The sequence below is a fragment of the Homarus americanus genome, unplaced genomic scaffold (assembly GCF_018991925.1).
Source record: "Homarus americanus isolate GMGI-L3 unplaced genomic scaffold, GMGI_Hamer_2.0 scaffold57980, whole genome shotgun sequence".
Taxonomy (NCBI): domain Eukaryota; kingdom Metazoa; phylum Arthropoda; class Malacostraca; order Decapoda; family Nephropidae; genus Homarus; species Homarus americanus.
This window is the reverse complement of record NW_024716703.1, coordinates 3,572,987-3,701,697: the sequence shown is the minus strand read 5'-3', so window position 1 is coordinate 3,701,697 and position 128,711 is coordinate 3,572,987. Positions and strand designations below refer to the sequence as shown.

General features: G+C 42.2%; 5 protein-coding genes across 20 annotated transcripts; 3 read left to right on the top strand and 2 right to left on the bottom strand.

Annotated features, from left to right (window-relative positions):
• The first annotated feature begins 9,049 nt into the window (after nt 1-9,049).
• LOC121858472 (proline-rich protein 2-like) lies at nt 9,050-10,528 on the top strand. The gene is made up of 2 exons (XM_042354919.1): nt 9,050-9,154; nt 10,097-10,528. The coding sequence occupies exons 1-2, from the start codon at nt 9,050-9,052 to the stop codon at nt 10,526-10,528; spliced, it is 537 nt and encodes a 178-aa protein (XP_042210853.1).
• An 8,334-nt stretch (nt 10,529-18,862) lies between these two features.
• Nucleotides 18,863-28,041, top strand: LOC121858249 (pancreas transcription factor 1 subunit alpha-like). 4 transcript variants are annotated; one of them, XM_042354549.1, is made up of 6 exons: nt 18,863-18,944; nt 21,813-22,852; nt 23,582-23,644; nt 24,194-24,355; nt 24,627-24,765; nt 25,701-28,041. In XM_042354549.1, exons 2-6 carry the CDS (start codon nt 22,709-22,711, stop codon nt 25,811-25,813), a joined length of 621 nt encoding a protein of 206 aa, XP_042210483.1. In that variant the 5' UTR covers nt 18,863-18,944; nt 21,813-22,708; the 3' UTR covers nt 25,814-28,041. The 4 variants fall into 4 exon arrangements, with proteins under 4 accessions (XP_042210483.1, XP_042210482.1, XP_042210481.1 ...); XM_042354548.1 differs by having other exon boundaries at nt 18,890-19,118; XM_042354547.1 differs by having other exon boundaries at nt 18,890-19,203.
• A 15,247-nt stretch (nt 28,042-43,288) lies between these two features.
• On the bottom strand, nt 43,289-56,074 carry LOC121858248 (glycolipid transfer protein-like). Its single transcript, XM_042354546.1, has 5 exons — nt 55,848-56,074; nt 48,057-48,112; nt 47,121-47,239; nt 44,454-44,604; nt 43,289-44,329 (listed from the first exon to the last, which is right to left on the bottom strand). The coding sequence occupies exons 1-5, from the start codon at nt 55,972-55,974 to the stop codon at nt 44,147-44,149; spliced, it is 636 nt and encodes a 211-aa protein (XP_042210480.1). The 5' UTR covers nt 55,975-56,074; the 3' UTR covers nt 43,289-44,146.
• Nucleotides 56,075-64,548: 8,474 nt separating this feature from the next.
• On the top strand, nt 64,549-69,561 carry LOC121858440. Its single transcript, XM_042354882.1, has 6 exons — nt 64,549-64,640; nt 65,845-65,902; nt 66,260-66,389; nt 67,430-67,628; nt 67,864-67,972; nt 68,798-69,561. Exons 1-6 carry the CDS (start codon nt 64,635-64,637, stop codon nt 69,100-69,102), a joined length of 807 nt encoding a protein of 268 aa, XP_042210816.1. The 5' UTR covers nt 64,549-64,634; the 3' UTR covers nt 69,103-69,561.
• Nucleotides 69,562-75,701: 6,140 nt separating this feature from the next.
• Nucleotides 75,702-81,200, bottom strand: LOC121858246 (collagen alpha-1(I) chain-like). 13 transcript variants are annotated; one of them, XM_042354545.1, is made up of 10 exons: nt 80,511-80,560; nt 80,366-80,418; nt 79,892-79,955; nt 79,685-79,734; nt 79,380-79,434; nt 78,778-78,939; nt 78,540-78,584; nt 78,171-78,241; nt 76,809-76,912; nt 76,099-76,169 (listed from the first exon to the last, which is right to left on the bottom strand). In XM_042354545.1, the coding sequence occupies exons 1-10, from the start codon at nt 80,519-80,521 to the stop codon at nt 76,131-76,133; spliced, it is 654 nt and encodes a 217-aa protein (XP_042210479.1). In that variant the 5' UTR covers nt 80,522-80,560; the 3' UTR covers nt 76,099-76,130. The 13 variants fall into 13 exon arrangements, 1 of the variants encoding a protein (XP_042210479.1); XR_006087386.1 differs by lacking the exons at nt 76,099-76,169; nt 78,540-78,584; nt 78,778-78,939; ... (3 more) ...; nt 80,366-80,418; nt 80,511-80,560 and adding an exon at nt 75,702-75,734 and having other exon boundaries at nt 76,806-76,912; nt 77,659-78,237; XR_006087395.1 differs by lacking the exons at nt 76,099-76,169; nt 78,540-78,584; nt 78,778-78,939; ... (3 more) ...; nt 80,366-80,418; nt 80,511-80,560 and having other exon boundaries at nt 76,797-76,841; nt 76,895-76,912; nt 77,659-78,237.
• Nucleotides 81,201-128,711: the final 47,511 nt, after the last annotated feature.

Here is a 128,711-nt window from a genome sequence, read left to right as displayed (position 1 = left end):
GTTACGTATTGCTGGGAGAGGAGATAATGCACACACACACACACACACACACACACACACACACACACACACACACACACACACACACACACACACACACACACACACAGTTATTGCCTTAAGGGTTACGAGACAAGAGGTCAACCACAGTATATTTTGACCTTGCTTAAGAGTTCAAAGTGTCAGTGGATTATTTTACTGGTTTTTCTCAGAATTCAAATTTATGGGAAAATAGAGGAACTCATGGTTATTAAGACAATACAAACTATGAATTAAAATTACCAATACCAATCTCACTCTTCCAACCCAACATATCTACATAGAGTCGGTTAAATGATAAAAAAAGAATATCCTTATTTCACTTAATTTAAAGTGTTTTAAAAAATATTATAAAAATTTACCTCATTTAGGATCATTGCTTTGTGACTAAGGTGAAAAGATTAACCCTGAGAGGCGATGGTGGGGCTGGTTGTACTCCAGAGGCCGAGTGCTCTGAGTGGGTTGCAGCCAAAAGAGTTCTCTCATGAGCAGCAGTTAATAGTATTGTCAGGTATTTCAAAAATTTCAGTCACAACGGCAATAAGACAAAGCTATGCTATGAAAATACGCTGTGAGGACACGACAATAATATCTCAAGTGAGGGTGAAGAGTAGACTTCGCCCTGCTCAACACTACTTTCTGACCGTAGTAGCATAAAGCATTAAATGTCTACTGGATCTATCCATTAAAAATCAATCGACGGGGGATCAAGTGGTTTATCGAGAAGGTTCTCTCCCAACACCGCCCTGCGTTTTTCGCACGTGTGAGTCCATCGCACGGGGAAAGTGGCAAGGAATAAGGCCCCTGTTTTCCCGCCGTAGTAAACAAAGCGGAGGTGCTGGTCGGCGATCTCCGGATCATATACGATCACGATGAGCTCATGGGGGGAGGAGTTCTTGACAGGCTATCAAGCTTCCAATTGTTTCTTCTAGTCTCTCCCACCTCTCCTCCAGTAAGGCCTATTAGGAATCTCGCTTTTGATAAGAGATCTTCCCTGATGGATTATGCCATCCCGTAGATCATATCGCAAGCTTGCTTTTACAAGATTCCTCAGTATAATCTCTACCTTGAAATAACACCATTCATTGTCTTACTTAACTGTATGATGTTTGCCTTCAAAATATAAAATTCAGATCAGTCACATTCTTTATCCACATTACAGAGACTAAACTTCTCAACACTTCTATGAGTGTAATAACGGTGTCTTAACGTATGAACTTATTTAAAATCGTCTAGATAAAAAATTGTCGTATATGAATAATACGTTGCCCTCGTGTAACGAGGATATCAAGGGCCACCGAGGCGTAATTGCCGGTAGAAGCTGTCGCCACTTCAACAAACCATAATTCCTGGCAGTTAACGAGCGCACTCAGCCGTCATATGAACTGGAGAAGAGCCGGGACAACCCCTGCCAACTGTACTGGCTAAACTATTACCCCGAATACGATCCGCAATCGATTAACATCCAGGTCCCCTACTACCAAGTGGGTAGACAGAGACAAATTACAAAAACTGTGCCCATAGTTTCACCCTAACGAGCTTATACTTTCGTCTGATACGAGAAATTCTTGGACACAATTTTCCTGACTGAAAGTATAAAAATCTTTCACTCTATGTAACTGCTATATATGTACAGAATATTAAACACGTACCAACAACCCATACATGTGAACCAAGATCTGCCATTTTACTATGGGAGTCAAGTGTCGTGAATTAAATGATAAAAAACAAAATAGTATCTGGTGTTTTATTTGTTTCTGAATAAAAACAACAAAACAGCAACAAACATTCTGCTATCTCACAATATCAAGTAATGATATAAAAACAAAACTTGGTTAAACACATAAACATAGGATGAGGTTTTAGAGTTTACTACATGGCTTAGTGATGTGACTCACCTTGCCTCCCTCCTCACCACCTCCTCTCTGGCTGACCTCACCTCACCTCCTGGCTCACCTCACCTCACCTCACCTGGCTGACCATCTCACCCCCTGGCTGACCTCACCACCTTCCACCTCCTGCTGGCTCACCTCACCCCCTCCTGGCTGACCTCACCCCCTCCCAAGGCTGACCTCACCACCTCACCTCCGGCTGATCACCCCACCTCCTGGCTGACTTGATCACACCACCCTCCTGACCTCACCTCCTATGACCTCACCTCCTGGCTGACCTCACCCACACCTCACCCTCCTGGCTCACTCACCTCACCCTCCTGGCTGACCTCACCCCACACCTCACCTCTCCTGGCCGATCTCACCCTCAGCCTCGATCTCACCCTCCTGGCTGACCTCACCTCACCTCCTGGCTCACCTCACCCTCCTGGCTCACCCTCACCCCGTCTCCTACCAGACCTCACCTCACCTCACCTCCAGCTGACCTCACCTCACCTCCTGGCTGACCTAACACGCAACTTCAATGGCAAATGCCCTTAGATAACTTCTCCAACAAAACTCCCAAAAATTAAAATCCCACCATTAGTTTATTTCAACCTACGTTGACTGAGTGTATTTTGCAGTTTATTCACGTTACAGAAGTCAGGAAAGTTGAGGAAACAAACGACCAAATTTCTGGCCGGTTTTATTTTCTCACTGCCATCAATTACCGGTGACGCTGGCCGTTATTAATGCCCACAGCAATTACCTCTAGTCTTACTGTCACCTGGGATTGAACACACTGCCGGATTCAGACTACCCAACAAATTTGCCGTCGTGGCTTTGGAGTATCTTCACCAGCCTAGTACAAGGTTGAGCTCGGCTATAATAACCCGTGATTTCGGTTCTTTGATTCTGATGACAACACTGTTTCAATTAGATGATTTATTTAGGCAGATTGGACAGAGTTGGTGCCAATGAATATGACGCTGCCTCTTCAATCACCCAATTTAGACTGGTAGTTTAATTTAATGTTGTTCACAATTTATTTGAAAGTGTAAGCAAGAGACTTAATGACACTAGCCTTATTTATGTCAAATAAACACCAGCTTCTGGCGAACAGTGTTATGTGGACCGAGGTTGGTCACAAGAAGGTAAGTCTTAATATATTACCTGGAAGATTAGATAATTCAGCTTATTTCACCTGAAGATGGTATAACCGTTATTTCACCTGAAGATTAGATAATCCAGTTTATTTCATCTGAACATTAGATAAACCAAAGTTTATTTCACCCGAAGATTAGATATCTGTTATTTCACCTGGTATCGTATAACCAAAGTTTATTCACCGAAGATTAGATAACTCAGTTTATTTCACCTGGAAGATTAGATAACTCAGCGTATTTCACCCAAGATTAGATAACTCGTTTATTTCAATCGAAGACGATAAACGTTTATTTCACCTCAGATTATCGATTCTTAATGTTGTCCTGTTCCAATACATTGGTCTAATCGGGTTCTAATCAACCTATTCCAGTATTTAACCTAACCTAACCTAACCATATCTAATGACAACATGTAACTCTTCTTGTTTACTCTCGTTCTATATAAATTATCAATAACTTTTCTTTTTCATATCTTTATCCACATTATTCTTTCCTTCTTTATTATTATCACTACTTTTACTCCCCTGTTTACGCCTCCTTACGACTCCACAGTCACACTATCCGGCTGAGTTCTCCGAGAGTGACCAAGAGATCTGGGGAAGCCACGTCCTAGAGTCTTCAAAAGAACCAAAACAATACCAACGCCTTTTAAATAAGAATGAGCCAACCCTACAAACATAGGACTCTAATTTGATTCTTGCTCGAGAAGTTCCCCTACTCCTCCTCCCCGACACACCATCTAGGGTTTATTCAGTGGGAGGGAGAACAATTGATTAAAATATCACTCGTCCAACAGATGATATTTGTTTCTTTTAACACAGTGCTGACTTAAGAGAGGTCCACATCCGTATAAGAAAGACACACACCCTATAGTAAATTTCAAACTGGAGTCCCTAGGAAATGAGTATCTAAATGTCATGGTGAAGATTTGACAGACACAAACGGACAGATGGCCGAATTCCAATGAACTTTTGGGTCTTTGTATTTTCCGATGTCTTGTCTGAGGGTCCTCTAAAAAACAAAGTTATCACCAATTTTGGTTGTATAGTATACGAAAAAATGCAACGTCTTTTTACTGGGGATGATTCTAGTGCCTTGGTAGCGGATGATAGAAGATTACGGAGGGATGATAAAAAGGTGGCGGACGTAATGCCTTTCAAACGGGTTATTGACTGGAATTGAGAGATTAGGTAGACAAATGAGATATAATAAAGAATAAAAAATATAAAGAAACATAAAACTTGACGAAGAAAATAGATCAATGCGTAAGTAAAAACATAAACAAAAAGAGAAACATAAACGAAATATTAATACAATGTTTCTGTATTCACTAACCCAGAAAACAAAGAATAACGACGTGAACCTCTAACCTTCAACTATTAAGAACAAAATGGCACAACTACAATTCATAAAAAGGTCTTTGGAATCTATGAAGAAACAAACACAATAACATATACATATGGTCTCTGAATGCCATAAACAACAGTTTCGTGTAACGAGATTCAACTAGCTAATTAAACAAAGATGTAGATACAGAGCAGATAAATAACAATGAATAGATTAAACTCTTATGCCATAGTGATACCTGTGGTGGGGTGATAATTTAGACTCGGCATGCAAAAGTTGGATATTTTACCTGGGGCAAAAGCCTGTGATTTACTCTCAGTATTAATGACCTCAAGGTGAGTGTAAAATATGGGATGTGTGTGTGTGTGTGTAATATATTATTTTTCTCAATATGTATCTAAATATATCATCTAAATTCTCAGTAAAACAACGAAATACGAGATAAATAAAAACAAAACACAATGAACAGCTGTAATACGTAATTAACAATATTTTAAGATGTCATACATCTAGGTCTTTTCTCCCAGTAAGGAAACAAAAAATCACATTCATACGAAACCACCAAGAGCTTTTCCCTCACGAAACAGGGGTCCTCCCATATTTCCTTGACATTGTCGAGTGATATTAGTACATCCTATTTTTCCCAGTGTCAGATGATTTAGAGTTAATACGGCTATTGTTCACCAGCCTACAATTACCGACCTGAAATGTCAGACGGCAGGTGTGTAAGGTGTGCGTGAGTTGCCGGTGTCATTAATGCCGAACCAGAAATACTGAACTCCATGCTCTAACAAATATTCATATAACTTAAATATTTTTAGCTATTCATTCACATTCAATCAAAATCACAACCTACATGACATTAGTTAATTAGCTTTAATACATATACAAACGTAAGGCAATTTACATAAATACCAAAATTTACATACAAACACAAAGAAAATATCAAATCAAAACAAATAAACAAACAAAACACAAACTTATATACAAAACACAATACTAATTTTATGATATATAGCAAAAAGCATTTAAAACACTGCTATAACACATCTTCCCCTCACTCTTCCCTCCCCATACCCCCTCCTCATACCCCCTCCTCATTATTCCCTCCTCATTTCTCCCTCCTCCTCACCTGCCAGCACTCTCTACTGTCATCAAAAGGAACCTAATTTTGTGTAAGAGGGGGGTGAGGAGGGGAGTGAGGGGGGTGGACGAGGAAGGAGGAGGTTGAGAGAGGTGTCCAGGTAAAGGGGAAGGAAGAAGGAAATGGAAGAAAGGAGAAGGAGAAGAGAGAGAGAGAGAGAGAGAGAACGATTTAGAGGAGGTAGAGACAGAATGAGGACGAGTAGAGGGAGGGAGAGAGTATGGGGGGAGGAAGAGAGTGAGGGAAGAGGAAGAGGGAGAAGAGGAAGAGAGGGGACAAAGAGGAGGAGAGGGGAAGAGGAGGAGGAGGGGAAGAGGATAAGGAGGAGAAGGTATTTACATAACAGACATAGGTTAAGCGTTAGGGGTTAAAAGCCAGTTGAAGTAGGTTAGGTTAGGGTTAAAGAAGAAGAAGTTAGGTTAGTTAGGGTTACAAGAAGAAGCAGTTGTGCTAGCAAGCAGAAGTTAGAAGCGTTGAAGCTAGTTAGCGTAAGGCTAGGCTAGCGCTAGGTTGAAGCTTGTGTTTAGGGCAGTGCTGTGGGTTGTGTTGCTAGGGTTAGGCTAGGTTAGGTTAGGGTTAGGTGCTGAAGCATGCGAGTTTAAAGTTAGGTTAGATTTGAAGCGTGAAGGAAGCTAGCTTTTAAAGGAAAGAAGAAGAAGAAAGCTAGAAGCAGCAAAGAAGAAGAAGGTTAGTTAGGTTAGAAGAAGCGTTGTGTTGGGGATTAGCGTTAGTTAGGTTAAAGGTGCTTGAAATACCGTGCGTCTAACTTGGAGGGTTTACTCTTCAGGCACTTCACACACGCAGGCGGCCTGACCTATCACCTTTTTAATTAGTAACGAAGGTACCAATGGTTTAGTCATCAATCTAAAACAGCTCTATTGTCATGAGTCATGAGAGAGCAATAGCATGGTGACATCTGTGGCACGGGCAGCTCACGCGCGTGCTGACACACACGCGTCTATAGGTGGTGTCATGCTGTGGGATGGGGGGAGGATGGGGGGGGAGGATTGGGGAGAGGGAAAAGGAAGGGGAGGGAGAGGAAGGAGGGAGAGGGAGGGGGAGGAAGGGGAGGGAGAGGAAGGAGGAGAGAAGGGAGGGTGAGAGGAAGGGAGGGAGAGGAAGGAGGGAGAGGGAAGGAGGGAGAGAGAAGGGGAGGGAGAGGTGGGGAGAGGAAGGAGGGGAGAGGAGAGGGAGGAAGGAGGTGGGAGAGGAAGGAGAGAGAGGGAGGGGGAGAAGGGAGGAGAGAAGGGAGGAGAGGAAGGAGGGAGAGGAAGGAGGAGAGGAAGGGAGGGAGAGGAAGGGAGGGAGAGGAAGGGGAGGGAGAGAAGGGGAGGAGAGGAAGGGGAGGGAGAGGGGAAGGGGGAGGGAGAGGAAGGGGAGGGAGAGGAAGGGGGAGGGAGAGAAAGGGAGGAGAGGAAGGGGGAGGGAGAGGAGGGGAGGGAGAGGAAGGGGAGGGGAGAGAAGGGGAGGGAGAGGGAAGGGGAGGAGAGGAAGGGGAGGAGAGGAGGAGAGAGGAAAGGGGAGGGAGAGGAAGGGAGGGGAGAGGAAGGGAAGGGAGAGGAAGGGGGAGGGGAGAGGAAGGGGAGGGAGGGGAAGGGGAGAGGAGGAAGGGAGGGGGAGGAAGGGAGGGAGAGGAAGGGAGGGAGAGGAAGGGGGAGGAGAGGAAGGGGAGGGGGAGGAAGGGGAGGGGAGGAGGAAGGGAGGAAGAGGGGAAGGGGAGGGAGAGGGAAGGGGAGGAGGAGGTGAGGGGAGGGGGAGGGAAGGGGAGAGGAAGGGGAGGAGAGGAAGGGGAGGGGAGAGGAAGGGGAGGGAGAGGAAGGGGGAGGGAGAGGAAGGAGGGAGAGGAAGAGGAGGGAGAGGAAGGAGGGAGAGGAAGGGGAGGGAGAGGAAGGGGAGAGGAGGGGGGAGAGGAGGAGGGAGGAAGGAGGGAGAGGAAGGGGAGGGGAGAAGGGAGGGAGAGGAAGGAGGGGAGGGAAGGGGAGGAAAGAGGAAGGAGGAGGAAGGGGAGGAGAGGGAAGGGAGGAGAGGAAGGGTGGAGAGGAAGGGGAGGGAGAGGAGGAGGAGGTGGGGAGAGAGGAAGGGAGGGAGGAGAAGGGGAGGAAGGGAGAGGGGAGAAGTGGAGGGAGAGAAGGAGGAGAAGGGGAGAGGAAGGGAGGAGAGGAAGGGAGAGGAAGGGGAGGAGAGGAGGGGAGGGAAGGGGAGGGAGAGGAAGGGGAGGGGAGAGGAAGGAGGGAGAGGAAGGGGGGGAGAGGTGGGAGGGGGAGGAAGGGGAGGGGAGAGGAAGGGAAGGGAGGAAGGAGGAGGGGGGAGGGAGGAAGGGGAGGGGGAGGAAGGGGAGGGGAGAGGAAGGAGGGGAGAGGAGGAAGGGGAGGAGAGAAGTGGGGAGGGAGAGGAAGGGAGGGAGAAGGAGGAGAGGGAGGAGAGAAGGGAGGGAGAGGAAGGGAGGGAGAGGAAGGGGAGGAGAGGAGGAGGGAGAGAAGGGAGGGGAGAGGAAGGAGGAGAGGAGAGGGAGGAGGAGGGAGAGGAAGGGAGGGGGAGGGGAGGGGGGAGGGAGAGGGGGGGGGAGGAGGGAGGGGAGGGGGGGGGAGGAAGGGAGGAGAGGAAGGGAGGGAGAGGGAAGGGAGGGAGAGGAAGGGGAGGGGGAGGGGAAGGGGAGGAGGAGGAAGGAGAGAGGTGGGGAGGGAGAGGAAGGGAGGAGAGGAAGGGGAGGGAGAGGAAGGGGGAGGAGGGGAAGGGGAGGGAGAGGAAGGGGAGGGGAGAGGAAGGAGGGAGAGGAAGTGGAAGAGGAAGGGGGGAGGAAGGGGAGGGAGGGGGGGAAGGGGAGGGGAGAGGAAGGAGGGAGAGGAAGGGGAGGGAGAGGAAGGAGGGGAGGGGAAGGGAGGGAGGAAGGAGGGGAGGAAGGAGGAGAGGAAGGGGGGGAGAGGAAGGGGAGGAGAGGAAGGGAGGGAGAGGAAGGAGGGAGAGGAAGGGGAGGAGGAGGAAGGAGGGAGAGGGAAGGGGAGGGAGAGGAGGAGAGGAAGGGAGGGAGGAAGGGGGGAGGGAGGGAGGAGTGGAGAGAGGAAGGGGAGGGAGAGGAAGGGGAGAGGAAGGAGGGGGGGGGGGGGGGGGGCCATTAAAATTAAAAAAAATACCCAAATAAATGAGACTTTAAAACTCCCTTGCTTAATACTGCACACACACACACGCACACACACACACACACACACACACACACACACACATACACACACACACACACACACACACACACACACACACACACACAGTAGCTGAGAATCCTTGTTCAAACACGAATGACATGAACAAACAATTGGATTATTACAGGACAATCAAGAGTAAATTACACCCCTGACCTCTGGCTAAACAACTCCACCGGAACAAACATAACGCCTGGTGCTGCTGTTGCGGGGTAGTGATGTCATGTCAGCAGTAGTCATCGTCAAATTGCAGGTATTCAAGGCGTCGTCGTCATCAATGTAGGTATGTCGCGTCATCAATTGCAGGTATTCAAGGCGTCGTCGTCATCAGTTGTATTTAAGGCGTCGTCGTCATCAATTGCAGGTATTCGCGCGTCGTCGTCATCAATTGTAGGTATTTAAGGCGTCGTCGTCATCAATTGCAGGTATTCAAGGCGTCGTCGTCATCAATTGCAGGTATTGTCGTCTCATTCAAGGCGTCGCTGCTAAGTAGGTATTCAGCGTCGTCGTCATCAATTGCGTATGGGGTCATTCAGTATTGCGTCGTCGTCACAATTGCAGCTATTTAAGGCGTCGTCGTCAATTCAGGTATTTAAGGCGTCGTCGTCATCAATTGCAGCTATTTAAGGCGTCGTCGTCATCAATTGCAGCTATTTAAGGCGTCGTCGTCATCAATTGCAGCTATTTAAGGCGTCGTCGTCATCAATTGCAGGAATTCAAGGCGTCATCGTCATCAACAGTCTCAGGATGTTTACATGTAGTTACTCATACGGTAAAAGTGACCAATAATAACTGAGGTTTACCCTTTGTTTCGTTTCTAATTGGTTGTGATGGTGGTGGACATGGGGAGTTAGGGGTGTGGTGATTGTGGTGGAGAAGGATGGTGGTGATTGTGGTGGAGAGGATTGGGGATGGGTGGTAATTGTGATGGAGTAGACTAGGGATGGTGGTAATTTTAGTGGAGAGATGGGTGGTAATTGTGGTGGAGAAAGGTTGGGGATGGTGGTAATTGTGGTGGTGAAGAAGACTGGGAATGGTGGTAGAAATAGTAATGGTAATGACAGTGATAGTACTGGTGGTGATGAAATGGTACTGGTGATATAGTGACGATGGTAACAACACAATTATACACATTAACAAGGTCACCAGCCACACAGTACACCAAGGGCTCTACAGTACACCACTGAATCTTCCTCACACCCAAACAGTATCTAGACCCGTAAACCTGTATCAAATTAACCTGACACAAAGCATACATGGCGAGGACCTCAGAGGACCCCAGAATACCCTAGAGGACGCTAAAAGACCCCAGAGGACCTCACAGGACGCTAGAGAACCCCAGAGGACCCCAGAGGGACCCAAAGGACGCTAGAGGACCCCAGAAACTTTCAGGAGACGCTAGATAACCCCGAGGACCCCAACGAGACCCCAGAGTACCTCACAGGACCCCACACCCAAAGAACCCCACAGAACCCCAGAGAACCCAAACAGGACCCCAGAGTACCCTCACAGGACCCCACAGGACCCCAAAGAACTCCCAGAGGACCCCCAAAGAACCCTACAGGACCCCAGAGTACCCTCACAGGACCCCAAAGAACCCCAGAGGACCCCAAAGAACCCCCAGAGTACCCCACGAACCCAGAGAACCCCACAGGACCCCAAAGAACCCCCAGAGGACCCCAAAGAACCCCGAGAAGACCCCCACAGAACCCCATGGTGGGTATTCTCTATTCGCCTCTCCTGTTTTACACCCTACCTAAATGATTCAATAGTGCTTCATATAGGTCTCTGAAGCCTCGAAGTTTTTTATACACCTATTCTCCGGTTCATTTTACTTATTCGAAGCTTCAAAAGGGGATGTTAGTTGTTTCGTGATCTGTAGTGGTGAATGATGTTGCGGTCATTTGTGTGAGTATGGTTGTGGTGGTGGTGGTGATAGTGGTGGAGGGAAAATAATGGTAGTGGTGGTAGCATGGTGGTGGTAATAGTGGTGGTAGTAATAGGGGTCATAGTATTGGAGATGATGATAGTGATGATGAGGGTAGTGGTGAGGGATGGTGGTGATGGTACTGATGGTGATGGTAGTGGTCACGCCTACGGTATATATAAACAGCTCTTGTGCGTGTGACAAAACCATGACTCCCTGATCATTGTGAGGTGGCTGACCGGGCGTGGCACGTGTCAACAAGCACATCCATACACTCCATCATCAGTTTTTTCCCGATCGAACAGAGAAAAACTAATCCGTACGCGAGATGTTGTAGAGTATCAATACCTGGATAATTAATGACAACACGCGCTACCTACCTCACAATGTTGACTTAATCACTGATAATCACCCCGGCGGACAAAAGTGTAATTGCTCACATAAATGATGGTAAACACAAGAGCTAATTGAGGATTAACAGTGGGGTCTTATAGTTCATTTAGCGGACTATACAGAGATAAAAGTCCGCTATATCGAAGGTGTTATATGTAAAACCTCCTTATAACGGATTACATGGAGAGAAGTCAGTTATATGGAGGTTTTTCACTGTATTTTATTAGAGTCATGCGCTTAATGAGATCGTCCCCGGAGGAGTCGAACCCGATCTCATGTGTGGTGGCCCAGTGGCGAAGATCCTCCCTCCCTCCTCTCTTAACTAACCCCTCACCTCCCTCCCCTCTAACCAACCCTCACCTCCCCCTCTCTAACTAACCCTCACCTCCCTCCCTCTCTAACTAACCCCTCACCTCACCCCTCCCCTCTCTAACTAACCTCACCCCCTAACTAACCCCTCACCTCCTCTCTAACTCAACCCCCACCCTCCCTCCCTCTCTTAACCAACCCCTCACCCTCCCTCCCTCCACAACCAACACCTCACCCTCCTCTCTCATCCAACCTCACTCCCTCCTCACCACCTCACCTCCCTCCTCTAATCTCACCTCCCTCCCCATCCAACCCTCACCTCCCTCCTCTCTAACTAACCTCACCCTCCTCCCTATCCTCACCTCCTCCTCTCTAACTAACCTCACCCTCCCTCACTTAGACAACCCTTAGTCTTCCCTCACTTCTCACACGACCCTTAGGTAAAGAGGGACGTAATCTGACCTTGAGTTTGTGGTGTGTAAAGTGGCATGTGTGTGTGTGTGTGTGTGTGTGTGTGTGTGTGTGTGTGTGTGTGTGTGTGTATGTGTGTGTGTGTGTGTGTGTGTGTGTGTGTGTGTGTGTGTGTGTGTGTGTGTGTGTGTGTGTGTGTGTGTGTGTGTGTGTGTGTGTGTGTGTGTGTGTGTGTGTGTGTGTGTGTGTGTGTGTGTGTTACCTGACGTCGTTCCTTATGTGAATGTCAAGTGTGTATCAACAAATGACTTCAATGATCTTATACATCTCTGTGTTAGGTTAGGATAGGTTAGGTAGGTTAGCCAGGTTGTGGATAGGTCAGGTTAGTTAGGTCAGGTGTCGAGTTAGGTCAGGTGAGGTCAGGGTTAGGGTCAGGTGAGGCCTGTGTTAGGGCGAGGTGAGGTCAGGTTAGGTTAGGCTGTGTGATGTCAGGTTGTGTTTAGGTGAGTCAGTTAGGTTAGGTCAGGTGGAGGTCAGGTTAGGTTAGGTCAGGTGAGGTCAGGTTAGGTTAGGTCAGGTGAGGTCCAGGTTGGGTTAGGTCAGTTGAGGTTCAGGTTAGGTTAGGTCAGGTGAGGTCAGGTTAGGTTAGGTCAGGTGAGGTCAGGTTAGGTTAGGTCAGGTGAGGTCAGGTTAAGGTTAGGTCAGGTGAGTCAGGTTAGGTTAGGTCAGGTGAGGTCAGGTTAGGTTAGGTCAGGTGAGGTCAGGTTAGGTTAGGTCAGGTGAGGTCAGGTTAGGTTAGGTCAGGTGAGGTCAGGTTAGGTTAGGTCAGGTGAGGTCAGGTTAGGTTAGGTCAGGTGAGGTCAGGTTAGGTGAAAAATAATGTAAAATGAAGAGAATTATTATTATTATTATTATTATTATTATTATTATTATTATTATTATTATTATTATTATTATTATTATTATTATTATTATTGTTGTTGTTGTTGTTGTTGTTGTTGTTGCTGTTGTTGTTGTTGTTGTTATTGTTGTTGTTGTTGATGATGTTGTCGTTATTATTATTATTGTTATTGTTATTATCATCGCCATCATTATCCATAGTAAAATACATCATTCTTTTTGTTTCTATACGAAGACAGTCATTCATCTTCCTTTTTACGCACATGTATACAGTGTATGGACGTATCTGTGTGTACACTGTCCAGCCCCTGATATGACGTCACAGCGCGAGAACACAAGCATCTGCCGCTCCTCTACTTATGTATCGATGAGAGACTAGATGATAACTCTACGGTGTGTGTGTGTGTGTGTGTGTGTGTGTGTGTGTGTGTGTGTGTGTGTGTGTGTGTGTGTGTGTGTGTGTGTGTGTGTGTGTGTGTGTGTGTGTGTGTGTGTGTGTGTGTGTGTGTGTGATTTCTAAAACAACTATAGTATAATGAACAGCAATTACTGCAACAAACAAAGTGACATAACGACGACCAGTGCATGACCTGTTAGTTAGTTAGGTAGAGTAGATAGTAAGGTAGTTAGGTAGTTAGTTAGGTAGTTAGGTAGAGTAGATAGTTAGTTAGTGAGTCATTATGGACCCCTCACTTCAAGTATTCATGAGTGGTTGTGCTGACGGCCGGGTCTTTACGGGGCCTCATATCCGCTCTCAGAAAATTTGGTCATGGTAACTGAGGGTTAAAACACGACTTTTACCTGACAGTCGCCCACGCCCGCACGCCCACACGCACGCCCCTTGGTCGCACGTGCCGCGTGTCGTCGCCCCGTGTGGTCACGTGCCTGCCCCTTCCTGATGTATTATGGTTGTGTAGTTATCAGCTTGTTTATTGGCGTGCTGCTGGGGGTTGGGGGGGAGGTGGTGGTGGTGTTGTGGTGGTGATGGTGTTGTGGTGGTGTTGTGGTGGTGATTGTGGTGTTGTGGTGGTGATAGTGTTGTGGTGGTGATGGTGTTTGTGGTGGTGATAGTGTTGTGGTGGTGATGGTGTTGTGGTGGTGGTGGAAGTAGTGGTGGTGGTGTGTGTGGTGTTGTGGTGGTGATGGTGTTGTGGTGGTGGTGGAAGTAGTGGTGGTGTTGTGGTGGTGGTGGTGGTGTTGTGGTGGTAGGGGTGATGTGATGGTGTTGTGGTGGTTGTGGTGGTGTTGTGGTAGTGGTGGTGGTGTGGTGGTAGGTGATGGTGTTGTGGTGGTGTTGTGGTGGTGTTGTGGTAGTGGTGGTAGTGTTGTGGTGGTTGTGGTGGTGTTGTGGTAGTGGTGGTAGTGTTGTGGTGGTAGGGGTGATGGTGATGGTGTTGTGGTGTTGTGGTAGTGGTGGTAGTGTTGTGGTGTTGTGGTGGTGTTGTGGTGATTGGTACTGGTGTTATGTACAGTGTTAGGCTTTCTTCCTAACGGCACCTGAAAGTTGCAATCAACAAATAAACTTCAGAAAAACCCTGTTCCCCTAACAGGAGCTATGAAATACCTCCCTCCTCCGTTAACAGGAGCTATGAAAGACCTCTCCTCCGTTAACAGGAGCTATGAAAGACCTCCTCCTCCGTTAACAGGAGCTATGAAAGACCCTCCTCCTCCGTTAACAGGAGCTATGAAAGACCCTCCTCCTCCGTTAACTGGGGCTATGAAAGACCTCCTCCCCCTGTTAACAGAAGCTATGAAAAATTCCTCTCCCTCCCCCGTTAACAGGTTTAAAACAAGATCCTCCTCCACCGTTAAACAGGAACTTCCACCTCCTTCCACACCCTCCCCCAAACAACAAAACTTATAAAAACAGATATCCACCCTCTCGTCCCTCCCCATCCTCATTCCCACTCATCTATCTCCTCTCACTCACTAATCTCCTCTCACTCTAACTAATCTCCTATTTTCTTCACTCTCTCCTCCCAACACCACCCCATCCTCCACACAGGAGCCAGGGAGCTTAGTGGGGTAAAGGCCTCAACAAAGCGCTGACACGTCCCAGATCTACAGGAGAGAAGTTCACCATGCCCCCACCACTCCACCCCCTTCCATCACTCCCCATCACCTCCCCACTGCCCCCTGCCACTCACTACCCCTACCCTCCCCACTGCCGCCCTGGACCGATAAGTGGTCTTCGGTCACTCTTCAAAGACTGATAGTGACAATTGCGGGCAGCGTCATGTCTCTAAGCTTTTCAATGAGAGTGAAATTTTGTCTTACTCGGTTTCAGTTAAGAGTGAAGTGTGTGTGTGTGTGTGCTTGTGTTTGTGTGTGTGTGTGTGTGTGTGTGTGCGTGTGTGTTTCGTTATTATCATATACATCAACGACATCTATACAACCTTATCAAAAACACGCTCTTAAACTTGAAAAACAAACGAACGAACGAATGACTCAGTTAAGACACACACACACACACCTCCCCATAGCGTCCCATCAACGTATCCAGGTAATAATAATTAACAGTAAATTCTTCTATTAATAACCAACGCCCTATCTCTATATAATCGGTGCTATTAAGAGCTATTCATTGCTATTAAGAGCTTTTTTTTTTTACCTGACTGGTGGATGTCATTTAAGGGTGAGGGATTATCCTGTGTATCCATATATTTTGATTTTTGTAAAGGAAATAATTATAGTCTCTGGCTCGCTTACACACCATAGAAAATGAAGACGAAAGGGATAACTCATATAAAACTAAACCTCAAGGAATTACATGACAACTATCTTAAATTTCCTTTGTTATCTTTGTTTATATATTGGAAATAATGATAGATGATGATGATGATGATGATGATGATGATGATGATGATGATGATGATGATTCTTATTTTCTTTTTTTTAAGAGGTACCCCAAAAGGTGTCTAAAATGATGAGGTTGTATCGCTCCGCTGGCAACTCTGTCCAAGCCTGGGAGTTACGACACATGACACCTGAACCCCACCGTGAGGAAGGTGGGGGGGACGAGGTTGGGGAGGTTGTGGAGGTTGGAGAGGTAGTAGGGAGTGATGGGGAGGGGAGGAGGCACAGTGATAGGTGAGGAGGAAGGGGAGAAGAGGAGGTGGGGAGTGATGGGGAGGAAGAAGGGAGCATGAGGAGGAGGGGAAGGTGGGGGATGTAGGGAGGTTCACGTCTCCTTTCCCCACCCCACCCCACCCTGTCTCAGCCCCACCTCACCCCGTCCAGTCCCACCTCACCCCGTCTAGCCTCACCCCACCCCTGTCCAGCCCCCACCCCACCCGTCCAGCCCCACCCCACCCCCTGTCCAGGTCCCACCCCACCCTGCTCCAGTCCCACACCCCACCCTGTCTCAGCCCCACCACCCCTGTCCAGCCCCACCCTACACCTGTCCAGTCCCACCCCACCCCGTCCAGTCCCACCTCACCCCTGTCTAGCCCCACCTCACCCTGTCTAGCCCTCACCCCACCCCATACTGTCTATACCAAGTGTGAATTCTTTACAATATCAACGCATAGACAGACACTCGGTACAATACAGTGTTATAATTCCTGGTATTGGTCACCTACATCTACACCAACACCCCACATTAACTCCTCATATCCACACCAACATCCACACGCTACCCCAACATCCACACCAGCACCCACCTCTCTCTCAGTCCCAGATCTACTGACGGTCATGACACAGGCTCCGTCACTGGGCTGACCTCTTCACCAACATGATAGTAATCTGGTTGTCCGCCCGTGGTGTGTTGACCTGATGGAAAAATAGGCCATAATAATAATAATAATAAAATACTACTACTAATAATAATAATAATGACAATAATAATAGCAAAAATAATTGTAAAACCAATTTTAATAGTGGTATCAGTTAATAATTATAACACCCACAGGATTTTTAACATATTCAACATCATGGTATAAACAGAGCCTTTGTTTAACAGTTCTAAAGGACAGGAAGGCCTTCAGAACCTAACCTAACCTAACCTAACCTAACCTAACCTAACCTAACCTAACCTAACCTGACCTATGAAATACTCCTCTCGTCTTAATTTTTGTTTTTGTATCAGATCACAACAGGTTAAGATCTCGCCAGGCTGTGTATCAATCAATCAATCAATCAATCAGTCAGTCAATCAGTCAGTCAGTCAGCTACTCAATCAACCAGTCAGTCAGTCAGTCAATCAACCAACCAATCAACCAATCAGAGTACCGTCCTGATAACACGAGAAAAGCTAAAGACTAGGAGATGTGCGAGTTACTTCCTGTCGTTACTGAGATGTGTGAGGTACTTTCTGTCGTTACTGAGATGTGTGAGGTACTTCCTGTCGTCACTGAGATGTGTGTGGTACTTCCTGTCGTTACTGAGATGTGTGAGGTACTTCCTGTCGTTACTGAGATGTCTGAGGTACTTCCTGTCGTTACTGAGATGTGTGAGGTACTTCCTGTCGTTACTGAGATGTGTGTGGTACTTCCTGTCGTTACTGAGATGTGTGTGGTACTTCCTGTCGTTACTGAGATGTGTGAGGTACTTCCTGTCGTTACTGAGATGTGTGAGGTACTTCCTGTCGTCACTGAGATGTGTGAGGTACTTCCTGTCGTTACTGAGATGTGTGTGGTATTTCCTGTCGTTACTGAGATGTGTGTGGTACTTCCTGTCGTTACTGAGATGTGTGAGGTACTTCCTGTCGTTACTGAGATGTGTGTGGTACTTCCTGTCGTACTGAGATGTGTGTATTTCTGTCGTTACTGGAGTGTGTGGTACTTCCTGTCGTTACTGAGATGTGTGAGGTACTTCCTGTCGTTACTGAGATCCGTCGTTACTGATGTGTGGTACTTCCTGTCGTTACTGAGATGTGTGAGGTACTTCCTGTCGTTACTGAGATGTGTGGTACTTCCTGTCGTTACTGAGATGTGTGGAGGTACTTCCTGTCGTTACTGAGATGTGTGTACTTCCTGTCGTTACTGAGATGTGTGTGGTACTTCCTGTCGTTACTGAGATGTGTGTGGTACTTCCTGTCGTTACTGAGATGTGTGAGGTACTTCCTGTCGTTACCGAGATGTGTGAGGTGCTTCCTGTCGTCACTGAGATGTGTGTGGTACTTCCTGTCGTCACTGAGATGTGTGTGGTACTTCCTGTCGTCACTGAGATGTGTGTGGTACTTCCTGTCGTCACTGAGATGTGTGTGGTACTTCCTGTCGTTACTGAGATGTGTGAGGTACTTCCTGTCGTTACTGAGATGTTTGCCATACTGGACCAAATATGTCAAATAAAATGTTATACTATGATGTTAAAATATGTAGATAATAATATGTAAGAGGAAAATATCGCCCTTTTATTCCCATACGAAGTCATTATAATATCACCATGTGTTAATTAATTCACCTGTGTTTACCTGAATCTGTACTTGGAGTAATGGCTCTTGTGACGAACTTAAGATTTTTTGATAATAATAAACATGATTTAATTTGTGAGATATCATGGCTGGTGTGTGTGTGTGTGTGTGTGTGTGTGTGTGTGTGTGTGTCCGGCCACCAACGCGAAGTGAACCCGACTCTCTACTCTATTTTGACCATCTTTGACCAAACACACGTCACATACAAATTCACTAACACATCTTAATACATAGATCCCTCCGCCGTGCACTGATTCCCCTTCCCCTCCCCATTTCAGGTATAAATTGTGTTTTTTTTATGAAGATGTAAAGTTTAGGTACATAATTCGTCAAAATACATAGTATATTGAGCTTATCGACGAGGAGGTTCGGTAGTGACGATGAGAACCCGCCCACCTGTCATGGAGTCTTCGTTCCTTTCCCTAATGACTTCGGCTTCGACCTCACCTGCCAGGAATCTCTTGCTTTACTCCAGGAGACGATGGATCAATAACTAACTCCTCGCGGCCATTTTTATCAGTATTTTCACACTTATTTCTTTTCTCTCCCAGATATTGTAGTTGATAGTTAGTGGTATTAATGTCAATAAGGTAACGAAAAGTCTTGACAGCAGTTTCGACGACGAAGATCAATAATAACCTCGACGTATCTTCTTAAAGCACCCGCCTCCAGTCGTCAAGCCTTCACGTGATTGGCTAACGCTTTTCCGGGCGACTCGCTGATTGGTGGACGGGGTGAGTTGCGCGGTAAGGCTCCTTGTTCTGTACGTGGCGGCTAATTACTGTGTCTTCACATGTTTGCAACCTCTGACCTGTGTGCGGCAGCAGGTTATATACCACATTACTCTAATTAATAATTTCCGGTAGTGCCACTGTTTACTCTGACATCTTGGGAAATGGGGAGAAATTTCTATCTCCCGCGGCAAACAGTGAAGCGATACGACTAAGAATGTTATCCAATGGCCACCAGTGTCTTGTCATCGACGTTTGTAGGTTCATCATGTAAGCAGTCCCTACGATGCTTATCTGAGAGCACACAACACACTACCAAGCTCCTTGATTTGCATGATCCACTACTATTTGTCGTGTGAGATTTCCTTTCTTGGTGTTTGGTGTGATGGTGTTGAACTATCTACCATTTTGTTCTGATTCAGTGTCAAGTTACTACAAGGTTCTGTTTACTATACCTATCGTGGTGTAGCCGCAGACACACCCGTCAACAAATGTGTCCTGGAAAAAAAAAAAAACCCTACGTAAAGGTATTTGCTGAAACATCCATAAGTTTAGAAAAAAAAAAAAGATTGAGTGTGTCGGGAACTCAATTGATGTAAGCATGCACTTAAATAGACACTTATGCATGTAGGTGTGACGACAAATTCTAGAAATCATTACATGTGTGTGTGTGTGTGTGTGTGTGTTTGTGGAGGTGAGGATCAATTCTAGGTGTTTATTTATAATCAGTGTTGGACAGATATATCAGGACTTACTGTAGGGTTAAAAAAAAAAAGGTACTCGAAGCTGTCACCAGAGAGTGTGTGTACTAACAAGACGGTAGAGTAGATGTACACAGGGAAAGGTTGATGTACTAAGAATGTAACACAAATGAGTACATGTTATTATGACAGAGTAACAAGTTGAGAAGAAAAAAACTCGTCAACTTATGAACACTGCTGCGGCTGCTGTTGGAGAAAGGAGACCATTTTTAAGCTGAGAGCGAGATAACTGCAGGAGAGACCAACAACATCAAGCTAAGAGGGAGTTAGCTGCTGGAGAGACCAACATCTTCAAGCTAAGAGGGAGTTAGCTGCTAGAAACCAACACCTTCAAGCTAAGAGGGAGTTAGCTGCTGGAGAGACCAACATCTTCAAGCTAAGAGGGAGTTAGCTGCTAGAGACCAACACCTTCAAGCTAAGAGGGAGTTAGCTGCTGGAGAGACCAACATCTTCAAGCTAAGAGGGAGTTAGCTGCTAGAGACCAACACCTTCCAGCTAAGAGGGAATTAGCTGCTGGAGAGACCAACACCTTCAAGCTATAAGAGGGAGTTAGCTGCTGTGGGACCCATCTTTAAACAGTATCGGAGCTAAGACACACAACCACAGCAGCTGGTAACCTTCCACAGCAACTAAGGTAAGGCTTGATATACTCAATACTACTACTATTACTTGACATATACCTCAATATATCACTAACTATACTATATTATTACTATACACAACAACTTATCACACAAGAGTTTATTTCAATTTTATTTATGTTTTTTAAGACTAAAGGACATATTATGGGAAGTTTATTCAAGAATTTAACTCGTAAAAAATAAATAAAAACACATCACTTTCTCCTTAATATAACAACAACAACAACAACAACAACAACAACAACAACAACAACAATAATAGTAAAAATAATAATAATAATAATAATAATAATAATAATAATAATAATAATAATAATAGTAAAAATAATAATAATAATAATAATAATAATAATAATAATAATAATAATAGTAAAAATAATAATAATATTAATAATAATAATAATAATAATAATAATAATAATAATAATAATAATAATTCAGTAAAATTGTCATACGGATTTACAGTTAGACAGGCATATGTATGTAGACTAAGCATGTATACATAGACCGTGCAGGTATACATAATATAACAATGATAAACAGTGAAGCAATTTAATCAAGGTTATGTTAGGTTATTTTGGATAGATTATTACTTACCTCATTGATTAGGTTAGGTTAGGTTAGGTTATTTGGTTAGTTTGAATGGGTTAAATATGCTTCATTTGGTTGCTTAGGTTAAACTGTACAAAATCATACTTTATATAATACTCTATGTACTTCAATGTACTTATAAGACCTTATCAATGAGGCTTCTACTTGTACTTATAAAGAGGCAATAACACATGTACAGCTTTTCTTCGTGTTAAGTAAGTAAGTGTGTGTGTATGGGAGTGTAGGCAGGTGTCACTTTACCTGTCTGAACTCATTAGTATACTCCTGAGGTAACTACAGGTATAATGTATAGAGTAGTACACACACACACACACATACGGAATTTTCCATATCACTAATACTGTCATTGTCCCATTCTTACAGGTGATCAGGGCAGTAATTAGTACCTGTACCGAAGCTATCAAGAACGTCCCAGGTAAATCTAATTGGAATTACAACAACAAACAGGTGTGAAAAAAGATCCCTCTCCCCCCCTCCTTCAGCTAAAACTACCAGAATACTGTTTATAACATGAAAGCTAAAGTAATAAACAGAGAAGCTAAATGGAGACAAGAACTATTCGACTGCTAAAGGTCCAATAAGTGAAGAAATGCCGTAGTTACTTAAGGAATTTCGGCTTTACGTACATGATTTAGCTGTACCGCAGTTTAGTAATGGAATCGCTGCAGCTAAATGGTTTACTTACAATTAATTCAGCTAAAATTAAAAACAGTATTAGCGGTAGGAAGAACAGCTTAAGTTAGGTCAGCTTGGGTTAGGGTGGGTTGCATTAGGTTAGGTTAGGTAAGGTCAAGTTAGGTGATGGTTTTTAACATTGTAACAACCAGGTGATGGCTATTAGCACCGTGATCACCTGATGTTTCTTAATAACCTTCAATATGTCATATATTATCTAACAGACGCTATTGTATACCTACCTATCAATAACATCTTATCTCTTTTAATTACAGGGCAAATAACACAAGGGTAATATCTCATCCATAATATACATTTTTTCCTCCTACTGACCAGGTGTGATAATTTCCCCTTGTGTTATTGTCTGCCTTTACGAGGATGATTCACCATAGAAACATCTCCCTTCATATCACCACCGCAGCATCTGGTCGCACCTCAAGGAACAAGAAGATCAACACCATAAATTAGTACTTTGTAATGTGCTACTAACAAAAACCCAAAAGGAATATTAAACTTTTTTCCAGATTATGTAAAATAGCAATATGGTGGGACTTGTAGTTTAATAAGATTCAAGAAAGATAATATATGTGGATTGATTGACTTTGACGACTGTGGATACGAGCGGTGTAGTGGAGCAGACGAATAGTCATTTAAAACGTTGAAAAGAGCATTTGGTCGATAAGTGTAGCCAGACTATACGATCTTTCTTACATAATACACTAAAATAATTAAACTACTGTGTGAATAATAATAATAATAATAATAATAATAATAATAATAACAGTGAATCAACTAAAAGGAAAATTAGTACATAGTTTATTTATACAAAACTTTACGTCAATATAAAAAGAAAAATTAAACACCACATTAGAAATTTGTGATATTTATAAAGTGAAAAAACTATTGAAAAAACTGTGATACGATAAAGAACATTGAAAAAAAAATTGACCAGAAGCGAATAGTGTAAACAAAAAAAGGTTTCTGTGATGTAAACAATAGACGCTGGAGAGTAAACCAACAAAAGAAAACATAAACAATAATAATGAAAACAAAGAAGTGAAAGAAAAACTAAAATCGATTGAAAAAAAGAGAATAACGTGTTAGAGAAAGAGACAAAGAGAGAGAGAAAGAGAGATAGAGATAGAGAAAGAGAGAGAGAGAGGCCGGCAAGATGTACAGTATGGATGGGTTCGACATGGAGGCTCTCAATAGGCAGTTCTTCGAGTCAGCTGCCTTCAGTGAGTTCCAGGCAGGAGTGGTGTTTGAGCCAGGCAGCGGTGGTTCCTCTCCAGCACACCTCGACCAGGAAAACACGGTGAGTGAGGGGGTGAGTGGGATGAGTGGGATGAGTGGTGAGTGGTAAGGATTATCACTTATTGAGGTTCCTGGAGGTGATACAGTACCAGTTATCACCACCACCACCACTATCACCACCATCATCACCACCACCTGACTCGTATTTTGGGTGATATTTGTATTGATTGTGACACCAAGAACCACCTCACGTCACACCTTCTCTGAATGGGGGAGGAGGGGGGGGGGTATAATTGATGACACGAATCGACGTTTTATCATCAACACCTGCCTGCGTAATCAATGGTTGTGGTCATCATCAACTAGAGAGGCAGCAGGGGTCAGGCGTCGTGTAGGTTAGGGGTGTGGGTGGTAGAGGAGGGAAGGAAAGAACACAGACATAGAATAGGTAAGTGTAAGTGGTACTATTTACACAGGGAATGTTTTTACACTATCTGGGAGGATAATGTAAATTCAGGGTTTGTTTACAATAAGTCTGAGAGAACAGTATTATGTATATATGTGGCTGTATATACTGAGATTAGCATAACTATGTATACTAAGAATGTATCCCGAGTCTGTAAGATTAGGCTAGTATTATGAGTAGAATCTTACACTGAACGGCTAAAAAAAAAAAAGGAGAGATTTACTCGTATGTATACTGACTACACTTATACTGTAGATAATACTGAGACTATTTACACTGAGTTTGTATGTGGCGGTATATGACTCTCTCTCTTTCTGCTTCAAGTACCTGATGTTCGAACCTGACAGCGGTGGATCGTCGCCTTCACACAACGACCAAGAAAATACGGTGAGGATCTAAATAAGACCTGTCAGTCCATCCTGTTTATTGCTGGCTGTCTATAGGGCTGTCTGTACCACCATCCTGCTGCTTATCTTTGGCTCTCTGTTGTCGTTAGTCTGTCTGTTAATTAGTGTTTTGTAGTTTCCTCCTACCTTCCAACTCCCCGGCTCTTCTATACCAAGTCAAGAGTTTTTTCCTTTTTATTCCAGTTCTTCTTGTTTAGTGGAGTTTGTGGGCCAGATTATTTGCTCTATGGCAGTGGCTAGTTTTTGTTTATAGGGGATACAGGTACTTCTGTTTACCTCATCTTGAATATTCCTCCTTCCCTTAATCCATCTGCATCCTTGTATACTTTTATTGTCTTTATTTACGAAATCTAATCTATGTTACACGCAGATTCAAGTTTCTAGATGATGTATGAAGCCTTTTATAGACATTTTATCGGTTTGGGGTTTGTTGATAAGGAATTGAGACAGTGCCGGGTTATGTGGTTTTCTCTCTTCGTTATCTGAGATTCGTAACTTCCCCCCGTACCCCCCCTCCCCTCCCCTCCAGGTGCTGCGCAGGAAGAAGAAGCGGCGGTGTTTAATGGCCCAGATGCAACAGCGTCAGGCGGCTAACATGCGCGAGAGGAAACGTATGCAGAGTATCAACGACGCATTCGAAGGCCTACGTGCCCACATCCCAACACTGCCGTATGAGAAGCGGCTCTCCAAGGTGTGTGTCCAAGCTGCAACATCTTGACAGTGTAATAGAATGAAAAACATCTTGATATTGACCCTTCCTTCCCTCCCTCCCTCCCAGTAACAAAATATCGGTGACCCTCTCCCTTCGCACCCCCCCCCCCCTTCCCATCCTCCACTTGTAAGGGATGGATGATTCTCCCTCTTCCTTCCTCAGTACTCAAATGTGATTCTCCTTCACCTTTAAGTAATCAAATAAGTTCCCCCTACATACTCAGGTGTACTTTCCTTCCTCCCCCTCACAGGTAGACACACTACGTCTGGCCATCGGCTATATCAGCTTCCTGGCAGAGTTGGTGGCGAGTGACCGCGCCCCGGACCCTCACCTCCACCCACCTAACCACAACGATACCAACAGGAAGGTCATCGTTAGGAGCTCCAGGAGTGAGTCTTCAAGCAGATCTCTATTGCGGTGAAGGGGAGAGGGAGGTTTGAGGAGGATGAAGAGGAAGGTAGGGAAGGGGGAGTAAAGACTGTGAGAGAGAGGAGGAGGGAAAGAGGAGAAGTCTTTAAGAGCTTTTCCTTACTTTATGATTTATATCTTAAAATAATGAATCTTTATCAGGGGAGATAACTTATTTTTTTAGACGTCCAGATAAGAGATGAAAAAAAAGAGTAGAGGAATGGGTCTTGATATGGGACGAGGGAGAGAGGCACCTCAATGAAGTCTTAGAACTAGTCTTAATATGGAATAGTGATTGTCAATAAGGAGTCTTTGTCTAGGGAGAGAAGAAGGGAAAGATCTTTAAGCTCTTAGAGTCAAATCATCTTTAAATTCTCAGTATAATAGACCTTACCTACAGTGATCATATGAATGTTTCTTTAATAACACTATGACTATTTATCAGTTAAATTCAACCAATAGGAATGAGTTTGGTTTAATACAAGTGTTCCTAATGGTCATAAGTAGCTCCTTGATTCGTAATATTTCTGTCTTAGTAAAATTATCTTAGTTATCTGTTATTTTTTTAGGTTATATTATCAGATACATCAAAGATTTTCCCTTCCACTAACTCTCCCTCCCGTTTCTCCCTTCCAATAACTTTCCCTCCAACTCTCCCTTCCATATTCTCCCCTCCCACTAACTCTCTCCCTCTCTGTCACTATCCCTCTCCCTAACTCTCCTTTTTACTTCCTATTCTCCCTCTCCCTCCCTCTCACTAACTCTCCCTCTCACTCCCTCTTACTAACTCTACTTCTCCCTCCCTCTCCCTCCCTCTCACTAACTCTCCCTCTTACTAACTCTCCCTCTCACTAACTCTACCTCTCCCTCCCTCTCCCTCCCTCTCACTAACTCTCCCTCTCACTCCCTCTCCCAGTGAGCGTGGACAGTGTACCCCACTCTCTCACCTGGTCGTATGTTCGCCCTAACGTCATTAACGGGAAAGTTACCGCCAAGACCTGGGTGCCTGAACAACAGAAGCGCCAGTGAACACCTGTTGAACAGTCGCTGTATACCTGTGAACACCTACTGAGCACCTTTGAACAGTTGCTGAATACCTGTGAACATCTGTTGAACGTGTGTGACCAGTCGATGAACACGTGTGAACAGCCGCTGAACACCAGATGAACACCTGGGTCGTCGAACAACAGATGTTACAGTGAACACGGGTTAACATCCATTGAACATCTAGTGAACTATATGTGATGACGTGTGGATAGCCAGTGAACGTATGTGAACACTTGTAGGCACACACATATATACTCATGAACACCTGGTGAACACACGCTGAACATGTGTGAACATCGAGTCAATACGGGTGAACAGTCGGTGAATACGAGTCAGTGGTCAGACAACACGTGTGAACAACCTGAGCATATATGTTCAAGTGAAGTAAACTAATATTGAACACATATGAACAAACAATAAACACAAATGTGAACATATAACGAAAAAACTTTATCACCTTTGAAAACATAAAAAAAAGTTCAAGAACACGTATGAAAACCAATGGAATTATATGAACAGCTCATGAACACGTTACGAAAAGTTCCAAACATCTGTAAACACGTGAAATAATATCAATAACTAATGAACAAACGTGAACGTATGTGTGAATGGCTGGTGAACTCATATGAGCATCAAACGTAAAAAAAAAAAAACATGCACATCCACTCAACTCACACGTGAATAACCATTGAACTCTTATGAACAAGTGGATGAGATATTTCTAACCCACAGTAAAGGAGAAGAGAAAAAAACACTTCCGTATCTTTATGAATCTAGATCACATTCGATAATACCACTATCTAAAGAAGAAAAACTACAACAAACGTTTAAATGTTCAAGTGATAATCAAATGCACCTCTTCAAACTAACCTTTTCAATTTACAATATATTTTTAATTGCAATATTGACTGGAAGAAGGAACATATTAACGCTTCCTGTTCGAACATTAGAAAAATAATGTATGTTTCCCTCTTCATACACTAGAAAAAATTACGTGTATGTTTTTTCACTTTATTTCTTCTATATATGGAATCTACCGTAAGAGAATTGGATTGTCAAAAGATTTTAGATTCAGCCTACTGCGCGTCACTGGGCGGTGCGCGCAGGAAAAAGCCATACCGGTCAAACCAAAAGACAAATAATATACGCTTATTCTACCAAAGATTAATGCTACTGGCGGTTCAACTGTACTCTACTGTATTTTGAAACTATGGTAAAAAAAAAATATAGTTTATTTGTGGTCACCTCTGTTGTTGTAAAAAGAAAAATGCTAATCCTGATATACAAATTCTTTTCTAATTGGGTAAAATTTGGCTCTTGGTAATAAGTTTTATCCAATTATGACTTAATGATTTTATTTGTTTACACTTGAGATTAACGATTATTGGTTGACTTATCAAAGCGCTCGACCAGTCACGAGCTCCTGATATCACTTTAAGGAGTCAAATAGACTTTCCTGTTCGTGGTAAATATTATAAAAAAAAATTCACCAGAACACAACCGTAATTTTGATAATCTTTCATTAAACTTTCACATAATTAAAATATCTATCATTAGCTGTACTAATATCAGGAACATTGCCTCGAACTTAACTAAACTTTAAGTTCTGTAAAAAAAAAAATACTTAATGTAAACACTGTGTTAAGCTTTTGTAGTGACCTGCGACCTGACCGTCTCTAGTTGACATAAAGGAGTGCCACTGCTAACAGACGCCTGGCGAACGTCCGTGTGGCGTAGCCCTCGTAAAATATAGCATTGTGGAGTGAAGGGGAACTCAAGACGCTGTTGGCACCTTAAATGGCGCTAAACTACCAAAAGAAGAGAATGAATGTGATATTGATACACACACGTCTACACTAAATGGCTCGTGTACATAACATCACGGTGGCCATGTTGTATGACGTCAGTGCATCAGCTGATATGTTACATGACGTCAGTGCATCAACAGACATATTGTAAGACGTCAGTGCAATAACAGACATACTATGACGTCACCACATCAGCAGACATCCTGTATGACATCACCACATCAGCTGAGGTGTTGTGTTGTGACATCAGATCATCAAGAAAGTGAGACATGACTTCAGTGAGGAGGTATATAGAGTGAAGTAGGTGACGGGAGGAGCAGGTGGTAGGGGGAGGTACTGTAGTGTACATACTGTGATATATGTCTGATGTCGTCCACGTGCAATACACACTTATCATGTTTATTACGTGTTTTTATCTCACCTTTATCCAGTCAGTCAGTAAGAAATTCCTCCCCTGTTTAGTGGTTACCTGACTAATGGCGTATCTGAGTTTAGCTAAGTGACTCTCATTTCTACATCAACAACATAGGTATACTTTTGTCTTTCTCACTCTGCTACACCTACAACACAGGTACACACATAGGTCTCTCTCGAACTCCAGTGCACAAACGCATTACCAACAACTGATTTGCATAGAGGATCAAAACCACTAACGTTGCCTCGCTGATCCGCTGAAATACTCTTAGATTAAATGGACTCCGCATCGAAAATTCAATCCCTTGATCCGTTCATTCATATCGGTGCACTTATCGCTAGAGTATAACAAAAGAGAATCAAAATATATAGACACCTAAACCTGCACTTATCACAAGAGCAAAACAAAAGAGAATCAAAATATATAGACACCTAAACCTGTACTTATCGTCAGAGCAAAACAAAATAGAATCTAAATATATAGACACCTAAACCTGCACTTATCACAAGAGCAAAACAAAAGAGAATCAAAATATATAGACACCTAAACCTGTACTTATCGTCAGAGCAAAACAAAAGAGAACCAAAATATATAGACACCTAAACCTATATATTTTCCTCTAGCTTCGCCTATGGATAAATATTGGTGAAACTGTATAACATGACTTATGTGGATCGGCCGCTTTCTTTTGCTGTCTGACGGAGAAAAAAAATGGATAAACAGAGAGACAAGCAGCTTACGTTCTAACATATTCATTATAAGATACACATCAAGGGTGAATGATAGACTCTGTGCATAATAGTTGTGAAATATGATGGAGAATACGAGGAAAAAATAATTATCATCCCCAATAGGTTTCGTAACTTAAAAAAATAAAAACAAAATCAAAATTCTCAGGATAGACTTGAAAAAAATATATATTGCTCTACATAACCAAAATAATGTATAATAAACACTACATGTAAAGCTTAAGCAATGAATCCAAAATGCACTGTAGCTGTAGAATTTCTGAATTTGGAGAAGAAATCGACCAAAATTTCCATTCACCCATTATAAATATTTTTCCTAGTTAAATACTAAAAAAATATACTCAGAAATGGCAAAAAATATATAAGAATTGTGAACATCCTGGGTATATAATGTGATATATAATTATAGTAGATATATAACGTTCGTATAACAAGTTAAATGGTAGTTAGACCTATGTGTTATGGAGAAATTGGAGTGAAAATGAAACTAAAATGAAAAATTGTACATGTTGATAAAAGGGAAAGAACATGCAATTAACCCTAAAATAAATGCAAGGAAATGACAGAAAATTTATAATAACAGAGCGAAGAATAAATACGATAAGAGAAATTAGGAGAATAATGGAAACAGAAGAAAATTAATAAGAAATGAAATCTTCAACATACTGTATAAGAAAACAGACTTAAGAACTAAATATTCCTTCAAAATAACACAGAAGAGACGACCGCTATGTTGACGACACTTATCAGACACACGTCATCATGTTTCAGCGTTGAGGATGGATCATAAAAAAAAAGAAATAACGAGAGAAAACACCAAACTAACACAAACATTCTACTCCTTAAATAAACACACGATTAATATTCATCTGAACAAGGTCTCGGGGGAAGGTTTACAAAAGTACTATTCCGCTTCCATCCATCTATTCATTCAACCATCCATCAAAAAAAACGATCTACTGTTGGAACGAGGATAAAACATATCCCTGGAGAGAGCTTTTTGGAAATATCCTCTTAACAATTGCGGAAAACTAGGGATTCATGAGTTATAAGAGAGATTTTGCGTGTATCGGCAACCGTGGGTGGGCGGTGGGAATCGTCAGCTGACCCGTGAGACCCACCTCAGCCGCGCGCCTAAATCCAAAAGCGCAGGAAATTGGGAAACGAGGAAGGACTGGAGTTTCTTAATACAAGGTACCTCCTATATTTTGTGATCTTCTATAAAATCTAAAATTCCGAATAAAATAAATTAACCAAAACGGCTAAATTTATCCGTGGGTGAATATATTTTTTTCGGCGTTACGGATAAATTAAGAATAAATATATAAATAGGGTATAGCAAGTTAATTATTTGTTTACAGTAATTAAGAGATGAGTGTGAAGATATATTAATTAAGATAAGAAAATTATTAAATATTGTTACTTCGTGTGTGTATTTTGTCTAGGTTTTTGTGGAAATTTGCTTTAACCTGTAAAATATTATTGGAGTTTTGCTTTAGCTCTCACTATATCACCCGTATGTCATTCATCATCCGTTATTCTTCATATTATTCATCCGTTATTCATCACCAGTTATTTTCCACCCATTTATCACTTATTTTACGCTCAATTATGTCATTATTTTCTCCTCCTTTCTTTGTCCTCTCCTTTATCTTCCTTCTCTTGTCATTCTAAATTATCTTCCACTTGTTCTTTACCTGTTTATCTTATCTACCCCTAACCTCTTCTTCTCTTCCTCCCTGTCTCCATCTCCTCACATTCTGTTATCTCCCTTTCTCTTCTTCCTACTTCTTTCCTTCTCCTCCTCCTCCTCTTCGTCCTCTCGCATCTTCCCTCTATCTCTCCTCTTCTCTATTTCTACCTTTCTCTTATCATCTCACACTATTGCACCCCCTCTTCCTCTTCCCCTTCTATTTGTCATTCTCTTTTCTCCCCCTTTTCCGACATCTTTAATCTGTCCCTCTCCCTCTTCCTCCTCTCTATACTGGTGCTTTCCTCCCCTCTTTATTCTCCCTTCTCCTTATGCCTCCCTCCTCACCTCTATCTTTCTCCCTTCCTTCTCTCCCTCCTCTCTCTACGTCCCTTTATTCCTTTTCCTTCACTCTCTCCTATCCTCCTTCTTCCCCCACCCAATCCTTCTATCCTCTTTCGTCCCTCCATGTCTCTATCTCTCTCATTTCTCTCAGTAGTGTAGAGAGAGGCAGGGGCGTCTCTCCAGCTTCGTGGTGGTCGTGTGTGTCCTTTCATCCACTGTGGACGTTTATTATTGTGTATGTGTGTAGGGGGAGTATGTGTGTATGTGGGGAATATGCAGTACAGGTAAATATGTAGGGTGTGTGTGTGTGTAAATATGCAGTACAGGTAAATATGTAGGGTGTGTGTGTGTGTGTATGTTTGTATTGGCATGTATGTATGTATGTGGAGAGGTGTGTATACGTTTTTAGGTATAGGTGTGTGTTTGGAGAGAGTTGTGTGTATGAGTGGAAGGGAGTGTGTGTGTGTGTGTGTGTGCTGGGGAGAGTGTGGGAAGAGGCAGGTGTTGTGCGGGGAGCGGGAGGACTATCGGCCGGCGGCGGCGACGGTGGGTGCTAGCTGCTGGGTCCACTGAGCTTACACACACACATAGAGCACCATAACACGTTCGTTCCACCGTTCGTACTCGTGTCCTTTACCCCTTCCTCCCCAAGTTCATAACCCCAGGTCCTTAAAACACGCCCGTTCTTTGTCCATCTTCAAATTCCAACTACCGTCCCCGTCAGTAGTGAACACAATTTTATAATAGAACGTTCATTGCGGCATTATTGAACCTTCAGCGTGGTACTTATAGAACGTTCAATTTAGCCCCATAGAACGTTCATCGTGGCACTGTAGAATATTCATTGTGGCATTATAAAACGGCCAGTGATGCCATACAACGTTTACTGTGGCACTATTAACTATTCAAGTGTGGCACCTTCAACAGGATTTCCGACACACACACACAAAAAAAATAACCCACCCCTTCGTCTCCCTACTTAACTATTTATAAAATGGTACTTCAACATGACTTCCACTCAGATTTGAGCTGCAATCATGTGCAAAATTTATAACATAATTGAGATCGATTTTCAGTCACTATAGCGAGAGTTAAGCTTGTGTTTATCGACGTACCGGTACGCTGGAAGACAAAGAGTAAAACGATGTCGAAATTTTGGCTACATCAATATCATGACTGACAGATAATTACGTAATGACGAATAAATACAAAAAAATAATCTCTCACGCATATAAACAGACTAATAATACTCACACATGCAAATTCGTATATACTTGTCTATAAACACACTACAGAAATACTCGCTCAAGCTAAATCGTACTCAAACACATATCAACACACCAATGACACACGTCCATGCAAATTCTTACTTACAGACACACATTTCATACTAAAAGATACATCCTCAGACTGATTCTCCCAGTAAGCCAAACAACTCATCGCATGTAATGACAGTCGAACAAAAAGATTCTATTTTTATTCTCGCTGATAGAGGGGTCGCGTGAGCACAGAAGTCGGTGACGTGTAAATCTATCGAGCCATGTAAGTGACAGCAACATAAACTACTACTACTAAGATACTACCAATAAAATAATAATTAAATAATAATAATAATAATAGGTTTGTATCTTACAGTTGGGCACCTACCCCTGTACATTGAATCGCAAATAACAATATACAGAACTCAGCAATGTTAAAGGAGTTAAGACAAACGTAAAAATAAACCAATACAATACTTTATATATCAAAAAGGAAAAAATGACATCCATATAGCACGAGAAAAAGAATCTAACTGTTCAGTTTTAGTGTAAGACATTGACCACGACTAACCTCCACATTTTTTTAAACAAGAGAGATGTATGTAATTTTTTATTATCTTATAGGAGTTAAAGACACACAAACGCCTAGCCTGAGAGTAATTGATCTTATTATGATACCACAATTGAACTAAGGTACAGTACGTGAAACTTGATACAACGATACATTCCATGAGCAATGAGATGAATATTTTTGGTAATTGTGGATTTTTATCATTTACAGGGACGAGGATTACCAAAAAATTAAAAACAAAATATGCTATAACCTGAGCGAAGCCATGTGGAACTGAATGACGTAAATAAACATTTTCAATTCGTTTGTGAATGTTGGTCTATTTTATAACTTATTTTGGGAGGAGGAGAAGAGTTAATATCCGTAATCAGTAAATAACACCAACATCATGCCTCTGCTATTTCTAAACTTATTTGCATACTAGTTTGGGATATTTACCTGATAAATACAGAATAAGCTAATCCATAATTTACGTCAATTCGCGGCTACAGGTGTTATGATAAGTTAACAATACACCTTCATTTGTTTCTGTGTAATTACTGAGTTACCTGCTGAGTCACGCTCACACCTGCGTTGTAGAGGGTAGGGGTTTAGGAGGGGGAGGATAATGAGGGGGGGGGATGAGGAGGTGTTGGTGAGGTAAGGAGTGCACCGTCAGGGAACTACTGGCCAGTGGTCAGGTCTTATAAGCGAAGGGTAAATATAACAATGTGTCAACAGTGGTTTACCTTGTCGTCGTGATGATGAGTGTGGGGTGGTTCATAGTCAGGTAGTCTGATTGGGTGACGCTGGAGGTCTCTCCCATATACCCCCTGGTGAGAAGATAATACAGTAAATATATTATGAAGAGCATAAACATGGGTAATCAAGGTAGAGTGATACATATACCTCCATTTAACACTAGATGGTCGTAAATTCGGCAATGATAAACGTTCATATGGCTGTTAAACGCCTAAGTAGTACCCTTACCCCTTTTTCATATGCCCGTAATGCATGCTAACGAACTCTTCTTTAAGGTAAATAACAGTCCAGACATCAGCGAACACCGAGGATGATGAAGTGCTAATAACACCTATTACTACGACATAGGGGGGGTTGTAGGGCTGGTGCTCGTTAAGGAGGCTACCACTGAATATGTTCTTTCATACGACGGACATACACAACCACAAAGTTAAACCATACAAACAGTATAATACATAACATAAAGTGGATGAAATGAGGTGAAATTGGTGTATTCAAAGTACTTACCTCACAACTAGAGCAGTTTATAACCACAACAAGGACCTCCCACGCCCCCCTCTTTACTGTATCAGAGAAACAATGTAGCGTTCATCACTCCTTAGTTACTTGTGTTGTTACTTTCCCTTAAGTGTCGAAAGTAGCCACTTCTGAATATTTTATAGGGTGTTTTATTCTTGCATGTCACGAGTCCGCCAGACTTCCATGACTGCGGCATGAAGAGGCAGGGAATAATGGCTGGCAGAATATTGAATGATGCAGGTGTGACATTCCCGCTGACTGGAGGGACGGGAGGGTGATTCTCCCAGTTTGTTTCGTCCTTTTTCTTAATGTACAGAATTTTCTAATTATGACTACCCCACAAGGAGAGGAGGGGAGATAATGTTTTCTTGTTTTCTTCTTGTTTCTCTTCCTGCAATAGTCAATAATGAATCGTCACTGTTCATTATTTTTTGACCTAATAATTTGAAACTTAGGAGACATATCTTGGCCTAATATGCCGAAACGATTTTATATTTCTCATTTGGGACCTTTAAAAATGATTATGGGATCAAAGGTCAAACAATATTTGTTATATATTATGGGTTGTTATTCAATTCGATAAGCACCACACAAATATCTCCTTGAGTAACTTTTGTGCAGTCGGTCATAAAGATTATTAATTTTCCTCTTACCTGCCAAATTCAAACAAAATGTGGTACATGTGATTCCATACAAAGTTACCATCCGAGTTTCATTATTTTTGTATACTGACTGTTTACCGGGACTACACTTTAATTTTAGAATATAATTTTGATACAGTAATCAATTAGTTTCATTGGCTGTTGTGGTTACCTTCTACAGTACCATATTGGGAAGGGTGCGTTTCAGGGCCGGATTCAGGAGTGGGCAAAGTGGGCAGCTCCCCAGGGGCCTCCACAATCTGGGGGCCTCCACATATTACAATATTTTATTTATTTGTTTATTCATTTGGAATATTTTTATTTTCATTCTTTAAGATTCATGTATATCTATTCCATCACGTAAAACTATGTTCAGCAAGAAGCGTGATAGAAATTAGGCTAGCTACTCCTTGAAATTCATGAATACCTGGTTATCCTATGAACCGTATATTTTTAATATAACTGCATATGGCTTCAAAATTCTCCTAATTTTTCCCGGGGGGCTTACAGCGCCCCCCGGAACTCCCAGGTGTTTAGGCTCACTTCACTCGCCACCCCACCCTCTTGGGTAGTTATAACGAGGGGGGCCTCCACAGGTCTAAATCCGGCACTGGTGCGTTTGCCTATTTTCTCTGTAAAATCTTGCTGTACTAAGTTTTTTTTTGGCACTGAGCTTCCTTACCTGCAACTTTTTCCTTCTCTTTAATTATCCAAATACCTCTGGGAAATCGTTTAATTTTAAATGCCTTGTTTGTATTTGTTACATGAAGGGAATCAGTAATTTGTAGACTGCAACTCTTAGTGATGTGTCATCATGCATAAATTAAAAAATAGTAACAAAAGGGACAATTTATATCCTCAAGGTTTGTGTGTATGACACTGCTCAATTGCAGTCACAAATGCCCGATAGGGACAGTGTGGATACAGCACACTATACTGTACTAAACCTTCGGTGCATAAGGAGACAGAGTAGCCGGCACTGAAACAAAGGGGCCAAAGTTAAGGGAACTCTTGCCATTACACTGTACATAAACCTCTGATGGTGATGGTTCTACTGCCAGAGAGCACTTATAACACCACACTACAGTAGTTCTCTGTAGCATGACTTATCTATACAGTATACGTACTGTAGACACTGTACTATGCATAAAAGATAAAACACTTTATAGATAATTTTCAAGTTTATTGAAAATTAAACATGTGAAACATGGCACATAAATATCATTACAGAAGGTCAAGATATTTATAATAACAATAACACCTCTTATAACTATTACTACAAAATCTTTTTCATTTATAATTTTCCTAAAATATGATAAACATCAGATACAGTCATTTTAATTAATGGCAGAAGATTGTCAATAAGGAAAAAATATTTCCTTCAAACATCCTTCTAATGCTTAAACAACTTTTGAAACTTAAGGCTGTTATGTTGTAAGTAACAAGGGAGAATTAAGGCTTTCAATATAAAGATCTTAACCTATTGTACAAACAATATATATATATTCATACCTGGCCAATTCTATAACAGAAAAGTCATCCATCTTATTTCATGGCTTTAGCTTTTTCTTTTTAATCATATTCTTCAGGTTTTCACAAACAACCCAACAATTACCACAAACTTGAACCTATAACACAACAAAATCCCTTTTAATACATAAATATTTTTCTCTTACAAAATCAGGTTTTCTTCAGATTAAAAAAAAAAAAGTCCTAGCTAATTGGTCTACGTTTCATTTTATAAATTAAATAGCCGAGTCAGTGAACTGCTGAAATCTGAAAAGGTTGACCTAAGTAGAAGGGAGACAGCAAACAGCAGATAAATAGAACGTGAGGCTACTGTATACCACTCTGTTCCCATTTTAAATCTATCCTCACACCTCGTACAGCTGTATATATTCATTCTAATTCATCCCCTTTTCACTGACAAAGAACAAGTATTTATATTTTGTAATAATAGCTTGAGTGAATGGGTGTCCAGATGATGCCAAGGTTACCAATATCTGTGTCCTTCTCTTCGCATGTCTACATCATAATTCACCAAAGACCGTAAGTGCTACAATGTTCATACTTGGCATACATATTCACTGTGGTAACTTTTAACACCCCTACAACACTGTAAAAGGCACCATCCGGTATGAATTGGCACCTCGCTTCAGTCAAGTCTAGTTATAACTGTATTAAGTAGCTGTTTATTGCCATCTAGGACAGACTAAAATTACATTAATCTGTAGTTTAATTAAATGAGCAAAAAGATAATGGATAAAATCTAGTTCAAAATATTTTCTGGGAATCTCATATAAAAGTTTAATGGCCTCCAAAGACAAACTGAGCGTGAAATATAAACACAACATAATGAATTTAACCATAAGCCACTGCAATTCTCATGATGCCTCGACAACGGTGCAGCATACATAAACCTTTACATTTGCTTTCACTGGTCATAAGCTTATCTTCAGTCCATAAAACACAGAAGATATGATCATAAACATTAAGAAATAGATGCAAATTACACTAGTTTTGATGCACATTAACTACTGTATGACTTTCTAACAGACTTGGTATATAAAAAGGAAAATCACATATTAAGGTTTGCACTAAATTACTAAGTTTTCACTGTAACCTGTTTCTCTATGGCTGGATTTGGCTTTATGATTCCAAGTTATCCATATCAACATACACTAACATGGTATAGGAATCATTCACATAGCTTTTATATTGAAAGGATAGTATTGTAAACTTTTTATAAAGAGATAAAACTGTTACCTACGGCTAAAATATAAAAATACAAATATCTTAAATGTTAACTCCCAAATTAAAAGTACTGTAGTCCAAATAACATACACATTTCTTCTTCCACTGTATATGATGTCACTGAATTAATATCACTATTTGAAGTAATGTACCTTTTGATGTTTGTCTTTCGTTCTCTAATTCCATCATTTACACAAATGGTTCTGCCACCAACTCTAGATGCACAACAAAGTGATGAAATTCTGTGCTTGAATGCAACATAGATAGTAAAGAATGACTTTGAGATGTATTGATGTGACAAAGTGTTGAAGAAAGAGCCAACAAGACTTTGCTTAGATGGGTTGGCCATACTGTATTAAGAGGAGAGAAAAGGAGAGGAAGGAAAGGTTTGATAAAGTGTGTTTACTTAAACCCTTGTGTATGGGCTCCCCTCTGTGCTGAACAAAATTGTGTGGTGTTATCCAAATGAAATATCAAGTGTAGCATCCCTGTAGTGAAGGGTGTTAAGAGATAGCTAACCAGTGTTTACTTAAGAAATGTAAGGAGAAGACTGAAGAGACAGACGAATAGGGTGGATGAGGAAAATTAATAGGAGTACAGTAATAATGTGAGAGTATGGTGTCACAGTGACTGAAGGGTAAGTATGCATTTGCTCTAGAATTTTCCCATCACCCTGTATGACTAACAAAAAGTTCACAAGCATTTTGCAATTTTAGCATTAATGGATTACCTGAAGATTTGTCCTCCAGGTAATATTAGGGTGATTAAACTTCTGGTGAGATATGCTAGGGGGGCCAATCTTCAGGTGAGTACTGAAGGCCACTATCACTCTAAGATTAACTCCCAGATAGCATTGGAGTGATTAAACATGAGGTGGGTTAAGCTGTTTGGAGTCACATCTATTACAGGGGTCAACTTCCCCTGCCTCAACACAAACTTAACCAGCAGACCACTCCCACACAACAGCCCTGAGAATTACTACTGGTAAAGAAATTTGTAGCCTAGAAAAAGACTCAAGCAAATATTCAATTAACCCTTAATACACTTCTGATATTTTTGGCCATAAGATAAAATTTTTGTTTTTATTGCTACACCTTGAAGAAAATTTGTTGAAGACATTATTATCAGAAGTAAACTATACCATAATTAGGTTAGGTTAGCTTAATGATGCTACCCATTACTGTATACTGGAGTTTGCATTATGATCATCTGTTTGATCATCCAGATATGATAACCAGTTAAAAAAAAAAAAAAAAATTCACTACAGTATTTTACAATTATCCTTCTTTAGTCCAACTGACACACAGAGGATAAAATGGGTGCCTCAACCCTCAGTTCAATCTATGATCTAGGTAAATAAAAACCTTTCTTCACAGATATTTCACAGAACTTCAAGTGGTAAGCAAAAGGCCTAAACTTAAGAACCAAAGCTGTACACTCTTCTGTGTAGTTGCTGTGTGACCAAGTATTGCACTGTACATCAAGAATGATAATCGTGGTGGTATGAACCCAGTGCTACATCAACCCCTTCAATAACCCTCTCACCCCTTTCCATATATAGTCCTATAAAGAAAAAAGAGCATAATGGAAAGTGTACTTGTCTACAATAAAGGCTGACACTCCTGGGATGTAAACATTTCACATGTCTTGGGAAACAGAAAGACATTAAACCCATCATGATATCACATATTTTAATTTTCTGAAAAAAAATGTGATAAGAACAACCATGTTATCACATAATACTTCCCTGTATAAATGACATGACAAGAACACATTATCACATATCTTATTTTACTTGGTTAACAGAAATTGCAGCAATCACGAAAATACACACACATCCAGTATTTGTTAAAAAAAAGCCAATGCAAGTGTAAGTTAAAATAAAATAAGTACAATAAGAGAAGTTAAGGAAAAAGCTTGAATACATATGCATATGTTTATTATGCTGTAAAACAGAAGTCTTCAACTGTTGTCATCTATGGAATCATTTGTCTAGATGCAAGAACCTCACAGGGTGTTGGTGGTACTGTACAACGGTAGCACGTGTATCTCTCACCAATATGTTAAGGGTTTGAGCCCTGTTTGGCTGAGACACACATGAGAAGGGTGTTATTCAGTGTGACCCTCACTATCAAACATCACAGGTTTCCTCCAGGAACTCAAGTTTCCTCCTGTACTAACTGTCCAAATGGCTAATAAGCTGATAAGTGGTGAAATGCTTAGTAAAGTATAAAAAAATCCAACCTGAACAACAAATTTGTAGAACAGGAATTTTTATATGGATCATGGATACAAAATTTATAAGATTTAATAGATAATGGATCTGATGAACAGCACTGAAGCACACCATATAATTTTCTAAAGCTTAACAACCGGTCAATTACATTCTTTTACCAGATTAAAAGCCTTATTGTCTCTTAAATCATTCCCAAAATTCCAAGAGACAACTTAAAGATCTTTGCCTGAGAACAAAAGATGTGCAATTTTGCTTACCTTCTCATATCCTACTATACTGTATAATTATCAAATATGATATGTGTGGATGATTGCACAAGTCTAGTGCTAAGCTCTGGTTGCAAGTTTTCCCAATACACTGTACCGTACTGTACCCTCTCTTGTATTACTAACAAAAATACACCAGTTTTGTATGTTTTTTTTTCTCCAAGTCCATAAAATCTAAGATAAATTCTATGAAAGTTTTCAAGACATACCAAATGCCACATAAATTTCATATACACAGTACAGGTAAATACTTTTTTAATAAGTCTTAATTTTACATTGGATTTGTTACAGTTTTTGTTATCTTCTCAGACTTACACACTCAACAGAGAAGGAAATAATATCACAATACAGTTCATGTAACATTACTAATTTCAAATTACTGTATATATTAATAAATTTACAAACACTGTCACACTAAAAATAAAGGATACTGTACTAAATACAGTTCAGTAAGTACTCGTTTAATGTCGTCCCGCTTAACGTTGTTTCGGTACTACGTCGTTAAACTTTAGAGACTAAAAATTCGTTTAACGTCCCAGTGATCCGATACTACAGTACATCGTTTTGCGTCGTCACAGACTACATTTTACTGTGCATCACCCTCTCTCGTCTGGCCGAGATGTGATCTCTTGGCTTGGCGCAGTCTCAATGACTCGCCACTCACCTCCGCTCCCGCCATACTCCTCCCCTCCCCCCATCCGCCTCCTCCGCTTCACTACTCACCACACACCCGCTCTATCACCTCCGCCCATCATTAAGTACCAATACAAACTTAGTAGTTGTATATGTATGCACCATTTTCTATAGAAATGGCAATGATTTTCTGTATATGTAATGTACAGTATTTCATGGGGCAAAGGGAGGTTCAGGAATGTAACTTCTGTATTTTATCTATTTCTTATGGGGAAAATTGATCCGCTTAACGTTGTTTCATATAACGTCGCATTTTTAGGAACGTAACCCTGACGTTAAGCGAGGATTCCCTGAACTCACAATGCACTATAGAAACAACAGTAAAATTCCAAGTAAAATTTCATGCACCACATATATATATATATATATATATATATATATATATATATATATATATATATATATATATATATATATATATATATATATATATATATATATATATATATATATATATATATATATATATATATATATATATATATATATATATATATATATATATATATATATATATAATATATATATATATATATATATATATATATATATATATATATATATATATATATATATATATATATATATATATATATATATATATATATATATATAGATGTATATCCCCTGTATTGGATTAATTTTTACTTGGAATTTTACTGTTGTTTCTGAAGTGAAATGCAAAAAAAACTTTGACTTCAGATATCTTGCAATTCCAATTATGAATATTCTCATCCATTCATATGTAGTTATACATTAAAAACACAAAAAAACAGTGTTGATTTGTACATAATAATAATGTACTGTAATACTTTCACATTATAATAGTACAGTACTACAGCATACTGTATACAGTAGTACATACATACAGTAATATATTGCAAACCTAAACCCAGAGTGCTAGCAATGTTACACAGAGGAATTCCAGCCCAGCTCTTTCTGTAAACTAAAAAGTTTAAAACAAAATCTCAATCATAAACCATCATAAAGTGGGATGGAAACTATACTCGTCATATTGAAATTTACTAAAAGTATATGTTAAGGCATATTGTGGGAAATTAATCACAACTCATATCACTTGGCAAATCAAACACCTGGACAACAGTTAGTAGGCTGATGAGCTACGCTATCTTGAATACAATTACCTTAATATAAGACTTACTGGGATGTTTAATTGAATCATGACCCTACTACCTGCTTTGATCACTGTAAATTCACCCTTTAATATAAAATAAGTTCCCACCATTGCAAAACTCAAAACAAGCTACCTGACACTCATCGCATAATCCTGCTAACAGACTTCAGTGGGACGGAAGTATGAACGGATGGACAAAAAGCACGTCATTACACCCTGCTCCATGCACAGTAGGGCATACTAAAACTAAATACTGTATATCAGACACAAAAGGCAAAAATTCAAATCAATAACATACAAAAACCAAATTTAACACACGACACAAAAATACATTATGAAAGAAACACACACATACACAATACTTATAAATATTTACAGTGAATTCTTCAAAATCTGTCGCCCACATCATTAGGAAACTTAATGCATTTCCAAACTTGATAAAAAAATATTCACTTCAAAACAAAAATTGTCACCTGATCATTTACATTACACTGCAGGAAAAGATAAAACACAGAGAAATGAGAGCACTGTAACCTGCGGTCTGTAGGTTACAGCCGTTTTTCTGTTTTATGTTCTCCTACAATACGATTTTCATTGATATGATTTGTGTGGTATATATACTGGGTATATATATATAATTGCCAACAAAGATAAAAATCTTTAAATACATTTCCTAACAAAATAACATTTCATAATATATTAACTTGTAAATACAGATGGAATCAGTGCTATTTTCCATATATTATCAGTCATGGTTATGGAAGGTACTTCCCTCCTCTGTTCCTTAAAAAATTATGCTATACCTGTACATAACTAGGTTTCTATACATTACTCTAAAAATAGACTGAGACAAAAACCACAATGGATTATAACATGATATATATATAATATGTATTGGAATGGGACAACAATGTGCAAACATTTCATTTGAATAAATCTGCTAAGAAAATGGACCTTCCTAAACATGCTTTCCATTTTCATTTCAGTAATATATCTTAAGAGGAAGAAAAGAAGGTGTTAGTTCATCTTCAGTTGACACATTCATGAGTAACAGGGATGTAGTCCCTGGCAATACACAAGAATCTGTTAGCAATAACAACTGAATTCCTTGACTACAAGCTATATGTACTACAATGACCTTCTTAATAATATATGCATATACTGTATACCTTGCTATTCAAACAGTACAGTACATACATACACACACACACACTTGACTGTAAAGCACAATACAGTACACTGTGGCATCATGTAATTTATCAGTTATTTTTCCATTATCTATTTCCAGCTTTCCTGTGTACAAGATCTTTTCAAAACTTGTAAACAATTGGGTGAGAGAGAAGAGTGTCTGACTATACTATAAATTGCTTGGATCATGACAAAATGAGTCCTTATATTCATATAAATATAATTTCATCTCCTGACTAATTGGAGACTTTGATCACATCAGAGTTGACCATGGCACTGATTTATTTGTAGTATCAAATTTACAAAGATTAGAGCATATATATATATATATATATATATATATATATATATATATATATATATATATATATATATATATATATATATATATATATATATATATATATATATATATATATATATATATATATATAGTATTACATAAAACAAGAACATTTAACTGTTGGTCCCACAATCATCATTTATAAAAGTTTATTACTAATGTAATCCTGAAACAAATTCAAATGATAATACAGTATCAGTTTTCAACAGCCCTATCTTTAGGTAAAATCTTCCCACACGAGTGAAGGAGAGTCTTCCCTTACATATCAGATACCAGTTATTGTATTTCCAACCTTCAAATGTTTGAAGACTTTGCATTACTGTACCAGTAAAATTTGGAGCAAAATTATACATGCTGGTTTGGCTACCACACTGGTTAATCACTTGCAAATGTTGAAGTAACTTAAATAAATGGGAAAAAATTGGTACCAACCCAATTGGAGCATCACTGAGCAAGTTAACTTTTTAGACAATATAAAGTGTTTAGTAAATATATTTACAAGAGGAAAATCCTCCATCTTGATTTATAATAGTAGCCCATCTCATAAACTTGTAATCCCTGGGGCTCATGCTTTAATTCTTAACTTAAATAATTTTTGATGTGGTTTTGGGGGACAGGGGGGGTTAACATTGCAGAAAACAGAGAATAACATTAGTATCAATCTATTATACTTTCACAACACTTAATGCAATGCAGATAGTTGCAAGAATACTGGGGTGTACAGTACTTGTTAATAAAACCTTTATGCTTATAGATGCATATAGATGGCACGCAATATATTTATGCTATATTTTGATATAAAAGATAAAATGGCTAAAATAAAACCTGTTGACTTAAAAAAATATTTAGTTTATGGTGTAAATAAACCTACTATATGTACTGTATGCAAGATGAAGAGTGTCAACAAGTGATGTTTCCTAGAGCTTTATCTATTTACATACATACCTTCTAGTCATCCTCAGTTAGACTTTCTTGTCATTATTAAGGCCCCATTCATCATACATTTGTACTATTATCTTTAGATTTGTTTCTAAGTGTTTAATGTAAGCAGAGCAGCCTGCATATAGCACATCTTCAGAGCCCACCTTCCCCATGTACAGAGATTTAACGAGGTCAGATCTATAGGATATCGATTTTACCACCACCTGCAATAGAGAGAATTTTCAATTAAAGGCTGTTAGGTGGTATTGCACAAGTTAGAGGAAGATGTTGCATGTTGTACACAGTTATGCATGTTGGAAGTGACACACTGTACATGAGTAAGCTTACCTTGAACAAGTTTTGTACTAGCCACATGTGGTATGGTTTAAGAGTTTGATTGTATGCCTCAGTGGCCAGATGGTCAATTCTTTCAGACTTTTTGCCCTTTTCATGCTCCTCACAGATTCCATTAACGAAGGCTACAGTAAACTCCAGGGCTCTGAGGGCAAAAAATAATTATATATGCTACTCTTTTTATGTGGGAAAGAAAAAATAAGGCTACAAAAGATAAAGTTAAATAACATTCATACAAATTGGAAGGCAAATCCTCAATAAAAAAACAAAACATATGCAGTACTAAAAAGATGCAAGTTTGGTGGCCAATTGCATCCTCTTCAGTAGTGAGTAACTATGTGAGGTCACAAAGAACAAGCACACAAATACAGTACACAGGACAACTCCAGGAGTGAGGTACCACAGGCTCAGGTCACAGCGGTGATCTGACCCAAGCGTAGAAACAAAGCTAAGCCGGAGTCACAGTTGGGTACGGTGAAATCTCTATGTAACGGATTATAGGGAGATGAATGTTCGTTTTTTCAAGGGTCCGTTAGATATGAAACCTCTATCTAATGAACTATATACAGAAGAAATTCTGTTATATCAAGGGTCTATTTAATATAACAACCCCCCTTCCCCTATCTGATGGAATACATGAAGAGGAAAGTCCATTACATAGAGGTTTCAATGTAGTGCACTCCATACTAAAGCTCATATTAATGAGTCAAGCCTTCCTGTACCTTCACTTAGATTGAATTTTCACTCTTCTTAAATGCAAGTTAATTATTCTCTTATCTTTCTTAAAAATATTACATTTACACATAATAGGATATGAAAAAAATACCATAAGAAAATAAATATACCGTAAACACTTTTTAGAGACAGTATCAATGGATAAATGTAATATAATAAACACATTTGTATACTATACACAACAGCATCATAGACACTCCTCTGTAGAAAATTAAATATAAAAAAGGGGGATTAATGCCATTTTAATATCACATAACTGACACCTATCATTGTGAGGTTCTTGAATGTAACTGAACAGGATCTAGACTGAATTTAAAAGGGGTCCATAGGTGGTGCAACCACAACACTTACTCTAGCGGGGTGGAAATAAACTAATTCCAGACATGTACTGTACTGCTTAATATGTATGACTATTACCCACTGCAGTACTTAAACACCTTGATTAAGTCCACTCTTGCTCATGTATAGTATTAACCAGACAAGTGTAAATGATTTACCCTCTCTTGGTATGTGAGGTGTTCAAGTGCTGGTAACAGACTCTAGCCAATCTTTAAATGTTCTCAATCAACCGGCTGTTTTCTAATTATTTCAAATATCAAACAGAATTACAGTCCCCGAGTGTGGCAGCACAGCACTTATAAAATGGTTCAATGACACTGAGATCCCATTTTATAACGAGATCCCATTTTATAACAGAGACAGGATCATGTAAGGTATCTCAGTACAGCCAGAAGGGTTAGGGGTTGAATCCCCTGGCCCTAATGCCCCAAGTTATATGACTGAAATCTAAACTTTTAAACACGTAATAAATTAAAAAAAAAATAAGATCACAAGATTATAGAACTGGTCTGCCTGGGAGAACAGTAGTTGGATGCTGAGGACTTAAAACTGGAAGGCTGGAATGGAGTTAAGAGAATAAGAATGACTGTGGTAAAAACAAAAGTAATAATTAGTGGCATGGGCAAAAGACCGTTAGTGGAAAGTGGAAAATGGACATATACTGTCTGCAATATATCCCTGTATTGCATTAATTAATTTTGCTACCTAGGTGACATGGTCAATGATGGAGGTGGTGCCAAAGCTAACTTACTTGCATGCCAGTAAGAACTAGAAGTAGTAGTTTAGGGAGCTGTTGCATTTACTGATGGTCAGAAGGGCTTCTCTTCTCTTGAAAGGAAAGTTGTATGTAACCAGTGTAATTACTGTGGTGTGTTGTTGTACGAGAGTGAAACACGGACAAGTAAAGAGAATGACACACTTAGACTTGAGCAAGCTGATATGACTATGGCGAGATGGAAATGCAATATGTAGTTGAGAGACAGGAAATCATGTTCAGAGCTAAGAGTACAGGTGGGTAATAAGAGTAATGATAAAGTTTTGCATAGAGGTACGTTGAGATGGTTCAGGTATGTGGAGAGAATGGAGGAGACACCAATTGGGTCGAGATATGCAAGAGTCTGAATGTGGAGGGAAGGAGTGCTAGGGGTAGGTCAAGAATGACATGGGAAGGGGTTGGGAGAAATGACCTCAAAGATAAGCATACTGGTATGATGAGAGTGGCTGCAAGAGACCATGCACCTTGGAGAGCTGCCATCAGGTAATCACAGCAAACCAACAAAAAAATGGAAAATGACGGTAACAGTGATAAAGATCTACAGAGAGATCCATTAAAGATGATTGTGAGAAATGTTTGTCAATATCTTTTATCATTTCAGATATGGTTACTGAATACAAAAGAAATTTGAAATAAAGTGAAGAAATAAATTGCCTGGCAATCACTGGTACAGACTATGAAAGACAACAAAAAGACAATTATTTTTAGCATAATGTTACAAGCTTAGGAGCTACATTAAATAAAATTAAGATAACCAATTATACACAAGTAGTGCATAAGAACCTGCCACTTTAAACAGTGTGGTAGAGTACCTTTTAAGCCAAAGGAGAGCATCTACTGCAAAGAGAGAGGGGTCATTCCGCTCCTCATAAATGAGATCGTTGAGATACTTGTATTTCTCTGAGGCCTTGTTGTAAGTCTTATACAGCTTCTGAAATGGGTTGAAGGAATCATTAATGCTCAATCCACAAATATTGACAGTCTGTTTAACCTTCAAGGGTGTAGCAATTGTTATAAAATATTACTACCCTAAACATAACCAAGACTGGAGGAAAGTGGCAGGAAATCCTGTTTTGTGGCTGAGGAGATGAACAAACAACCTATTTTCTTTCTTCTCCAAAGGAAGTTCACACAGCTGGATAAACTGAGCTGCAGCCACCAAAGGTCACAGAGATAACATGGCAGATGATGACACAATAATGATAATTTGGTTTAAATTGTGAGCAGTTTATTGAGTTTCTGACTGTATACTGGAGAATGAAAGCTGTGTATGGTAATGGTTGTGAAGATGTGAGTATTGTTTGCCACTGAGCTAAGCACGAAGCTGATGCACGTATTGGACATGATGAATCCAACCTCCCATTCAATATATAGCCCAGTTCTGGCTCTATCCAATTTCCACTTTTTAAGGAATATCTTAGGATTTAAAGTCAAATATAGCTATGAGAAATCAGTTCCATCAACAAGATACAGAGTTCTACTGTGACAGCACCATGAAACTGCTTCAGTGTTGACATAGGTGTGTGGACCACAAAGAAGACTATGTGGAGAAGTAATTACATTAAACTTAAGAATAAAATTCTATGTACATACTACAGTACATATATGTTTGTTTTTTTCACTGCAATATCTCATCCCAGTAACAGGGTAGGGAAAATTTTTTTTCACCCAAAACAAAGGATGCCTAGTTCTCATATAAGTTTTGGGCATGAACAATTATTAGCCTACAATAGATATACTGTACATACCTCAATGTTGCCTGACATATCCTTTTTCACAACATAAAATGTTGTGCCCATTAGATCTGTAAAGAAAAAACATTTACCAATTTAATTTATACAAATATTTCCATAAGCTATTAGCATTAAAAACATAACTAAAAATGGTAAAATAAGTACAGTTGTATAAGTGTAATTGCAAAGTTTCTTTTACTAGGTATAAACATTCAGTTATACTGTATATGAGTAATCAAATCACAATTTAAAAAGTTTACAACCTTAACAAATTTATTGAGTGCATACCGTATATTCTTTTGAGAGATCATTGTTGTCAATGGACTGCATAAATAAAAGAAATGAATACTGTCACTGAAGTATGATATTCCATCTTATGACTGAGGGAAAGAATTGAACAACCTATAATATACAAGTACTGTACATTCTGCTAACTCCTCCAATGGCAAAACCTGCCTAGGTAATGCCAGACAGCCTTGATGTGTTTAACTCCTTCACTACAAGGACACCACTTATCATATTTTATTTGGCAAATGACAAATGATTTTATTCAGCTCAGTGGGGGGCCCATACACAAGGGGTTGTAGACTATACTGTATTGTATCTACTAATCCCTTCACTATCAGGATCCCACTTTTATCATCTTATTTAGCTAACGTTAGATGATTTTCTTTAGCTCAGAGGAAAGCCTGTACACAAGGGATTAATCATGGTAGGATTCACATTTACGGTAGATGGACTGGAATATGGTGGATTTGATTTTGTTGCAGTGCCAGACTCAAATTAATTTTCTCCATGGGCAAACTAAAATCGTTCCGGACCACGGGAGTTTCCGGACCACAGAATGCAGGATAAGAGAGGTACAACCTGTATTAATATTTCTTGTAATACCTACTGTATTTACAGTACAGTTGGTCCTCATATTACGCGGTCCCGCATTCCGCGTTTCACCGTTAACGCGGTGCCTTGCCAGAACCTAACATTTTCACATTCCGCGGTCGTGAACCCCATTACGCGGAGAGCAGCTGGCAAGCCGCGCCATTTTTGGATCCAAACCTCCCGCCATCCGCCATGTTGTGTAAGAGGCGCGAAAATGGTGCGCACAAGGTCGCCCAGTCATCAAAACATGACCAGTTCTTCACCCGCCACCCACTACAGCCGGCCCAAGTCAGTGATAGTGATAATTATAGTGAGGATATGGACTTATATGAACTTTGGGGGGGTTTGACAAAGAGGCCCTGCAAGCCTCTGTGGTGGATAGTGATACAATTGATACAAGTGATACAGGTGAGGGCCAATAATCTGCCCTCTGCCTCGGAACCAACCGCCCATCCCCGTGTGCCCAGCCATCTTTTCTACTAATGTAAGTGTTAAAAAACCTAATATTATTGATATTTCTCTTAATTATTAATTGTGTGTGCATGCCATCATAAAGTTAAGATAATATTTTTACTACAACATAGTTGTGTGTCGTCAAAAAGTGGAGTTTGGGGATCGGCCAGGACTCCATTTCAATTAATCCCATATGTTATGTTATTCACTTTACGCGTTTCTCACTTTCCGCGGTACCCTCCGGGTTACATTAACCGCGTAATATGAGGACCAACTGTACCTACTTTTGTTGAACCATCAAAACCGTTTTATCGGAAATTATCATGTAAAATAGATAAGAAATTACCATTGCAATAAATATATAGTATTTGCTAACTAGATATAGTCCTGACAGCTCTGTCCTCTTGTTCAACCTGAATACTGTACTGTACAACCCATGCTGTGCTGCTTCCCCACTATATTTATGTTTTTCAATTCCACTGTAATTTATGTATATCGTAGTATATATCAGGTGCCTCAAAGCGAGCTCAAGTTCTCAACTGGCTCAGCCATGTTAATATTGTTATTATTATCCACTCTGTATCTGTGTTTTTCTGGCTTAATAAACTGTTTCAATTCAATTCAATTCCTTTGGCCATATCGTTGCTAGATCTCAGTCCCTGTCCATTTCTAATCTTAGTTAATGGAGGAGGGAAGGAAACCACCCAGATCACATATTTCTTGTCCATCATAAAATGGGATTTCATACTTCAATCCCTCATTAATGACCTATGAGTTATTATCAAGTGGCATGAAGATTTCAACCTCTAACAAGTGGGATGGGAAGAGGTCTTGTGTTAATTGTCTCAACAACACCCCAACTGGGAAGTTTTAACTTTAAAAAAGAAAGGACATACTTTATAATCTCTGAGACCCATAGTCACTGATCTAAGAACGGCCTTAGAATGAATACTGTATTTAATTGAAGATATTAGCATCTGTTATATAACCCAATGATAACTCTTAGGCTAATAAGATCATAAAGGGGCAAATCCCTTCAAATTCTGTACTCTGGTCATGCACCAAAGTTCCAGAGCTTTAAAAGAATCTTAGCCACCATATGCTACCTAACCACTGCCAAGACAATATATTTTTTTTTAAGACTGGTTTGTGAACTGAGTGTGGAGGTGGAGCCGTCACTACAGCCATGACTCGAACCTTAGTTACAAAGCTTTAATCTTCCTCGATAATGCTCACCCTAAAGGACCTGCACTCTAATACTTGAGTCATGTTTATGCCACCCAACACCACCTGCTTTATACAGCAAATGGATCAGGGAGTGATAGTAACAATTAAAATGTATTACTGTTCCAAGGGTTAGTGGTTCTATTGCCGGGCACTCCCAGTCCACCCAGCTGTAAATGGATACCCAAGTTTACAATATGGGGAAGTAAATGCGGTTCAATGCAATACTGGCCAAGCTGCGTCCTTGTGTACCGAAGGCTTAGTATAGTGTGCTGTATCCACACTGTCTCTAATGAGCAGTCATGTCTATGGGCCCTACTTCTCACTGCAGCAAACATTAAGTCAGTTGCTTAATACTAATGACAGGCACAAGAAGTCACCTCTTCATGAGTTTTGGTAGAAGTATAACATCGTCCATGCCAGCCACTCCTAATGCAGAAAATAACAATGTACCAGTGAGTAGAGTACATTATATTCACGTATAATGTTTATTATATAAAACATATAGTATTTAGTTATTATGTTGCTCTTAGTATTTGCATGGAAACATAATACTGTACATCAAAACAGGGACTTTGGCTCTGACTGCTGGATAGCTATCTTTATTCATACTATTTTTGTTCATACTGTACCAGCCTTTTCTATGAGAACAACCTCAGGTATATATAAGGACAAACTGTATTCTACATTATCAAAATTCTGAGTGGAGTTTCAACAAATGATTTCTAAAATTATAATCACAGTACAGAATAAAACACACCTGAGCCTTAATATCAGTGCAGCATAAATGAACTGGAATTTACACACTGCAGAAGCAGACACAGGAGTGTTGGCATAGGTTTATGCCTTTATAATGCACAAACACATTTGCAATCACACAAACACTTTTACAAACAATATTATCAGCAGAAAAAACCTGTGTGTGAAGGCCACTATAACATGGGAACAGCTAAGGTAATAGTTAAGTCTGGTGATGACCTGGTGTGGTCTACAGTAGGGCTGACTGTTAATGACCATCATGACCTTACAGAACTGTGACCCAACAAATAATGGAAGTGTCTTTTGATGTGAGGTTAAGTAAATTAGCTGACTTCTCTGAGTATGACACTTAAGATGCTTTGCTGTACAGTAAAAATGATACAGTATCAATAAATAAAATTAATTTACAGGTATACCTCAACTTATAATAGGGCTGCATTCCTGAGAACAATAGCATAAACTAAAAAAAACAAAACATTTCTTCAGGACATAATAAAATGTCACTTCAACACAATTTAAATACGTGCTGGTCATTCTCCTGGCATCTCTACATAGCCTAAATCTCTTGGAAAATGCAGGAAATTGACAGAAAATTCTGTAGAAGAATGGAGCAAGATTTGAGAGATTCCATTATAACAATTTTGTTTCATGCTGTAACCAGTCAAATAAACTGCCTGGAACACAATACTGTATGTAAAATTCCTCTTCTCTAGACACAGTACAGAATACAGTAGTCGATAATTACTGTACAGTACAAGTTTTCCAGCCAAGGAAACTTAAGTATAATTAAAAAATATCCCAGTACAGTACCATAAAACAAAACAAAAAACGTTATAATGGAAATAGCGGTGTAAATAATTTAAAACAGTATCACTAAATTAAAAAATTCTAAATAGTTATCATATATTGAGGTATACCTGTACAATATTCAATTTGTAATCAAATATTTGGACATTTTAAAATTATGACTTGAGTTCTGAAACCGGGTCTGGATTATCATATATTAGTGTACATCAGTCAGTATTACTGTATGTCATACATCATACGCACTCCTAGAACTGTTGTACGAATATGATTATTACTCTTTAGAGGGTATTTAACAACACTGACTGGGATAGAGGTAATATGTGGCAGGATGCTTGTGATGGGAACAAACTGATTGGTATCTTGGCAGGAGCATGCACTGTCTAATTGGTCAACCAGATTCTTGTAGCAAGTAACATACAGTATATTATAGTTTGGAAAAAGTAATGAAGCACAACAGTTTCTCCAAAAATGTAATTAAACAAAAGCAGACTATCAAAAATTCAAAGTAACTAGTTAAGAGAAAAATTCATAAAAAATACATTTATGTAAATGAAGTATTGCTACTTCATTACTTATCAGTACTGCTGGCACTGAACTAGGACTCCTAAAACAAATCTGTAAAATTGGTTGTATGTTAAAGATTATTGAATATTTACTATAAAAGTGGCAGAGTCCTCCTGTCATTTCTAACCACTCAAGTGACATAATTATGTTTTATGCACAAAACCAAAAACAACTATGGTAGTTTAGAGGCAAACATGTTTTTTACTGCCATGAATCTTAAGAATAAGGGTGCCACTTCACTAAGTACAGCAGTGTCAAAATTTTGCAGTGCTAATGACCAAGCCCATCATGGTATGGTAAATTTAGCAGAATAATGAAAGCAAACTCCCCACCCCCTGCCAGCCATCATGAATAGCCTATAAATATATGTGCAATATAATGATGTATTAGTGTGTCCATCTGAAAATGGAGAAAAATAAAATTCAGGCTGGGGGTCTGGGGCCTGCCTTGGGCCCCAGAAACTGAAGCATTCTAAATACTTCAAAACTACTAATTCTCAGCCATTTTCAGGCACTTTAGGTGTAAACTGTTGTCTCAAACTCTGAAGTGGTGTTATGCATACAGTACATGTTTTTTGTACCAGCATATTGTTTAATAGCTGCAAAGCCCATGCTTGCAATGTAAAACTCTTTGTAACAACATACTAAGCATTGCCATGGACTCATCACTATCACTGGTAAAGTATTCTCAGAAATAAATCATCATTCGAGTCCTTGCCCTTGTTTTATGGACCCCAGTCTGACTTAAACTTGCACTCGCTGTGTACACTCAGAGCCATATTTTCAAGTTCTGCAAAGAAATGGAGAATTATTTTTGCACATAAAAAACCCTATTTTGCCTTTGATAATATATAAGGTAATGTGTAACACGATAGATGTACTATACACAATTTTAGTACAGTACTACAGGAATAATTGCCAGATTGCTGTAGGATGAAGAAAGAGGTCTTAGATATTCACTTTCTAACCATAATGGTACTGTAGTCAAACAAAGAATACATCTTGTCTGTTCTGTGCAAAAGTTGGGAAATTCTCATTTTGTAAAATTTCCTCTTATGATCTGGCTGGACAATCAGCTACGGTTGGATATGAATACAGTTTACAGTTCATTTCCAATAATTACTAAACCGTGTAAGCTGGTACTCTGAAATCACTTGCATATAAGAAAATAAGAACATAAGAATGGAGGAAAATGCAGCAGGCCTATTGGCCCATACTGGCCAGTCTCATTTACACCCAATCCCTATTGCTCATATATCCATCCAACCTATGTTTGAAGCTATCCAGCGGATTTGAGTTAATGATGACGTTTGATAACTTGTTCCACTCATCCACTACTCTATTTCTAAACCAATGTTCTTTGTTTCCACAGGGTAACAAAAAATAATCTTTAAAATATAAACATTTTGATGTGACAAAAACAAAATATTAATACAAATATATAACACTGTAATATAGTATAGACCAGGAGTGATGTTATATGCCAGTCTCACCATGGTGTATTTTTCACCTACAGTACAATATATATTGTGTGTTTTCCTTACATGTCTTCGTGTGTGTGGTCTTGGGTATAATAAATTTTCTGTATAAGAGCTTAAAAAAATATCAATTCATTAATATTTTTGAGGAAAGATTATTATAAAATATCCTAAATTAAAGTAATCTGTAGTACTACCAAATACCTACTGAGACATAGTGCACTTGTAGTTAATTCAATAAATCTTTTCAATTTCTTATTTATCATATACTGTACACCATTTACAGGGATGGTATACTGTAAATCAGAGTATCCAGAGAAAATATGTGATATTTGGCAGGGTTAAAAAGGATAACTCCCTTCTCACATCCAAACATGGGATTAAACTCAGGATGTAGAAATGAAAGGCAACTGAACTATGGCTGCAGCAACATAACTGATATAATGTGACCTACAGTAGTTTTCTGGAGAAACGAAAAGTTTGTTTTAGCCTCCACACCTTAAGAGCTTTTTTAGGTACTAGGTAACCTACTTTATCCTCTTCGCCACTGATCGGCTTGTTAGCCACTTAGGCAGTTGGTTCCATCTCTGTTACGCACTGTTGGCAAGTAGTGGGCTCTTGCATTTAATGGGTGTACAATCACTAGAACCATTGTTTACATTTGGAAAAACCTAGGAACTTCCCAAAGTACTAAATACAGTAATACTACATTATATATTTTACCATTCTTAAAATGAACCAAACTAACTTGCCTAACCTAACTTAACCTAAAATCCTTGTATCTTATAAAGGAAAACAAGGTAAAGGTTTAGTTACCCTGCTGTCTGTGCTACTGTTGGCAGAATGTTTTCGTTGGATCACTGCAGTTACATGTGACCTTCTTATGGAGATCATAAACTCAAGTTGGTAAGCTAGGTTGGTTAGATTGGTTCATCTTGCGAACAATAAATTAAATAACGTAGCAACATCGGATATACCGGGAAGTTCCCAGACTCACCGACTGTAAACAAAGGCACTCGTGATCTTACAACTGTTAAATACAATATAGCGAGAAACTATATCAACAGTTCAGTACTTTTATGGAAATCAAACATCTGAAACCAAAAGTCATTTTTTATTTATTTCTTTGCACTGACAGAGCCACAAAGGCCATAGTCTACTTGCTGTTTCCTACACCAAATTAACAGTAAATTTCTAAACAATTTCTTTTTATTTTACCTTAATGCCAGGGAAAGGATGGCAGTGCCTTATTTAATCTCTACATTATTCCATAATCAGTCCTGCACTTAGTTTAACCCCATTATTTTTTTTTAAATACCTGGCCATGTTACAAGTGTTTTAGGAACATTATATTGTGCCCATGAAATAATTTAGTGGTGCTTGTCATAACAATTCACCTTTTATTCTACAAGGTTTAGTTATAAAAAAATATGACCGCCCAGGAAAGACATTTACCAAAGACAACTACAGATTTAAACTCATATATATTAAAAATCATAAGTACCATACCAAGAACTAACAGACATAATATATTTCACTGTTCCTCATTAACATCACAGCTTTTACGTCACTCAGCTCAGACCACTGGGCCAGTCTAGGGAATTTTACCTTTAAAAGCAACTAATAATATATAACAAACTTACCATAAATCTGAATGAAAGATTTCGAGGCTTCAAGAAATTGCACAGTATTTATTTTCCCATCTTCTGTAGGTTTTGGGTACAGAGGAGAAAGTTGGGAGAAAAAATGAGGCGGATTATCCTCTGACATACTGCCACTGTTGTTGTTTATCTCTGAATGCCACTCTCCCAGGTGACAGGTCTGGCACACTGATGCCAGACCTGTATGACAAGCTGCTACACTAGCGACTTTTTTCCGCTAGATAACAAGAAAAACATCTATTCACTACTCATCATACTTTATTACACTACAAAAATTCTGGATGAGTACTTTGAGCCTGCTTGTACAGACTTTAATCACTTTATTTAATATTAATCGATAATAAAGTTGCTTATCGCTACATGACTTCTTGATCTACCCCGTGTTTGTCCTGATAATGAATTTTTCAAGATATAAATCAATCAGTACTAATGTATATCACACAAATACATGGGATATGTCTATTCTTAAGAAAATCTCATATTGTGATAAATGAAACCTATTGGTAACACTAGCTAAAAAAGTCCTCTTAGAAGGTAGTGTATTAATATTTTGACCTATTTAGATACATAATTATTGGTGATTTTAATACCCCGATAATTGATCCTAATATGACAATGATTCATACCTAAGATCAGTGTTTATAAATCCTCAGACCTTGATCCATTACAACCGAGATTAACTAACAGAGTAACCGCCAAAAGCATAATACTGTACAGTAATATGAAAAGCTTACATTAATACTGCATGAGCATCGTTAGTGATAATCATAACTCGTTGAGAACATGCCGTAGAAATGGATAAATTTGTAGCTACATCAACATCAACATCACCAAACTTTAGAGTAAATACCTTTGGCTTTCACACAAGAAACCCGTTAAAATCACGTTTTCCACCAAGAAAAGTAAGAAAATCGCTTCCTTCTCTGTTATGTCTGATTTTACTTCCTTCACTTCTCTCGGTACATGTCGCGAGATTCTGTTTTATTCCTTACATTGAGTACAGCGTGCAGTTTCTTCCACCCAATAGTAAGTTTAGTGTTACCGTAATCTTCGCTGATAAGGTTTCAGATACCATAAAAAGTCGTCGCTTAGCTTGGAGGGGATACTTTCTTTGCCTTCATCTGCCCCGTCATATATTTTTTTGGCTGGGATTGGTCTGTGTACTGTAATTCCCGGTAATTTTAAGGAATCATTGTGTTTAGGACGGTGGTTGGTTTTGAACATGTTGTTTGGATTATCGCAAGTGGATATTGATTACTTGTGATTTATTTTCTTCTTCAGTGAAAGTCATGTGTTGTAGGAGTTTATTTTACGAATATTGTACTGTTCTAATGCATTGGGGACCTGATGATCTGAATGCCGGTTCACTATGCGTTTATCGGATCACTTTAAGATTAACCACCCTAACGTTAACCTAACCTAACCTAACATAACCTCACATACCCTAATCTATCCTAACCTAACCTAACCTAACTCCCATGCTAGTGTTAGGGTATTTAATCCACAGGTGAAAAAAGTTACGGCTAATATTTAGGTGATCTAATTTATCTACCCCTCTCTGCCTACTCCTCTTCCTTCACATTATCTTCCTATTCTTAATGTTCCTTCTCCTCGTCCACTCTCTGGCTCCTTCCTGTAGGTGCACAAGCAACACCTCTGGACTGATCACCCTACAACATGTCATTCTCTAGTCGATGGTAACTCGCTGGCAGCACCCTCGTATCTATACGTGCCAAGGCTGTGTTGATTGCACCAGTTACTAATCGACCTCTGACTGGCGCACGTGATGTTTTGTTACGTTGGTTAGAAGATAAAAAAAATATTAAATTTTAAATGAATTTTTTTGTTTTATATTGCATATATTATTATGTGGTAATACACATAAAAGCAATTTCAAAGAGATTATAACATACAGATAGTTTGCTACTGAGTTATGTAGACTTTTGTATGAGTTATCTGTTCTTTATATGCACTCTGTTAGGATCACTTGTAAGTGTAGAACAAACTCAACATGATAGAATTTGGTTAACATGTGAAAAGATCTTTATATATCACCAAACTACTCTGTCTGTCTGTCCATCTCTCTCGTTCTCATGCCAGCACCTATAGTAAACACCTGATATATGGATCACCAACTTTGTGGACCACTAATGAATTAATCAACGTCATAAACATCATTTAGAGGACCGCTTGTGTGAATTAGATTTTAATTAAATGTTACCCTGGAGCCTTGACGTGTTTTCTCTGGCTACATCTATCAGTCCTTCCCCCCATCATCTAAGGGGTGTGTGTGTGTCCAAGCGAGTACTCCTCATCTAATGAATTTCTTATACTAATATTCCTCGTATTCGTGGTGCTTCATATTATACGTCCGTTGTTGTAGTGATGAGGGGGCAAGTAGCACTAGCCAGCCAATAGCCGTGAATACTAGTGACCACACTTCCCAGTAGAGCCACGTCTTCACGCTAGGCTATTCTGGTCAAGTCGATATACTTCGGTATGAACCACTTACAGTATTGTGTACTGACACCTGGCGGTCGATGGTAGTAAATAGTTTTTTGTTATTATTATTATTTAGCAACCACGACCATCAACACTTTTATTATCACAAAAATTTCATTCATCACCTAACCTAACCTAACCCATTCCAGGCAGCGTTAAGGTATTTACTATTTAATCAGATGAAATATGCTGGGGATGCCTGCTCTTCACGTGATCCTGAGTTTCGGTTTTTATTTGACTAATATTCTTCGATCTTTCTTGTGTCTTCGTTACTACTCGTCTGGTTTTGTGCTTATCCTCGTCTGAAGATTATTTTCCATTCTCTCTTTCTCTCGGTCTTTCTTTTTGTCTGTCCTTTCTCTTTCTCTTTCTCTCTCCCCGTGCGTATAATGGAGGTTCCAACGCCTGCTCCCAGTATAAGTATTTGGTCAATTCTCTGGATTCCGATAGCCTTTAATAGTAGTAGTCGATATCTCCACAGTCTCATTCACGACCACACCCCTCCCTCTGTGACCACCACCACGACCACACCCCTCCCTCTGTGACCACCACCACGACCACACCCCTCCCTCTGTGACCACCACCACCACCACCACGACCACACCCCTCCCTCTGTGACCACCACCACGACCACCCCTCCCTCTGTGAAACCACCACCACGACCACACCCCTCCCTCTGTGACCACCACCACGACCACACCCCTCCCTCTGTGACCACCACCACTACAAGCACCAACACTTAGCTCACCATTACCAAACACCAATACTTCGCTCACCACCATCGTCACTACCACCACTACTACCTCATATCGAAAACAGATTAAAAGAAGACGAATTCATTAGCACACTACTTCACTTCCTCTCAGTAGCGATAAACACGACCAACTGTAGCCTTCATTCCCATACGGCATTTTCACCCATTCTCAACGCTCTCTAACACGTCGTAGAATGAGCTGAGTGACCCTCGTGAGCCTTCTAGACGTTGTTAAAAGTCTCGGTCATTGCCCCGACGGATAAGTCAGGTTGATTACTTATGCATGTTGCTCCTGCGGGGTTTGGTATGCAGAGGGTGGGAGGGGGAGGAGGAGACGGGGGCAAGGACCATCTGGGTTTAATGATTTATAATAACAAGAGGGTAAGCAAGCAATGGGAAGGGAGGAGGTGTTGCTTGGACTACTAGAGAGCTACCTTTATAACTTCTCTATACATCTGTCAGTGTTAGGAACTACAAATACATCGGCAAAGAAAACAAACAGTCATATTTACTGAGGATATACCAACAGTTTTCTACAGCAGAGGCAGGCAGGCAGGTAGGCAAGGAGACCCACCCATGCTTGTAAGTATCTGTCACTCTGTCATTGCTCGAGTCAGTAAACACCAAGTCAAGGGGGTACAGGACGGGGACAAGTGGTACTGGAGACACATCTAAACTACACTACATCAGTCAGTAAACATAAACATGATAACACTACACCAAACCTCTCCACTTTCCACGACGGTATTGTTATCATTCTATGTGTAAATATGTCACTCAGTTTACACACAATAGAGATAACACTGATGAAACAAAGATAACAGTTCATAAAGCTTGATTTAGAAAGGTTAGATTAAATAAGTGATCCATTATAGTGTTAGAAAATTTGAATGGAAGGTAAAATTAAGGTTAGAATGGACGAGAGACTATGTTGTGATCTTGTTCTTGTAATTGAAGTAATTATGAGTTTGTGTACCTGGGTATTTTGTTTTATACAGTATTTGATGCACACTTGTCAGTATTCGGCATGTATAAAGTACTTTAAGATTATTTCATGTATTTTTTATATATATTTTTTGCATTAACGATTGTTTTTATTTATTTATTTATTTTCTGCTTCGACGTAATGCAGCGTTATAAAAAGCAACGTTATTGGATATAAATCAATCAATATAACCCTGAAGTAGATGCTAGATATAACTTAGTGTTCAGGGAATTTTGTCCGCAGCTACACATTCACATAAACATTGGACTCTCATACCGGGAGAAGAACTTATGTAAAAAAACACCCAATAATCTGTTTTCACTCACCAGATTTATCAGATTTTCATAATGCTAAACTTCTTTTTGTTTAAATTAATAATCTGTTGTTTTTCTCCAACTGCTAGTCTCTCTCTCTCTCTCTCTCCTTTTCATTCTCTCTCTCTCTCTCTCTCTCTCCTTTTCATTCTCTCAATCTATCTTGCACTCCCACACTGTTTCTCGTACCCTCTTCTGTGTGTGTGTGTGTGTGTGTGTATGGCTCTCTATGTCTGTTTGTCTCTCTGTCTGTCTCACTCTCTGTCTCCCCATCTGTCTCTCTGTGGGCCCCTTCTCTGTCTTTCTCTAGCCCCCCTCTCTGTCTGTCCGTCTCTCTTTTCACCCACCAGCTACACACCTACTGCTGCCCCTGCTGTTGTGTAAGCCAACAGGGTCACTACACCACACTATTATCAAGGAGACCATCTTCAGGTTGGTTGACAATGGAACACTTTGATTAATCACTTTGTTGCAGGTGAGTTTTTCATAGTCAGGGATACTGCTCTTGTGTATATGTGGGTGAGGAAGGAAAGAAAGGAGAGAAGAGAGAGGGGAGGAAAGTGAGAAAGACGTAAGAAAGGGGTAAGAAGGGAAAATAAAGGAAGAGGAAGGGAGAGAAAGAGTACAGAAGACACATACTAACTCCTCGATTGGACAAAAAAAAAAAGAAGAAAAAGATGAACAGTCAGTGCCATTCACCCTCCTTCTGTATTAGGCATCTGGGTGCGTCTCTGATACCCACTAACATCAACACCACACGGCACCACCACCACCACCACCTGGGCAGTCTGTGACATCCCTCGTTCATCAGGGCTGTAGTGGGGGTCAACCTCCGAGGACACCCTAAGTGGGATGTCCCCTTGACTACCAAAAAAAATACCCAACCTCTTTCCCTCCCCCCCCTCTCTCTCTCTCCCTCCCCTTTCCCCCTTTCCTTCCCTCCCCCCTCCTTTCCTCCCCCCCTTTCTCCTTCCCTCTTACTTGCTTCCCATTCTTTACTTACTCTTGTTGCTATACCACACTCCCCTCCCCAACACGTCCTCCCCATCTTCACCCCTTCCCCAACACCCCAATCCAGCCTCTATCCCTTCCCCCAGCACCTCCACACTAACTCCACCTCCTCCCCAACACCCCCCACCTCTCCCCAACACAGGCGAGGGAGCTGCTGAGAGAATTACTCCCTTACCTTAGTTTTCTAGGTATGAACCGCTCTGCTCACCGCGTCTAGTCTGTAAATAGAAACATCAATATAATTTAATGGACCGTAACCTGATTACTCGCTCGATTCTTAGTCAATTTCATTCATAACTCAAACATCTCTCTCTCTCTCTCTCTCTCTCTCTCTCTCTCTCTGTCTGTCTGTCTGTCTCTCTCTCTCTCTAAGTTATCATAGCTGTTTCGTTTACTCGTTTGTATCAATTTTGTTTTATCTGTTGTCTATATAGTAAATATCTTTTTATCCTATGTGTCTGTCTCCTTGTGTCTCCGTGTGGTCATGTACGTATCTCCTATAGCCTTGTATGTCCTCCACGTGTCTCCGTGTGTATGCGTCAGGACCCGAGGTGCAGTCTCAGCGCCACACCCTTCAGTATAACTTGGCACTTGTCCTGTGTAAATTGTAATCAGTGAGGATTTGTTGGCCCGACGGAGGAGGAGGAGGAGGAGGAAGAAGAGGAGGAGGAGGAAGAAGAGGAGGAGGGGAAGAGGAGGAAGAGGAGGAGGAGGAAGAAGAGGACTTATTGTACACGTCAATGACTCTTATTCCTACCTGCTGAAGCTGGAACGTAAATTAATGGTTCACTTAAGCTGAGGAACGAGTCTGGAGGCAAAAAGGAGCATTGACAGTACAGTGAGCAATGATGTCGTAACAAGATACTATTTTCCTAACACCCAGTGAGAGAGAGAGAGAGAGAGAGAGAGAGAGAGAGAGAGAGAGAGAGAGAGAGAGACGAGTTCTTACTCTAGTCAATACCCTCCATCTATCCTCTTGTGGCGAGTGGTCCTAAACGTTGTGTCATCCAGAAATCATCTAATTCCTCTGAAGTAAACCTTCCTTAACCCAACCCTGAAATACGATATATCGAAACAATTAAAAAAAATACTGGGACAAGAATACATAATTTATTTCCTTAATGTCAACAGAGGATTAAAAACAAGTAAGATTATTAAGGGGACGTCTGTAAGCTACCTTGACTTCACCTAGAGGAGACTTAAAGCGAGGCTGTGTTCTCAGACTACACCATACTTGCGTAAAAAATGGGTGTTGGTGTTTTTCTTTTTTGAGGATCTACAAATGTTTAATCTTAGTTCTCTAGTATGAGTCAAAGTGAGAATTTTCCTACAAATTCTTCCGTCGGTGACACCATTTATGTTCACGTTCATGGCGGCGGCGGCAAAAAAATGATCGTCGCAGTGGGTTATAAATTATTGTTGTATCTCAAGAGACTGTGGCGGATCTACAAGAGCTAGCTGTGATATAAAGATTCATAATTCTAAATCTAACAGCTCACATATGCCGGTAATTTATTTATCCAGGATTTAGAAAGAGCTCAGAGTATTATTGGTAATGTTTAGGAAGGCTTAAGGGGTTGGGGGGAGGCTGTTAAAAGAGTCAACAGAAGAGGTCATCATCCCGAAGATCCTGAATATATTTACTTTCGGGTGTTTTATCGGGAGACTCGAGCAGATGGTCTCATGGTTCTGACACTGTGATGATAAATATTTATAATTTACGACAAAGATAAAAGCAAATCCTGTCTCTTTGTCTCATTACCTGTCTACGCATCCCTTGCTTCACTTCTTTTCCTCTCTATATGTTCCCCACGGGTATATTAGTCAATGATTTGTTCCTCTAGCTCATCTCCCATATGCCTAGCTGATATGTTCACAAAGTTTATCCAAAAACAGCATCAGTCACATCTGCGAGCAAAGTATGATGACGTCCCCTGTATTGGTCGACGGTCTGGGTGTCTCGCTTGACTTGACCAAGACTAAGGTAATGTTGATTTACTGGGTGTGACCAAAACAACACACCACAGTTCCTTATCCTCTCTCTGTGTGACGTGTTTGTCTCTTTACACACACTGGGGGTAAATATTCCTTCTAAATTAACATACCAAATATGAATAAAATACCCCAAAATATATCAACACATGCCTCTAAGTAATATTAATGTCTCAGGTAATAGGTACAGTCAGGTGTGCCAGTCAGGGTGAAGATTAAATCTGCCGAAAATATACTTGATATCGTAGTCAAGTTTGGCGCTAAAACCCTCAGCTTAGGGTCGCCGCCTTGGACTGCAGTGTCGGAGAGGATATTTTATAGCAGTAATAAATGAGATGCTTAGTCATGTTTTATAGGTTACTTATAAATATATGTTATAGTAAGTGATTATATTCATATATTATAAGTGATTATATGCATGTGTTATAGGGAAGATGTTAGGTTTTGTGGTTCTGAGTGATTTTAAGGCTCTGTAGAATTATTTGTGTGTGTGTGTGTAGCAGATGATCGACCAAGTAACAGTGACGAAAGGACATGACTCCACCACACCTAAATGGACAACTATGTAAATCCCTTAAACTGAAATGTCCTGGGATTCCTACGTTAATTTTACCTTAATATGGATTCGAAGAAGAAAATTATATAACAACGATAGAGTCTCAGTATGATCTTGAATTTACTTAACGTCCTGCTTATTACAATACATTTTACGTCTTATCTTCCATTACTCTTCGGAGGCCGGCGTAGAACAGGTTTATTTAACAATTTCCAACAACAAATATGTTGTGTTGCGAAAAGTAACCAGCAAGTTGATAGGTGGAGAGGCTACAGTCATACACCACTTCGACCAATGGGACGCTTCCAAAGAGGTACCCTGTCCTTTGCGGATCCTCTGAGGATAGTTCATCAGCCCGAGTTTCCACTAACTATTATATTTCGGGATATCTACCTGTGTCACCTGTACTACGGCTAAATAATTAAACCGAGTAAAAGAGTGAAGAAGAGGCAGCTTGAGGCATAAAGAGATAATGACAAGGTGTAAAGTGATGACCGTCTGGAGGTGTTGCCCAGAGCGAAAGATTTAGGGTTTAACTGGACCACACAGGATCCTGACTTACGCCCCACCTGGAGGTATAAAAACCCAGGGAAGGACACAGGTATCGCTCCATTAACTCTCTAGCTGTCATCGAGGCTGGACTTTGGCTGTTACGATGAAGGTAAGTTAGGGCAACACAGAGTATGGGAACATCTCCATTAGGAAGGTGGACACGGAATCAAGATCTGAGCTATTATGTTGTGCCAACTTAATCGGTGTAGTGATGTTGTGGGTAAAGATGAGAGTGTGGGTACAGGGGAGAGTGTGGGTACAGGGGAGAGTGTGGGTACAGGGGAGAGTGTGGGTACAGTGGAGAGTGTGGGTACAGGGGAGAGTGTGGGCACAGGGGAGAGTGTGGGTACAGTGGAGAGTGTGGGTACAGTGGAGAGTGTGGGTACAGTGGAGAGTGTGGGTACAGTGGAGAGTGTAGGTACAGGGGAGAGTGTGGGTACAGAGGAGAGTATGCAGGGTACAGGGAAAATACAGAGTATGACACTGTAATCTGCCAACATTGCCTTACTTGGCGGGAAAAGTAGGAAAGGAGAGGGTGGCAATGATGAACGATAACAATAATACCTTTACATACAATTAAAGGCGTAATGCGACTCTTCCATCTAATACAACGAAAACTCGGAACTCAGTACAGCTAAAATCCATTAACCCAAAGAATAAAACTACAGAGGTCATGTGAATGTGACAACGCAAAAGTGTAGCGCGTGGTTACTTAAGTGTGAGGAAGTGGCGGCGATGTACAGACTGTGGGTGTGACCAGCGTGCCCGCCCCTGGGATTATAGCATTACGGCTGCCACCTCCCTCTCTTACCCCCACGTGATCGACCACACACACACACACACACACACACACACACACACTCAAGGGATCAGAGGCAAACCAAACACATGCAAAGCGACTCAGATTTGAGAAAAAAACAATTACTCAAATATTAAAATTACTGTACAGTAGTTCCGATTAATAATTTAAACTAACAACATATGTGGTATTTTACACATAGCACAAGGGGGCATATACATAACATAGTATAATTTCTTAATATTTTGTTGTCTTGTTGTTTTGAAATGTTGTGTTTTTTGGTACGTGGAGTATGTTTATTCGTCCAACCCAGACCAATGGCGGGACTTATAGATAGAAAGGTAGACTGACGTTGAGCTTAATACTGTTACTTGTACATAGTGATGTGAAGCTGATAGGTAGGTATAAAAGTGATAATTAATGAGGCACCAGAGGGAAGGTCTAACAGGTGCGTCTCATGAACCTGTGGTAGAAATATTTAAAAAAAGTCATTAAATTTATCGTTGTCTTGCAGATGTTATGGTCACCTCTGCCAGTTCTCCTCTCCATCACTGTTTGCTTCGCTCAAATCCGTATGTATTCCAAGTATTTTTTTTAGCCTTTAGATACGATAATTCATATTCAAGTCCAAAAGACAATAGTGTAAGTAAAATAAATAGTTAATGGGTGATTCAGGGATATGTTGATTAATGAACTCTAGGGAAGAATATTGTCCTGTTTGGCATTTGTTAAGCTATACTTGGACAGCTGTATGTTGTAGCCGAGGTAGAGTATAAATCCTACAACTGGAAATAGAAATTAAAGCCATTCATCTCATTTATTTCACATAGATAACCCTTATATTATCTCTGTCACGTCTTTTGCCTCAAACTCCATCGATTAAAGGACCATTATTAATCTACTTGTCTCTTAACCTCCCCCCAACACAGCAGGTCCACCAGGTCCCCCCGCCCCGCCCCAGCAACCCCCGCCTGCCACTTCTGATGGTTTCTCTGGCTACCTGAAGCAGTGTGCCCCAGGTGATTTAATACCTGGACCCACCTGTACGTCGTTTCTTAAGTGAGTCATGACATACGCTTGGATTAATAGATATACTTGCATGTTTAATACAACTATCAGTACACACGTGTCTGTGTATGTGTGCCATAACATGAAGTTTCCATTAGACATCATCATCATAAGAGATAGTTTTAATTTTCTTCCCTCGGTATGGCCAACTCTAGTGGGTGGTCATTAGATAAATATCATATATACACGTTACCCTTATAAATATGTTCGTTTTCTATGTCAGCCGCCTGTCCTAAAGGTATAACTATAAAATTCTTACGTATTCGGTAAATATCTACAGTATATACAAGTTCACAGTAGTTCACAGTGGAGTAGTGAAGGAGGTTTCAGGGGTATTACTCCCTGAGCGTTAGGTTCGGGGGAAGGGAGGCATTAACAACCAGTTTATCCAGAATTTTGTTGTTCCTGTACGACCTTGGCTCTTTAAACTGTTTCATATGCTTAGCACCGAACGTACTGCACCGCCATTATGAGCGTAATTATTATCTTACTTATACGTTTAAAGACATTATGCCCGAGGGATTTCATGACCACTATGATCTCTTTCATCCATAAACCTCACCATCTTGTTTCGAGTCAATTGAGATTTTGTTAAGGCAGAGTACCACACTGTTTGAAGAGGAATAATCTAAGTAACTTGTATGATAGGTCGAGACAGGGTCATTCGTGCCTCATGTTACGGAAATTGTTTCTTTATTGCTAGTACTGATGTTTTTTATTACAGCATATTATTACAGGTGGTTCTCCTGATAAGCAAAATTCAAGAGCTAACCCTGAGCTGGCCACGCTCTCTAAACTTACAGTTATGTAATTTAGTCCTAAGTTCCTTATATTGTAAAAAAAACAAACAACAACATCACATTCAACTTAAGAATTATAAATATATAACGTTTACCCATAACTTATTATTGTTTATTGCTTTATAACCTTAATTCTTTTAATTTATCTCGTCTCGAATTTGAATGAGGAGTCGATTACAGAAAACGATTTACTCTTAAGGTATAACTCAGTAAATTCTTCTCCTCGTTTAGGTGTATAGGAAGTCGAACTCAAGCTACAAGAAGAGTCAAATATGAATGTGCTCCTGGGACGATTTTTAACCAGGAAGTCAGCACCTGCGTCCACGGCGATGCATCGCAGTGTGTAATTAGTGCAGGGCCAGACACCTCGGCGCCCTGGCCTCCTGAGTCTGTTGGTCCACCCTCTCCTGCCTCCTGTCCTGCATATGAGGTACTCGTATACTAGTGATAAAATTTACTCTGTTCAACATATCGTTTAATGTCATAATATTATCAGACTAACCTAAATTACGCTGGGTTAAGATGGGTTGGGTTGTATTCTAGAGATTCTCCTCGGTATATATGTTTTTCTACTCACTGACGTTCTTTAAATAATTGTTCATTCATTTAGGGCCATTATCATTCGATCTTAACTATGCAGCCCTTACCTACTTCCTCCACCACAGCTCGACCCAACCAGCGTGTATGACTGCCTGGAGCCCGGCACCTTCCCGTCCTACCGTGACTGTGTTGGCTTTTACAAGTGTATCGTCACCATGGGCTGCACCATCAAAGGTACGACACTCACCTGGTTGGGATATATATATAATTTATCACTTGAGTTTGTTTTCTATATCAAGCCAAGACGTATCATTGAATTAAGACAGTAGTAATACGGGTTAGGTGTATGTAAGGCTGTTTATTTTATAGAATTATATTAACATGGTAGTGAGCAACTTAAAGAAAATAATATTAATAATAGTACTATGAAGGTAAACAAAAACAAATCCCAATGACCCAATGGCACCACTTCACCCCTGTGACCGACTGAGTTGAATCAAGCGACTGGGCGACTGGAGTGTGGAAACGACTAATGGGTAAGGTGGCGTTCTGGCCTGAGGTGGGTTTGGTTTGTGTTTTCACCGCAGGGGGAACTATTTATGTCGCTTGCTCAACTACCTCTGGTGGTGGTTAGTAATAGTTAACAGTTACAGTAACAGTTGTAAAGGTGTAAACAGGTTTGATTGGATGGATGGCCGACCATATAGCTGATCTCGTCTACTCACTTGACAGTAGTATTCCTGTTGTAAGCTTCATATGTATAACTGAGTCTCCATGTGTGAGTTATTCTAATAAGTATGTTTGTTTACTGTACAACTTCTAATGTGGATATTTACTACAATTCTTTTTTTCAGTGTTGGTTTAATTTTTCTGTCCATGTTGGCTGTATGACATTGATGTACAGTATATTATACAACTTGTGTATTTTCCTAATATCTGTGTTAAGGGATTACTTTCTTGATGGTATACACATGTTAGTTACTGCATCTGATATTTGCTTTAGATACAGTTATTTCTGAATGAACTCTCTGAATCTGAATACGTGTTCACCACCTTCAGGATTCCATTACCACTGCCCGCGCCATTTCCTCTTCGATGTCAACACTAAACGGTGTCAGGCGGAGTCGGTGGTGGGCGTGTGTGACAAGGCAGCTGATCCTGGTGTACAGACGCACGAGATACAACCTGTCGTTGAAATCAAGCAGGAGCTCCTCGACGACTTCTTTGCAGCGAGCGCCTACTGGGACTTTATGCCCTTCCTGCCTGACGAACCGCAGAAGATCGTGCCCTTCGACCTCAGGCTTCTCCCGAGGAGTGGAGGGAGGCGTCTCCATGCCTACAAAATAACGCCGTCGGACTTGTAGTTTTAAAGGAACTACAGCCGTCGCACACAATGACGTGAGAGAAATACACAAATAACAATACTGTTTGCTGGGTTAGAAGCTACACTGCTCAGATGTCAACTGTTGCTATTCTTGGTCTAGGTGGTAGCGCCCTCGTTTGCCATCTGAGAGGCTTGGGCTCGAATCTTGCAGGAACAGTATAATTGTTTGCACACCTATCCCTTATAATCACCAAGGGCTACCTACCTAAGAGGGAGAAATAAGATTCCTGTCATAATAAGTCGGACACAAGACTTTTATTATTCTTAGTCTGAGAGAAAGTAATTCTTATTTTCTCTCATATAAATTTGTAATTATTATTATTATGTTCATGAGTTGTTAATATGATCACCAACACAAGAGCTGTAGTGAAGATTTTACGTGAGTGTTTGTACATATAGTTTTGTTCTTTGACCAGATAAATTAAACACGTTGTCTGTATTTGTGAAAATTTTATTAATATTAATACATTAATGTCCTCAGACAGTGAAATATATATATATATATATATATATATATATATATATATATATATATATATATATATATATATATATATATATATATATATATATATATATATATATATATATATATATATATATATATATATATATATATAGAATAAATAGAAAATAAATAACACAGAAACAGGCGACAAATGAAAAAATTTTGGCACATAAATTCTGTAAAACTCAGATGTTCTTGTTGACTATGTTGTTTACCTTAAGAGAGACTAACCCTCATATGACCAATAAAACTAACAATGATTTGTTACTACAAGAAACACAAAGTCAGTCAAGAATATCCCAGCTGTAATGCCTTTACAGAGATAATGCAGTGGTTTGCTCGCAATGCCCGATGTCTTACCATCATAACTGAGCAAATGAGTACAGTAAGAGTAACACGTAGAGATAATGAGCGAGAAATGCGGTAAATAATAATATAACAGACTGTGCGACAACAACAACTTGGTGAGATGTGTGTAAAGTGTTTGTCTTCGGTGAAATAAAGAAATATTATTTTCCATCTTGGAGAACGTGAACATTTCTTTGACTTGTATCAACTTCCGTGAACTGAAGCAGCCTGGCTAGAAGAGCTCACCGGGTAACTGAGCGAAGAACACACATCAACACTCACAGGTACAGACGTGGGTCTAAACCATGGCTTAGGTTACAACACATCAGGACCTAAAGAAATACACCACAATATCTCCAGTTTGCTTTAAAATCTATATAAATATCAGCGTGAGTGTATTTTTCTTAAGCATTAACAAGCTGAGAAGGCAGTCCGTCGACAAGGTTGCTGGTGTTGAGGCGAACGTTACCTGGCAAATCTGTTTTTAAGCAACAGTGTATACAAAACAGTTGATTGCCGATACTTTCTGTTTCTGACGGAGAATATAGACATCTGACAACTTATTTTTGAATGGACGAGTATTTTGTAGTAATGACTCTATAATTGCTTACTAATGTGAATCAAAACAACGTGAACCAGTCAGGTACGAATGTCTGACCTCCGTGCCAGAGATAAGGGCTTTGCTAGATAGTTCTAGAGCGAAAGTTTCTATTCACAAAATGTCTGAATATAAAACAACCCCACGTGATCACCGTCATCATCAAGGCACTGAGGCCACTGTCTTCAGGAATCGACCATTCCAGTTACCTACTATTGTGACTATTTTGTCTATAACTCACGAATATCTAAAACTATTTCCTCTCTCTTCTTTGCGTTCCACATCACATCAAGAAACCTAATCTGAGCTTAGGAGCAACAGTCGAAAACACTCGTCAGTCGACCGGCAACAAGACCTACAGTCAGAATGGCCACACACGGTCACAGTAGCCTACATAAACCACAAGTGGGCTGCTCTCACTGCAGCTCCTGGTACTCAGTGCATCACAAGAGGAAGATCATGTTCCCTCAGGGGTGTTACAACGAGGCGAGGGTCTTCCTCAGGTGGCGATGAGCTTAGAAATCCCTGTCGAAAAACCACGAGAGATCCGATTTGGAGAGTTGAATGACGCCCGCGAGACGTAAGTGGGCCGCTTGTAGCTTCTTCATACATGGTGGAAGGCTATCTTCTTTTGCGCACCTGTGATGCTCCAAGGAGTAGTTGTAGCCCGTGGGACACTTGTAGAGCAGACCTTGAGAGTGAGAGACATTACGGGAGTTAGAATTAAGAAACTGATAACAAAAACATGACAGCTGAAACAAATGACAAGACAAGAATACAGAAAACTGACAATAAGAGGAACATTGTCTTAAAACTGATCAAGAAAAGAGAAGCAGTCGACAGGGATAACATTATACATTAAACAGACTATGAGTAACCCACAATTAAGATGGAATATAAAGTGAACACAAAGTTATAACAGGGTCAACTTGAGATAACTGGGATTAATCTAACCGCTATTAACCAACCAACTTGTCCTCAACTTAACTTAGAATATACCAAAACCTGTTCAAGTTCCCAGACACAAGGCTTGGCCACCAGTTGACATCACCGGCGACGTTACAGCAGTGTTATATTTTACGCATTTTACTGCACATAAACATATCTACTACAGGTTAAGATGATCAACGCGCCATTTTCCCAGGTAAGTATCCTGCCTGAACCTATAATGCTAAACTCTTTCAAAATACCGAAATTAGTGGTAAAATAAGAAAGGTAAATTATAAATACTTCAACACATCTTTCCTTGTCTCTAAAGTGAGTTTCAGTGTTGGAAAATAAACTTTAGGAATTCCTGAACGTACAGTATACGATAATTTGTTTTGAATCTTAAGTCTGTACGATAATTTGTCTTAAGTCTGTACGATAATTTGTCTTAAGTCTGTACGATAATTTGTTTTAAGTCTGAAGATAATTTAATTTGTCTTGACTCCTATACCCTAGAGCAACACGAACTTGGACCTCGACGATACAAGCTGTGGTTGGAGACATTTATATGATCAGGAGAAAAAACGGAACGAGGAAATAATGTGTCATTACCTTTAAGCGTGCCTTTAGGAGTCTCGAAGCATCTGTAGAACCTGAAGCAGTCGCCCTCGAAAGGATAGTAGCCAGGTGCTGGACAGTCATAGGCGCTATATTCATCCAGCTGATAAATAAAACAAAAGAACATTAATAAAACGAAAGAAAATTAAAATACAAGAAAATAATACACTAGAGTCCTAAAGCTACTGAGAGTTACAAACTATTGGTTTAAAATTATCGTTAAACCTTTGCTTAGTAAAATATAAGCATGTTCATTATCTCTGTTGTTTTATGTATTATTGCGCTTCAGTTTCTTTAAGCGCGTATTCTAGGACAGTAAGAACTCTCGTCACCAATAAATTAAGAGAGATGCATATCCGTTTAAAATGGTTATCGAGGTGAAACAGAAACCCAGTTGACAGTCTAGGCTTAAATGTCAGTTACTCCTATAAAGTCTATGACGGTATATATACGTTTTCTATGTCTCACTTACCACCCAGGTTTTCGCTGTTGTCGTTTCTACGTCCGGTACCTCCGTCATGGGGTTTAAGGAGGAGAGAGTTGTTTCGAAGGGTGATAGTGTCTCCCCGAGGAATTGTGTTGTCTCATCTGGATCATCTGTGGTCGTTTCTTCCTCCACTGAGGTGGTCTGGGGCGTTGGGTAGGGGGCAGTCTCCTTCACATTCCTCCGTATCAGCTGAAAGCGTAATAGTATGTATGAATAAGAATTACTTCAAATATAGACAATAAAGTAGATCTATTTATCGTTTTTCTTTTTCACTTTAAAGGACGGAATTGTCAATTAGGTTTTAATAACCATTAAGTGCAGGGATGATATTCCAGCGGTACACATGTTATATCACAGGGTGGACTCTAATAGACAAACTAAACTTACAAGAATAAGAACATTGCTGGGTCTTCTCATCGAAGATCAGGGCAGCTGGACAGGTGAAGATAGGGAAGTTCCAGTTGTATCCGTCCCAGATGCAGTAATAATAGCTGTTGCAGTAGAGTGGATGACGCCGGTACTTGTTATCGTGGTAGCACATGAGAGTGAACGGCGGTGGAGGCGGCCAAATAGGTCCAGAACCTCCAACGCTACCGGGACCGCCAGCTCCACCGGGGATACCAACTGGAATGCCTCCGGGACCTCCTGGAACAGCAACACCAGTGCCACCAGGAGGAACAACACCTCCAGGGGTTCCAGCACTACCAGGGATTCCAACACCTCCAGGGGATCCAGCACTACCAGGGGTTCCAGCACCTCCAAGGGTTCCAGGGCTTAGGGTTCCAGCAATACCAGGGGTTCCAGCAACTCCAGGGGTTCCAGAACTTCCAGGGGTTCCAGCACTACCAGGGATTCCAGCAACTCCGGGGGTTCCAGAACTTCCAGGGGTTCCAGCACTACCAGGGATTCCAGCAACTCCAGGGGTTCCAACACTTCCAGGGGTTCCTGCACCCCCAGGCCCTCCAGTAATGCCAGGGGTTCCAGCGTCTCCAGAGGTTCCAGTACTAACAGAGGTTCCAGCAACCCCAGGGGTTCCAGCTCCTCCAGGGGTTCCAGCGCCTCCAGGGGATCCAGCGTGTCCAGGGGTTCCAGCAATACCAGGGGTTCCACCGACTCCAGGGGTTCCTGCACCGCCAGGGGTTCAGCACTTCCAGGGTTCCAGCGCCTCCAGGGGATCCAGCGCCTCCAGGATTCCAGCAATACCAGGGGTTCCACCGACTCCAGGGGTTCCTGCACCGCCAGGGGTTCCAGCACTTCCAGGGGTTCCAGCGCCTCCAGGGATCCAGCGACCCAGGGGTTCCAGCAATACCAGGGTTCCAGCGCCTCCAGGGATCCAGCGCCTCCAGGGGTTCCAGCACTACCAGGGGTTCCACCGACTCCAGGGGTTCCGGCTCCTGCAGGGTTCCAGCAATACCAGGGGTTCCAGCGCCTCCGGGGAATCCAGCTCCTCCAGGGGTTCCAGCACTTCCAGGGGTTCCTGCACCCAGGGTTCCAGCACTACCAGGGGTTCCAGCGCCTCCAGGGGATCCAGCGCCTCCAGGGAATCCAGCACTACCAGGGGTTCCAGCCTCCAGGGGTTCCAGCAATACCAGGGGTTCCACCGACTCCAGGGTTCCAGCACTTCCGGGGGTTCCTGCACCTCCAGGGTTCCAGCAACACAGGGGTTCCAGCGCTTCCAGGGGATCCAGCGCCTCCAGGTTCCAGCACTACCAGGATTCCACCGACTCCAGGGTTCCAGCTTCTCCAGGGTCCAGCACTACCAGGGGTTCCACCGACCCAGGGTTCCAGCTCCAGGGTTCCAGGAATACCAGGGGTTCCAGCGCCTCCGGGGATCCAGCCTCCAGGGGTCCCTGCACTCAGGGGTTCCAGCACTACCAGGGTTCCAGCCCAGGGGTTCCAGCTCCTCCAGGGGTTCCAGCACTCTGGGGTTCCCACCCAGGGGTTCCAGCACTACCAGAGGTTCCTGCACCGCCAGGAGTTCCAACACTACCAGGGGTTCCTGCACTTCAGTTCCTGCACCTCCAGGGATTCCAGCACTACCAGGGGTTCCTGCAGCGCCAGGTTCCTGCACCCAGGGGTTCCACCGACTCCAGGGTTCCTGCAGCGCCAGGAGTTCCAACACTCAGGGGTTCCTGCACTCAGTTCCTGCACCTCCAGGGTTCCAGCGCTACCAGGGGTTCCACCGACTCCAGGGGTTCCACCGACTCCAGGGTTCCTGCAGCGCCAGGGGTGCCAACACCCAGGGTTCCTGCACTTGGGGTTCCACTCAGGGGTTCCAGCGCTACCAGGGGTTCCACCGACCCAGGGTTCCAGCTCCTCCAGGGTTCCAGCACTTCCGGGGTTCCTGCACCCAGGGTTCCAGCACTTAGGATCCAGCACTCCAGGGCCTGCACCCAGGGATTCCAGCGATTCCAGCACCACCAGGGGTTCCACGGACCCAGGGAATCCAGCTCCAGGTTCCAGGAATACCAGGGTTCCAGCGCCTCCAGGGGATCCAGCCCAGAGGTTCCACCAAAACCAGGGGTTCCAGCCTCCAGGGATCCAGCTCCTCCAGGGTTCCAGCACTTCCAGGGGTTCCTGCACCTCCAGGGTTCCAGCACTACCAGGGGTTCCAGGACCCAGAGTTCCTGCACCGCCAGGAGTTCCAGCACTTCCAGGGGTTCCTGCACCCAGGTTCCAGCACTTCCAGAGGTTCCAGCATACCAGGGGTTCCACTGACTCCAGGGGTTCCACCTCCTCCAGGGTTCCAGCACTCCGGGGTTCCCACCCCAGGGGTTCCAGCACCCAGGGGTTCCAGCACTACCAGGGTTCCACCGATTCCAGGGGTTCCAGCTCCTCCAGGTTCCTGCACCTCCAGGATTCCAGCGATTCCAGCACCTCCAGGGTTCCACCGACTCAGGGGATCCAGCCCAGGGTTCCAGGAATACCAGGTTCCAGCACCTCCAGATCCAGCGCCTCCAGGGTTCCAGCAACACCAGGGGTTCCAGCCCAGGGGTTCCTGCACCTCCAGGAATTCCAGCAATTCCAGGTTCCAGCACTCAGTTCCAGCACCAGGGTTCCAGCACCTCCCGATCCAGTGCTACCGTTCCAGCACCAGGGTTCCAGGACCTCCCGGTGTTCCAGCACCTCCAGGGTTCCAGCACCCAGGGTTCCAGCACCTCCAGGAGTTCCAGCACCCAGGGTTTCCAGCACCTGGGGTTCCAGCACCTCCAGGCCATCCAGTGCTACCAGGGGTTCCAACACCAGGGTTCCAGCACCTCCAGAGTCCAGCACTTCCAGGGTTCCAGCACCAGGGTTCCAGCACTTCCAGGAGTTCCAGCACCTCCGGCCATCCAGTGCTACCAGGGTTCCAGCACCTCCAGGCCATCCAGTGCTACCAGGAGTTCCAGCACTTCCAGGGGTTCCAGCACCTCCCGGTTCCACACCACCAGGCCATCCACTACTACCAGGGTTCCCAGCACTTCCAGGTTCCAGGTCCAGGCCAGCACTTCAGGAGTTCCAGCACCTCCAGGCCATCCAGTACTACCAGGGTTCCAGCACCTCCAGGCCATCCAGTGCTACAGGGGTTCCAGCACCCAGGGGTCCTGCACCCAGGGTTCCAGCACCCAGGGTTCCATGCCTCCAGGGGTTCCAGCACCCAGGCAGCCCCTGCACCCAGGTTCCAGTCCTCCAGGGTCAGCACCTCCGGTTCCAGCCTCCAGGGCATCCATGCTACTGGGTTCACCTCCACAGGCCATCCAGTGCTACCAGGTTCCAGCACCCAGGGTTCAGCACCAGGCCATCTTAGCACCTCAGGGTCCAGCACCTCCAGGCCTCCAGTGCCCAGGGTTCCAGCACCTCCAGGGGTTCCAGCAGCACCTCCAGGCCATCCAGAAGTACCACAGGGGTTCCAGCACCCAGGGGTTCCAGCCTCCAGGGTTCCAGCACCTCCAGGTGTTCCTGCACCTCCAGGGTTCCAGTCCTCCAGGGTTCCAGCACCTGGGGGTTCCAGCCCCTCCAGGATATCCAGTGCTACCAGGGAATTCCAGCACCTCCAGGGGTTCCAGCACTCCAGGGGGTCCAGCACCCTCCAGGTGTTCCTGCACCTCCAGGTGTTCCTGCACCTCCAGGGGCTCCAGTCCCCTCCAGGGGTTCCAGCACCTCCGGGGGTTCCAGCAGCACCTCCAGGATATCCAGTGCTACCAGGAATTCCAGCACCTCCAGGGGTTCCAGCACCTCCAGGGGTTCCAGCACCTCCAGGGTTCCAGCACTTCCAGGATATCCAGTGCTACCAGGAATTCCAGCACCTCCAGGGGTTCCAGCACCTACAGTGCTACCTGGGTTCCAGCACCTCCAGGGGTTCCAGCACAGGCCATCCAGTGCTACCACAGGGAATTCCAGCAACCAGGGGTTCCAGAACCCAGGCCTTCCAGTGCCACCAGGTGTTCCTGCACCCAGGGGTTCCAGCACCTCCAGGTGTCTGCAGCACCTCCAGGCCATCCAGTGCTACCAGGGAATTCCAGCACCTCCCAGGGGTTGTCTCCAGAACTCCAGGCCTTCCAGAAAGTGCCACCAGGGGTTCCAGCACCCAGGATCCAAGCAGCACTTCCAGGGGTTCCAGAACCTCCAGGCCATCCATATATATAATTACCACAGGGTTCCAGCACCCAGGCCATCCAGTGCTACCAGCTGTTCCAGTACCTCCAGGAATTCCAGCACCTCCAGGAGTTCCAGCACCTCCAGGGGTTCCAGCACTTCCAGGGGTTCCAGCACTCCAGGCCATCCAGTGCTCACTTAGGGGTTCCAGCACCTCCAGGCCATCCAGTGCTTCCTTCCAGGGGTTCCAGCGCCTAGGGGTTCCAGCACCTCCAGGAGTTCCTGCACCTCCAGGCCATCCAGTGCTACCAGTTGCTCCAGTACCTCCAGGAATTCCAGCACCTCCAGGAGTTCCAGCACGGGTTCCAACACTACCAGGGATTCCAGCAATCCTCCAGGGAATCCAGCACCTCCAGGATAGTCATCCACTGCTACCAGGAGTTCCAGAAAGCACCTCCAGGGTTCCAGAAAGCACCTCCAGGCCATCCAGTGCTACCAGGGGTTCCAGCACTTCCAGGGATTCCAGCACTTCCAGGCCATCCAGTGCTACCAGGGGTTCCAGCACCGCCAGGGGTTCCAGCACTCCAGGGTTCCAGCACTTCCAGGATTCCAGCACTTCCAGGCCATCCAGTGCTACCAGGGGCTCCAGCACCTGCAGGCCATCCAGTGCCACTAGGGGTTCCAGCACCCCAGGCCATCCAGTGCTACCGGGTGTTCCAGCACCTCCAGGGGGTTCCAGCACCTCCAGGTGTTCCAGCACCTACAGGGGTTCCAGCACTTCCAGGTGTTCCAGCACTCCAGGGGTTCCAGCACTTCCAGGGGTTCCACCACTCCAGGGGTTCCAACAAGCCTCCAGGGCCAATAACAATAATGTTATCTGGAGTAACCCCACTACTTACTGATCCTGGAACACTTCCAGCGCCTCCAACACCTGCAGGGGTTCCAGCACCTCCAGGCCATCCAGTGCTACCAGGGGTCCCAGTGTACCTCCAGGGGTTCCAGCACCTCCAGGAGTTCCAGCACTTCCCAGGGTTCCAGCACCTCCAGGGGTTCCAGCACTGAGTTCCTGAAAGACCTCCAGGCCATCCAGTGCTACCAGGGGTTCCAGCAGCACCTCCAGGCCATCCAGCGCTCAGGGGTTCCAGCACCTCCGGGGTTCCAGCACCCAGGGTTCCAGCACCTCCAGGGGTTCCAGCACTTCCAGGCCATCCAGCTTCCAGCGGGTTCCTACACCTCCAGGAGTTCCAGCACCTCCAGGGGTTCCAGAACCTCCAGGCCTCCAGTGCTACCATAGGTGTTCCTGCACTCCAGGCCATCCATTGCTACCAGGGGAATGCAGCACCTCCAGGTTCCAGCCCTCCAGGCCATCCAGTGCTACCAGGGGTTCCAGCACCTCCAGGGTTCCAGCCCCTCCCAGGCCATCCAGTGCTACCAGGGTTCCAGGCACCCCAGGGGTTCCAGCACCCAGGGGTTCCAGCATCTAGGACGCAGCCCTCCAGGCCATCCAGAAAAGGCCCAGGGGTTCCAGCACCTCCAGGGGTTCCAACACCTCCAGGCCACCAGTGCTGGGCTCAGGGTTCCAGCACCCTCCAGGGTTCCAGCCCCTCCAGGCCATCCAGTGCTACCAGGGGTTCCAGCACTCCAGGTGTTCCAGCCCTCCAGGCCATCCAGTGCTACCAGGGGGTTCCAGCACCTCCAGGGGTTCCAACACCCAGGCCATCCAGTGCTACCATGGGTTCCAGCACCTCCAGGGGTTCCTGTTTCTCCCTCCAGGCCATCCATACAGCTACCAGGGGTTCCAGCACCTCCAGCGGTTCCAGCACCTCCAGGGATCCAGCACTTCCAGGGGTTCCACTCCACTTCCAGGGGTTCCAACCCAGGCCATCCAGTAAGCAATGAGTGTTCCAGCACCTCCAGGTTCCAGCACTTCCAGGTGTTCCTGCACTCCAGGGGTTCCAGCACTCCAGGCCATCCGGTGCTACCAGGGGTTCCAGCACTCCAGGCCATCCAGTGCTACCAGGGTTCCAGCACTCAGGGATCCAGCACCCAGGCTCCACCACTTCCAGGGTTCCAGCAACTCCAGGCCATCCATACCACAGGTGTCTCCAGCACCTCCAGGGGTTCCAGCACTTCCAGGTGTTCCAGCACCTCCAGGGGTTCCAGCACCTCCAGGCCATCCACAGTGCTACCAGGGACCCAGCACCTCCAGGGGTTCCAGCCCCTCCAGGCCATCCAGTGCTACCAGGGGTTCCTGCACCCAGGGGTTCCAGCACTTCCAGGCCATCCAGTGCTACCAGGGGGTTCCAGCACCTCCAGGCCATCCAGGCCACCAGGGTTCCAGCACCTGGGGTTCCAGCACCTCCGGGTTCCAGCAGCCCGTCGGCAGGCTTTTCATCCAGTGCTTCCAGGGGTTCCAGTGCACTCCAGGGTTCCAGCACTCCAGGCCATCCAGTGCCACCAGGGTTCCAGCACCTCCAGGGGTTCCAGCACCTCCGGGGTTCCAGCACCTCCAGGGGTTCCAGCACCTCCAGGGGTTCCAGCAGCTCCAGGCTGCTTCAGGGTTCCCTGCACTCCAGGTTCCAGTACTCCAGGGTTCCAGCACCTCCAGGCCATCCAGTGCCACCAGGGTTCCCAGCACTCCAGGCCATCCAGTGCTACCAGGTCCAGCACCCAGGGGTTCCAGCACTCCAGGCCCCAGCAGCCCAGGCCATCCAGTGCTTCCAGGGGTTCCTGCACCTCCAGGGGTTCCAGCAGTTCCAGGGGTTCCAGCAGCTCCAGGCCATCCAGTACCAGGGGTTCCTGGGCCCAGGGGTTCCAGCAGTTCCAGGGGTTCCAGGGGCACCTCCCAGGCCATCCAGTGCTACCAGGGGTTCCAGCACTTCCAGGCCATCCAGTGCCTAGGGGCTCTGTGCACCTCCAGGGGTTCCACCCTCCAGGGGTTCCAGTAGTTCCAGGGGTTCCAGCACCTCCAGGCCAATCCAGTGCTACCAGGGGTTCCATAGGCACCTCCAGGCCATCCAGTGCTACCAGGTTCCAGCACCTCCAGGCCATCCAGTGCTACCAGGGTTCCTGTGTAACCTCCAGGGTTCCAGCACCCAGGGTTCCAGCAGCAGTTCCAGGGGTTCCAGCACTTCCGGGTTCCAGCACCCCAGGCCATCCAGTGCTACCAGCGGTTCCAGCACCTCCAGGCCATCCAGTGCTCCAGGGGTTCCAGCACCTCCAGGGGTTCCAGCACCTTAGTTCCAGCTCCTCCAGGCCATCCAGTGCTACCAGGGGTTCCAGCACCTCCAGGCCATCATCCAGTGCTACTACCAGGGGTTCCAGCACCTCCAGGCCATCCAGTGCTACTCAGGGGTTCCAGCAGTTCCAGGGTTCCAGCACCTCCAGGGCTCAAAACTCAGGGGTTCCAGTAGCCCAGGCCATCCAGTGCTTCCAGGGGTTCCAGCACCTCCAGGCCATCCTGCACCTCCAGGGGTTCCAGCACCTCCAGGGGTTCCAGGCAGCTCCAGGCCATCCAGTGCTTCCAGGGTTCCATGCCCCAGGCCATCCAGTGCCACCAGGGGTTCCAGCATTCCAGGTGTTCCAGCACCTCCAGGCCATCCAGCTACCGCCAGGGTCTCCAGCACCTCCAGGGGTTCCAGCACCTCCAGGCCATCCAGTGCTTCCGGGTTCCAGCACCCAGGGGTTCCAGCAGTTCCAGGGGTTCCAGCAGTTCCAGGGTTCCAGCACCTCCAGGATATCCAGTGCCACCAGGGGTTCCAGCACCTCCAGGGGTTCCGCACCTCCAGGGGTTCCAGCAGTTCCAGGGGTTCCAGCAGTTCCAGGGGTTCCAGCACCCAGGGTTCCAGCACCCTCCAGGTTCCAGCAGCTCCAGGCCATCCAGTAAGTGCTTCCAGGGGTTCCTGCACCTGCCAGGGTTCAGCAGTTCCAGGGGTTCCAGCACCTCCAGGATATCCAGCACCTAGTTCCAGCAGCAGTTCCAGGGTTCCACCTCCAGGATATCCTGTGCTACCAGGGTTCCAGCACTCCCCAGGGGTTCCAGCAGCCCCTCCAGGCCATCCAGTGCTACCAGGGGTTCCAGCACCACCAGGGACGCAGCACCCAGGCCATCCAGTGCTACTCAGGGGTTCCAGCACCCAGGGTTCCAGCACCCAGCAGGCCATCCAGTGCTACTACAGGGGTTCCAGCACCTCCGCCATCCAGTGCTACCAGGGTTCCAGCACCACCAGGGGTTCCAGCACCTCCAGGCCACTCAGCACCACCAGGGTTCCAGCACCTGGGGGTTCCAGCACCTCCAGGGGTTCCAGCACCCAGGCCATCATCCAGTGCGCTACCAGGGTTCCGGCAGTACTCCAACACCGCCAGTACCTCCAACACCGCCAGTACCTCCAATACCGCCAGTACTTCAACACCGCTAGTACCTCCAACACCGCCAGTACCTCCAACACCACTTGTACCTCCAACACCGCCAGTACCTCCAACACCGCCAGTACCTCCAACACCGCCTGTACCCTCCCAACACCACTAGTACCTCCAACACCACTTGTACCTCCAACACCGCCAGTACCTCCACCACACCGCCAGTACCTCCAACACCGCCTGTACCTCCTCCAACACCACTAGTACCTCCAACACCGCCAGTACCTCCAACACCGCCAGTACCTCCTCCACCACTAGTACCTCCAACACCGCCTGTACCTCCAACACCACCAGTACCTCCAACACCACTAGTACCTCCAACACCGCCAGTACCTCCAACACCGCCAGTCCCTCCAACACCGCCGGGACCATCAACACCTGGAGGCTCCGGCAGGGGGAGGTTAGCTATTGCTCCTGAACACTCGATGGGGTTCCTAACAGCAGACGGGTGGTTACAAATGTCGAGGTCATCATCGAAGACAGTACCATATGGGCAGTTAAATCGGAAGACAGAGAACCGCTTTTTATTGCCCATCCAGTCGACGCAGCGGTAAAAGTTGTGGCAGGACCCTGGCTGAGGGAAGAAGCCTTCTTCAGTACAAGGAAGGACGGGTGGTTTGGTGAGACTGTTGCCCGAAGCTGTCCTCACCGCCTTGAAGGATCCCACCCCTGTTTTCTGTCGCCACCTTCGCGTCATTTTGGAGGTCCTGCCTCGAGGCTTCAGGTGTGGCTCGTCCATACTCCGCACTGCAAAAGACATAAGACGTTAGGCCGCGTAATATTTATATGTTAAGTGACCATCTTTTATGTGTATAAGCAATAGTCAATCTAAATATTTTTTATGTATTTAAATCATAGACAACCTAAGTATTTTACGTGTTAATGGCAAGAGAGACATTCTGCTGTACTGTCTTATCAAATACTCAACATATCTTGATTCACTCTTGTATCACAAGGTAACATCCCTTTGAACAGCGAGAGAATGAAATATCTCCCCAGCTCTGGCCGAAGTATAATGAAACCTGACTACCCAACAAAGGTCTGCCAACTGTTTATGGGGTCCACACACGCCTACATCAGTGGCTCAACCGTTCTGATATGTAGTCGTCAAAATCCCCGGGACATGTTATTACGTGACAAATGTTTCCGGGTCTTCAAATGTACTATACCTCTGTCTCTCTCTCTCTCTCTCTCTCTAAAATATTATATGTAATGATGAAAACTCTCTTCGTCATGGGCTATGTACCTAAGGAGTTACTGAACAATTAAACCACATCGTTGCATAGTTATGCGTACACAAGAAAAACGCAGCGACCGTCGTTACCCAGGGAAGAGTCCTCTGTAAGTCTGAGTCTTGCCTCATTTGATTGTCTCTTCTTGGGACCATTAAGAGATGGTCTTTCAGATTAGTGATCCATTAGTGATGAATGTAAAGTTAAAGATAAAGTTCCCGCGTCGTCGTTTCGTTGTATCAAATCAGGTCTCGTGATTTATATTTAAGCAAAACTTTCTAAATTTTAGCCTGTATTTCATTCATGTAATACCTGTACAGAAAAGATGTTTTTTAACTAAGACAAGTTTCAGGCCTTAATGAGGATAATTTATGTAGGATATGTTCTGAAATGATATATCCTGTCTGAATAGACAACTTTCGAATGGTCAGAACCGTTAACTAGTCTGACTGTCAACAGTTGCCGCAGCGATTGGGTGTTGTCTGTTCCAACGGACAAAGTTGCTGGAATCGTTGATTTCTCGTCCATATTTGGCATAAGAACCTCAGTGATATTAGCAAACTATGTTGCCCTCCCCACCCCCTCTTGGACATGCCTGGTTCACTGTACTGTACTTCAGTTATGTGAAAATACTGGGGAGTCATCCTACGTGTGAACACTTGCTGTATCCTCTACTAGAAAAATTATGTTCTTATGAGAGAAGAACGTAAAGAAAACGGCGTTATTAAACACCAATTTCTACTCACCAAGTGCGGCTGTGACGAGCACCAGCAGCAGCAGTCGTAACACGTGGATCCCCCCCATCGTCGCTGTCCCGCAACCTGGAAGACAACGGAAGATATTAGTTAGCAGACAAGAGGGACAACTGAAGAATGGAGACATAATCATCAACGAGATTTCTGGAGTCATAATGATTAACAAAAGAACGTAATAATTTGGTTAAAAATGTCTGCATTAGTAGGTGCTGGAGGACATATGTCTTGACCCTCAATGTCTCTTCTTTAGACAGATTTTCCCAATACATTTGAGGTGAATTTCCAATATAACCACAAATGTAGGAACTCACCTCACCGTCAACATGATACAACACAAATACGATCTCCAAAATGACACTGAATTAACACTATAGAGTGACTGACAACGACTATCTTATTTTATCTCTTTTTTTTTGTGGAATAAGTTTTATAAATCCGAGATCTGGTCACCACTGATGATGACCTAGTTGGCGTATAAACATGACCCAGTAACAGGTAAACGTCACAGCCATGTCTCATCAGTGGTGACCGTCTTGCTCTGGTAACTCTCACTCTCAAGGTGTGTCTCAGCGCTTCTCGTCAGCACGTATAATAATAACTGGACCAAGTGTATTGTTCTGAAAATTTAACCGGAAAATATAAACACCCAAATCTCTACTGAAAATATGTATTATTATCTCTACAATACATTTTAATTCCCTGTTTGGGTTTATTGTTTCGAAAATATTGGTACTTGTTAACGTAATTCTTCCATTTGCAGAATTTTTTTTAGCAAATACTTGTATGTCAGAGAGAGAGAGAGAGAGAGAGAGAGAGAGAGAGAGAGAGAGAGAGAGACCCTGTAAACATCTCAGAGCTCTGTATCAGATGACCTGGAGGCAAGAGGCGTGTGCGGCTGTGTGTGTGGATACTATATACAGTCACACCTCGTTACTCCACAATATGACGAGCATCAGTCAAGGTAGTTAGTAACAGCCTGGCCCAACGACCAATCAAAAGACTGCAACACAAACAAATTTCTTACCTAGAGGAACCAATTTCCGCCCTGAGTCAAATAAACAAAGGTGACAGACAATTAGTTATAAGTTACGTTAATCTGTGTTGATTGGTGCTGGGTGGGTGGGCGGGTGGGTGGGTGGGTTTGTGGGTGTGTGTGTTGGTGGTTGTGCGTCATACGTTAACTTGGTGATGGTAGTGGGTGTATGTCACTGATGATGTCACGTAATTCGTCTCTTGGTCACCCAGCTGCAGGTAAACACGGTGCTAATTTAAAAGTCCGTTATACCTGGAACTTAACCTCGATGGTGTTATGTTTGTTGTGTTTTAATGTGTCTATGTGTGGTAGTGGTCGTGGTGACGGTGGTGGTAGTGTTGGTGGTAGTAATGGTAGTGGTGGTGGTAGTAGTGGCAGTAATGGTGGTGGTGGTAGTGGTAGTGAGGGTGGTAATGGTGATGGTGGTTGTAGTTGTGGTAATAGGAAAGATATCGAAGTGGTAGTAGTGGTAATGCCAGACTATAATAATGGTAGTAATAGTACTTCTTGGTATTGGTGGTGGTGGTGGCAGGATAGTTTAGTAGTGGTAGTAGTGGTAGGTAGGGTAGCGAGCCGGGAAGGTAGCCTGTGTAACAAATGACGCTGGTTGGCTAGGGCTGAGGGGTGTGGGTGAGGGTGGGGTTTGAGGAGGGGGTGAGGGTGGGGTTTGAGAAGGGAGGGTGAGGTGGAGGAAGTTTAGGAACAGGTGGGGGAAGACGTTCAGATTACAGCGGTGTGAGCGGGTGTTGCCTCTCCTCAGTGTCGACATAACAACACACACACACACGAAGGTCCTCGACCCTCACTTGAACAAAGTCGAGACGCTTGTTAGAACACAAGTCTTGACCGTGCAAGAAACGACTACAGAATAATGCAGATGACCTCTTCTTTCTCTTCTCTCTCTCTCTCTCGAGAGAGAGAGAGAGAGAGAGAGAGGATTACACTGGCAGCCGTGAACAGTTAGCCAGGGAAGAGGCAGGATCTGGCGTGATAGCACCAATATCGGATGTCACGAGCAGCGCCGCGTCTCAGGAGTGATGACGACCATGGGCGGTGACAGTGGTGAGGGCTGGCTGGCTGGCTGGTCAGTACAACACTCAAGTTCCTGGCTTCATCACCACCACCAGCAGCATCACCAACACTAGCAGCATCACCACCACCAGCAGCATCACCAACACTAGCAGCATCACCAACACTAGCAGCATCACCAACACCAGCAGCATCACCAACACTAGCACTACCCTCACCATAAACTTCCGCCCATAAATTATTTTGTAGACGGAAATAATTATGTCGATTGATTTTCATACATTTACAATATCTTCAAATAAACTTCAATTCCCATGATAGAAATTTACTTCCTTTGGTAAATATCACACTAGCGACCCACCCAACCTCTTTAACTGTTGTGGTTAGGTGTGGTTAGGTGTGGTTAGGGCTGTTGACTCCACGTAATTCGTTTATGGTGTGGTTCTTACATTCTAACCTATTTCAAAGATACAATTCCACAAGTTAAGGGTAGGGGCTATGTTTTGTTTACCCAGCAGCCTTGTATACTGTTTAGGGGAGACTTATATCGTTACAGTCTATTGGCACAAAAAGTACATAGAAGCAAATAATCACTTTAAAGAATCATTCAGCTACTGCACCATACCACAGCACCATAATACAGCACTATACTACAGCACCATACCACAGCACCATACTACAGCACCATACTACAGCACCATACTACAGCACCATACCACAGCACCATACTACAACACCATACTACAGCACCATACTACAGCACCATACCACAGCACCATACCACAGCACCACACCACACAGCACCATACCACAGCACCATACTGGCACCATACTACAGCACCATACCACAAATAACAGCACCATACCACAGCACACCATACCACAGCACCATACTACAGCACCATACTACAGCACCATACTACAGCACCATACTACAGCACCATACTACAGCACCATACTACAGCACCATACTACAGCACCATACCACAGCACCATACTACAGCACCATACTACAGCACCATACCACAGCACCATACTACAGCACCATACCACAGCACCATACTACAGCATAAACATCTCCATCAACACACACGCAGTAGGTGGGCGAGCCATCTTCATCTACCCCCCTGGCAGGTGAGGGAGGCGTCAATACTATTCCTTCCCCCGTCCCTAAGCCCTCCTCCTCCTCCCCACAATCACTATGCAAATGAGCTGTACTGTTGTTGTCTGGGCACTGCGCTCTAACTGTATACCTCTGTAGTTGACCTAAATAACTCGTTCATACAGAAGAAAGCAAGTTTTTATAACCTCCAGTACTCGTCTGCTTGAACACCTGGGGAGGTAAATTAAACTACCTGAGGGTAATTTCTCCATATAACCTCATCATTATTAATCTTATTATTTTATTTTTTTTAACTTTATATATAATTAATGATAAATAACATACCTTTGAGTGACCAGGTAATTTAAATGAACAATGAGGAATGTGTTACCTCAAGTAATACTGTCTCCCAAGTTGTATCGTATATCACCTTGATTTTTTTTTGTTCATTTACATCATCCAGGTTACTACAGGTATCTTGCCTTCATAATAAGACCACAGGTATACTGTCTATCACCCCCCCACACCACCCCACCCTACCCCACCTCACCCCACCCCACCTCACCCCACCCCACCCCACCCTACCCACTTGGCTAAGATTCCCTGACATGACATACATATTAAAACAGTAACCTCTTCCTTCTCTCTGACTAAAGTTGTATTAATCTATCCTGTTTATGAGAGAGAGAGAGAGAGAGAGAGAGAGAGAGAGAGAGAGAGAGAGAGAGACAAAAAACAAGTTATATTATATTTTTTTCTCATCATCATCTCACCATTTTCTATTTCCAAACATAAAAAAATTGTAGTCACCATCATTCGCCACATTCACAGGCAATTTCCACATGAAGACTGACTCGTGAGATAGATAGATAGATTGTTGGGTAGCGGATAAATAGATACGAGTATATATTCACAAAGTCATTACATATATAGTTCTTTAGCGTCATATAAGCACCATAAGCTTATATTACCTCACATCTATAGTTCATAACGTAACATAATCTTATATAACCGAGAGACCGAGAGACCGAGACCTTTACCCTAGGAGGTCTCGGGCACTGAACCTCCCGTCGTGTTGATTATAATCTTAATCTTGGTGGGACTTGTTGGTGTTTATACTTTCCGTCGATTCTATTTTGTTTCTAAGCCAATCAACGTTCTTCATTTCTTACCTATGAGATATAAACGCTTTGATATTGATGTTCTTTTGTTTTTTTATGTAGAGTTATTGATCCCTAAACTGTCTTTGTGTGTTTATATCTTACGCTGATTCTATTTCGTTTTTATCGAAGCTAATACACCCTATTTCTTACCTATGAGATATAAACGCCTTGATATTGAATTTCTTTTGTTTTATATAGTCATTGACCCCTGCACTGTATTTATTACGGAATAGATGTATTAAGCACCATCATTATCATACGTAAGTACCTCATTCATTTCTCGCCAGGGGTCACTGACCTCTCTACTAACACACACTTATGGTAACCACTCGCTGGGATTTAAATGACTTTATTATTGAATATGTGTCGTAGAATTTTTTATTTTCACCCTAAACAAGAATAAATGATAAACGAATGAAAAAAGATAAACTTGTTTTTACGTATTTACGAATAATAATAATAATAATAATAATGATAATAATAATAATAATAATAATAATAATAATAATAATAATAATAATAATAATAATAATAAAATAGGAATAATAATAATTCAAGTCAATGTCAACAGGAATGACGAGCATCACCTGTTGAAGTAATTAGGAGGTGATTAGTACAAGCTGTCTTAATTTGAACACCTGAACACAAACACTAATATAATGTAGGTCTTGCATCGTTAACCTAGATTCTTGACACACGTATGTACCTATATAAGGATGTTTACGTTTATATACTAGTGATGAGGATGTTGTCACTTGAAGCGGGAGTGAAGAGGGACTTAAATGAAACGAAATTGTGGTGGTTACGTCCGCAGAGATTTTTCTTGTATGACTGAATGACACACACACACACACACACACACACACACACACACACACACACGGTCACAATACATTCACCGTTCTTCAGGACACCAGACTTCAAGATTTATCCATTGAAAATCCCAAACAGGTTTTCATTTCCAAAGTGAGTGTTTGCGTTACGTTCTTCCTGCATTGAACTTGTGTCAAGAACTACGAATGATTTAACCCCAATAGAGAAAAATTATACTACTATGACTTAAGTAATGATAATGATAATGACAGATAAAATAAATGAGAAGAAGAGGAAGTAGGATAATCTCTGCCTTTTTCTTGGATATTTTCGTAGTGATGATGACGCCAAGGTCCGGTCAACAGCTAGGAGGAATGTGTGTGTCGACGTGTTGTTGCTGTTAATGACTCCACCGCTTCAGGAAACTAAAACAGCATACAAAGTTCCTTCCTTCCCTCTCTCTCTCTCTCTCTTTCATTCTATCTTTATCACTCCTCGCTAATTATTGTTTATTCTTGACAGATGATTCATATTTAGGATTCTAGTTACGGTTTATAAGACGCAGAGTGACATTAATAACCCGTTGAAAATTACTACTGTCTTTGTATTCATCACTGTTAACATTGGCTACAACACATGCTAGGCGTCATGCTATACTGAATGAGGTAGTTTTGGTCGTTACGCTAGATGGTTTTATTATAACAATTAGGTTGCATCAGGAAGCAGTTGGTTAGAGTCCGTTAGAAGATGGCTAGGGGGAGGGGGGAGGGGGGAGGAGGGAGTTGGGGTGCCATCTCCAAGACACCAGTCCTCCCCCGCATCACTCCCTATCCTCCTGATTCCCTCTCCATCTTCCGGTCACCTTACCATCTCCTCCCGGCCTCCCCCCATCCTTCTGGCTCCCCATCATCCTGGCTTCCCTCATCCTCCCGGTTTCCTCCTTATCCTCCGACACCCCCATCCTCTCCCACCCTCCTCCTCCCGTCACTCTTATCATGAAAAAAAAAAATCCACCGCGTTTCCACAGTTTAATCTACCGTGTTAACTATGTCTACTGTAACATATTTACGCTACACAGCAAAACACTACAATCAGAAAACACAAGAGTGATTTCCCAGGCCCATGAGCTTACGAGAATCCTGATTGGTAAGCAGATCATTGCATCATGTAGTTGGTGACCTCATAACCTTGTTGGGGGGTGGGAGGGGGAAGTGGGGCGGGGTGGGGTGGGGGTGACAGTGGTGTGCTAAGGCATGTGGATGGTATAAATAATAACCTAAATCACATTACCATATAGTTTGCAATTATTGTTTATGCTTGAGTAGATACAGTAATACCAAGACAATATACCTGGTACCAATATAATACCAAGACAATATACCTGGTACCAATATAATACCCAGGTAATCACTGGTACTAAGATGATACCAAAACAGTCGTTGGTATTATCTCAGGTACACACGAAGTCCATTACGAGTCCCTTATTAATATTCAAGGCAAAGTACCAATAGCACTTGATGAAAGTGGTGTGTGTGTGTGTGTGTGTGTGTGTGTGTGTGTGTGTGTGACTCATCCTTGTCTTGTGGTAAGGAGTTTGATACACGAGCTGGAATTTTCCTTTTATAAAAACCGGAAATACAAAAAAAAATACATGAGTGTTTATTTTTGTAATTTAACTTAGGATTTTAACACAAATATCGAGTTTTGTTTACGAATGATTATAGGAACGATACATTATATGGATGGTTCATTATATTATATGGAAGGTTCAGCTATAATCGTTGTTTTTGAGGATTATGATGAAATAAGTCAAAATTGTCCTTATATCAAACTTCAGAAATATAATGTGAGATTTACGGTATAAATTGGTACAACACCCGGAAATAGAACCTTGTGAATCTTTATACTTTCTGAAAACTTTTGTACAGGATTTTAGTTTGAAATTTGTTGTTTAAAAGATAAATAATAAATATGGAAGACTTCATGATTTAGGGAATTATTAAACTAAACTATAATCATGAACTAAACGAATAAAATTAAAGAAATAACTACGTATATGAACACAGACAAAGAAATAAGAGAATAAATAAATAAATGATGTAAAGCAAGAATAGATAAATAATCAATAAATCAACATACGATAACACACCTGAAGGTAATTGTTTAAGGTACAGGTAAGTCACAGGTTAGATGATTGATTACGACAGGTGTTGAAGGTGACCAATGAGACTGAATCAGCAATATTTCTCAATATATAAATAACGTCAAAGTTAATCCACCATTTATATAAACTACCATACTATTTAATTCCCTCATCTATAACAATTTACGTGTATATAAATAATGAGACCAAATTTGAATAAAAATTTAATTAAACCACAAATATTTTTCACAAATATGTAACTGTATTAACTTCATAAGACTCACGGATTTTTTTTTCGAAGTTAATTTTTTTTTATCCCGTAATTTCGCCTTTAAAATAGTCTAACAGTTCTAGAGGATAAATATATACGATTAATATAAAAGGATTGTCTTAGTCACCACAAAAAGTCTTCATCATAAGACCCGTAATGCCTTTATAATCATGGGAGTCTCACACTGAATGATGATTGTATATCTCTTAGTGGCGGCTGGGCTGTGTTGGTACCTGTTCTTCCTTAAAACAGTTACCAAGATTCACTTATGGGTTTATGACTGTGTAACTGTCCGTCTGTTTGTCGTGTTAGTCATATCTGCCGAGGGGGGTAAAGGAGGAGGAGGGTCTAATTTCTATACATTAAGAGACTGATTTTGGGAGTTACTTTTTTCCGGTTTATACAAAAGAGATTGGATAACACGATCATACTTCCCGTGTATTCCGTGGTTTATACACAGTCGTAAAGCAGTATGATAAGGTAGTTTTCCTGGTATGATATGTCTGACTGTTTCAAACACTCTGGAAGACTTTTGAAGACATCCTGGTAATCTTCCTGATGTAACCTGACTTCCTGGAGTGTTAGACTTGTCCAGACATACCATTAGACTGTCCAGACATACCATTAGACTGTCTAGACATACTATTAGACTGGCATGGGACAGTTATACTTCCCCCACAACATGATAAAGACAGACAGACGCACTCGTGACTAATTCTATAACATTATCGATTTACTCACAAGATATTCCCGTTTCCAGATACACTTCCTGGAATTGTCTACACCTGCCCGCGACACCCACCATCCCCTGTGTTTACAACCAATCTTCCTGTAGATAGATTACCGCATCTCGCTCAACCAACACGCTATACTGACAGTCTGTATGGTCATAGGAGTTTTTTTTAGGGTTTTCATAAGCTAGATTCTACCTTTTGATGTTTCTATTTACCTACACTAGAGGTTTGTTAAAGTTTTGATATACAGGAAATAATTTAGTGTTTTTGGTAATTTGTTATTGTAAGCTGTCCTAGTTGATTAAATATAGAGGAAACAGACATAAACAAAAAGCAAAACTCATAAACAGAGCATAAACAAACAGTGAACAGAACCTTGACTAATCCGAATCAACAAACACTCGACTGCGATTTTCTTTTGTTTTTCATCGTCTGAGATCCGACATAAGGATAGTTTCTCGACTTTGAGTAGTGGTTAGTGTGTCTTCCACTAGCCTCAAGCGGACGTGGTCTGCTTGTACAAACGGCCAGGTGATTAAGCGTTAGTCTGCCTTGAGGTGCACACGTCAAGCTTCCGGGTTCCAGGTTTTTCTCTTCCTCGTGTTAGATACCGTGTGATGTATGGCGAATAGATGGCGAGTGATGTATGATAAGTAGATGGCAAGTGATGTATGGTGAGTAGATGGCGAGTGATGTATGGTGAGTAGATGGCGAATAGATGGCGAGTGATGTATGGTGTTAATGTAAATCTTGAGTAACGTTATAGATTAAGCTTTATTTAATATATTTGTTTTCATGTTTGAGGGACTAACTATTCCTACTGTAGTTGGCTTCTATATACTGAATCATGGTAAGGTCTCGTATTTACGTTGATGTAATGGTGATATAAAAAATCCTACGTCCAATTCTCGTATACAGGAAGGAATTATCATGTTAAATTCTCTTATACGTATGTCACTATCACGGTAAATTCCCTTATACGTATGTCACTATCACGGTAAATTCCTAATACAGATACGAATATCCTGGTATAGGGCATGAGGGGAAAAATCTATGTCTTTAAGGTTTATGGTGCAGGTGAGGATGTCTTGTAAATTGTGCTTCCGTAAATTGGGAAAAAGACTAAGGCCGAGAGAAGAGGAGGAGGGGAAGGAAGAGGAGGAGGAGGAGGAGGAGAAGAAAGAGGAAGAAGAATAGGAAGAAGAGAAGGAAGAGGAACAAGAGGAACAGGAGGAGGTAACTGCTGGTGGGTTGTGAGTGTGGGTGATTTCCTCCTACACGAGCTGCCGGGCTTCTACCCCTCCTACACCACCACCGCCTTTGTTTTACCTGCCACACACACACACACACACACACACACACACACACTCACACACGCACACACATACACACACACACCCACACACACACACACACACACACACACAAACAAAATGGTCCAAGGAAATTCTCAAAATGATCCCACGAGATAAGAAAAGACCCAATGAGAATCTAGCTGGTCAAGAGATTCCCATTTCACATTTAACCTGTTAACCGGGGAAGAAAAAAAAACTAACCTATAAAAAAAACACTTTGTACCCCAATCCCTCGAATCTGATTGGCCCAGACATTCCTTGCTCGCGTTTAGACTGAGATAAATAGACCATTGAAAAGTGACTTTATCTCTCTCCCTAGAATATAATTGGACAAAAATATTTTAGTCGCATTGTACCAGGATCGTTTTCAGGCTATCAGAATTCCTTTGAGAGAGAGAGAGAGAGAGAGAGAGAGAGAGAGAGAGAGAGAGAGAGAGAGAGAGAGAGAGAGTATATAATATCCCACATCCGGGTCTGGTGCCTGTCCCAGGACACACAGTACAGCAGCCAGAGTCGACGGGGGGCAACTGGTGATAAGACTGAGATATACTACACTCAGGGGGAGGAGGGGGGGGAGGGGGGAGGAGGAGAGGGCAAGGGGAAGTTGTAAGTAATTGGGGAAGCTAGAGGAGGGGGCGAGGGGAGGGGTTAGTATCTTGCCTTCAGGAGGAGGAGGAGGGTGCAAGGTGCGCCTTAGTCCCCTTACATATAACCTGTGCATATTGATGGTATGTCAGGTGGAGGGGGGAGGAAGGGGGGAGGAAGGAGAGGAGAGAGGTAGTAAGGGAGGGAGGGAGAGAGAAGGAGGTAAGGAGAGAGAAGGAGGGAGGGAGAGGAGGGAGGGAGGATATCATTTATAGTGGGAGAAAGTGAGTGAACTTGAAGTGATTTACGAAGTCTGTTTGACAGTTGGTAGCCAGGTGTGTTGGTAGCCAGGTGTGTTGGCAGTTGGTTATATTGGGCCTTGTGGTCACGTACAAAGCAGGCCAGAGCAACACTGCAGGGCTCCCACTCAACCTGTAAGACACGTTCACCTGTGGGGGTGGGGGGCGTGGGGGGCGTGGGGGGGCATGGGGGGGCGGGGGGGGGGTGGGCGTGGGTGTGACCTCGTGCCGGTTGTGACCATTGGCGTGTATATGCATATTTGGTGAGTGGGTGGTTCTAAGGTGTACATCCATACCTGTATATAACTGGTCTTGAGGTGGTCTTGGGAGATGGATCAAGAGGTCATGGGTCAATAGGTAATATAATTAACTTAAGTTTCTCGGAATAATTTAATAATGAGTTAATTTTACTTGTCTGAAGAGGTGAACAGAGAACTACTGAAGGAGTCTCCTGTGATGGCCGCCCTTCCTTCCTTCCTTTCTTCCTTCTATCTCTTTCTCCCTCTCTCTCTCTCTCTCTCTCCCTCCGTCCTTCAAAACATCCTCACTACAAGTCAACCTCAACACTTAGGTCGTGTCTCCACCCTTACAGTGATGTTCTCCCACCTCTTCAAACTTCTCCTCTTCTCTCACGCTCCTCCTCCTCTTCTCTCACGCTCCTCCTCCTCTTCTCTCACGCTCCTCTTCCTCTTCTCTCACGCTCCTCTTCCTCTTCTCTCACGCTCCTCCTCCTCTTCTCTCACGCTCCTCCTCCTCTTCTCTCACGCTCCTCCTCTTCTTCTCTCACGCCCTCCTCCTCTCACGCCTCCTCCTTCTCTCACGCCCTCCTCCTCTCTCTCTCACGCTCCTCCCTCCTCTCTCACGCTCCTCCTCCTCTTCTCTCACGCTCCTCCTCTTCTTCTCTCACGCTCCTCCTCCTCTTCTCTCACGCTCCTCCTCCTCTTCTCTCACGCTCCTCCTCCTCTATTCTTGCTATATCCCCATCAATCCTCCTCACACCTCATCTTTAAATTCTTTTTCTTTGTTATATCATTATCCCTTCTTCGCTTTCTTTCTTGTCTTTTATTCTTTAATTTGCATCTTTATCCGACCTCTCCTACTACTAATTCGTTTGTTTTTCTCTCCTACTTCATCTCCATGGTAGTATTACGTCACAGGTCAAAGATGGATGTGGGTAGAATTGGGGTCACTGTCACGAGAGGTCACTTGTGGAAGGCGATGGTGCGGGGGCTGCAACACACCAGGTCAAAACCGGTCGTCTGCAAGTGGGCTATTTCCTACTCCCGTTCCTCCTCCTCCTCCTATTGGTCTTCCTCCTCCTCCTCCTCCTACTCTAACCAGCTCTCTAGGTCATGGCGAAGGTCTGTGGGCAGGGAAGAGAGGTAAGGGGGGGAGAGGAGAGGAGAGGTGCAGTGGAAGAGAGAGGAGGGAAGGATGCAGGTGGAGGAGAAGGACGAGGAAGAGGAGAGGAGGGAAGAGAGAGGAGGGAAGGATAGAGGAAGAGGAGAAGGATGGTGATGATGATGATGAAAGGAAGACGAAGAACAAGAAGAACAAGAATAAGAACAATAACTATAACAAGAACAAAAGAAAGAAAAGAAAAAAAAATAAGAACAAGGTGAACTCTACTTTGTCCTCACAAGACAGATACAAACACACACTAAAAACAAATAAAAACACAGCCTGACTAGTGGTGACTCTGACAGTGCTTGCGATAGGACAAGATTTCAAAGCACCTATTAACCCACACTAATGGCATTCCTTCCCATTAAGCTACAGCATCAGTGAATTAGTCAAGAGTCAGATATAACGACATTCATTACCATCTCGAGTATCTTGAATACTTCACTAACTGTCTTGGAAACTCGTTGTCTGATGTCTTCGTTAATCTCACCCGAACAGAGAGAGAGAGAGAGAGAGAGAGAGAGAGAGAGACACTGTGGATGATGATGTAATAGACACAGGGGGGGGGGGCGGAGGTCGAAGGTCATAAGCCCCATCCACTACTCTATACTGTGATAGATAAGAGGCAGCCATAACTGTTCACACGTTATCTTCTGTCGTAAACTAAGGGTGTGTCAGTCCCAAGATGGCTCAGTAATCACCCTTGAGGGACTCCACTAACTGCACTAACCATTACGATAATATAAGTTACAAACTGATTCCATCTGGTTATAATACGATTTGGTTATTTATCTTACGAATTATTTCTTAATTATCTCATAAAATTCAACTTAATTATTCAAGGAGTTGTTTAATTATCCAGTGGACTCGTTAGATTTTTCTTTTCTTTTTAGACAGAGCCAGACCGACATTTACTGATAAGTGACGGGTTTAGACGGAATATTAATGAGGGTGGAAGAATGAGCTTATTGATGACGGATGATTGAAGATTAAAAACATAAACTGGAAATATTGGGACACTTGTCGTCATGAATACATCGCCAGCATGAGCATCTAACAGTGTCTGGCGTTCCTCTCCATCCTCTGTAGACAAGATTAATTCAAACTACAGGAATGTTAATTTTAATTCTGCTTGGATTTACCCTACAGTAACACACGAAGGATTTACTAGACGAACGTTCGCCAGTCTTCCGCCTACAGTGACGTAGATATATAGTACTAGCATAGATGAGCCGAGTCACCGCCAACTGCTAATGCAAATTTTGTCACCTTGGTGTATGGCTCCCCTCCCCATCCTCTCCCCTCCCCATCCTCTCCCCTCCCCCCACCCACTCCCCTCCCGGATCTTCAACCACCCCCACCACCCTCATCCACCTCACCTACTAGCAAACCAATAGTTATCTTCTAGTGATGTATCAATGAGGTGCATTGACACTAGCTTCACTCACTAGTATGCATTAATTCACTCCTCCCCAGCCAGGTGGAGGATGTCGAGCCGTAGGAGGGGGGAGGAGGAAAAGGGAGAGGGGAGGATAAAGGGGGAGGGGAGAGGGGGAGGATAGGTTGGTTGGCTGCATCACCACAAGGATAACTGATTCAGGTACCCGAGAGCTGTGTTGATGTCACAGGTGTGTGATGCATCGGTCAACAGAACAGTGTGGCTGAGGTGTGGTACTGGTATGGTTAGGTTAGGGTACTGAGGTAGCTGGGTTAGGGTACAGTAGATGGCTATGTGAGGGTGCTGCAGTGATCACAACTCAACCGATATTCAGATCTAGTTACTGTTGTCGTGGTACACAGACTCCGTCACCTTCCACACACACACCTCACGCTCCTACAAACACTTATACACAAGGAAGGAACACACAAACCCACAGCAACTGGAAAATATCAGATATCTAGGAGGCCACTGACCCCATCCTCTCACCTTTGGCTTCTTCGGCGCTAACAGTTTACCTGGTTTTCCTGACTAAAACAACATCACAAAGTTCATTTAATTTTCATAGTCTCTTCTTCGTCTATGTAATAATTATAACTTATATTGTAAAATAAAAAAAACTAATATATATTCAATACTTCATAGGTAATGGGAAATAAATACGATGGATGTTTTTTAAAGAATACTAAACACCTTATGGGATTAAATTTGGCGGCGATCTTATCAAAACATGTTCCCTCTCGAGGTTCTATTAATATTCCTTAAGAATCTTTGTATGACTAAATAAGTGCAGCGGTGCATAAAGAGAGTTGGTATAACCTAACACTGTTTTCTGGCGATTAATTCAGCAACTTGTGAGGTACAGGTCCTTGATAAAAACACTATGTACCCGCAGCTGCCCTTCTACAGCGCCTCCGTGTTAGTACTCAATAAAAACTTCCTATCAAAGGTGTATCGACAAATGCTAATCAAGATTCCCTACACATACTTATTACTTAATCCAGGTCTTGGAGTCTCATGGGAAAGCTAATTGAGATAGCTGAACGTAACACCTGCCTACCATCTACCTTCAAAGGAAAGGTATTCTTGATGTCAAAAAGATGCAAATTATAGACAAGGTCAGTGAAGGAGTGACGCGATACCAAGGTGACACAAACGACGTGTTCAGCATTCAGGGTTGAGAGTAACTATTTTAATGTATAACTCGGCCTCAGGTAGTGTTTGATTTAGGTAGTCAGAGTACCGTGACTAAACGACCATCCGTATGTGTCGTGGTTGTAAGAGGACAGGAGAGAGACAGTGTAAGGCAATAGTAGAGGTCCTTTACATCACTAGAGGTCCTTTACACCACTAGAGGTCCTTTACATCACTAGAGGTCCTTTACACCACTAGAGGTCCCTTACACCACTAGAGGTCCTTTACACCACTAGAGGTCCCTTACACCACTAGAGGTCCTTTACACCACTAGAGGTCCCTTACACCACTAGAGGTCCTTTACACCACAAGAGGTCCTTTACACCACTAGAGGTCCTTTACACCACAAGAGGTCCTTTACACCATAAGAGGTCCTTTACACCACAAGAGGTCCTTTACACCTACTTCTGAGGCCCTTACACCACAAGAGGTCCCACACCACTAGAGGCCCTTACATCACTAGAGGTCCTTTACACCACTAGAGGTCCCTTACACCACTAGAGGTCCTTTACACCACTAGAGGTCCCTTACACCACTAGAGGTCCTTTACACCACTAGAGGTCCCTTACACCACTAGAGGTCCTTTACACCACAAGAGGTCCTTTACACCACTAGAGGTCCTTTACACCACAAGAGGTCCTTTACACCATAAGAGGTCCTTTACACCACAAGAGGTCCTTTACACCACAAGAGGTCCTTTACCTTGATAGCTTGCAACGGGAGGGTCAGTTCCTTTAATCACCTGACCTGAATACCGAGACGTCCCTTAAGGTGCTGCTCTCCCGTTACCTGAGTGGCTGTGGTAGGTAGTCCACACCTCACCTTCCTATCTTTGGGTAATCAACTTTAATTAGGGTTGCAGGAGCTTCAGAGAGCTTCAGGGAGCTTCATGTTGATATTAATAATTTCCTGATGATTTATTACAGTAAAGATTAATAGTCATAAGGAATTTTAATCGAAAATGTCAATAAATACATAAACAAAATCATATCTAAAATGAACAATCCTTTTTGTAACAATTTCATTATATAATTCTTCTTTAAACTGAAAAATCCTTCAGATAATTTAGTACCACATGTTGCACGCTTCACTAACTTTGAATTTTATTAATACAAAAACTCACAAGTATTTCCTATTCATCTTCTATTCCTCAATGTTAAGGCTACACAATTGTGCATCTTCACCCCACACGTTTAATATTCTTTCGTATATTCTTATCATGGACGGACTCAGCCTCGCCGCCCCCCCCCCCACGTGTAGGAGGGGTGTGAAGAACAGCAGCCTCGTTAACTGTAGCCGGAAAACAGTTAACTTGGTCTTTGAGTTGAGTGATCCGGTTACCCTACACGATGTTGTCCGGTTTAGGGCCAAATAGCCTCCAGATCATGGGGACTTTTACTGGCAGTGTGGAGGAGGTGGAGGAAGAGATTGAGGTGGGGGGGGGGCAAGGAGGAAGAAGGGAAGAATGAGGGGGAAGAAAGAGGAAGAGGAGAAACATGATGGGGAAACGGAGAGACAGGGGGAGAAGGAGGGAGGTGAGAAGACTGATGGAGGAAGAGGAATAGAATGAGAGGGGCCTGGGAGGAAAAGCGGAGAAGTAAAAATAAAAATAAAAAGAAGGAGAAAGACAGATGGATTAAACAGAGAAAAATGAATGAAAGAAGAAAATGAGGATAACAATAAAAAAAAACATTTAACTTTACGAATTTAAGCCTCAAACGCAAAGATAACGAAGATGGAACAATAAAACACCAGAATAAAAGAAGGATTATACGTAAAAAAAAAAGAAGAGAACTATGAAAAAGGAAGAAAAAAAAAGAAAGGAACTATAACCAACCAGAACAAAAACAACAACCACAACAACCACAACAACAACAGACCCAAAGGAAGGTAGGAATCGACTAGCCACATAAAGGGATGCAGATGACAGTATCTTGGTTGGTCATCTGTTAGCGGCGCTCTCAGATGAAACACTCCTTCAGTACACCTCGAATCACCATCCAGCCCTAGTTCCCACAAGCAAGAATTGTTTACGGGAAGCGACTTGCGACTTAGAAGAAGGGAGGGGTAAGGAAGGGAGAGAGCAAGGGAGAGTACAAGACGTTGAGCTTTGCCAGGGAGATCAACGGCAGTGTGTAAGATGGCCGAGTTAGATACTGCCACCTGGGTGTTGCATGCTGGTTCAACCCCACCCTCTCCTGGTACTGTGTTCTGACCTCACACCAACTATGTTTTTCCTTCTCCTCCTTTATTATGTTTTCTCTATTTTACTTCGTTTCCTTCTTCTCTTCTTTCGTGTCTTTTAGGTTTTCTCTGTTTTCTCCTTCTACTTTTTTTTATATCATTTATAATTATGTTTATTTTCGTCTTTCTTCTTGTATCTAAATGTCCAAGAAAGAGAGACCGTAGCGAAGATGTGTATGTGTGTGTGTGTGTGTGTGTGTGTGTGTGTGTGTGTGTGTGTGTGTGTGTGTGTGTGTTCTTGTTGTTACTCCTGCGATAGTAACAAAATAGATATGTTTTTTATTAAAGATTAAGAAATAATTTTTTTATCCTGTAAGTCATCGTCATACCTAACCTAACCTAACCATTTTAACGGTACTAACACGTAAAAACAACTATTGACCGTAACACAAGCAGTCCACTCTGGTCCTGAGGCCATCACCCATCACCTACATACCGGGATAATCACACAGTTACATCTCCCTAGTTAGGATCTACGGTGCTGGGGTTACCTGGTGCTTAATTTCCTACTTTTACAGGTAATTCAGCACAGGTAACTCAGCCTTAACACTTGTGCTCGCTACTGGTTCTCTGTCAGCATGAGAGGGGGAGATCGACTTCGAGTGATACGGATAGTGGAGTATAACATATCGAGTTACTGCTTGAGCTTAGATGTCATAGAAGATATTGTAGTCGTTTATTATTATTATTATTATTATCATTATTATTATTATTATCATTATTATTATTATTTTCATTATCATTGGACTCATTCCCCAGATTTTTTGTAATACCAGACGATAATTCTTGATGGATGAAGTGAATTATTTTTAAATTTGACAAGACTTTTATACCTTTAGAGACCCAGGTGAGTTTGATGATAAAAATAATCCACTAATCTGAACAGGTAAGAAAATACATAGATTCACCTGTTATGAAGTACATTTACAGGTGTTTAATTGACTTAGCTGAAACGCCTCGGTAATTGAAGCATAGAAACACCTGCATAAAGAACATGGGGGTACCGGTGATCAGAGGCATACCGTGTGTTCGACTTTGGACGCACTCATACATACATACATACATACATACATACATATACCATCTTTATTATAGAGTTTTTTTAGGGGCCATTAAGTGCCTCGCAAATTAAGTCGTCGCGGTAGTTTATAAAAGTTTATTTCCTTGATGAACTTTGACCTTCCTTATATAAGATGACGTTTGACCTCAGCGATGGAGTCTTACGAGCCTCACATTACCATAACAATGACCAGAGGAAGCGACTCGTAGGGGGTGGTGGGGGAGGGGGTGGAAGGAGGGTGGGGGGGAGACAGGTAAGGTGATCAACTGGCAGGTGGCACTTCAGCTTTTTTTTCATTCAGATTAAAGTTAATATGACAGTCATGATAGCTTATGGTTTAGTATGTGATTAGGGTATAGGCGTAAATTTTTAGTGTGTGTGTGTGTGTGTGTGTGTGTGTGAGTGTGTGTGTGTGTGTGCGTGTGTGTGTGTGTGTGTGTGTTCCTCAGTCATACACAATGTTCTCAACTCTACAATAACCCTCACTTCACCGCCCCTTACCAATACCCTAACTTCCTGCAGTGTTCCCAACCTTAAAATAACCCTCACCTCATTAGTATTCCACCTACACCACAACCCCACAATATTTCTTCCAGTCACAGTGTTACCAAGTGCCTCCTTCACCTGTCGTGGCTGGCGGCGGTGTGGACTGTGACAGGTAACTCATCATCAGGTAACTCATCATCAGGTAACTCATTATCTTACGTTCCCATTATGAGTTAATCTTTGTGATTGACGATTAAAATTCCTGGTCAGTGTTCGCTCATTCGTCTCGTGATTGAGATTGATGGCAGGAGGAGTAGAAACCCTTAGTTCATCATTCGTGGTTAATTAATCTCTATTGGATCATGTTTACATATTGGCAATAAGCCGTAGCATCCTGGTTGATCAGGTTGTCACCCCAGCAAGGTTGGTGGGAGGGGGGGGGGAGGGGGCAGGTAAACACTAGGTGATTTTGATCTTCATATTAACAGACTCGGTGTTATCTTATGAAATTAGTTTTTATAAGTTATAATTGAAACTTCATTTATAAGCAATTAGTTCACCAGAGTTAAAAGTAATTACGTTTGCTAGTTAACTCGTTTTAATCTAAAGACCAATCCCATGTCCTAGTATGTTCACCAGACCAATAGTTAATAGTAATAATAATCCATCACCATTATGTATACAGTTATATTATAAAGAAAAATCCCTGACAACAAACACATTCAGTCCTGAACTATTACAGAAGCCAACGCTAAAAGGGTCGTGTTGTAAAGCGGCCAGTGGCGATATTTACTCGTCACGAATTATTATCAATGAAAATATACGAAATCGCTTCTACAACTATAGTACTATGACTACAATGTGTGTGTGTGTGTGTGTGTCGACCACCACTAACGCCCTACAGATGGCGCGGGTTGTCAGAGGTTTTCTGTGTCATCGTCAGCAGCGGGCGGCGGTGTTGAGGCCTCTTAAAGCGTCACGAAGAGGAATGATCCACTCTCTACTGTAGGTTCCTCACCGCACGGACAAAATCACGCTGGACAATTTCCTACTCGACAAACTCCTGGACGACTCTCACTAAGGAAAATATTGCCAGACAGTTTCCCAGAGGACGAAAACTGCCGCGAAAATATCCCAAGAAAGACCACACTACGCCATGATCCCACAGTGGCTCTGAGCACGTCACCTCCATCAAATATAAACGCTTGGGACAGGATGCTGGTTGGATACACGATGCTCTTTTGTTTTGAGGGTGTTTTGTCCTTTATAGCCCGCTGGGGAGGATGATCCATTGTTGGTGCTGACTCCCTTAAAGAGGTTCCCCAACCATATAATTACACCGTTTATTTACGCCAACACATCGCCAGAAAAAAAAATATTCAAGATTGGTGGCAAATCATTATTTTTTTTGGGGCGGGAGTGTTGTAACTGTGAGTAAATAATCATCATCTGGAAGGGGCGCGCGCGTGACCGTGATGAGGAGACGGTACCGCCATAAAGCTCACTAAAAAAGAATAAATACAACGTAACCTTTAGATTTATGAGAAGAAAAAGAAAAAATTCTTCTTCGTACAATATATTTTGTTCGTCTATTAGCGAATTTTACTTACAATTTACTATACTGTGGAATTTTCTCTGTACTTACGAGTCACAATTTACGACAAATCTTAGTGATATAAATAAACACACTATTTTTTGGTCTTCGTTTACTTTCAGTTAATCGACTTCAGAAGTAACTAACAATAACAACACATGAACAAACTAATTAATCTAGCCTCTATGTTCATATCCCCAAACACGTCTCTCAAATTCTTAGACCAAGGAACATCAAAACTTAGACAACAACGACCAGTAACTCCTGGAAACACACAACTGAATATCCTCTTGAAATAACATAGGAGAGTTAAGTAGTTCCCTCTATCACTTCCCTAACCCCATAACTTATCAGATCTACGTTACTTCCACCACCATTACATCAGTTACCGGATATACAAGGACGAACAACAAGAATCACAGGAATAAGAGAGTGAAGGTATAACTTGATCTTTTACGAGAACTACACAAGGATAAAGTGGAGGGATTATAGGATAGGGTGATGATAGTAGTAATTCCAAGCACCAGGGGGAGTTACAGCAGACGAAGGAGTGGCCGCGAAATTGCCACCGCGTTTAAACGGTTCTTGCAGCGTGGAATGTGGACCAGGTAATAGTGGTGAGGGGCGCTGGAGGAGGAGGAGGAGGAGGAGGTACAGGCACGAAGCCCTTCCTTCCTAAACCGGATCAGGTCTTCATTATCTTCCTCATCTCCTCCTCTTCCTCCACCTCCTTCTTCCCCTAGTCTTAAATTACATATTTTTTTTCTCCTCCACTTTCTTCACTTTTCCTCCTCTTCCCTTTCTTCTCCCCCTCTTCCTCTTCTCCTCCTCCTCCTCTTTTATATATTTATTGATTCGTATTCCAGTCCCCAAAATTCTCACTAGGAAAGGAAAATACATCCCCCTTATACTTTAAAATGACGAGCAAAGAAAAAAAAAATATGTTTCTCACTTGAATTCACTTTAAGTCTGGTTATATCATCCCTCAAAACGTCTCAACCCTTGTGTCGCCTCGTGTTGGGTTGGTACCGTCCACACCGCCGCCCAATACCCACTAAAGTCAGAAAAAAAAGGTAAGTTTTTTTTTTTGGTGTTCATTAAATGTGTTGACAGAGAGAGAGAGAGAGAGAGAGAGAGAGAGAGAGAGAGAGAGAGAGAGAGACAAGGTAGGGAACATGACCCCTGGTTGTAATTAATATTTTTTGCACCTGATCGTAAACTTCAACTTTCAACACTAAATCGTAAAGGTTGAAGACGTTTACTAGGTTATATGGTTGTAATGTAACGATTTATTTATGTTTTTCACTTAAGAGTTTGTTTTTGTTGTTGTTGTAAGTAAAGGTTGTTAAGTATCTAATTATAATGAGTCTGCGATTATGCAAATGATTTAAAGACTCACACGAGAAAGAGAGAGAGAGAGCTAACCATCAGTACACCTCAAAGCTACTCAGTATTCTAGGTCATACAAGATGTCTCAGTGAGGGAGGGAGGGAGTGAGGGAGAGAGGGAGGGGTGATGTGGTAACCTTCCTAATCATCGTATAATCTCACCTGTCTCTTCACTACTCAGGTAAGTTCCTAAGGGTGACTGAAACCCATTGATGTACGTGGTGAGACCCATTGATGTACGTGGTGAGACCCATTGATGTCCGTAGTGAGACCCATTGATGTACGTGGTGAGACCCATTGATGTCCGTAGTGAGACCCATTGATGTACGTGGTGAGACCCATTGATGTCGAAGCCCATTGACCTAACACACTAAACAGACCACAAGAGTTGATATAAAAAACCTAACACATGCTGAGTGCAATTAGTAACGTTAAGGATAAACACATACAATTCAATAGGTATATTTATTATGCTGTTTGTACGTAAGTCTCAGTAACTCGAGTCATATATCCGTGTTATGGATTAGACACACCGTTCATTACTCTTCAGGGGGAGGACTCGTCGCTATATGACCCGGATACTGTATAATGTTCGTGCCCTTGTCTGGATGGGAGGTCATTCACAAGGGTGTGTGAGTGTTGTGTAGTGAAGATGTACACACGGTGGTATTAACATTGGGTATAACCTGTAGATTAAACACCTCTTTAATGCTATCGACGGGGTTAGGTTAGGTTGGGGTTGTTTATATCATAAGATGAGATGGTGGGCTGATCTGCAGGTGCTCTATCTGTCTATCTGTCTATCTACCTGTCTGTCTGTCTGTCTGTCTGTCTATGCTTCATTAACGTCAGAGGAACGGAACACTGCTGGACCAAGGTGTCATATATGGCAGCGGTGGAGAGAGAGAGAGCAGCCTCCCACCATGCCCCGGTCACGTCTCCACCTGCACCACTACACCCACGCCCTCACCAAGGTCATCACACCCTGGGACACCTCACCTGGGATATCCCTACTACCCTGGGATATCCTACTACCACCCTGGGACTCCTCACTTGGGATATCCTACTGCCACCCTGGGACACCTCACCTGGGATATCCTACTACCACCCTAGGACTCCTCACCTGGGATATCCTACTACCACCCTGGGACACCTCACCTGGGATATCCTACAACCACCCTAGGACTCCTCACCTGGGATATCCTACAACCACCTTGGGACTCCTCACTTGGGATATCCTACTACCACCCTGGGACTCCTCACCTGGGATATCCTACTACCACCCGGGGACTCCAAACCTAACCTAACCTAACCTCACATTTACCCTACACGCGAGCAGCAGAAATTCAGAAGAACATCGACACCGGTTTTTTCCCTCGAGGAGCCGACAGTTAGCAGGCGTGGCTGGGTCCTACCTGCCGTGTGTGTGTGTGTGTGTGTGTGTGTCTTTCTCTCCAACACATGTAAGGTGTAGGAGGAAGTAGAGAGAGAGAGAGAGAGAGAGAGAGAGAATCATAGCTCCAAGTGGCCATTCCAGTCCACATTGCAAAGTATAAAAATAAATCGCTATAATTCCCGTCATATTTACTCTTAAGTCCCGTCATATGAAAAGATCACCAGCACGAGCAGTCACTAGCGTCTGGCGTTCGTCTGTAACCTTCACTAACACTCTCATTAAAGTTACACCAGACTAACATTGGCTCGACCTCTGTGTGTGTGTTGTTAGCGCCTTCCCGTCCTCCCTGCACTATGCCCGAGGCTCCACCACAAGCTAGGAAATTCCATGCCACTCATTTTTATCGTTTTAAAAGCTACTAACACTCGAGTCCTGGGGCTTATAATGGCTTCTGGTGTGTGGGAGGTTCATTGGCTGAGATACATGTGATGTTATATTTCGGGGACAGTCATTGGCTGAGTCCCCTGGGATGGTATAAATGGGGGACAGTCATTGGTTAAGTCCTCTGTGATGTAACTTTTTGGGAACAGTCATTGGCTGAGTCCCCACGGTGATGTAACTTTGGGGGACGATGATTGGCTAAGAAACTTGTGAAATTATCTTTGGGAGACGATCATTGGTTAAGGAGTAACACCTAATTAATGCCAGTAATTCAAATCCCTGAACGTAATTATTATTTTTTCTTAAGAGTTCGAGGAAGTCAAGGAACTGGAGAGTGTACATGACATTGGTCTGAGGTGCTTCCTAGCGTGGTCACCTTGGCCATGAATGAAGTCATCACCGACCTTACACCTGACCTTTCTCTTGTTTTAATCCTGTAGATGACCTCACCATCAGCTTACCCAATTGGATTATCTATACATGACCATAAATAACGTCATTACTGGTTCCACCAATGGCATTCTCCTATTTAAGACCATATATAGCGTCATCACCGGCCCTACCAATGATATTTTCCCCTGTAAGACCATTTATAGCGTCATCACTGGCCCTACCAATGTCATTCTCCCATACGTGGCTAGAGATGACGTCACCACAGATCGAGCCAATGACCTTCCCGACGAGTGGTTGTTGCGCCTTAAGTCCCCGTTATCCTTTCACCACTGTGGCGTGAGAGACGACGAACTTTATGGCGGGAAACAAAAAATAGTTTAAATTGTTCCAGGTAGAAATTTGTGGCGCCTCGCACGGAAATTCTACTTATTTATGAGAAAATTCGGCGACATTAAATAAGGTGAGTTTCAAAGAGGAAAAGACAGTTTTTTGATTCATGATGAGAAGTGGTGTTGTTTTTATCGTCGAACTAATACGGTTTTAGGTTAAACAAGATTAAACTAATATGAGTGAAATATATATTATGTTATGATCGATATATAAAACGTACTTTGACAGATAAAGATTAAGAATATTTAGAATTTTTAAAAGACTTTATATATATACTGTATATCTCAATAGTTACTTTGAAGAATAAGTGAGACAAAATCATGATATTTACATCTTAAATATAACAGAATATTGGAACAATTATATGAATGACAATTACATATTTTCCTGTTTATTGACTTCAATGAACAAATACAGACTATGTAAACTAAATTTCAAAAGACTTTAGATAAAATAACAACCACATTAAGCTACGTTACCCAAAAATAACATTGAACGATAAGGAATGTTTTGAGGTTTTCAGAAGACTATGTGTGGAGTGTTGGAGAGCAAGCTGGCTGATGACCGTAATGGTTGGCGGAGTGGTCAGTGTTGGAACCCGGGATGAGGGAGAAAATGATGAGAAATGGAGCCAGCGAATACAGCCACCCCTCCCCCCTCCAGTGTTTATATACGTGGGGAGGAGGGGGGAGGGGTAAATTGGGAAGAGAAGGGGGGTAAAGTGATGGGAGGGGAAGGGGTTAAAGTGGTAGGGGGACGAGGACGAGGGAGTAAAGATGAACTGAGAGAAAGAAACTATACTGAGACAGATCAAGAAGAAGGAAGAGAGAGAGAGAGAGAGTAACGAAAAGAGGAAGAATAGCGATATTAAGTATTACAGGATAGGGAAAGACTGATAAAGCTAAGAAAACAAGCAAAGGGGACGATAGGAGGAGGAGACAGGAATAACAAGAAAAAACAGAAGAATGAAATAAATAAAGGAGAAATGGAAAGAAACATAGAGAGAGATAAATAGAAGAATAAAGATACAAGAAGAAGATAAGAATAGAGAAAAAACAATAACGAAGAGATGAGGGAAACAGAGAAAGAGACACAGAGGAGAAGAGAAGGAGAAAGTGATGAGAGTGAGTGTGAATCAGGGAAGGTGGAGGAGGAGGAAGAGGAGGAGGTAAGTGGTCAAAATTAGTGCTACTCATCGCTGCGTGACGCGTTATGACGACCAGGGAGGGAGGTCGGAGGGAGGTAGAGACAAAGCAGGGAGAGTGAAGGAAGGAGAGAGAGAGAGAGGGGGGGAAGGAAGGAAGGAGGATAGCAGGGAGAGAGAGAGAGATACAGCGACAAAAGCGGGAACAGTGAAGAAAGAAGAGGAGGAGGGAAGGGAGCCACAGGTAAGAACAGTCTCTCAGGTAGGTGTTGTGGTGGTGATTGTGGTAGTAGCGATGGTGGTAGCGATGGTGGTAGTTAAAAGCTTCCGGTATACAGTGAGAGACAGACAGACAGACAGACCTACTGCTGCTAGGTTTACAGGTGTCTTGAGGTGAACCGAAATATTTACTACTGTGATCATAAATTAATGTCTTAAAATCCCTGGTATGTGGATGTTCTTATGACATTATTCTTTATTATGATATAAGAGAATATGATAGGGGAGACGTGCTTAAATGAAATATTTTTTTTTACCTAATTGAACTTAAAATATCAATAAAAAAAAAACATAAACATCTTTAATTATTTGTACAGGAATGTTATAATATATTCCTTTATGTTTTTTTATACAACGGGTGTAATTTTGATAAGTCTCTCAGCTGCGTGTATTCTGACCGCACATTAACTCACATCAGCTCTATTTACGGTTCCTGAGAGCTGGCTACCTGCTGACGTACACAACGACTGATGGAATTACACCCGAAAGACCGATGCTTGTTGGTGCGGCCTTTCCTCTCGGTCCTTTAACAACGAGAGGCATACACGACAGATGGGGACCTACAGACTAAGTGTACCAGAGAGAGACAAACACATTAACCTGAAGGAGTTTAAAGATAATTTTTTTTTGGGGATCTTGTAACACCTGAAAAAATCCATTACTATATATAGATTCGACTTCTCTAGAATCGCCATCACTACTACCACCACTTGCCATCGTTTTATCTCCCCCTTCCTTCTCCTAGCCAAGTTCTACCCTAAGACCCCTTTCTTATTGTGGCATTTCTCACATCCACCCAGCACCCCACAACAGCCGCTACCTCCTACCACCTCACTGCCACTGAACTCCAAGCGATGAGTTCAACTGTCGAGGAAAACACGACAAGCCGGCAATTGCACGACCTGTGATCTTTTTTTTTTATGAATTATCGGCCATTATATTCCACGATAACCAGGCGCGTATCCCAGCGACCGCAAACTTCCCCCTGAGGGTCTGAAACTCTACCACCGTCGCCACCCGCCTGTACTGACGAGAATGTAGGTGTTCTTGTATACAAACTCTCACACATTCAGGAGAAAATACACACACACACACCCAAATGAAAGTAGACTCACGTACCCTCAAACAAAAACATGCACACCTACCTATACACACACAGATAAACAGACAAGCATAAACAACTCAAGCATACACGCACGCACACACAAGAGAGCATACCATCACAGACATACACTTCTTGTCATTGTAATAACAGCAGGGAGTAAATAACAGGATTACTTCATATCTTAACTACTTACAAACAAAAACTTTATACCAAGACTCAGATAATAATCGGTAATTCATCTAAATCTCTGTCTATAGACGAAGGAATAACAATAGACTGACGAACACCCACGACAGAAGAAGAGGAAGTGGTTCTCGATCCAAACATAACATCATTACAGGGTCTCTCTCTTTACTGAAGGGGAACGCCACGCAACAAGATCAGGCATAACCAAACACACACACACACACACACACATAAACAGAAGCATAGTTCACCAGACACACATACATTCATCATAACAAAGCACCTATTGAGACAGACACACAAACGGACCAAAACAAACAGTACCGTCCACCACACACACACTCATCATAACAAAGAACTAATTGAAACAGACGCACACAGACATTGCTTCCCTTCACACCCGTCTCAATACAATGCACTCTGTTGTGAATAGCGAACACTGTGATAATAACATAACACTTTCTATTAGTATTGGTGTAATTATCAATCATTTCAGTAGTAGTCGTAGTAGTAACAGTAGTAGTAGCAGTATCAATAGTAATAATAGTAGTAGTAGTGGTAGAATCAATGCTTTTATTTTTCATGTGTCGATCTATATTTCTGAAACCCCAAAAGTTTAGACAAGTTCAGCCGGAAGTTGTCTGGTACACAGCCTTACCTTGTGGCCATAAACAGCCCCAGAGGTGTACGTGCCGACCTGCCTCTGTTCTTGTGTACGAGGGGCTGTGTACCTGGTGTCTGGGTAATACCTGGATAATACCTGGATATACCTGGTGTCTGGATAATATATAGCTAATCCTGGTAGCTACAAGATCTTAGTTAGTTTTAATGGAAGGCGTAATTATAACAGGAAAGGGATAAAAGTGTTTAAAATGTTGAAATTATTATTTTATATTTAACTTTACCATAATTAATTTATTTATGGTCTCGGGTTTATTATAGTAAAAAAAAAACAGTACATATTTACAGGTATATTAAGGAATTATTTATTAACGAAAGTACAGTACGCGCTATAGCTCAGGAAATTTCAACGCAGACAGTAAGTAGCTATCCAAGTGTATTTTCAAGCGGTCGGCAGTTTGGTGTATAAACGACACATACATTACTCTAATTTATGTTATACTCTCGTGAATTTACAGTTTAAAGAAGGAAAGAAAGAAGGAAAACATATATCAGAGGAAAAAAGGTAACAATTATTAAGATTAAATAGATATTTGATGATCGAACAGACTTAAAAAAACAAACGAGCAAGATAATAACCAATTTTCTCTAATGAGACATTTTACGCAGAAACTATCGAATTCTCATCCATAAACAAATACGATATAGACAGAGTATATAGTAAAGCATTATAATAAACCTAAAAATCATATAACCAATTAATATATAGCGATTAAACCAAAAAATACTGTGAATATTACGTGATGATAAGGGTACTAGTTTTTGTTATCGTTGTGTTAGGTTCAATGCCAAGGTTACTACGCGCCTTCACTCTCGCGTTGATGTACTGGAGGAGGAATAAACTGCTTATGTCTTGTTAGTTCTTGGCGGTAGTGTGTCGTTTTAAGAATGCCAGAATCGTAAAAGAGAGAGAGAGAGAGAGAGAGACGTAGATCCAATCCCCAGGTAAGCTGTTCCCACACTAACACTTCCTCATTCATGACCACTGAAATACAACGGGAAATACCTCGCGTGTCAGCAGTGAAGCGGCGCTGAAAGGGTCAATCAGGGGTTCAGATCTGGCACGATACTATTTTTTTTGTAACCTCTGTGTGTATGTGTGTGTTTATGTGTGTGTTTATGTGTGTGTTTGTCTCAAGAACACCCAAATTTTTGTGTACGTATGAGTTGAGTTGAAAATTGGTATGGTACTGATCATTTAACCTACAGACATATTATAAACGTATTCTTTGCCTTTTCCTACACAGACACACACACAGACAGACACACACACAGACAGACACACACAGACACACACACACACAGGGTCCAAAAATAACACCGTGACAAATTTGCATCAAACATAACCTAACTTCTAAAATGAAAGATTAATTTCTTTTAAAATTACCTGTATTAAGGAACGGTAACTTCAGGTGAGTACATTTCGCCAATTAAGGTAGAATTTTACCTGTAATTTGTATTGAGAAAACTTCACAGACAGTACCCGAGTAATTATATATTATACAGCAAGTCTTAAGTGGTATGGAATATAATGTTGAAGGTCATATTAGCATAGTCCTCAAGCATATAGAGCATAACATAATGCTTTGTACCTATTGTAAACGTATTTCTCTTAACGCAGCATCTATATCAAAATACAGTTCGAGCTGCATTTTCTCTATGTTACAATGCAGTCTGTCTTACGTGGTTACAATGTAATGTGTTTTACGAAGCACTGATGTTAAGAGTGTATAGCGTCTTACCTTTGGCCCTCCCCAGCTACACGTCCTTCCACCAGCTCGGCTCACGCGACACTGACCTCTCTCTCGTCTGCACCTCCGTATGGTTCATCACCCCCACCGCTTGTGACGTCACCCATGAGATGCCGGACGGTGCTTTCTTTGTAGTGTGTTATCCTGGAGGAGCATAACCTAACCTAACCTAACCTAACCTAACCTAACCTAACCTAACCTAACCTAACCTAACCTAACTTAATCTAACCTAACCTAACCTAACCTAACCAAACCTAACCTAACCTAACCTAACCTAACCAAACCTAACTTAATCTAACGTAACGTAACCTAACTTAACTTCACCTGTCTATATGTCTGTCATTCTGTCTCTCCATCTGTCTATTTATTTATTGTTCTGTCTGTCTGTCTCTGTCTATCTGTCTATCTATTTATCTGTTTGTCTATCTATTTGTCTGTCTGTCTGTCTACTTACCTCTCTGTCTGTTTATTTACATCTGTCTATCTGTTTATTTATGTCTATCTGTCTGTCTGTCTGTCTACTTAACTGTCTGTCTATCTGTCTATTTATCTATCTGTCTATCTATCTGTCTGTCTGTCTACCTATTTATCTATCTATCTATCTACATACAAAACACATATAATTTCCCCCACTAAACACACCTTTTCCTACAACGATGCAGACAGGTCAAGCAGGTTCTGATTTCCTGATTCTTAGCATTCAGTAGTATGGTCCCCTCCCCTACCCCTCTCTCCTCTCCTGCTGCTGCTGCTGCCTTCTTCAGTAGTATGGTCCCCTCCCCTACCCCTCTCTCCTCTCCTGCTGCTGCTGCCACCTTCAGTAGTATGGTCCCCTCCCCTACCCCTCTCTCCTCTCCTGCTGCTGCTGCCACCTTCAGTAGTATGGTCCCCTCCCCTGCCCCTCTCTCCTCCTGCTGCTGCTGCTGCCTTCCAGTAGTCATGAGGTCCCCTCCTACCCCTCTCTCCTCTCCTGCTGCTGCTGCTTCTTCAGTAGTATGCCCAGTCACTAAAAAAAAGGGTCTGTCTTAGTTGGAGTATTATTGTGTGTGTGTGTGTGTGTGTGTGTGTGTGTGTGTGTGTGTGTGTGTGTGTGTGTGTGTGTGTGTGTGTCTATATATTCTCCCATTTACATATATATATACCTGCTTATTAACGTATGCAAATAATTATCCGTTTATTTACCACCTGAGATGAATATTATTACAAAGACTAACAGTAAAATACACACGAGCAAGAGTGTAGACAATGGAGACAATAATAAGGGTGTAAACAATGATGGAGGAAGACAGAGAACGTGAAGATTGTAGACACCGTGATGGGAGGAACATGTGTGGGGAGGAGAGGAAAGGGGAAGGGGAGAGGGGGAGGGGAGAAGGAGGAGGAGGAAAAAAGTTTGAGAAGGAGGAAGAGTAGGAGGAGAAAAAGACAAAGAAGAAGAAGGGGAGAAGAAAGGAGAAAGAAGAAGAAGGGCGAAGGAGAAGAGAAAGAAGAATAATACAAAGAAGAAGGAGAAGAGAAAGCGAGGAGAAAAAAGAGGAAGAGAAGAACAAACTGTGTATTGTTCAAGCAGGGTACATGAGAGGTCAGGCAAGATGTAAGGTGTACCATTATAACCCCTTGTAAAACACAGAGCATAGGACTGGCTTATGGTCGATAATTACTGGTGGCTGTAACATTGTGAGAGAGAGAGAGAGAGAGAGAGAGAGAGAGAGAGAGAGAGAGAGAGAGAGAGAGAGAGAGAGAGAGAGAGAGAGAGAGAGAGAGAGAGACCATAAAACTAGCATCTTTCAACTTCTCTTCCGGAATTCAATCAAAGAAAACGGAGATAACTTATTCAACTTCCACAGAAGACTATAAAAAAAAGCCCAGATAATTTTTTTGTTTATAAGATACTTCAGACTCGTACCTTTATTATTATTGTTATTTCTAAGATGAAATTACAATTACTTTCCTACAAAATTACCCCCCCCCCAAAATGTAGGAAATTTAAAGCTGGCTCAGAAAATATACCAGGATTATTTTGCAGCGCGAGAAACAAAAGCAAAACACCAGAAAACAAAAGCGATACAATACAACCAGAAAATCAGGGTTCTGCTACATGCCTTCAGCTTGAACATTTAATACACACAAAAAAAAGAAGCAATAACTCCACATATTTTCTCATCAATTTATCAGGTAAACTCCACGTGGTGTGTCTCATCGCGGTTGTTATTGTAGGAGTCAGACCGTGATGTTTCGCTTCAACCTTCGTGTCCTCTTGTTGAGCGTCGGAATTCTGAGACCTTACAGTATGTGTTCGTATGGCGAGTCTCACAGCTTGTCACGGTACACCCTTAAGCTCTCATGTTTGTGGTAATTTAGTCATGCAGAAATGACCCTGTTGGCCAATGACTGTGTTTTTTATTATCATTATTGTTATTATTGTTATCATTGTTATCGTTATATTCGTTTTTGCTGTTATTATTATTTGTATTATTATTATTATTCGCATTATTAGTCGTAGTCGTAGTTGTAGTCACGCCAAAACGTATCAACATTTACTGTCGGCTGATACACTAGATTGGCAAGTGACAGGGGGGTGTCAGTAATTAAGCTCATGTTTACTAATGTGTGGAGGTGTTTAAAAGGTAATGGTGCAGGTGAGTGAGCCAGACACCAGCACCTGAGCCTGAGGGGGTGTGACAGCTAGGTAGGTGACGGTGTCTAGTGTAATAGGCTGAGGTGAGTCAGGTAGTGTCTCTCTGTCTGACTCTTTTTATTTCTCCTTTTCCATTTTCTTTATAAGTCTGTATAAACATTACAAAAAAAATAAACTCCAATTCTTTAAAATATTGAAATCCAAACCCAAAACTTTTAAAACCTTTTATTGCTTGATGAAATTTCTAGTTCCTATTTTTATTTTACCTATTACAAAAAAAAAGACAAATTTTTTATGTATTAATATTTGATACTGAAATAACCACTACTTACAATATCAACTACGTAATACAATCACGACTCAAGCATACACGAAGGAATTATATCAATACTGTCTGTGTGAAGGAGAGTCTGTATGGCTGAGAGACATTTATATACCAGGTAAATAGATAATAAGATTAAGACCTTCACTACATTACAGGTTAATTAATTATTGGTAAGGTGAGGTGAGTGTTTTGATCGGTTACCAGAAGTTTTATGTTTTGGTGGCTTTGAAAGATGGTGTGGATGGGTGTGGGTGGGTGTGGGTGTGGGTGTGGGGTGTGAGGGGTGGGTGGGTGTGGAGGGGTGGGTGGGCTGGTGGAGGAGTGGGTGGGTGGGTGGTGGGTGTGTGTGAGTGCTGTGTGAGGGTGTGGGTGGGTGTGTGTGGGGGAGGTATTTATATATGTTTCAATTGTATATATATAAAAAGTTTGTTCTATTTTCATATCTTCTCTTTCATCTAACATACTAACTCATTCTTAGGTCCTCATGGTGTTCTAAATGACCAGATGAATGTTCGCTACACATCTAACATTTATCTAACATTTGGGTTGTTTATACACGATCATTTCCTGTATTAATGGTAGTTTATTTACTCCTGGGTCGGTCTCTCTCTCTCTCTCTCTCTCTCTCTCTCTCTCTCTCTCTCTCCGTACACCTCTCGTTACCGGACAATTCCTTATAACAAACCCAGACACTTACTGCTTCAGTCACCTAACCTAACTTAACCAAACCAATAAATCATCATGGCTTTTATACTCTGTTGCTCGGCCTTGAAGCTGCTCCTCGAAAATTGGATTAAGTGAAGCAGTGGCTATAGGAGGCAGCTGGAGGGATTGTAGCACTGTCATCATCTGAAGGTGGAGGTTAGTGGATATCTTGTCTCTCTCTATCTCTCTCTTGATCTTTCTCTGTCTCGTTTTCTCTCTCTCTCTCTCTCTCTCGTTTATAGGTGTTTCATCATCCTTATAGTGAGAACAAAAGAGGATCAGTGTCTTCAGTAGAGAGACACTGGTACTTATCAACCAACACTACAACCACAAAAAACAACAACAACAATCACTACAATCACTACCTCCTACTTTCAATAACATTACCAAACATCACAGTAGCTACATCACCATTGCTTACAAATACCTAAAGACAATCTATCTCTCCCTTATAGACAGAAAAGAAAAGAAGAGCTAAAATAGACGGGGAATTCCAGTAGGAGGCGATGACGAAGACGTGGCTGTTGTCCTGCAGGTTGGCGGTGCCCTTAGGTTATCGTTGCCTTCAAGCTGGGTGTTTATCTTTCACCCACAGCTTCATAAAGTAGATTGTTCCCTGTGATTATGTTAGTGTCCTTGATATTATTTCCAGGTTGCAATATTGACAAAGCATACGAGAGGATTTTCTTGGTTAAAGTGGCGCAGGTTTTGTCTTACTCGCTAGAATGACCTCCTGACTCTCTAAAACGATCCCCTGATTTCCTAAAACGACCCGACTCCTTAAAACGACGCCCTGACTCCCTAAAACGACACCCTGTTTCTCTATAACGACCTCTGACTCACTATAACGACCCCTGACTCACTATAACGACCCCGTGACTCATTGAGATGACCCCTGACTCCATAATACGGCCCCTGACTCCCTAAGGCGACTCCTTGGCTTCATAAGACGACTCCGTGGCTCCCCAAGATAACCCCGTGACTCACTAAGATGACCCCTGACTCCATAATACGGCCCCTGACTCCTCAAGACGACCCCCCTGACTCCCTAAAATAACCCCTAACTTCCTAAAACGACCCCTAACTCCCCAAGACGACCCTGTGACTCACTAAGATGACTGCTGACTCCATAATACGACCCCTGACTCCTCAAGACGACCCCATGACTCCCTAAAACGACCCCTAACTCCCTAAAACGACTCCTAACTCCCCAAGACGACCCCGTGACTCCTGGCGCAACAATAAAAGCTCCCCCATACGATAATTAATTCAGGTAGTGTTTATTTCTCCTTATCTACCTCATAAAGTTAACATCTAACAGTGTCTGAAGAAAATTATTATATAATTATATTCTCCATTGTTACTTGAAGAGATTAGGGTATAATTTTCTCGTCAATTATTCAAATATTTATTCAGGGTATATATTGCCCTGTTATTATCACCAGAAATATTACTGTTCACGTCGAGGAGGATTATGTCACCCGCCTTTTAATTATAGATGAATATAATCTGTATAATTCAAGACACTAATTTTGCCGTGATAAGTGCGCCAGTTATATCCGTCACGGTTCATGGGGTGCGTGACCGAATGAAACTGAGCGGTGAGGTGAGCATACAGAGGGCGCCTAGTGTGTGTGTGGAGACTTCCTAGAACCCCAAGTCGTGAATAATAATGTTGGTATCCCTGATTAAACTGTCTTACATTTGTATAAGTTTCAGTTTATAATGACGTGAAATCTGTCGTTTATTCTTAATATAGTAGGTAGTAGGCGACCCTGCTGCCATTTGTGACCAAGTCCCAGGTTGCTGATCTGACTTTCTGCCTCATTTACACACAATTGCAGGGTCTCAATTGTTTCTCTTACTATTGACAACACAACATACATATATCGTTTCTCACTCTTGATTTTTTTTCATTTTTGTATTTATTTATGGTTATTATCATTATTATTATTTATTTTCTATAATAATTTTATTATTTTTATTAATTATTATTATTATTATTATTATTATTATTATTATTATTATTATTATTATTATTATTATTATTATTATTATTATTATTATTATTATTATTATTATTGTTATTATTATTATTATTATTATCATTATTATTATTATTATTATTATCATTATATTCTCGCCTGCCAGGCCGTGATGTAGGTCAGTGACCTGTGCCCGGGTGGGCTAATCCCAGTAAAAAAAAAAAAAAATTATGTTAGTTATCATTCGACAGTACGTAATATTTATGATAACGTTAAGCTTTATTCAGGAGGGCATATCTGTTGTCTTTAGGATCACATGATTATCGTACCATCTGGCAATTGTTGTGCAGTCGTACCTGCATGATGAAACGATTTTATTATGATTTAGAACTCTGATTCATAAATAGAATTCTGAACAAGTATCCCATGTGTACACTGAGACGACATTTTTATATTTATAATATTTACCAACAAAAGAATTATTGTGTATTGTGAATTACTACAAAGATGAATTACCAGGATTACGACACTGTTGGGGGACGAAGATCAACAAGAACTTCAATATATATCACTAAAAACTAAACTATGATCGAACCAGCAGCGTTAAGACCTTGCAAGACATCCTGTATTTAAGAAAATGATGAATCATAGCGACTCAACATCAAGGAAACAGAATTAACGATGAAAACCCAAGACGTGAGAGCCAGGAGGGCAGCTTGGCGTGAGAGCGCGCGAGCACAGGACTGGTTATGTTAATGCTTCCTCGCAGAGACGGTGTAAAACATTTCATTTACTCCCGAGAATATTCGCTAATAAAGTTTTACAATTACAGCAGTGAAGTTAACAAGTTATAGCCATGTGTGTGTTTTATTAAAGTCTTATATATGAAAAACAAATGACTGTCTGAGCTGAAATAAATAGATAATATCATGATTTCAATCCCAATTCTTAACCTAACCTAACCACTTTTATAAATAACATAACTTAGTAACTAATTTCTGATAATACTTAAATCTACTTATGGCTACTACTTAACTTAATCCTAACCTAACCTAACCCTAACCATCACTGTACTCAAAAAGCCCCCGAAAAAAAAAATATACGGGTTCCTCTCAATAAAATAAGCGACTAACACAGACAACTAAAGTAGATTACCCCATCCTCGTCTTTATGGCCTCGACTCCGGGTTTTTCAGGCGCCTCAGAGATGGTCTAGTTTGGCTAAATAATGTATGGTGTCAATGAGTCTTTTTTAGTATTATCTACCTTGTGTCTACCTCTATATACCTTGTCTACATCTATTTACTGTAGTCTAAGAGAGAGAGAGAGAGAGGGAGAGAGCACACGCATCATAACAAAGGTGACCGCAGCATCTGTCCGACACACACACACACACACGTGAACATCTTCCACCTCAGACCTACATTAAAGTTCTCTCCACGTTCTTTGTCTAACCTCTAAATTCACCTACCTCCACCCCCTCCCTCCCCACATAATCTCTACCCCCTCCCCTTCACCCCTACCTCCCTCACCCCTCCCCCTTAAAAAAAATACAAAATGTCATCTCTAGTTTGTAATCGTAAAAGGCATTCTTGTGGTCAGTTGGTTCATCTTAAGTAAAAATTGGTTAAATAATAAAAAAAGTAAATATTAAGGATGATGGAAATTATTAGAGTATTTATGGTAATATTTGAAAGATTTAAGTCATTTGGTGGGGTAATTTGCTGAGGCTTTCCGTCGGCCTTGATAGTCATTGGGAAGTATCGTGTATAGCGAAGGGAAGGAGGAGTTAGTGACCACCGATCGAGAGGGAGAGGTGAGAGGGAGAGACGAGAGGGAGAGGTGAGAGGGAGAGACGAGAGGGAGAGGTGAGAGGGAGAGACGAGAGGGAGGAGAGGGAGAGGTAAGAGGGGAGAGGCGAGAGGGGAGAGTAGAGGGGAGAGGCGAGAGAGAGGTGGAGAGAGACGAGAGCGAGAGGTGAGAGGGGAGGTGAGAGGAGAGACGAGAGGAGAGGTGTGAGAGGAGAGAGGGGAGAGGCGAGAGGGAGAGGCGAGAGGGAGAGGTAGAGGAGAGGGAGAGGTGAGAGGGAGAGACGAGAGGTGAGAGGGAGAGATGAGGGATAGGCGGGAAGGATAGGCGAGAGGGAGAGACGAGGGATAGGCGGGAAGGATAGGCGAGAGGGAGAGGAGAGGGAGTCACTCCTTGACGCCGCTGGCCATAATTTGTGGTGATGCCCTCCAGCCAACCCTCACACACACACTAAGTTAATATAGTGCCTCACCTTCACTGTCTGTAACGACGAAAATCTCACCCATAACATAACTAAAAGAGAACCTTATAACTAAAGGGTCAAATATGCCAACCTAGACGTCAAGCACCCAGTAACCTTGACACCTGGGAGTGCTTCACGCATCCTTGCTTATGATCGAGTCTTAGTGTCCAAAATTCTTGCTTCACTCATTAATTTCCGTCGTCAGGTAGATATGTGTGTGTGTGTGATCCATCTACCTGCCTTACCTTACCTGTGACAGTAATGGTGGTAAAACTGACGTCTTTATTGCATTATGAAATCCTATCTCAACCACAGGTGTTGATCTGGGCCTCAGTCGTGTGGGAGTGTAATGTACTCAACCAGGGGAGGAGAGGAACGACCAGGGGAGTGAGAGGAGCGACCTGGGGAGTGAGAGGAGCGGCCACGGGAGGAGAGGAACAACCTGGGGAGGAGAGGAGCGACCAGGGGAGTGAGAGGAGCGACCTGGGGAGGAGAGGAGTGACCAGGGGAGGAGAGGAGTGACCAGGGGAGGAGAGGAGCAGCCAGGGGAGGAGAGGAGCGACCGACCAGGGGAGGAGAGGTGACCAGGGGAGGAGAGGAGTGACCAGGGGAGTGAGAGGAGCGATCAGGGGAGTGAGAGGAGCAACTAGGGGAGGAGAGGAGTGACCAGGGGAGGAGAGGAGTGACCAGGGGAGGAGAGGAGTGACCAGGGGAGGAAAGGAACGACCAGAGGGAAGGATCTGCTAGGTTGTGCTTGAGTGATGACGACCCCGGGAGGAATGTGCGGGAGGATCAAGCGAGAAGACTCCTAGACGGATGTGTTCATCATAGACAGGATGTGTGTGTGATGAAGGCCACGGCTCGTCTGTTACACCATCAGGCGATAACACACACGCAAGCATACACGCATCAAAGCATAGGTGAACATGGGGACAGAGACGCACGCAAATGTATCAGAACACACACACACACACACACACACACACACACACACACATCAAACTAATCACTATTATCTAATAAGTAAAATGGTCATCAAGATAGCCTTTTGTTCACAGTAAGAAGCAGATGTGAACCTTTGAGAGTTAACAAGGACCATTAACTGCACGTAGACCAACACAGAGACAACATTAAGAGTTATATTCTCTTTGTCTTTATATAAACAATGGGGACCCGTGATGTTCGTTTAAATATATTAGTACAGATATAGATTAAGGTGATCAGTACAGGTAGGGTAATCTCCAGGTGGTGATAGGATGAGAGGCTGTGTTTATAAGGTGGTGTGTCTAACCTAAACTAACCAAACCAAACCTGACCTGACCAAACCAAACCAAACCAAACCTAACCTAACCAAACCTATCCTATCCTAACCTAACCTAACCAAACCTGACCTAACCAAACCAAACCAAACCTAACCTAACCAAACCAAACCTGACCTGACCAAACCAAACCAAACCAAACCTAACCTAACCAAACCTATCCTATCCTAACCTAACCTAGCCTAACCAAACCTGACCTAACCAAACCAAACCAAACCTAACCTAACCAAACCTATCCTAACTTAACCCAAATTGCAAAAAAAATCCCGAACAAAAGTTAAAAAAAAATGAAACTTAAGTAAATTTTCAGCCATCAGAACGAGTGGGATATCATCTGCCTCGTGTTCCAGTTAGGTGAACCTGTAATAAGCTACAGACGAGTTCACGTAGGAGGAGACACAGTTCACGCCCTCACTACCCAAGCAGACGAACTTACACCCTGGCGGAGAAACGCCCTTAGAAAGTGAGGTTAATAAGACAAGAGACAGAACACCTTTATCAATACTTTCTAAAGCATTAATCTACAACTTATTTTACAGAATGAGGAACTACAGTAAAAATTAAAATTGTAACTGGTTGTAGAGACGACAACCTGAGATTCTACAAATGGTTTTGGATCTACAAAGTACAACTACAAGATAGAACTCAAAGACACAAAAACACAACCCGTATACACACAACCCGTAAAAACACAACCCGTATATAATAATTCAGAATAACAACACATATCTAAGATTGATTCTAATACACACGACAAAGAACCAAATCATGTAATAACTGCAACAAAAAAAAAAATATATTTAATTGATCAAAAACTAAAAAGAATAAATCAGTATCGTTTCCAGGACATGAAAAGGGAGAAGGTATAGCTCATAACTGTGTCGAGAAAGTCCAGCATAAAGTTTGGAATTTGTTTATAGTTCCAGTTTTTCATCAGGTCAACCCGTTAGTATAACCCGGGGGACCTTCACCTTACCTTAGCCCCTTAGCCCCTGAGCCCCTAGAACTAAAAGGAGTGGTCAGAGAAGATCAATGGTACTACCTCCTGTTAGGGGTTTCCAGAAAGTCAACACTGATTCTTGTACCATAAAAGAAAGACGATTTTAGTTGAAGGAGATGCAAGAGTTTTGGTGGATGTGAACGACAGAAGCAGATGATTGCTAGTAGTGGCGATGAAGCGTTTTGGTGGATGTGAACGACAGAAGCAGATGATTGCTAGTAGTGGCGATGAAGCGTTTTGGTGGATGTGAACGACAGAAGCAGATGATTGCTAGTAGTGGCGATGAAGCGTTTTGGTGGATGTGAACGACAGACGCAGATGATTGCTAGTAGTGGCGATGAAGCGTGTTAGCGGATGTGAATTTAGTTCAGTATACCAGTGATGGGAATATGGTGAACGCCAGACGCAGATGATTGCTAGTAGTGGCATTATTTACACATTACTCAAAAAGTTTTAAAAGTTTTAGAAAAAATGTCCCAAAAAGTAGCCTCCATCACCTTCCCTGAATACATGTAGTTTATAATATACAAATTAATAGCCTCAAGGAAGTCATATTTTCCAACTTCCTTTTAGACTTATAATGTCAATGATGCTCACGAGAATAAGACCAAATAAGACCAAATAAGACCAATAAGACCAAATAAGACCAATAAGACCAAATAAGACCCAATAAGACCAAATAAGACCCAATAAGACCAAATAAGACCAATAAGACCAAATAAGACCAAATAAGACCAAATAAGACCAAATAAGACCAAATAGGACCAAAATAAGAGCTAAAAAGACCTAAGCAAGATTGTAATGGTCCAAAGATATAATAGTTGGTTTAATTAACTTCAATTGGGGGAATTTAACACACTTTTCAGGCACCAATGTTCTTCTGAAAGCTGGGTTAGGTTAGGTTAGGTTAGGTTAGAGGAACGTAACAACTTGGTATGGTTTTCTGTGTCGGATATTGGCGTTGGTGTTGAAAGAAGACTTGGTGATGCATTCTCTCCCTTTCTCTCTCTTTCTCTCACTTTCTCTCTCTTCCTCTCCTTTCTCTCTCACAGACAGACACACACACACTCTCCCTTTCTCTATCTTTCTCTCACTTTCTCTCACTTTCTCTCTCTTCCTCTCCTTTCTCTCTCACAGACACAGACACACACACACTCTCCCTTTCTCTCTCTTTCTTCTTACTTTCTCTAACTTTTCAATAATTAATTCGAATAAAAAAAAATAAAAAATTAGAAAAAAAAGTTAAAAGAGGAAATTTGTACTGTTGATCTCCGAAGGGTAAATAAACAGAGAATCCTCCCACGAGTCTAGTTCAGAGGACAATTAATTTACTAATAGGAAAAGACAAAAGATAAATGAACGTAAATTAAACAAAAGATTAAATGTTAATTATTAGTTATTTTCTCTTCGATTTAATATTTTTGTTTAATATAATTTTTTCTTAACCGGGTGTCTCCACTAAGCTGATTTGACCTGACCTGATTTAACCTAACCTAACCTAGTTTATTTTATCTTATGTTTAAATACCTTAACACTACCTTGGGGTTAGGTTAGGTTAGGTTAGGTTAGATCAGCTTACCCAGGTAATTAAACCAATTAATTATGATTTATTGTACCAATTAAACAGCTAAAATAACTAAATAATTATCAATCAAGCTTTTATTTATTTTTATTTAGACAAGGAAGTATGTTTGTAATTCCACAAATTCTATTCCTTAGGGTTTATTTACGACGTCATTAACAAGATCACCTTCATGTTACCTGTAAACAAACGGGGCGGCCACAGATGGGAAGGGGGGGGGGCGGTAAGGGACCCTAGTACCTCGTTTAGTCAACTGTTTTCTTAAATTCCACATAAATCCAGGTGTTTTAGAGGGTAATTTACTCCCACCAGGTGTCAACAAATAAAGATAGATAGATAGATAAGCTGTCTCCCCTCCCCTCCCCCTCCCCCCCTCCCCCCTCTCATTTGTGTAGGTGCGTCCTTGGCCCCTCCCTCACACTGCTCCACTTCAACCATAACAACCTGTCATATCTCCTCACGTCTCTTACACCTGTTCCATATAGCACGGTACTAACGAGAGCACACCTGTCCTCTTCTCACGAGCTTAGAACACCTGTAGTCTTATTGAAATATCATTGGATTCCTAACGTCACCAAACCTTACTGGAAGCATCCACACCTGGTGAAGAATTGTCCACCTACCGATTGTCTTGTACCGTACTTCAGGCAACACGTGCAGCCTCACCATATATGCGGGTCAGGAGTGGTTCACAACTAGCCAATCACAGGAGAGAAAGTTTAGTGGGCGTGGTTATAGAACGGTACCTGTGGAAAGGGGGTTTGTTTATTGGTTTATAAGTTGTAGTGATTCCTTTAGTATGACGTCAACAGTGAGAAGGTCAAGGTTTGAATGAGTGTCTAGTTTATAAAGATGATAATTAACTCTGGTTATTGTTCAACAGTATCTTTAATGGCTTAGGTATAATGGACAAAGTAGAAGGTTTAATATTGAAACCACACACGCGCACACACACACACACACACACACAATATGGCTATGTATATTTGTTTAAACTTAAATTGATCAATAAATCATATCCTCCATAAACACACCTACTGAGCGCGACTTGATATGCATACGTAAACACACACACACACACACACACCTAGTTCAAGAAGGTCGCTTTGTCATATAGAAACAATTACCAGCGTGAAGACAATGCTTTCCTCACAGTAGGCGTCCGATAAACACCTGCGACCCCGTAACTTGTTGAGTGAGGTTAGGTTAGGTTAGGTTATAACTGTACAGGGATCAGCGTTTGTCCTAATTACTGTTAAATAGATATTATTATTTTTACACACACACACACACACACATTATGTAAGGGTGTAGGTAGAGGGTGTGGGTCAGGTGTGGGATCCTGAAGGGTGTGGAACAGGTGTGGAATCCTGAGGGGTGTGGAACAGGTGTGTGGGATCCTGATGGGTGCGAAACGGGTGTGGGATCCTGATTTGTGCGGAACAGGTGTGGAATCCTGAGGGGTGCGGAACAGGTGTGGGATCCTGATGGGTGTGGGGAAGGCACTTACAAGGGGGTTTGAGGACGAGGTATCTGTTTCCATAATGATTCTCCCTCAAGCATCAATTACTGTTGTGATGATGACATGATGAGGACTACCCACCTGGACTACTTATGACCCGTTGTAGGAACTGGTCTGGGAGATGAGGTACTGACTGGTGGCTTCGGGGTGTGTAGCGGAGGTCACTGTTGTGTCTGATGTGTTTAGGAAGACTTTTCTCCTTCTGGGTCATTGGCTGAAGTACTATATGTGATGATATGATTGCTAGTAGGGCGATCTCCGAGGCTAAAGGAACGTACCCTTATCCCCCGCCTAGGCTAAAAGAACGAACCTCTAGACTCCTTCCCCCAAGAGGATTAGGGAACGTCCACCCTCCTCCCCGCCAAGGCTAAGGGAACCAGCCCCTACCCCCCCTCGTCCCCCAGCCAAGGCTGACCAAGGGCATCATCGTAACTTTAGTGGGAATCTTCAAGATGCTGATGGACTTTTACAACATAAGCTGTGTGTTGTGTTTACTTTATGAGAGTTGGTGAGGTAATGCTGGACACACACACACACACACACACACACACACACACACACACACACACACACACACACAGTATCTGTCTAACAAATACGTAAAATCTCCAATAACAAACATGGCCCTCCCTGCCTCCTGCCCTGTCCTACCCTCCTCCCCAACCAAGACTTATACACTGTTCTCAAATCTTATAACACCTCATTATCAGCCTCTAACATAAATAACTCTCCATTGTCGACTAATATCCACGAAAAAAAAAAAAACCTTATCACCATTCGTCGTAAAATACCTTCTTCGTTACGCTTACCTTAATAATTACTCAACCTCGGTGTTTTATGGCTGGAGGATGACTGTTCAGCATCGAGAGAGATAGACTGTGATATGTTGATGTAGAAAAATATTGATAATTCTGTACAAAAAAAGAAAATCATAGTTTATGCTAAGGTCAATGTCGAGACCTTCATGTTTGGCTCAAAAAATAATTAGTTATGGTTTTATTTATTAAACTACTTGATTATAAAGTAATTTTTCGTGTTTCAGAAGCGGAGACACTCATACACACGAGGTTCTTTAATTAAGTTAATGTTAAGATATTATGTAAAAGGATTTAAGAATGATACTGAATATATTAGCATACATAAAAATACATTTCTTACTGTAGTTCTTAACTGTTGATGTTTTGTGTATGAATTAATTTACTGTGTGTGTATGATGACCTTAGGTGTTACTGTATAGAAAAATATTATAACAACAGTGTATTATTAATTGGAATATATGTTGAGAGAACTGTAAAATCCTGGAATGGGAATCGAACCCAAATCTAAAACCCAAACACCTGAATCACCAACTCCTTAAAATCATCTACAATAAGTTGCCAATATCACGTCTCGTAGGGCAGGTAAAATAGCCAAGGATATGTACAATATGTTACCTGGCATACCTATAGGGCGTCAACCAAGTCAATCAAGATTCCTCAGGTGAATTTCATCTCCTAACTCTTTATACATTTTAGATAATTTATTACCGTGGAAAGATGCTACAAAAAAGATGTATTGCATTATCTGCTTAAGGAATACCAGTAAACAACAAACAAGATGGGCTTCCGGGGAGAGATTGACTGTGTGTGAGGTGGATATATTATGAGGGGGAGAGTCAGGTTGTATATATACTGTGTCGGGGTTATGTTGTGGTGATGTGCTGAGGATAGGTGACGGGAAACGGAGGGACGTGGGAGAGGGTGGAAGGGATGAATGTTGAGAGAGAGAGAGAGAGAGAGAGAGAGACGAGGACTGATTAGGAGGGAAAAAGGTATTGGCAGGAGCGAATAGGGAAGGGAGGGACGAGGAATAAAGGGTGGAACTGAAAGAAAAGGGAATGAAAGGACAAGAAATAAGAGGAAGTAGGGAAAGGGGAGTTGAAAGAAGAGAGACAGGGAGAGAATGAAGGACATGGACTGGAATGAGGGAAGAGAGGAAGATACTGATGAAAAGGAGATGGTAGGAAGGAGAGAATGGTATAGGGAAATAATCAATACTGCATGGGAAATCTTAGCGACGACATCTTAAACTACTTTCATTGTATTAACAGACAAACAAACACACAAAAACAACAACAACAATAATAATAACAATAAAAGCTACGGTATATCAATTTATTTCTTTTGTTATTAGAATAAAAAAAAAAGAAGTAAAATGGAGAAAGAAACGCCCAAGGTACTAGTAATATTCTAAAGGTTACATCCCGTCAGGTCCATCCGGCCTTAAGAGAGCCTCATTTAGCAGACCCTTAACCTCACGACTAACAACCCTACCTGAGGTGATTAAGCCTCATTAACCACCAGGTGAACTATGGTAAACAACTCAAGGATTTGGTGGATAAGGATCAATGTATAGGGATAATTGTCAGGTTATTTTCGTTATGTTTATTGTGAGTCATGTGGGTGTTAATCCTTGTGTGTGTGTGTGTGTGTGTGTGTGTGTGTGTGTGTGTGTGTGTGTGTTGATGTGGCTTTTACCAGCGCTAGAGGAGCTTTTGTTGGGTTTGTTGAAGATCATGATGAAGATGCAGCCGCTATAGAGAAATGTATTTGGGATAAACTGGAGTATTTCCTCGGCGTGATGGCCTGCTGCAGTGTGTGTGTGGTCACGTGATGAACCAGCTGGGAGGGTTGGG

Excerpts from the sequence above, each read along its gene's own strand:
- LOC121858249 (XM_042354549.1), top strand. The coding sequence starts at position 22,709 with ATGTACAGTATGGATGGGTTCGACATGGAGGCTCTCAATAGGCAGTTC. Across the intron at positions 22,853-23,581 it reads ACCTCGACCAGGAAAACACG|TACCTGATGTTCGAACCTGA; the intron begins GTGAGTGAGGGG and ends TTCTGCTTCAAG. Across the intron at positions 24,766-25,700 it reads CATCGTTAGGAGCTCCAGGA|TGAGCGTGGACAGTGTACCC; the intron begins GTGAGTCTTCAA and ends TCCCTCTCCCAG.
- LOC121858472 (XM_042354919.1), top strand. The coding sequence starts at position 9,050 with ATGTCGCGTCATCAATTGCAGGTATTCAAGGCGTCGTCGTCATCAGTT. Across the intron at positions 9,155-10,096 it reads GCGCGTCGTCGTCATCAATT|AGAACCCCAGAGGACCCCAG; the intron begins GTAGGTATTTAA and ends ACAGGACGCTAG.
- LOC121858248 (XM_042354546.1), bottom strand. The coding sequence starts at position 55,974 with ATGTCAGAGGATAATCCGCCTCATTTTTTCTCCCAACTTTCTCCTCTG. Across the intron at positions 48,113-55,847 it reads ATCTTTCATTCAGATTTATG|ATCTAATGGGCACAACATTT; the intron begins GTAAGTTTGTTA and ends TTTTCTTTACAG. Across the intron at positions 44,330-44,453 it reads TAGTACAAAACTTGTTCAAG|GTGGTGGTAAAATCGATATC; the intron begins GTAAGCTTACTC and ends TCTCTATTGCAG.
- LOC121858440 (XM_042354882.1), top strand. Across the intron at positions 65,903-66,259 it reads TGTTTGCTTCGCTCAAATCC|CAGGTCCACCAGGTCCCCCC; the intron begins GTATGTATTCCA and ends CCCCCAACACAG. Across the intron at positions 67,973-68,797 it reads CATGGGCTGCACCATCAAAG|GATTCCATTACCACTGCCCG; the intron begins GTACGACACTCA and ends CACCACCTTCAG.
- LOC121858246 (XM_042354545.1), bottom strand. Across the intron at positions 79,735-79,891 it reads ACCCCTGGAAGCACTGGATG|GCCTGGAGCTGCTGGAACCC; the intron begins GCCTGGGCTGCT and ends AACCCTGAAGCA. Across the intron at positions 78,242-78,539 it reads AGCACTGGATGGCCTGGAGG|TGCTGGAACCCCTGGAGGTG; the intron begins GCTGGAACCTGG and ends TCAGGAACTCAG.